The following is a 144,179-nucleotide window of genomic DNA, read 5'->3' on the forward strand; positions in this document are numbered from 1 at the left end:
CCTGGGTGTACATGTGCATAGATCATTAAAGGTGACAGGATAGGTGGAGAGAACAGTTAATAAAGAATATAGTACCCTGGGCTTTATTAATAGGAGCATAGAATACAAGCACAGGGAGGTTATACTGAGTTTATTTAAGGCACTAGTTAGACCTCAGCTGGAGTATTGTGTACAGTTCTGGGCATCAAATTATAGGAAGGATGTGAATGCATTGGAGAGAGTGCAGAAGAGATTTACAAGAATGGTTCCAGAGATGAGAAACTTTGTTTATGAAGATAGATTGGAGAAGTTGGGACTATTCTCTGTGGAGAGAAGAAGGCTAAGAGATTTGATAGAGGTGTTCAAAATCATGAGGGGGCTGAATAGAGTAAATAGGGAGAAACTGTTCCCACTGCTTTTAAGGATCGAGAATGAGAGGACACAGATTTAAAGTGATTTTCAAAAGAAGCAAGTATGATGTAAGAAAAATCTTTTTCACACAACGAGTCGTTCGCGTCTGGAATGCACGGCCTGAGAGTGTGGCAAAGGCAGGGTCAATCGAAACATTCAAGAGGACATTAGATGATTATTTGAATAGAAACAATGTGCAAGGGTACGGGGAAAAGACAGGAGAATGGCACTGAGTCATAATGCTCATTCGGAGAGCCGGCGCATGCAGACACGATGGGCCGAATGGCCTCCTTCTGCATGGAAAATATTCTGTGATTCTGTGAAAATAAAAAATCATTTGTAAATTGATATAGATCATGTTGCAGCATCCATTCACAGACCCAAACTGGCACCAATTCTTCTTTAGTTCAGACTAGGGCCCAGAATTGTTAACACTGGCTAAACACAGTTAGTATGTTGGCAACTTGAGCAACTTTGGATCAGAGTTGCTGAGCTGGAGCCTGCGTTTCAGACATTGAGGAGCATCAAGGAGGGGAATAAGTTACCTGGACACTTTGTTCCAGGAGGCAGTCACACCCCTTAGGCTAGATAGGACTTTAGAGTTGGTCAATGGTCAGGAAGAGGAGGGTGTGACTGCGAGTCAGGCAGGTATGGGGAATCCAGCAGACGGTGATGGAGGTGGAGCCCCAGCCCTTGACTTTGACTGACTGAAACAAGGTACCTTTTGTGTGTGGATGAGGAGAGAGACTTCAGAATGGATGAACAAACTGGCCATGGCATCATAGTGAAGGGTTGGTGGAGCTAAAAGGAACGTGGCAGTGGTAGGAGGCAGTATGGTCAGGGGGATAGCACTGTTCTTTCCAGCCACGAGAGGGAGCTCTGAAGGTTGTGTTGCCTACCCGGTGCCAGGGTTAAGGACGTTTCCTCAATGCTGGAGCTGAACTTGGAGTGGGAGGGGGAGAATCCAGTATTTCTGCTCCAGGTACCCTATTATAGGTTGTCCAAGTCTCCGAAGAATGGAGGTCACTGCTGCCAGGTAAAACATTAGTCTCGTGTTTGAGACTCAAACTTCCTCAATTACATTCCTTTATAGCATCGGCGGAGAAGAAAAGAGTTGACGTTTCGAGTCCTCATGACCCTTTGGAAGGGTCATGAGGACTCGAAACATCAACTCTTTTCTTCTTCGCCGATGCTGCCAGACCTACTGAGTTTTTCCAGGTAATTCTGTTTTTGTTTTGGATTTCCAGCATCCACAGTTTTTTTGTTTTTATACATTCCTTTATACCCTGGATGGCTCAGTCTTGGCGCTACCCTAATCCGGTATGAAGTTGAAAAAGCTATTCGACAGCTGAAAAACAAGAAAGTTCCTAGAACAGATGTAATCCTTGCTGAAATTCTGAAAAACAGTGGAGATACACTCCTGGCACAGCTGTACAACCTCATATCACTCATCTGGGAAGAAAGAGTGTATGCCAGGGCACCTTGAGCACTCTGTGATCTTGACTATATTCAAAGAGGGAGCCAAGTCCGATTGACAGAGGAGTCTCCTAGTTGTCTGCCACAAGGAAAATTGTTGCAAAGATCCAGTGCCTCCTCCCATTGGCCGAGGAACTCTTTCCAGAGTCACTGTATGACTCCACCCATCGAAAGGCACCATAGAGATGGTGGCAAATTCAAGAAAAGTGCAAGCAACAGCACCAACTGCTTTATAGCCTCACAAAAGCCTTTTATCCTGTCAACCGTGAAAGCTTATGAAGTATCCTCCTCAAATTTGGCTATGGTCAGAAATTTGTCACCATCCTTTGCCTACTCCATGATGACATGCAAGCCACGATCCTGACCAATGAAGCCACCACAAACCCTATCTCAATAAAAACTCAGGTCAGACAAGGCTGTGTCATTGTACCAACTCGCTTCTCCATTTTACTCACTGCAATACTGCACCTCACCTCCATCAAATTCCCCACAGGCCTGGAGATAATCTACAAAACAGAGAGGGAAACTGTTCAACCTACACTGCCTGCAATCCAAAACCAAAACCATTCCAACCTCAGTCATTGTGTAGCCTTCAGTGTGTAGATGATGATTGTGTGTGCTCTCGCTCAGAAACTGAGCTCCAGGTCACTGTCGACTCCTTCTCTGAAGAATAAGAGAAAATGGGCCTTTCACCAAACACCCAGTAAACTAAAATCCTCTCCCAACTAGCTCCAACATCAATACCTCTCCCCCTCGATTAACACCCGCAGCAAGATCCTGGAAAACATGTACCACTTTCCCTATCTTGGGAGCCTCCTGTTTACAAAGGCTGACATAGATGACAAAATTCATCATCACATCCAAGTTGCCAGCTCAGCCTTTGGCCAACTGAGGAAAAGAGTATTTGAGGACCAGGATCTCAAACCCGAGACTGAGGATGTGATACACCAGGCTAGCTAATACTTTTCCTAGTTATGTTGGTTGAGGAATAAAAAGAAACTAGTCATTTATATCATTGCTGTTTGTGGACTTCAATGTGCACAAATTGGCGGCTGTGATTCTTACATTACAACAGTGACTACACTTCAAAAGTATGTCAATGTCTGAAAAATGCTTTGAGATGTGCTGAGATCATGAAAGATGCTATATAAATGCAAATTTTTCTTTCATTGATATTATTTCTTTGGCAAGCTAGTTACACTGAACTAGGAAAATGAGTTGGACAAATAAAAACTGATGGGTAAACCTGAGATTGACACAACTGTCACTGCCATTTGACACGTGGTGCCTGACCTTTAGGGGCAGTGTAGCAGATTCAAGAATGGTTAGTAAACCCCCTTTGGCACCATGAGGTTGGCTTATTTCCCTCAGGTGCTCAGGTCACGTCACTGAAGTGATAGCTGACAGCCGTCAAATCCACCGCAATGTGGTTCCTATTAATGCCCCCTCTCCCCAAAGGATTTGCAATAAAAGTAACACAGTGTTTCATTTAACCTTGCATTTGGGAGGAGGAGATGGGGTGAGAAACAGAACTCAATCAATAATGTGTTAGGAAGATACATGGGTAAACATGCAAACGTGTATGCTTGTGGGCTGGGGGTCAGAGAGTCGTAGAATACAATTTGTATTTATATTGCATTTTTAACATAATTGGCCTAAGTTGTTTAATACCTATTTCAGTTCCTCACTTTCATTCAGCTCAACGACTGGGGAGATGGTGGTGATGTCAATGGATCAGTAATCCGGAAACCCAGCCTAATGTTCTGGGCACATGGGCTCAAATCTCACCATAGTTGCCAGTGGAATTTAAATTATTTAATAAATTTCATTAATTTATAAAAAATCTAGAATTCAAAGCTAGTCTCAGTATTGGTGAACATGAAACTATTATCAATCATTGTAAAAACCCATCCAGTTCACTAATGCCCTTTAAAGGAAGGAGATCTGCTGTCCTTACCTGGTCTGGCCTACATTTGACTCCAGACCCACAGTAATGTGGTAGACTCTTATCTGCCCTCTGAAATGGCCTAGAAAGCCACTCACTGTATCAAAAGAAAAGTCAAATAGAAATTAAACTGGACAGACCACCCGGCATCGATCTAGGCACTGGAAACAACAAGGGTAAACCAGCCTTGTTGACCCTACAAAGTTCTTCTTACCAACATCTGGAGACTGGTACCAAAATTGGGAGAGGTGCCTGATGGGCTAGTCAAGCAACAGCCTGACATAGTCATAGTCATACCAAATCATACCCAACAGCCAATGTCCCAGACACCACCATCTCTATCCCTGGTATGTCCGGTCCCACCAGCAGCACAAACCCAGCAGAGGTGACGGCACAGCCGTATACAGTTGGGAAGGAGTTGCCCTGGGAGTTCAACATCGATCCGGACCACAAGAAGTTTCATGGTATTAGGTCAAATATGAACAAGGAAATCTCCTGCTGATTACCACGTTCTGCCCTCCCTGAGTTCCTGAGTCAGTGCTCCTCCATGTTGAACACCACTTGGAAGCAGCACTAAAGGGTGGCAAGGGCACAAAATGTACTCCAGTTAGGGGACTTCAATGTCCATTACCAAGAATGGCTCAGTAGCGCCACTATAGACCGAGCTGGCTGAGGACTGAAGGACATAGCTGCTAGACTGGGTCTGCAGCAGGTGGTGAGTGAACCAACAAGAGGGAAGAACTGGCTAGACCTTGTCCTTGCCAAACCACCTGTTGCAGATGCATTATCCATGACAGCATTGGTAGGAATGATCACTGCACAGTCCTTGTGAAGACTGAGCCCTGTCTTCACATTGAGGATACCCTCCATCATGTTGTGTGGCACTACCACTGTGCTAAATGGGATAGATTCAGAACAGATCCAGCAGCTCAAGACTGGGCATCCATGAGGCGCTGTGGGCCAGCAGCAGCAACAGAATTGTACTCAAACACAATCTGTAACCTCATGTCTTGGCATATCCCCTGCTCTCTCATTACCATCAAGCCAGGGGATCAACCCTGGTTCAAAGAAGAGTGCAGGATGGCACACCAAGAGCAGCACTAGGCATAATAAAAAGTAAAGTATCAATCTAGTGAAGCTACAAGGACTATATGAATGCTAAACAGTGGAAACAGGATGCAATAGACAGAGCTAAGCAATGCCAGAACTATGGATCAAACCTAAGCTCTACAGTCCTGCCACACCCAATCATGAATAGTGGTGGACAATTAAACAAGTAATAGAGGAGGAGGCTCCACAATATCCCCATCCTCAATGATGGGGGAGCCCACCTCATCAGTGCAAAAGACAAAGCTGAAGCATTTGTAAAAATCTTCAGCCAGAAGTGCTAAGTGGATGATTCAAGAGGTGAAATGAGAGTGACTGCCTTTGACATCAAGGCAACATGTGACTGAATGTGGCATCAAGGAGCCCGAGAAAACTGGAATCAATGGACAGAAACTTCTTGAACTAAGGGTCCTGATGAAAAGGCTGGAAGGGTGTAGCATTTCTACTTAGAAGCAGAGGGATTAGCCATGTGCAGTCACATGGCAGCCAGCCAGTTAAGTATGCAGAGGTGAGGACCCCGGCCAATAATGTGGTGCAGGTGGGCTAGAAGTCACCAGCCCTACTGTTACTTCACAAGATCAAAGGTCTGGCTGCTATATTTGATTGCCACCTCAACAGGCATCTACTTCTTGCCATCCAGTAGTATCCATCTGGCTGTTTGCGAGGAGTTTGTAATCCCTGGATCTACTGGCACTTACACAGTGACATCTCGTAATGAGATCAAAAGGTTTTGCAGGCACCTAATTTTGGCTGCAACCTGGATACAATGTGTGTGTCACAGGCCTGTATTTTGCATCACTCCATCACCCTTGCCCTGCCTTTGGTGACTCTTGAACCCACACCACCCACAACCATGCCCCATTACCCTTAACCAACTGTCATTCACTCTAGAGCCTCTTGCCATCACTAATGGTCAACCATCAGCCACAATGGGAACCACCTCCCACCCTGCCGTTTCCCTCGACCTGCCATCCATCATCCTCAACCCTCCCCTCCCCGCAACCTGCCCTGTTACCCTCAACTCTCAGATCCTTACCCTTGATCTCCCCTGTCTAACTCAATCTCCCCACAATCATGCTTGACCTAATGTCTGCAGACATCAACCTTACCAGTGAAACCCTGCTTCCTCCCTCTGTCTCCCATAAGCCTTAATAGGGCTGCCATTGCCCTTCCTCAGTCAGCCATGCCCTTTCCTCTTTGACAGCCACCACCCCATCTCAATGCATCAATGTCTCCTCTCCCCTCGTTCAGCAAAGTTTCCCAAACACCGAAAAACACTCCTACTCAATCTAAATCCACCAGGAAGATCACCTCGCTTGCTGCATATCACCTGTAACCAGTCATGAGACTGAAGGTATATGTTTCTTGTTTGCTGAATATATGGCAAAATTGTGTTTTAATGAGCATTCTTGACAGGCTAATGTATTAAAAATAGGGTCCTGCCACTTGTCATCAGGAACCATGACCCACCCTCAATCAACTGCTAATCAACTTCCATCATGCCATGAGAAGCTGACACCACTGTAGGCCCAACCATCTTCACTTGCTCCATCAATAACCTTCCCTCCATTATAAGATCAGAAATGGCGACATTTGATGAATACATAATGTTCAGTACCATTTGCAACTCCTCAGATACTGAAGCAGTTTGTGCACATATGCAGCAAGACCTGGATAACATTCAAGTTTGGGCTGATAAGTGACAAATAACATTCATGCCACATAAGTGTTGGGCAATAATCATCTCCAACAAGAGAGAACCTAACTAACTGTCTCCCCTTGAGGTTCAATGGCATTACCATCACTGAATCCATTGTCAACATCCTGGGGGTTACCACCAAATAGAAACTGAACTGGACTAGCCATATAAATACAGTGGCTACAAGAGCAGGTCAAAGGCTAGGAATCCTGCAGTGGGTAACTCATGTCGTGACTCCCCAAAGCCTGTTCACCATCTACAAGGCACAAATCAGGACTGTGATGGAATACTCCTCACTTGCCTGGATGAGTGCAGCTCCAACAACATTCAAGAAGCTCAACACCATCCAGGACAAAGCAACCCGCTTGATTGGCACCACATCCACCACCTTCAACATTCACTCCTTTCATCACCGGCAGACAGCTTGTACACTGAGCCATATACAAGCTGCCAGCAACTTGCCAAACTTCCTTTAACAGCATCTTCCAAACCCAGGATCTCTGCCACCTAGAAGGACAAGGGAGCAGATACACACACGAACACCACCACCTGGAAGTTCCCCTCTAAGCCACACACCATCCTGATTTGGAAATACATTACTGTTCCTTCACTGTTGCTGGATCAAAATCCTGGAAATCCCTTTCTAACAGCACTTTGGGTGTACCTACACCACATGGGCTGCAGTGGTTCAAGGCAGCAGTTCACCACCACCTTCTCAAGGGCATTTAGGATAGGCAATAAATGCTGGGGTAGCTAGTGACACACACATCCCAATCAAAATAAAAAAGTTAACTCACTGCAGACCCAACACAAATCTCTCTCATTACTCTGTGGCACAAACTGAAGTGTCTTTCCAGGTCACTGGGTACTGTGTATCAGCATCTCTCTGGTGTGCACAGGTTGCCCACTCACCATCAGCATCCTGGCACCTCTCCACTTCTTTGAGATAGAAAGCAGAATGCTGGGTAAGCCTCCAACTTTCACTGATCTGTTATATGAAAATGCATGTGCGCAATACGAGAAAAATGAGCAGAATCCCTCTGGCTGAGCAGCAATGTACACAATACAATCATCACAGCTAGGGGTCAGAACCTGACAATAGAACTGGACTCACATTGAAAACTACAGTCTGAAACTTGACCAAGATTGGCGAATTTGCCTCTCTGCTTGTAACTCTCTCCCTGCGGACGAGGGCTGGCTGGAAGCACCTCTAGTAACAGGGAGCAGACCTTTCCTTCTATTAAAAGAATGGAAGCCACGTATCAGACAGGAAGTTGCTTTGCTTAAATGTTAAAGCTGGAGTGACTGAATGACCCAGAAGATGTCTTCCCATTACGGTCAGGGATCTTCAGCTACTGCAAGCAGCCACTCTGGGATTATGGGGGGTGGGCGGGTAAGGATATGGGCCTTCAGTGACAGTGATCTATAACTATCTTGATACTACTGTTGGGAATGGGGAATAGTTTATGGTTCTTTGTGCAGGGTGTTCAAACTCTGTTCCAAGGCATATCTAAATAAAGAGGTGAGATCAGCATTACAGGAATAAGCAGGAACATGAAATCACTATCATTACTTGAAGAGGAAGTTGGAGGAAATTGGAGGAAGGGGAAGTTATAAATTTCATGTTCCATGTTATAGTTCTGTCCAGTTTGGTCATACATCCTCATCCTCCCATGAGTCAACAATAACTATTCATTTGCCAAACCAAGCTCTTTGCAACATTGAGCAGTTTCTGAATCACTGACATGGAATGATTGGAATACTATTACAGGTACATACTAAGGCAACAATTTCCAGGGATATACTCCACATCAATGGAGTGAGGGGGAGCCTTAGGGGCCAAGGATCCCCCACCTAGCAAGGTAAGTGAAGCTAAACCTGTAATACAGTGAAATTTACAATATCTTAACTACAGGAGCTATAAAGAACTACACCTGGGAGGTGGGATCAGATATTGAAATGCTAGAACTATGTTAGAGCAGAAATTATTGTTGTTGGGATTCTACTTCTCGGTGGCTCACCAGTGAAAGAAATACATTTATAAAGCATCTTTCCTATCCTGAATATTAGTGTTGTTTTGCAGGTATATGTGGCAGTCAATTTTCCCCACAGTAAGTTCCCACAAACAGGAATAAAAAGATCAGATAAATCTGTTATGGTGATGTCAGTTGAGAGATAAACATTGGCCAGGGCATTAGCAAAGATCATCTGTGATAGAATCTTCCATGTCCATGTTAAAATTTCATCCAAAAGATGGCACGTCTGACAATGCAGCACCCCTTCAGTAGTACAGAAATCGCAATTCAGTTAATCTGCCCAGGTCCTGGAGTGGGCTTGACCCCCGACCATTTAAGAGTTAGAACTTCTAAGAAGCACTTTATCTACCCGTGAACCCTCTATCAAGATCACTTTTGGGGGCATGTCCAGTGGGATCTTGGATTCCCTCAGGCACCCACTGATCACACCCAAAACTTACAGGGAGCAGATATACATGTTGCACTGGGCACTCTGCAAGTCCCATATTACAAGTTCAAACTGCAATCCCTCTCCAAGGAATTGTTAGCAAAGCATTGCTGAGTGGCTGTAATCTCTGACCATACAGAATTGTGGACACTACAGACAAGCACCACCCAACCATCATGCCAGATTGGGAAGGCAGACACCATTTATTTTATTCATTGATGGGATGTGGGTGTCACTGGCTAGGCCAGCATTTATTGCCCATCCCTAGTTGCCCTTGAGAAGGTGGTAGTGAGCTGCCTTCTTGAACCTCTACAGTCCATGCAGCGTAGGTGCACCAACAGTGCTGTTACGAAGGGATATCCAGGTTTTTGACCCAACGACAGTGAAGGAACTGCGATACATTTCCTGAGTGTTTTGGAGGGGAACTTGCAGGTTGTGGTGTTCCCAACTATCTGCTGCCTTTGTCCTTCTAGATGGTAGTGGTCATGGGTTTGGAAAGTGCTATCTAAGAAGCCTTCGTGAATTCCTAGAGTGCATTGATAGGTGATACACACTGCTGCTACTGTGTGTCGGCGGTGAAGGGAGTGAAAGTTTGTGGACATGGTGCCAATCAAGCAGACTGTTTTGTCCTGGACGGTGTTGAGCTTCAAGTGTTGTGGGAGATGCACTCACCCAGGCAAGTGAAGAGTATTCTATCACATTCCTGACTTGTGCTTTGCAGATGGTAGATTGGGTCTGAGGAGATATTCGTCACAGGATTCCTAGCCTTTGACATGCTCTTGTAGCCAAAGTATTTATTTAGCTAGTCCAATTCAGTTTCTGGTCAATGGTAACTCCCAGGATATTGATAGTGGGGGATTCAGTAATGGTAATACCACTGAATGTCAAGGGGCGATGGTTAGATTCTCTCTTGTTGGAGATGGTCATTGCCTAGTACTTGTGTGGCATGAATGTTACTTGCCACTTGTCAGCCCAAGCCTGGATATTGTCCAGGTCTTGCTGCATTTGTACATAGACTACCTCAGTATCAGAGGAGTATTGAATTGGGCTGAACATTGTGTAATCAGCAGTGAACCTCCCCCCTCTGACCCTTATGACAGAAGGAAGGTCATTGATGAAGCAGCTGAAGATGGTTGGTCCAAAGACGCTACCCTGAGGAGCTCCTGCAGTGATATCCTAGAGCTAATGACTGATCTCCAACAACCACAATCATCTTCCTTTGTGCTAGGTATGACTCCAACCAGTGGAGTGTTTTCCCCCAGATTCCCATTGACTCCAGTTTTTGCTAGGGCTCCTTGATACCACATGGCCAAATGCCACCTTGATGTCAAAGGCAATGAAACTCACCTCAGGAGTTCAGCTCTGTTGTCTATGTTTGAATCAAGGCTGTAATGAGTTCAGGAGCTGAGTGACCCTGCCAGAACCTAAACTGGGCATCAGTGAGCAGGTTATTGCTAAGCTAGTGCCATTGATGGCACTTTTGATGATTCCTTCCATTAACTTTACTGATGATCGAGAGTAGACTGATGGGACAGTAATTGGCTGGGTTGGATTGTCCTTCGTTTTGGTACAGAAAATACCTGGGGAGTTTTCCACATAGCCAGGTAGATGCCAGTGTTGTAGCTGTACTGGAACAGATTGGCTAGGGGTGCAGAAAGCTCTGGAGCACAGGTCTTCAGTACTATTGCTGGAATGTTGTCAGGGCCCATAACCTTTGCAATACCCAGTGCCTTCAGCCATATCTTGGTGTCACATGGAGTGAACTGATTTGGCTGAAGACTGGCACTCGTGATGCTGGTAACCTCCGGAGGAGGCTGAGATGAAGCTTCCACTCAGCCCTTCTGGCTAAAGAGTGTGGCAAATGTTTCAGCCTCATCTTTTGCACTGATGTGCTGGCCTCCCCTGTCATTGAGGATGGGGATATTTGTGGAGGAGTAGGCTGCAGTGAGTTGTTTAATTGTCCACCACCATTCATGACTGGATGTGGCAGGACTACAAAGCTTAGATCTTATCCATTGGTTGTGGGATCACTGAGCTCTGTCTATCGCTTGTTGCTTATGCTGTTTGGAATGTAAGTAGTTCCATGTTGTATCTTCACCAGGTTGACACCACATTTTTAGGTATGCCTGGTGCTGCTCCTGGCATGCCTTCCAGCACTCTTCATTGAACCAGGGTTGATCCCCTGGCTTGATGGGGATGGTAGAGTGGGGAATATGTTGGGCCATGAGGTTACAGATTTTGGTTGAGTCCAATTCTGCTGCTGCTGACAGCCTACGACACCTCACAGATCTGTTCGAAATCTATCCCATTTAGCATGGTGGTAGTGTCGCACAACACGATTGGGGGGGCGGGTAGAGTATCCTCAACGTGAATTCAGGACTTCATCTCCACAATGACTGTATGGTGGTCACTCCTACCCACATGCCCCAATATAGCAAATGGCCCTTAAAAACTTGGCATGGGGTCATGGCCAGTTCCATTGGTTGGTGAAATTATGGCACAGTATTCCTGACCACTGCGGAACACTTTCTATCCACTCCCTCCCCAGATTCACCCCAGGACTCTCCATTCCAAAGCTGCCCAATACTTAGATTTCTAGTACACTTCGACACAAAGAATGAAAGGGACTGAAGAGGCACACTCTGCATAAGCAGTAGAACTGATTTGCGATTTTATTAGCCTGTGTGCGACTACATAATGACTCACATTCAAGATATTCCATTACCAATAAAACTGTTAAGGAATGCTCCATTGTGTGAAAGAGTTTCCCCACAGATACACTGACCAGAGTTAAAATAATCAAGTCACTTGCTCAAACTGAGAGAGTTCACTGCATAACATGACAAAAAGCACAAACAGAAGCCTCATACTAACAAGTTCTGGTAAAAGCTCCTACACTGTAATAATTTCACTATAACAAAACACCAGACATTAAGATTAAGCTAGAACATTGGTGCTTTCAACAGATCAATTACATAATCGCATGTCACTATAGTAACGTCCATAACAGACCAATTAACTGTTACGATCATTTGGGTAGAGCGTACTCCAGCAAATCAGTTACATTTGAAGACTAGTATTTTTGCCATAAGAATACATCACACCTATAAGTTAATAAATCTGAGCTACTGTTTAAATACGTCACCAGCATGCACAATATTGGAGCATAATAATCATATTACACTTGATTAGACAGCATAATAGGCAAGTGCGTTTCTTTTTTTTTAAAAAAAACACAAATAAGCTGCTTGAAGATCAATTCCCATTGTTTGTCTTTTTATGAAATCTGCCTTTGATTCAGCCTGACCTAAAAAAAAATTATCCCGTATTTCCAGTAACATATGGAGGGGGCTAAATGGTAGTACAACTAGTCACTGGTGTGGTCTAAAATGGCTCCGGTTAAAAATGGCAGGTCCTTAATTTCCAATTATCTAGATTTTCTACTGGTGATGAAAAGTGCTTCAAATAATACATTTGCCAGCGGGTTTAAACTAGACTTTGACACTGGTAGGTTTGTTAATTTCTTTAAGATCCTGTTTTTTTTAATATATAGAAACATCTAATTATGAGTTTTATGAACTTATTTCAAAACCTGAACCACAATCAGATTCTAATTTGGGGTATGGGAGTCCGGGGACACCATTTAGATTTATAAATTAGTTTTTGTTTTATTTTAAATAGGCAAACTGAAATAAAAAATATTTAATACTGTATTTTATTAATACTTTCGATTTCTTCCTTTAAAACAATGGAGGTTACTGAAACCACAAGAGCATTTTTTTTTAAATGTGCAGACCTCATCATTCAAGTTTTGCTTCAGTCTAGCTTTACGTTAAATGAAACAACTCCACTTATTTAACTACAGGACAGTCCAAATGCCAGTGTGTGGCTCCCATTCCGTACCAGCACAGCCAAGTCTGACTTTCCGCTAGTGGTGTTTTGGCAAATGTCGAAGAGGCGTCAACAGGGCGGAGAGTGAGGGGAGGGGGTGTAACCGGAAGCTCTCCCCCCCCCACCCCAAGTGGAAAAAAAAAGACTGCGATCGCAGCTGCAGCAGCCAGTTTCCCCCTCCCCCTAGGGCTTAATTGTTCCCTTCCCCGCCATCGTCGTCCTGCTGGTCGCTTGTCCAGAGCGTCAGGTTGTCGCGAAGGAGCTGCATGATGAGGGTCGAGTCCTTGTAGGAGTCCTCGTTGAGGGTGTCGAGTTCAGCGATGGCATCGTCAAAGGCGGTCTTGGCCAGATGGCAGGCCTGCTCGGGGGCATTCTGGATCTCGTAGTAGAAGACCGAGTAGTTGAGGGCCAGGCCCAGCCGGATGGGGTGCGTTGGCTGCATGTGCTCCTTGCTGATCTCGTGGGCCTCGCCGTATGCTTTCTCTGATGACTCCACCACTGTGGCACGCTTCTCACCAGATGCCACCTCGGCGAGGTAGCGGTAATAGTCCCCCTTCATCTTCAGGTAGAAGACCTTGCTCTCGTACTGTGTGTCACTGCAGTTTTTGATCAGGTAATTGTCTAAGAGGTTGAGCACGTCTTGGCACACAGACTCCAGCTCCTTCTCAATCTTCTCTCTGTAAGCTCGCACCATCTCAATCTTCTTCTCATTGCCATCTGCGGAGGTCTTCTGCTCAATACTGCTAATCACTCTCCAAGATGACCGCCTTGCCCCCACCACGTTTTTGTAAGCGACAGAGAGAAGATTCCTTTCTTCATTGGAAAGGGCTTCATTCAGTTCCGTCACCTGTCGAAAAGAGGCAACAAAAAATAACATTAGCAGGAAAAAAAACAAGCAAAATACATAATACCAGCATTACTGTAACCAGAACAAGAGGAGACAGATTTAAGATCATTGGAAAAAGAAACAAAGGGTGAATTAGAGGACAACTTTACCCAGCGAGTTATGATCTGGAGCGCATTGACTGAAAGATTAAAGGAAGCAGATACAATTATAACTTCAGAAAGGTAATTGCAGAAATAATTGCATACCTATACAGAAAGAGCAGAGCAGTGGGGCTAAACGGATAACTCTTTCAAAAGAGCTGACACAGGCACAATGGGCCTACTTCTGTACCATTTGTGTTTCTAACAATCAAGTCCTCCAGCCCACTGAGCTGCTCACATGCATACCAGCAGAATATACAACTGAAGAGGATGGCGAGGAAGTGCCCGTCACTACTCCTGTTAAATTACATTACTATTGTATCAGGCTGGGAATAAAAGTTTGACTGTGTTTCACAGAAAAATAAATGATCAGGGATTAGAGCAAAACGCTAATTAAACTCATGCTCAGATGTTCATAGAAACCACAAATAGAAACAAGCCATCCAGTGAATGTTGGTATTTTTCCTCCACATGTGGCCCTAACCCAGTGTCCCCATCATCCTTCCGATCTAACCTGTTCTCCTTTTCATTTCATCAACTCTCAGTACATTCCATAGTCTCTCACACCTCTAAAAACATTTCTTCTGTTCCCCGTCCAAAATCTCGGTTTAATCTTAGACTGATGTCCCTTGTAAGAGTGCAGTTCATTGGCAAATTTTTGAAATGAGTCTCAAAAAGCTACAGGATCCTCAGCCACCACTTCCTCCCAAAACTTAAATTTTTTAAACCCAATCTTGCTTTAAAGAACAGAATGGGCTTTGGATGATAGATTGGATTTCTCATTTAAAATGGAGGTACCTGTATGCTAAATGGTTCCTCCAAGATCCCAGTTACTCTGTTTCAATTGGTGCGGCTATTGACATTTGATGCAAGGAATCCCCTTCAGCATAGAGAGTGGAATCTTCTAGACTAAGTCTGGTGGCTGGAGTGGAAGTCGGAGTGACTTCAGCTGAAGAGCAGGGTGGCTGAACAAGTGAGGTCTTGTGCTGTTCAGCTCATTAATTATACATCTGCGAAGAGAATGTCATATCTCCTGACACAGTAAGTGGTCCACCCGCCGTCACCTCAGGCTCCAATGCCCGGGCACCACATTTAAATGGTACCCAGACAGCCGTTACCTCTTCCACTCTGATCCTTGGCTCCCCCTACCAGTCCTACCTCAGTCTCACACCAACTCCCACCCCACCCCTATGCCCAGCCTGTACGCTATAGGCAGCTAATGCCTTCGAGTGACAGTGTAAAAGGAAGGTGTAACTAGCATCTATTGACCTCAAAGTCCAGGAAGAAATCAATCTTGCCAGGTGCATGCCACTCATGCGCTGTCTAAATTCCCACTGGCAAGGCACTTAATTTGGAGGAGTGCCATGATTTCAATGTGTTGCATTCATAAGGCTCAAATGGGGTTCCTGACATAGCACCATAGGACGCTTGACCCACCTTTAAGCCACCATGGAAGTCAGGAGGGACAAGATTCCAAACTAATTTCCCGTCAGGAAACTGATTTTTGGCCTCCCACCAAAGCTTACTCCCCCACCTGCCACGATTCCCACTGTTGGATTCCACCCAGAGAGTCTTACAGTACAGAAAAGAGGCTATTTGGCCCATTATCTGTAAGTTTTTTGAAAGGCCCTTTTCTATGATTCTATTCAATTAGCCCCACTTCCCTGCTCTTTCCAAATATCCCTCAACGTCTCGCCTTCACAAATATTTTTCCAAGTCCCTTTAGGAATTTATCATTGAAGCTACTTCCATTTTTTCAGATAGGGTATTCCAGATCACATCTCACTGCATAGGAATATTTATCCTCAGCTTATTTGGTCCTTTTGACAATCTTAAAACTGTGTCCTTTGGTTACCAACCCTCATGCCAATGGAAAGTTTTTCCTCATTTTCTCTGCCAAAATCCATTACAAAGCTGAACATCTCTAATAAACCTCTATGTAACCTTCCCTGCTCTAAGGAGATAAATCCCAACACAAGGAGAGGAAATTCTGAGCCATTAACTCATCCAAAACTCAACCATCCATGGTATCCTGTCCTATTCACACCAGAACCTTCTGGGCACAAATCAGCTGTAGCAGTCACCCACCAAAACCGTATCAAATACCCTAGGTGATAAACATGGTTATCTTCACCTCGAATGAAGAACAAGAACATTTCACTTCCAAAGACAAGACAGGAAAGGGCCAGCTAGAGAGAACAAGAGCACTTTCCTACGTTAGAACAGTGACCCCACTTCAGCAATGCACATTGGCTGTAAGCACTTTTAGACGTCCTGATGTCATGAAATATGCTGTATAAATGTAAGTTCTTTCTTTTCACCCAATTTGTTACAATCTCAAGCTACAATTACTTTCTGCGCTCTGTAGATGGTGAACTTTGACAGCCAAATGGCTGTCCATCTATGTCCACGTCAGCTGATGCTGGGAACAAGCTCTAAAGTGGACTGGACTCTAAAGTGGCTGCTAATTTGCTTGCTGGAGCCAACCCTGCAATAAAATGTTGCCAGAAATTAGGGAACACCTTTACTTCAGTTAGAAGAGAATATTGATTGAATAACAGCGCACATTGTAACAATGCTCAAAGATCAGCTATAATCTATTGAACAGCATGCTGGAGGGGCTGAATGGTCTAACCCTGCCTCTTTCTTATATTCTTCATTGTGGGTTGATTCAAGTGTTACCTGATACATCAATTGCTAACTACCTGTGGCTAACAGCATTTCTGATTAATAAAAAGAAAGAATTATAAATACTTGATGGGCACAGATCTTTGAAAGTGGCAGGACAGAGAAATCAGTTAGCAAATTATATGGGATCTTGGGCTTCAGAGATACAGGTATGAACATAAAAGCAAAGGAAGTTATGCTGAAGTCTTGTAAAGCTCTGGTTAAGCCACAACTAGAGTATTGCAACCAGTTCCAGTCACCACACTTCAGGGTGGGTAGGAGGACCCTCGAGAGGGTGCAGAGGGAGATTTACCAGAATGGTTCCAGGGATGAGGGATTTTAGTTACAATGTTAGATGGGAGAAGCTGGGGTTCTGATCCTTGGAGCAAAAGGAGATTGAGGGGAGGTTTGATGGAGGTGTACAAGATTGAGCGGTTTAGACAAGGTAGAAAAGGTAAAGCTGTTCCCATTTGCTGATAGTACAATGGCTAAAAGGATACACAATTAAGGTTTTGGGGCAGGGGGATGTGAGAAATTAAGACTTTTTAAAAAATGCAGTGAAACTTGTTACCTATGAGGGCTGTGAAAGAGAAAATGATAAATAGGGGTTGGGGCCCGATGGCCAAGGCGTAAAATGATGCAGGGAGAGGTCAGGCATGCATCCCGACATCACCGCGCATCATTTAGATTTTCAGTTCAGTCTGTCAAAGGCCCGTTAAGGCCATTAATTAACTAATTAAGGCTATTGAGAAAGGTTGGTGGGCAGGCGAAGAGCCCAGGCGGCCTTCGCATTTTTGATGGAACCTCATCCATGGGTGGGATGAGGTTTCATGAACAGTTTATAAATTAAATAAATTTTTTCATTGAAGTTCATTAACATGTCCCAACTCATGTGACGCTGTCACATGAGGGTCATGTCTTAAATTTTTTTCTTTATTAAAATTTTTAAAACTTATCTCCCGTGGCACCTCTGCCTCAGAGATTTGTTTGCTCTTTCATGTGAATGTGCAAAATAGCACACTCTCGACTCAGGGAACGCCCACCTGCACAGGTAGCACACAGCACTTCCAGACGCATGCCATGCTGGGCGGGCCTCAACTGGCCTGCCCACGTAAAATGGCAGCGCAGACCCGGTCAGGGGGCGCCAAACAGGTCCGCACCCGCCCCCGTCCCACAACCGTCCCACCCCTGACAGGGGGAAAATTCTCTCCTACATCACTGGGTTTGTGATCGCAATACTCATTTGTGCATTCAGTGCAAATGGCTAATAGTGTTGGCATAGCAACACCTACATCTAGTCAGCAGTGGACACTGTGCTAATAAGTGCTGATCACTTACTTGTGACAAGGATTTGCATTTATCTGTCTCTTTAGCATAGTAAAATTTCCCAAGGCACTTCATAGGAGCAATATCAAACAAACTCCAATACCGAGCCACACAGCAAAATATTAGGTCAGGCAGTCAAGGAAGTAGGTTTTAAGGGGCACCTTCAAAAGATGAGAGGTAGAGTGCTGGAGAGAGTTAGGGAGGAGATTCCAGAGCTTACAGCCTTGGCAGCTGAAGGCATGACCGCCGAAGGCATGGCCTGCAGTTGACTCCTGGTCCAACACTGGCCCCATTTTAAACCTCATCCTTGTTTTCAAACCCCTCCATGGCCCATCCCCCCCTGCAAAGCCCGAGATAGCTGCGCACCTCCAATTTTGACATCTTGTGCATCCTTGATTTTAACTGCTCCACTCTCAGCAGTCAAGCCTTCAGCAGTCAAGGCTCTAAACTTTGGAATTTCCTTGCTAAATCTCTCCAGCACTCTACATCTCATCTTTTGAAGGTGCCCTCTTAAAACCCACTTCCTTGACTACCTGACCTAATATTTTGCCATGTGGCTCGATCTTGCTAGGGGGTGATAGGGGAACCGGGAACCTGGTGCAAGATACGACACAAGCACTAAGAGTTTTGGGTGACTTCATTACAGTAGCCTAGTTGGTCTTGTGGTAGAGCTCAACCAAACCCAGCAAGTGCGTCTTCATACAGGGGTACTCCCAGAAAATTGACACCTTTTCCTCCTGCAATGACCAAAGAATTTTTTAAAAACTAATTTACATAAATAATCATCATAACTAGGGGTCCAGCAGTTAGGAAGCTGGTAGGTGTGGGGTATGAATACTGTGGCTTCGAGACAGGGAGGGCACAAGAGATATTTTAAACACTCACTGTATATTAGCTGCACTGCTCTGGTTTGCTTCAAACCACATTGAAGCTTCAACAGGAACAGTGACCGTTATTTTTGTTTTTACTTCTTGCTATGTAGCAGTTTTCTTTTGGTTCACAACTGCAGTGGAAGGGCTCGAAAATCAGACCAAGTCCTTTAGAAAGACAAAAGCAAAATACTGCGGATGCTGGAAATCTGAAGTAAAGAACAGAAAATGCTGGAAGCAGGTCTGGCAGCACCTGATGAGCGAAACAGAGTTCACGTTTCGAGTCTATGTGACTTGGAAGAAGCTCTGAAGAAACGTCACACGGACTCAAAACATTAACTCTGTTTCATTCTTCACAGATGTTGCCAGACCTGTTGAGTTTTTCCAGCATTTTCTGTTTTTAATCCTTTAGAAAGGCTTTTCATACAGCACATTTTACAACCTCTCAGCATCACAAAATTCTTTACAGCCTATGAAGCTCAAGTGTAGTCACTGCTGTACTGTAGGAAACAGCAGCCAATTTGCACACAGAAAGCTCCCAAACAGCAATACAATAATAACCAGTTAATCTGATTTTTTAAAGAAATGTTGGTTAAGAATAAATACTGGCCAAAGCAGCAGGGATGACTCTTGTTGCCCTTTGAGAAGCATCATGGTATCTTTTACATCCACACAGAAGGTCAAGACAAAGCCCCTAATGCTTCAGCTGACAGCAGGCAATACCTCCAATTGTGCAGCACTCCCACAGTACTGCAATGGAGGGGCAGACTATATTTTGTGCTCAGAGCCTGAGTGGGGCTTGAAACCCACAACCTTCCATCTCGAGAGGCGGGAGTGCTGCCACCCGAGATATAGCCGACAATGACTGCATTCAGTGAATTAGTGATAAATGGGCGACTGTGCCAAAGAACAAGCCAGCAACTCAAATGTTCTAAGAGAACGGGCAGATAAGCTGAAGTCTCAGCCAAACCCCCTTCTGACCTCACTACAAAAACATTGCAATATCCTGGTCAATCCCCTGTCACTTTGTACATAGGGAGGTAACAACAAATGTAGCCTTCAGGTGCTGCAATGTTAGAGGAAGAGGGATAATTGAAACTGGCATAATTCAGTCCCATTTTAAACATGCTAATTCTGTTCTTATTCGTTTCTTAGGAAAGTCAGATTCAAAATGGCACAGGAGGCCATTCAGCCCATTGAGTCCTTGCCTGCCTTCTATGGAGCAATCCAGTCAGTTCCATTCCTTCATTCCATCCCTGTAGTCCTGCAAGTTTATTTCCCTCAGGAACCCAACCAATTTCCTTTCAAAATCATTTATCAGCTCTGCTTTCATCACTCTTATGGGCAGCAAGCCCCAGGTCATTACCACTCACTGCGTAAAAAAGTTCTTCCCCACATTCCCCCTGCATTACCTGCCCAAAACTTTAAATATGTCTCCTCATCCTTGCATCAGCCGCCAATGGGACAGCTTTTCTTCCTCTGCCTTATCTAAGCCAGTCATAATCTTGTACACCTCTCTCAAATCTCCCCTCAATCTCCTTCGTTCCAAGGAGAACAACCAACCCTTGTAACCAAAATCCCCCATCCCAGGAACCATTCTGGTAAGTCTCCCTTTGCGCCCTCTCAAGGACCCTCACATCCTCCCTCAAACATGGTGACCAGAACTGGGTGTAATACTGAAGTCATGGCCTCAGCAGAACTTCATAAAGGTTCAGCATAACTTCACTGCTTTTGTACTCTCAATACCTCTATTTAATGAAGTTCAAGATCTCATGTTCTCCAGTGGAGCTTGCACTCTAGAAGATAGAAGATGGCTGCTCACCACCACCTTCACAAAGGCAATTGGGGATGGACACCAAATCCCAGCCTAGCCAGCTACACAAATCCCATGAAATAATAAAAATTATTTGGAGTGCAGAATGGAAATGGGGACAATAATCTCTATTCCATTTTGAATCTCAGTAGGATTATTAAACAAAGCCAAGGAATATACCACATTCTCGGGGTCAGCTCAATGCTGCTCATTAAATATAAGGTCAAATTTCAGGCTCTATTTTTTTTCAAAAAATTCGTCATTAAGGGGCCCAATTAATTACCATTAAGACATTCTCTCAAAAACACAGAATTGCTGAGGGTCACCCTGAATTTCAAAATCATAAGTATTACCCTGGCAAAGAGTCAGAGTTGCTTTGCCCAAGTTGGGCATTGTGGAAAGTAACGGAGTTGGACCCGGGGTCCACATTAAATTGCTGCAATACATATTGTTGACAGTAGAAGGAACCCCATCTACACAGTTTACTACAATGGATACAAACTTGATTTAAAGAGGATTTCCCTAATAACAACTGGCAACTGCACTGCTTGGTGTGGAATTGAGTCAAAAAAAACACCCAAGGTGGTCCCAATTCTATCTCCATCAGTGCAGGATTAGCTGAGGACGATGGTACAAATGCTACCATTAGTCTCAGTAGCTTACGGAAATCAAGTAATGACGGCTGTGGAAAGAAATTGCATCAAGATTCCCATTCCTGACTGTTATCCTGGAAAGCGAAGGTCCAGCATGGACAGGTTTGGACTTGACTGAAGCTCCTACAGTGGAATAGCCTGTCAACACCATTTTCTGTCACAAAAGTAGGCAAGGTCCAGAAGGGTGCAAGATCCTGAGGTACAATACCAGCATGGCTTGGCACATTCAGGAGAGGGTGGGAAGATATTTCAGTGCTTAAAAAACTGATTACTTTGTTATCAACAACCCTGGACCAGATGATGTTCGACTTCAGTGCTCCCAATATTATGAGAGATGAAAGGCGCTAACAAACCCTCCAGAATTCCTGTGCAGTGAGTATATTTGGCCTAGAAAGCAGTCTAGCTGCTAATCATTAAGTATAGTATTCAAATATTTACATCATACAGTGTGTACAGCTTCTACTCTCTCTCCAACTGCTTGACCTTTCACAGTTAGGGTTGAACACTCAGCCTCACCTCTTCACCACTCTAGCTCGCTGCTGCACGCAGCCTGTTTATTACATGCACGGGACATTCCAAATAACTGCACATGCACACACCTCGCAGGATACATTGGGTGGGACCCTCAAGTCCAGATCACCCATCCCACGACTGAGTGTCAAAGAACGCACAGGTTAGGATAAGACAAAGGCAGCAAGATACAGGGAGCTCAATACTGAAGACTAGGGGAGGTTAGACAGTGCAGAGGTGAAATTAGCAAGGAAATTAGAAAAGCAGAGGGCAAAAAATAGATTTGCAACTAAAATAAAAGTATAACCCAAAGATATTTATAAACAAAGTTTCTTCACTGTCACTGGGTCAAACTCCTGGAACTCCCTCCCTAACAGGTGGTGCTGCGGTTAGTGCTGTTGCCTCACAGCTCCAGGGACCCGGGTTAAATCCTGACCTTGGGTGTGTCTGTATGAAGTTTGCACATTCTCCCCGTGTCTGCGAGGGTTTCTACTGGGTGCACTGGTTTCCTTCCACCGACAAAGGCATGCTGGTTAGGTGGATTGGCTACGGTAAATTGTGCGTCTGTGTGTGTGTGCCCTGTGACGGACTGGCGTCCTGCCCTGCCTAGTGCCCATTGCCTGTCGGAATAGGCTTCGACTCCCTGTGACCCTGAATTGGATGAAGCAGTCCTGGAAAAGTGAGAGCGTGATTTATAAATAAAGAGCAAGAGGACATCAAATGAAACAATAGGTTCTAGAGACCAAGGAACCAGTGTGTGCAGGGAGAATACATGGGTAAAAACAAAAAAAAAAACAAAAAACTGCGGATGCTGGAAATCCAAAACAAAAACATAAATACCTGGAAAAACTCAGCAGGTCTGGCAGCATCGGTGGAGAAGAAAAGAGTTGATGTTTTGAGTCCTCATGACCCTTCAACAGAACTGAGTGAATATTAGGAGAGGGGTGAAATATAAGCTAGTTTAAGGTGTGTGTGGTGGGGGGGGGGGTGGGTGGGGGGGAGAGAAGTTGGGGGGGTGGTGTGGTTGTAGGGATAAGCAAGCAGTGATAGGAGCAGATAATCAAAAGATGTCACAGACAGAAGAACAGAGGTGTTGAAGGTGGTGATATTATCTAAACAAATGTGCTAATTAAGAATGGTTGGCAGAACACTCAAGTTACAGCTCTAGTGGGGGTGGGGTGGAAAGGCCAACAGGGCATAAAAGATATAGATTTAAAAATAATGGAAATAGGTGGGAAAAGAAAGATATATATAAATTATTGGAAAAAACAAAAGGAAGGGGGAAGAAATGGAAAGGGGGTGGGGATGGAGGAGGGAGTTCAAGATCTAAAGTTGTTGAATTCAATATTTAGTCTGGAAGGCTGTAAAGTGCCTAGTTGGAAGATGAGATGCTGCTCCTCCAGTTTGCGTTGGGCTTCACTGGAACAAAGCAGCAAGCCAAGGACAGATATGTGGGCAAGAGAGCAGGGTGGAGTGTTACAATGGCAAGCGACAGGGAGGTCTGGGTTATTCTTGCGGACAGAACGAAGGTGTTCTGCAAAGCGGTCACCCAGTTTAAGTTTGGTCTCTCCAATGTAGAGGAGACCGCACTGGGAGCAACGAATGCAGTAGACTCAGTTAGGGGAAATGCAAGTGAAATTCTGCTTCACTTGAAAGGAGTGTTTGGGCCCTTGGACGGTGAAGAGAGAGGAAGTGAAGGAGCATGGTGTTGCATCTTTTGCATGGACATGGGGTGGTGCCATAGGTGGGGGTTGAGGAGTAGGGGGTGATGGAGGAGTGGACCAGGGTGTCCCGGAGGGAATGATCGCTATGGAATGCCGCAAGGGGGGTGAAGGGAAGATGTGTTTGGTAGTGGCATCATGCTGGAGTTGGCAGAAATGGCAGAGGATGATACTTTGAATGCGGAGGCTGGTGGAGTGATAAGTGAGGACAAGGGGGACTCTAACATGTTTCTGAGAAGGAGGAGAAGGAGTGAAGGCGGATGCGGGGGAGATGGGCTGGACACGGTCAAGGGCCCTGTCAACCTGGGGTGGAAAACCTCGCTTAAGGAAGAAGGAGGACATGTCAGAGGAACTGTTTTTGAAGGTAGCATCATCAGAACAGATGCGACGGAGGCGAAGGAACTGAGAGAATGGGATGGAGTCCTTACAGGAAGCAGTATGTGAGGAGCTGTGGGAGTCGGTAGGCTTGTAATGGATATTGGTGGACAGTCTATCACCAGAAATTGAGACAGAGAGGTCAAGGAAGGGAAGGGAAGTGTCAGAGATGAACCATGTGAAAATGATGGAGGGGTGAAAATTTTGCTTCCAGTCTTTAGATCTTGAACTCCCTCCTCACCCCCTTTGTGTTTCTTCCCCCTTCCTTTTGTTTTTTCCAATAATTTATATAGATTTTTCTTTTCCCACCTATTTCCATTATTTTTAAATCTATATCTTTTATGCCCTGTTAGCCTTTCCACCCGAGCCCTACAAGAGCTGTACCTTGAGTGTTTTGCCAACCATTCTTAATTAGCACAGAGATAAAAACAAAAAAACTGCGGATGCTGGAAATCCAAAACAAAAACAGAATTACCTGGAAAAACTCAGCAGGTCTGGCAGCATCGGCGGAGAAGAAAAGAGTTGACGTTGTCGAAGGGTCATGAGGACTCGAAACGTCAACTCTTTTCTTCTCCGCCGATGCTGCCAGACCTGCTGAGTTTTTCCAGGTAATTCTGTTTTTATTCTTAATTAGCACATTCGTTTAGATAATATCACCACTTTCAACACCTCTTTGTTCTTCTGTCTGTGACATCTTTTGATTATCTGTTCCTATCACTGCTTGCTTGTCCCTACAACCACACCACCCCCCCTTCTCTCCCCCCACACCCCCTCCCCCCCCTTAAACCAGGTTATATTTCACCCCTCTCCTAATATTCACTCAGTTTTGTTGAAGGGTCATGAGGATTCGGAACCTCAACTCTTTTCTTCTCTGCCAATGCTGCCAGACCTGCTGAGTTTTTCCAGGTAATTCTGTTTTTGCTTTTTATTACTTAAAAGATGCCCTTTTAAGTAATACTTTGCATCTGTCTTCACCAAAGAATAACAGGATCAGGACCCCCTCCAACTGGGAAATTTATGGGGTATAAAACCCAAACCTAAGGACATGTTTTGACCTCATGTTTATTTTAACTACAATACTGAAACCAAGCTGCAGCTTACAGTACATGACTGGGCAGCAAGTGGTTAATTTAGAAAATTAGTAAAAGACAGCTGATCATCAAAAGGGTTTGGACATTGTTATCGTGGAACAATCAGTTAACGGTACCAGGGAAACGCTATTACCTGCTATTGACTAACACAATTAAGAGACTGATTACCCAATACAATGGCATAAGGAACAAATGCCATTAATATTCAAACCTTCATCGACCTTGGAGCCAGATGCTGTATTGCCTCAAAGAAAAAGCAGGAGAATTGTTTGAACAATGTGAGAGCTGATCATATTCGTCTGGGATATATTTTCCATGGAAAGACTATAGTTTCAACCAGCATGAGCTGATCATATTTGTCTGGACTGTGTGTAGAATAAACTAAGAGTGCTAACTACTGGACATTGAAATGAGATGGTCAGATATAATTGGGGACAGAATTGTAGGATGCAGCTGTTTTCTGCAGGCAGGAAGGTTGAGTCTGGTTAACTCGACCGATGGACCTACACCAACATTGGAAGACCTACTGAGGGGTGGTTGTTAACACTTAAATCTTTATATCCTAACTTAAGACCATAAGACAGAGGAGCAAAAATTAGGCCATTCGGCCCATCAAGTCTGCTCCGCCATCCAATCATGGCTGATAAGTTTCTCAACCCCACTCTCCCACCTTCTCCCTGTAACCTTTGATCCCCTTACCAATCAAGAACCTATCCATCTCAGTCTTAAATACACTCAATGACCCGGCCTCCACAGCCTTCTATGGCAATGAATTCCATAGATTCACCACACTCTGGCTAAAGAAGTTTCTCCTCATCTCTGTTCTAAAAGGTCTTCCCTTCCCTTTACTCTGAGGCTGTGCCCTCGGGTCCTAGTCTCTCCTACTAATGGAAACATCTTCCTCACGTCCACTCTATCCAGGCCTTTCAGTATTCTGTAAGCTTCAATCAGATCCCCCCTCATCCTTCGAAACTCAATTGAGTATAGACCCAGAGTCCTCAAACGTTCCTCATATGTTAAGCCTTTCATTCCTGGGATCATTCTCGTGAACCTCCTCTGGACCCTCTCCAGGGCCAGCACATCCTTCCTGAGATACGGGGCTCAAAATTGCTCACAATATTCTAAATGTGGTCTGACCAGAGCCTTGTAAAGCCTCAGCAGCACATCCCTGCTTTTATATTCTAGTCCTCTCGAAATAAATGCCAGCATTGCATTTGCCTTCCTAACTACCGACTCAACCTGCAAGTTAACCTTAAGAGAATCCTGGACTAGGATTCCCAAGTCCCTTTGCACTCCAGATTTCTGAATTCTCTCCCCATTTAGAAAATAGTCTATGCCTCTATTCTTCCTACGAAAGTGCATGACAGCACTGAGCAGCAGCAGAGTAGTCACAGCACAGGAGTGAAGAGCCAAGTTTTGTATCCCACAACAGCATTAATGACATGTGTAGAAAGAAGTTCCACAGGCAGATTTTAGGGATGCTTCAGGGTAGTGTCCTAGGCCCAGCCATCTTCAGCTGCTTCATCAATGACCTTCCTTCCATCATAAGGTCCGAAGTGGGGATGTTCAGCACCATTTGCAGCTCCAGATACTGAAGCAGTCCATGTCCAGCAAGATCTGGACAACATCCAGGCTTGGGCTGACATGTTGAAAAAAACATGACTGCTTTTAAAGGGGATATGAACTGGATACAGTTGAAATACATTTCCACAAGGGAGTAAAGTACAACAACCAAAGCCAGATCTCCCAGGGTGAAGAAAGAGGGAGAGTAAGATTGAGCAGAAAAAAAGGATACATATGACAGATAATACAAGTGAAAACAAGGCTGCACATAAAGTTCAGAAGGGAAGTGAAAAAGGAAAAAAAGAGATGCAAAGAGAAGTGTATGAGAAAAGAGTAGCAGCTAACCAAAGGGAATCTAGAAGTCTTCCAAGGGCATAGTAAAAAAAATTCCAGGGTCGATTAAAGACCAAAATGAGAATTTGGAGGCAGAGGGGATGGCTAAGCTACTACTAAGTGAGCACCTTGTATCTGTCATCATCAAGGAAGATGATGCTGACAAAGTCATAGTGAAAAAGAAGTGGTTGTGATACTGGAATGGGCTAAAAATTGATAAAGAACAGATATTAGAAAGACTGGCTGTACTTACAGTTGATAAGCCACCAGAACCAGATCATATGCTCCAAGGACACAGAGGGAAGCAAGGCTGGAAATTGCAAAGGCACTGGCCATAATTTTTCAATCTGCCTTGGACACAGGGGTGTGCTAGGGGACTGGACAAATACAAATGTAATACCCTTATTCAAAAAAGGGTGCAAGGATAAACCAAGTAACTACAAGCCTGTCAGTTTAATCTCTGCAGTGGAAAAGCTTTTAGAAATGATAACCCAGGGCAAAATTATGACAATGACAGATGAGTATTAAGGAAAGCCAGTACAGAACATTAAAAGCAAAGCATGTTTCAAAAACTTGACCAAGTCTTTTGATGTGCTGACAGAGGAATCATGAGGATAATTGGTTGACATGGTGTTTATGGACATTTGATAAAGTGCCACATAACAGGGTTATCAGCAAAGTTGAAGCCCAAGTAACAAATGTGTCATGAAGCAATCATATTTTTCATAGTATTATTGTGGGATATTGTAAAGAAGCCATGTGTGTGGCTGATTTAATTAAACTAGAGACAGGTAGACTGCAAGGTTGAAATTATCAAAAGAGTCAGGGGTAAAAAGGCATTTTAAATGCGAGTATGAGTGGGCTTGGGTAAAGTCAGCAGATAAAGTGTTAATGAAATTTGCATTTTTAGATAAGGGGAAAAGTTGTTGGGTTTTCAAAGAGACATGATAAGCCCTTTACAACTGGCAAGATAAATAGGGTAATGTTATTATGTTGCTTTTTCCCCCAAAAGTGCTGACCACAAAAGATCCTTATAGCATGGGAAAAGTAAACTCCAAAGACAAGAGGTAACATTGGGATTTACAGATTAAAGAAGGAGAAATATACTTAAAAGGATGGAAGGCTGTGTGGGTGTGGTCGTGCGAGATCTGAAAGGTACACCATGTGAAACAGACTTGGGGAAAAACTTCTAGCCACTTTGCAGATGTGTGCTGCTTCAGTACCAATATTGTGTTAAAAGCCTTTGAAATTCCACTGTTGAGTGGGTGCTTGTGGTAACCTTGCTGGGTTGTCTTTATAAATTTAAAATCTATTTGGACTGTTGCTTTAAAGGGAGTGTGTAGTTGGGAGTCTGGTTAATTAGGAATTTTTTGAATTGTTACACAAGATTACAGTTACTTAATATTGTATGTGTTTTAAATTAAAATATTAAAAGATAAGATTAATTTTTAAAATCTCTATAAAAAGGTGTTAGTGGACTCTACTTCTGAATTCAGTACACAAACCTTCTCATAAATACAAATTGCAAAGCCGTTGTGATAGCATGGCCAAGTTTCCCTTGTGGATTTGGCTGGCCTGGCAAATACCACCTGCCATATCATAACCAAAGGGGCAGTGGCAGCATAGATATCAAGCTGGCTGAGTGACAGGAACAACGGTGGTGAACTGTTATTTTTCAGACTGGAGGAAGGTGTATAATGGGGTTCCCCAGTTGTCAGTATTAGGACCACTGCTTTTCTTGATATACATCAGTGGCCCTAGACTTGGGTTTACAGGGCACAATTCCAAAATTTGCAGATGACAATTTTGACCAGGTGTTTGGTTTTGCCAGGGGATACTGGAGGTAATTTTTAGGAGGTTATGCAGTAATTTACCTCCATGATCTCTTATAAATTACCCCAATGACCACCTGGGAGCCTAGATGGAATCAGCCTCTAGGTGATGACAAAGTTGACCGCTGTGTCCGCCAACCACAAGTCTCACGTGAAGATTTAGGAGGAGGGTGCCTGATTTGATATTGCTCTTATGCTATCTTTAAGCATTATAGGAGCAGAGGACAGGCTCAAAAGGACAGGTATCAAGATCTCAAAGGTTTATTGAACAAAGCTAACTACTTACAGTAATATATATCTCACAGGCAGAGAAACGTCTGGGCTACGAATACTTATTTAGTATAGACAGACTGGTTGCACAGGGTAGACTAACTGACCGACCAACTGTCACTGACACTGAATGTACACAATGGTGCCTGAGGTTCTTGTACTGTTACATCACGTGCTCTGATGTCATGAAGTAGTAAACACCATGCAAGCTTAAAGATACAGTATCTGTCTGCTGTGCACATAAGGCATAATACAAGAATGCCCATTGGTAAACAACCAATCAGCACTGGGGAAGGTGGCAGGCAAGTTCAGTTGGGCTGTGGCATATTCACCCAAACTTCTCATTGAAAGATTGTGGGCTTTCCTGCTTGGGCTCTGGGTGCTACAAAAATCTCCCATACATGAGGTACATTCACTAGTTTAAAATCCAGCTTCTGGCTGAAAATGTCTTATTAGAACCCAGTGTGCAAATTAAAATAAATGAGACTTTTAAATGGAGATTAACTTTACTGGGCAACTTACAATGGTAAGACCAAAGCAAAATGACGATTCTGGATCTTGTGACAAACAAAGCCTTGGTTCGGTTATTTTCAAGAAACTGTGGCTGAAATGTTATTGAAACAAAAGTCTGCAGTTCAAATGCTTTAGAATAAGTTATCAATCTATACGATTATGGATTATATTATCCTTTTATCTTCAACATCTTACAAAAACTATGAGAAACCTCATGTAAAGGTGTAGATCTCATTGAAGGCTGTTTCATGTTGTCTCTGTCTAAATGACTAGCTGCTACTGAGAATGTCTACTTGTATTCTGTACAGTTCACCATATTTAAAATTTCTCTGCAGGATTGGTCGACATTCCAAATCTCTAGACACTCAGCATTTTGCCTGTGCTCTATGCACAGGTCCTCTAGTTTTGTCAACAAGCATGATGAAAGATGGCACTCCTGCAAAAAAGGATCTAGCACCATTTGCTAAATTTGTGAAGGAGAACTAGTTGGAGTTGTATAGAACTTTGGTGAGGCCACAGCTGGAGTACTGTGTGCAGCTCTGGTCGCCACATTATAGGAAGGATGTGATTGCACTGGAGGGTGTGCAGAGGAGATTCACCAGGATGTTGCCTAGGATGAAACATTTAAGTTATGGAGAGGTTGAATAGACTTGGGTTGTTTTCTTTGGAGCAGAGAAGACTGAGGGGCGACCTGATCAAGGTGTACAAGATTATGAGGGGCACGGACAGGGATAGGGAGTAGCTGTTCCCCTTATTTGAAGGGTCAGTCACAAGGGGGCATAAGTTCAAGGTGAGGGGCAGGAGGTTTAGGGGGAGATGTGAGGAAAAAGTTTTTTTTAAAACGCAGAGAGTGGTGACGGTCTGGAATGCACTGCCTGGGAGGGTGGTGGAGGAGGCGGGTTGCCTCATCCTTTAAAAAGTACCTGGATGAGCATTTGGCACATCATAACATTGAAGGCTATGGGCCAAGTGCTGGTAAATGGATTAGGCAGGTAGGTCAGGTGTTTCTCACGTGTCGGTGCAGACTCAATGGACCGGAGGGCCTCTTCTGCACTGTGATTCTGTGATATGGAAAAACTTATCTTCAATAACTGGGTGTCCTTAGATTGCTAACTCTGGCTGGATGCATTCCAGGATATGTTATCACATGACCTTTACTTTCAAACACTCCTTCCCCCAACTCCTGCCATTGTCCACCCAACAGGTCAATCATCAGAGTTCCACCTACGCAAGGCTTTTCAATGTGTGCTGTTTTGAAAACCTGGTCACATAAGGTGACATAAACCTTGGAAGGATTGTAAATTGTGATGAAGATAGTGACAGGCTGGTGGAATGGGTGGACATGTGGCAGATGAGATTAAATACAGAGTAGTCTGAAGTGATACATTTTGGTTGGAAGCTTGAGGAGAGGCAATGTAGAATAAAGGAATCAATTTTAAAAGGTGTTCAGGAGCAGAGGAACATGGGAGCATATATATGCACAAATCGCTGTAGGTGACATGGAATTTGAGAAAGCAGTTAAGGCATCCAGGATCCAGGATAAATAGAAGCAGAGAGAAAAAAAAGCAATGAAGTTGGTGAGTCTTTATAAAACATTGGTTTGACCTCAGCTGGGTTAGTGCGCACAATTCTGGGCACAAACATTAGGAAGGATGTGGAAGCTTTAGAAGCTGCAGAAAGGATTCATGAGAATGGTTCCAGGGATGAGGGACTTCAGTTATGTGGACAGATTGGAGAAGCTGGGACTTTTATCTCTCTTCAGAGCAGAGGAGATTTGATAGACTGGTCCAAAATCATGAGGTGTCTGGACAGAGTAGAGAGAGAGAAACTGTTCTCACTGGTGGAAGGATCAAAAACCAGAAGATGCCAATTTAAGCTGAATGGCAAAAGTACCAAAGGCGACATGAGAAAATAAAACATTTTTTTACCCCCCTCCCCCACAATAAATGCAGCAAGTGGTTAAGATCCAGAATGCACTGGCCGAGCGTGAAGGAGACAGATTCAATTGTGACTTTCAAAAGGAATTGGATAGCTTTGTGAATGGTAAAACATTGCACGGCTACAGGGAAAAAGGCAGGTGAGTGGGACTAACCGGAGTTGGTCTTGCAGGAAACTGGCACGGACACAACAGGTTAAATGGCTGCCTTCTGTGCTGTAACCATCTTTCCATTCCATATCATCAATGATTTAGACTTAAATGTAGGGGACATGATTAAGTAGTTTGCAGGTGACACAAAAATTGGGTGCGTGGCTGATAGTGAGGAAGAAAGCTGTAGACCGTAGGAAGATATCACTGTACTAGTGAGCAGGAAAATGGCAAATGGAATTCATTCTGGAGGATTGAGAGGTAATGAATTTGGAGAAAGCTAACAAGGCAATGGAACATGCAATAAATAGTAGGATACTGTGATGTGTAGAGGAACAGAGTCTCCTTGGTGTGCACGTCTACAGATCCCTGAAGGCAGCAGGACTGGTAGACAAGGTGGTTAAGGAGACATACAGGATATTTTCCTTTATGAGCCAAGGCTTAGAGCAAGTGCAAGAGGTTATGCTAGAACTGTATAAAACACTAATTAGGTCACAGCTAGTATACTCCGTATAGTTCTGGTCACAATATTCAAGGAAAGATGTGATCACACTGGAGAAAATATGGAGAAGATTTAAGAAAACATTAACAGGAATGGAGAATTTTAACCACAAGGGAAGAGGATAGACTGCGGTTGTTTTCTTTGGAACAAAATGGTGCATGGAGGGGAGATTTAATTGAAATGTATTAAATTTTGAGGGGCTGACAGAATGGATAGGAAGGGCCTATTTTCCTTTGTAGAGGGATCAATAACCAAGGGCATGGATTTGAAGTAATGGATTAAGAGGGTAATTGAGGAGAATTTTTTTTTCATCTAGAGGGTGGTAGGTTTTGGAACACTGCCTGAAAGAGGTGGGGAGGCAGAAAACATCATTGCATTAAAAGAAAATTACCATCAATATCAGAGTATAAGTTAACTTCTCAAACCTCAAAAGCAAATCTCTCCATGAACAGAAGTCGACTTACATGCAAAAGTATAAAGAACAGCTGGTGTGGGTAGTTACCATCTTGGTTGCTCACCATGCAGGTCCTGCTCTGTGTAGGTGCGTCTTAAATTTCCAGGCATCTTTGCGACATAGTCGTTATTGCCTGTTTGATCCCTTGTGCCCAGTTATAAAAAGGTATAAACATGCATTTGTGGGGTCAAAAATTGAGGCTACTAATGAGTACAGAGCATGTTGTGGCTGAAAGAGGGTGGAGTTGATTTATACACCAGATATGCATGAAAACATGATTTTTGGGGCTGAAGAAAAATAAGGTCATCTTACACACCAGATTGACTTGAATGCTGAAATATACGGTATTTTAGTGTGCATGTGAAGTGCTGTAATTTAAAGGGTGACGGACCAATAACTGGAAAGTGGGATTAGGCTGGATCAGCACAAACAAATTGGGCCAAATGACCACCTTCTGTGCCATTAATTTTCCGTGTTTCCACGAGAACCAAATCAAATGAGCAATGGGTTGTATCAGTTGCATTACTGCTGTTTTTTCATATTAAAAGGGAAGTGGCATGAATGCTGTCACAAAGGGCTGCCACTTGTTGAACCAAAATCTGACTAAAGTTACCACCTTCATGGCAGGCTAAGGGGTATAAAAGCTCCCTATGAGTAATAGAGGAACCACTGTAACAAGCTTGTCTCCCTCAGTCTCAATTCAGCACAAATCAACTTGGGCTGTTCAAGGTGACTGCTCAGCAACAAAAATGCAAGACTTAAATTGGGTGACGTTGAAAAGCTGCAGGGCTGGGTGTTCAGTTAGATATCGAAGGAAAAAAAACAGGAGTTTAGAGTTTGCGGCTCATCAGAAATTATCATAAATAAAAATATTAGATGGAAATTCTCCCAATGCACATTTATAAACACTGCCTGCAAATGTCAGCAGGATACACATGATTTTCCAGGCCTCAAGATATAAGTTAATTAGAATTAAAGTCCCTTTATTTTTATAGGATTTACTGTAGTGTATTTTGCATCCATTCACACTGTGGTGCACTGTTTCTATATGGCTCTGGGCATTTACACTATACTGCAGTCACTCGCCTAAATAAGTACACATAAACACAGCGTGGTTTGTCAGTAGTGCTCCTGAGTCAGAAGGTTGTATGTTAAAGTGCCACTCCTGACAGAAGCAGACATCCTAGCTTGATTCTTCAGTGCAATACTTAGAGAGTGCTGCACAGCCAGAGATGCCATTTTTCACGAGACCTCAAATGAAGGCACTGTCTTCCCTATCAGTTGGGCAGAAAATGTCCCACGGTACAAGTGTAGGAGTGTTCTCCCTGGTGCCCTAGCCAATATTTGTTTTAGTGATGTTGGTTGAAAATAATGTCTGGTTTAATTATTACCTTGTTTTTTGTGGAAGATTGCTGTGGGCAAATTGCTAGCTGTTTCCCCATACTAACTACACTTCAAGAACAGTAACTATGAGCATTGCTGAAAAAAGACTTTTTTGTCAAAGCTTTTAGTCTTGCACTTATCAGGAAAATTCAGAAAATGACATTTAGTGTTTTTTTGCAAATTGTCCTGATGAGTACAAGACGAAAAGCTTCGACAAAAAAAAGTCTCTTTTTTGGCAATACTCAAGTTCTGTACAACCAACCGACTAACAGTAACTACACTTCAAAAGCACTTCATTGGTTGTAATGCATTGCATTGAGCTTGTGAAAGATGCTATGGAAACACAAGTTTTCTCTTCAAGATCTTTGCTTCTGCAAGTTATTTGGCCTGTATAAAGTGAGTCATTCATATGCTTTCGGCTTTCTGGGGATAAGAAAAGTGGGAATCCGAGTAAATTAGTGCAATGATTTTCAAACTTCTTTGGTTGAAACACCTGAATTCAAATGATCTAATCATGATCTCCGTCATAGTATGATATAATACTCAATAAGAAAGAGCTACATGTAAGCAGTGTTTGATAATGTTTTTATGAAAACAGGTAATTGCTTTAAATAGCAATTTGAAGACAATTTCATTAATGTGGGCAGTGATGAGGCAGGCAAGACAAAGGGATAAAGGATGTGTGCAACTTCACTATGATTCTAGTGCATGCCGACTGAACTGCTTTTCACGTGATTAAAGATTGCCTGCTAATGGTATACGTAATCAAAAGCAGGTTCACAGATCACATCCAATACAAACAGCTATTGGCCAAATCGATATTAATTATTCTTGCCCTAGTTAGCTGCTTAACTTCTGCAGTGTAAAGGGTTAAAGTCAGAAGCATTGATAATACTAATGTAATAAATGGATGTCAGATCACATAACGGAGAAGGAAGCAAGACCCTGAAGTTCTTATCTCGTGTGGAGATCCAAATGTGTTAATATTTGCTGTAAATAAATAGTTCTGGACTCGAGCAGCATATTTTGGGAGATTAGACAATTCCAAAATCCCTTCTAAACCCTTCCTGCACAAAACATGCAGGTCATTTTATTTAAAAAAAAATCCCATAGGCTCTCTGTTACACTGTTCACACCTGAACTTGATATTTCTTGGGAATATTTTTACAACCTGTGCAAAAACCAGTCCAGTTTCTCCATTATTTCATCATGCAAGGTAATTACTTAAATCTTCCACTATGTTCGCCATGTGGCCTAGGCCCAACCATCTTCAGCTGCTTCATCAATGACCTTCCTTCCATCATAAAGTCAGAAGTGGGGATGTTCACTGATGATTGCACAGCGTTCAGCCCTATCATGGGACTGCTTTAGTATCTGAGGAGTCACGTCCAAATGCAGCAAGATCTGTACAATAGCCATGCTTGGGCTGACAAGTAACATTCACACTACACAAGTGCCAGGCAATGACTATCTCCAACAAAAGAGAATCTAACCATCGCCCTTTGACATTCAATGGCATTACCATCACTGAATCCCCCACTATCAACATCCTAGGGGGGCTACTATTGATGAGAAACTGAACTGGACCAGCCATATAAATACTATAGCTACAAGAGCAGGTCAGAGGCTGGGAATCCTGCAGCAATTAACTAATCTGACTCCCCAGATTATCCATGATCTATAACGCACAAGTCAGGAGTGTGATGGAAAACACTCCACTTGCCTGGATGGGTGCAGCTTCAACAACTCAAGAAGCTTGACACATTCCAGGACAAAGCAGCCCATTTGATTGGTGCCCCACCTACAAACACTCATTCCCTCCACACTGACACACAGCGCCACCTACATGATACACTGCAGGAACTCACCAAGGCTCCTTAGCAGCACTTTCCAAGCCCACAACGACTACCATCTCGAAGGACAAGGCAGCAGATAGATGGGAACATCACCACCTGGAAGTTCCCCTCCAAGCCACTCAACATCCTGACTTGGAAATATATCGCCATTCCTTCACTGGCGCTGGGTCAAAATCCTGGAACTCCCTCCCTAACAGCACTGTGGGTGTGCCTATACCACATGCACTGCAGCAGTTCAAGAAGGTAGCTCACCACCAACTTCAAGGGCAATTAAGGATGTGCAATAAATACTGGCTCAGCTAGCAATGCCCACGTCCCATAAATGAATAAAAAATGCAAGTCATAATGGTAGCTTTTTCATGATTACAAGAATCAAGCCAACAAGAGATTAACATAAATAGAAAGAGCTGGAAATATCTAGCAGGCCAAGCAGAATCAATGGAAAGGTCGCCAACCTGAAACACTAACCCTGTTTCTCTCTCTCCATCAATGCTGCCTAACTTGCCATATTTTGTTTTTATTTTAGATTTCCAGCAGCTGCAGTGTTTCACTTTTAGTGTTATGCATTGGACAAGTTCCATTCGAGTTCAAATTGAATGCATTGCAGTATCATAGCAGCAAGTGGCCTCCCCTCCCATCCCTCTGAAAGTAAATGCAAGACTCACCGCTGAAAATCATGGTAGCGGAGGTGCCCATCACCGTGAACAAGAGCAATATATGGGACCTTCAGGAGCAGACATCTCATCAACTACTTGAGCAGGACAGACTAACTGCGATTCATTTATAGGAAGTGGACAGTGTACCTTTGTGACCTTCTTTCTTTATTATTTTTCTCTCATTCTCACCTGCTTGAGAGATTACTTTGCAGGCTCTCAAAAGGTCTTGAAGCAACCCCACCCCCCATCATTCTCCCACCCCTCTGCTGTCACCCACCCCCACCGCCCACCCATGCCACAGAGGTCCATGGATCTCATTTTGAGAATCATTGAATTAGTTTACAGCTTTACTGCTCAATAGGTTCATTGTTAATACTGGGCTCAGCATAAAATCCGATATTTCCAGTGAATCTGTTGGAAGTATAAAAAGGGAACTATTTACAAGGCCTCACTTCTAACAGTTAACTTATTGTGAAACACCAGACAGGCTGTAGTCCAAGGAAAGCATAAAATACCTTTTCAACAAACTGTAAGGCTGTCCTCCAGAAGTTTAGCAGGAGGTAGCTGTTCAAAATTATGAAGTTTTGCTAGTTCATCATACAAACATATGAATTAGGAGTAGGCCACTCAGCCCCTCGAGCCTGCTCCGCCATTCAATAAGATCATGGCTGATCTGAATGTAACCTCAACCCCACATTCCTGCCTACGCCCCCTTTCATCCTTGTTAATCATGAATCTATTGAGCACTGCCTTAAAAATATTAAAAGACTCTGCTTGCACAGCTTCTCAGGAAGTGTTCCAAAGACCTAACCATCAAAAAATTTCTCATTTGTCTTAAATGAGCGATCCCTTGTTTTTAAACAGTGATCCCTAGTTTTCGATTCTCCCACAAGAGGAAACATCCTCTCCACATCCACCCCATCAAGACCCCTCAGCATCTTATAAGTCGCCTCTTACCCTACTAAACTCCAGTGGATACAAGCCTAACGTGTCCAGCCTTCCCTCATGAGACATTCCTGGCATTAGTTTAGTATATCTTCTCTAAACTGCTTTAACACATTTACATCTTGCCTTAAATAAAAGAGACCAGTACTGTACACAATATTCCAAATGTGGTCTCATCAATGCCCTGTACAGCTGAAACACAACCTCCCTACTTTTGTAATCAGTTCCCTCCACAATAGATGATAACATTCTATTAGCTTTCCTACTTACTTGCTGTGCCTACATAAACTTTTGTGATTCATGTACTAGGTCACCCAGATCCCTCTGAATCTCAGAGCTCTGCAATCTCTCACCATTTAGATAAGCATTTTTATCCTTCCCGCCAAAATGAACAATTTCACATTTGCCCACATTATGCTCCATTTGCCAGATCTTTGCCCACTCACTTAATCTATGTCACTTTGTAGCCTTCTTACATCCTCTTCACAACTTAATTTCCTACTTATCTTTGTGTTATCAGCAAATTTAGCCACCATTCCTTTGGTTCCTTCGTCCCTGTGGCACACCACTCATCTCATCCTGCCAACCAGAAAAAGAACTATTTATGCCAGCTCTGCTTCATGTTAGATAGCCAATTTTCTATCGATGCCGATATGTTACTCCCTATACCATGAGCTTTTATTTTCTGCAATAACCTTTGATGTAGTACTTTATCAAATGCTTTCTGGAAATCTAAGTACAGTACATCCACCGGTTCCCCTTTATCCACAGCACATGACTCCTTCAAAGGACTCTAATAAATTGGCTAAACATGATTTCCCTTTCACAAAGCCATGTTTTCTCTGCCTGATTGCCTTAAATTTTTTAAGTCCCTGCTATAACATATTTAATAATATCTTCCAACATTTTCTCTCTGACAGATGTTTCCTGCTTTGTCTCCCTTCCTTTTTGAATAAAGGAGTTACATTTTCTACTTTCCAATCTAATGGAACCTTCCCTGAATCTAGGGAACTTTGAAAAATTAAAACTATTGCATCAACTATTTCACTAGACACTTTTTTCAAGACCTTAGGGTGAAGTCCATCTGGACCTCGGGGTCTGTCAACTCGCAGTCACAACAATTTGCTTCATACCACTTCCCTGGTAATTGCAATTTTCCCCGTGTTCCATCCTCCCTTCTATTTCCTGATTCATAGCTATTTCAGGGCTGTTATTTGTGTCCTTTATAGTGACGACCGAAGCAAAATACCCATTTAATTCGTCCGCCATCTCCCTACTTTCCGTTATCAATTCCCCAGACGCACTATAGGATCAATGCTCACTTTAAATATCTATAGAAACTCTTACTATCCATCTTTATATTACTAGCTAGTTTCCTTTTACTAATTTTTCCACCCTCATTAATCTTTTTGTCACCCTGCGTTGCTCTTTATATTCTTTCCAATGTTCTGCCCTGCCACCCATCTTTGCACAATGATATGCTTTTTTAAAGTTTGATAGGATCTTTAATTTTTTTTTAGTTAACCACGAATGGCAGGCCCACCCCTTGGAATTTCTCTCTCACTGTAATGTATCTATTGTGTATTCTGAAATATCCCTTTAAATGTCTGCCACTGCATCTCAATTAACCTATCCCTCAATCTCATTTGCCAGTTCACTTTAGTTAGCTTTGCTTTCATGTCCTCATTTAAGTTTAAAATATTAGTCTTGGACGCATTCATTTCTCCCTCAAAATGAATGTAAAATTCAATCATATTATGAGTGCTGCTACCTAGGGGTGCCTTCACTCAGGGGTTATCAATTAATCCTATCTTGTTGCTTAATACCAGGTCTAGTATAGCCTGCTCTCTGGTTGGCTTCAGAACATGCTGTTCTAAGAAACTATCCCAAAAACATTCTATGAACTCATCCACACTACCTTTGCCCATCTAATTTTTCCAGTCGATTAAAATCCCCCCGTGATTATTGCTGTACCTTTCTGGCAAGCTCCCATTATATTTTCTTTTATATCTGTCCTACTGTGTAGTTACAATTAGGAGGCCTGTACGCCACTCCCACAAGTGCCTTTATCATTCCTCATCTCAACCCAAACACCTTATACACCCTGGCTTCCTGAACTTAGATGATCCCTCTGTAATGTACTAATACCATCATTAACTAACAGAGCCACCCCTTCACCTTTTTCTAACTTCCTGTCCTTCCTAAATGTCATATACCCTTCAATATTCAGGTCCCAATCTATGTCATCCCGTAGCCATGTCTCTATAATGGCTATCATACTTATTTATATTTCTGCTATTGGTTTATCTGTTTTGTTTCAAATGCCATGTGCATTTAGATGCAGAGCCTTTGGTTTTGTCCTTTTATTATTTTTGCATCTAGCCTTATCTGATTTGCTCTTAGAATTGTTACGCTCTGTCCCTTCATGTCACAGTATGTTTATCACTTCCTACATTAACACCTTTCCCTCTATTTCCACCGATAGCTGGATTGGTAACCAGATAAAACAGATTTAAGATAATTGGCAAAAGAACTAGAGATGACTGTTTAAAAAAATAAACAGTAACTTGATGTTTTCTGGAATGCATGCACTGAAAGGGTGGTAGAAGCAGATTAGATTTTCAAATTGGAATTGGATAAATACGGGGAGAGGGTGGCGTAGTGGTAATACCACTAGACTGGTTATTCAGAGGCACAGAATAATCCTCTCAGGGCGCAGGTTCAAATCCATGGCAGCTGGTGGAATTTAAATTCAATTAATAAGCCTGGAATTGAAAGCTAGTCTCAGTAATGGTGACCACGAAACTATTGATTGTTGTGAAACCCATCTGGTTCACTTATTTCCTTTAGGGAATGATTCCAGGCCCATAGCAATGTGGTTGACTCTTAACTACCCTCTGAAATAGTCTAGCAAGTCATTCAATTCAAGGGTAATTAGGGATGGCAACAAATGCTGGACTTGTCAGCAACGCCCACATCCCATGAAAGAATAAAGAAAAAAAAACTTGAATTGGACAATTTAAAGGCTGATCAGGAAGGAGGAGAGAGAGTGGGACTAATTGGATAGTTCTTTCAAAGAGCTAGGACAGGCAGGTGGGCTGGATGGCCTCCTGTGTGAAGAGACTCTTGCCCACTGCAGACACAGAAGGAACAAGCATCACCTCAAGGTTTCAATAGTGAGAATATTGAAGTCTGCCCCTTCCCAGTGATCAATGACACAGCAACCACATCATCACCACCTTTGTGTTGGCAAAGTGCCACATGCATTGTAGTGCACAGCCTTATTCAAATGTGGGTGACTAAACCAGAGACCCAATAAGGTGTCATTCTTTTCTGTTCCAGATCCAAGTCAATGGAATGGGCAGAATCCATGAGGAATTAAAAAGTCAAACAAAGAAATCAAGAGGCAAGCTGAGAAGCTGATACCAGTGGAAATTCTTCCTAAACTAAATGAATTGTAAATGTTTTCTCCTGCATGGAGGTTGATGGCATTTTTTTTGGTTAATTATATATTTTGAAGAATTTTCCCAATTGCAATGTTTGAACTGGCAGAATTGCTAGACAGGCAATCATGCCACTTATACAAGTACCAGGGACCAAAGTCACAACAACAAAGGCTATAGAGTGGAGGGCCAGGGGGTGAGAGGAGGGGGCAGAGCAGGGCAGGGTACTCCCATAGAGACTTTAGTACACTGGGCTTTCATCCTCCTTAGAATGAAAAGACAGCAGTATGGCTGCAGCTCCTCAGTGTTAAAAATAAAACAAAAACATTGTCCATCGTCACCTCTGGCAAAGTGGAAGAAACAAATTAGTGCAGGGTGGTCAGCCGATAGAAATTGTGGTGGAGGAAAGGAATTTGGGCTTGTGCCTGCAACCCAGGGAGATTTGGCAGAAGGGAAGCAAAAGTGACACTTCATTTTTAAATTTCAGTTCTTCAACATCTGCATTTGATCATATCCCCTTTAAGAGTGCGTGGCATAAAGACACCAAATTCAGCACCTCTGAAATGTGAAAGATGAGAAGCTCAGGCCTCAAAAAGCTTTTGCCATAGGGCTGACCAAAATGTTCAGCGAGTTGTTTTGGAGTGGAATGCACAGCCTCTAGGGCCAACGGCCCTGGTAATTGGCAGCAGATTCAGGCTTTACAATGCAAACAGCTCATGGTGCTCTGATTTACAATGCATCCACCAATAAGCGCAAGGAACCAGTGAGACGAACGCTAAGAACAGCTCTTCCCAAACTCCAGGCTCATAAAACTTAAAACAGCAGAGAGGGGCAGAGAGAATAAACAAACTTGCATTTGGACATGCCTTTTGTGACTTCAGGACATTGAAGCATTTTATAGCCAATGAAATACTTTTGAAATACAGTTACTGTTGTAATGTAGGGAATCAGCCGCCAGTGGGACTGGTGTATCAAAATTTGAGTTGGATTGCAATGGCTTCTTGTCAGCCAAGGGGAACATGTTGGTCAAACTGGCCTCAATTTTATGACCAAAAGTATAAGCAACAGCCAACTATTGCATCAGTAATACTTTTAACTGTGTAGTTAACTACATCTCTACTCCAGTTTTAAATTGAGCTGCAATAGAAGTGTGAAGGAGACAGGATTGATGGCTCTCTTTCAAGGATCAAAGGTCAGTTAGTGCACCCCCAAAACGAGTGCAGATATTTCCTATTATCCACAATCTCACCCCCACAAACCTCCCACACACTTATCACAGCTCTCTTGCAGATGTTCTCCTCACTGTTAAGAAACCAGAAACCCAAAGCCTTCAGCACAACATCTCAGTAACTGCAGGACCAGTTCCAGACATTGCAAGATGTGTTACAGGCCATTGCACCAACATGCACCCCCCTTCCCTCCACAATATAAACAGGAACAATCCCAAACACCAGCCGGTTTGCCACATTACAGAGCCACTTCTGCAAATCTAAAGCGTGCCAGTAAGCACTACTCAAAGATTAAGTGCCAGCAATCCCCATCCACCCCACACAAAAAAGGCAATCAACCATGAAAGGAGTCATAACTCAAAAGGGGAAAAGATCTAAAAAGCAGTATCTAGTTGTCTTTAATTATGGAGCTGTTGTACACAAATGTATCATTTATTGTTTATATTTAGTCTGGCCAGTCAATGGAGTGGGTGTAACAAAGGACCACAGGCTCCAGTCTGGCAGGAGCTTTGCTTCAAGTCACTGCCACATAATTGGCCGGGAGCCAACAAGGTAAACAAATACAAAAGATGATTTGTATTTATATAACCTTTCACAACCTTAGGATATCCCAAAGCACTTTACAACCAATGAAGTACCTTGGAATATTAGGCATTGCTGCAATGAAGGAACACAGTAGCTAATTTGCACAAAGCAAGGTTTGACAAACAGAAATGTGCTGTACTGAAGTGTTGACCTTGATTTTATGCATAAGATTCCGGAGTGGGACCCACAATCTTCTGACTTGGAGGGAGTGCAGCACCAACTCAGCAATGGCTGCCATCTTCGTGCTTCACATAGCAACAAGTGCAGGCTAGTTTGAATTTTCCCAATTTTATTTAAGCAAATGTATGAAGATTCAAAATACTTTATTAAATATTTTATTGAAAAACAAATGACCAGCTAAAAAAAAAATCACTAGATGTTCAATTGGGACAGCTGATAACATAGTTGAAGAGTCTTCAGTCTCTTGCTGACAATCAAAAAAAATGGGTAAAGTAGTCTGTACCTCAAGCGTATTTCTGTTATTTTGCCTTCCTTTCCAACAAGAATACAATCTTCAAACAGGTTTTTAAACTGCCCCTTTCCAGTATGCAAGATATGACCTGCTCTGGGTGTCTCGTGGGGTCTTTGATACTGTTACCATGACTGGTTTCATTATCCAGCTTGCTAGCCAAAATCAGGTCATCAGCAGTCTCAGAACTCTCAAGTTGAAGTGCTGTTTCAAAAAGGTTCCTTTTTAAAACCTTTTAAAATTAGGATTCATGTCTTCCTAAATCAAACCATTTAATCATTGTAGCATAATGCATTTATTTCTTTTCGAAAAAATGCAGCCATTAAAAAATCCTAATCATGCAGGCTACCAGGATAGGAGAACGCAAAACTAAGTGGACCTTGGGTCTTTCTCTGTCTAGCAATTCTTACGGTCTAATTGTAACTCCAATTCCTTATGCAAGACCATGAACCTCACAGAGCCTCCCGAGATCAACAAACATCACAAAACATGACAGTCTGTATAAAATGCAGTATACAGATTCCTGCGCTCACCCACTGCAGAGTGCAATAGGGCAATACAATTTGCTCACTCATTTAACTAAATTGCATAGAATGTGCCAAAGTTCTGATCAGCCTCATTTTTAAGTGCTGGGCCACCTTTAAATTACTCAGCTAATTTTTCACAAGTGTAATGCAGTAGAGAAAAATTGATAAAATCAATACAGCTAATTAAAACTTCAGCTGTAGAGGGCCGAGGGGGATATCAGACAGGAGTCCAGACTGGTCTTGCACGTTGGAGGTCAGTTCAAAAATAAAATTAGCAGAGACTCAGTTGCTCTAAAGTATGCGCCTTGCAGATCCCAAAAATAAGACACTCTTATGAAATGAAATGTAAATTGAACATTTCCTTGCTTAATCACCCCCTGTACAAAAACCCCAGCACAAAATGAGGCATCACATCACACAGAAGTACAATAGCCAGTTATCAACTTGTCTGCAACCAGCAATACATTGGGCATGGCAACACTTACAGATTTAGATACATCCTTCAGTGCATTTGGTCCATGTCAATAAAGTGGATCACAAGATGGTGCCATGAACCGAGATAGAACTGATGCATCACAAACAGTGAGATCTAAAGAAAGACTTTGATTTCTATCATGACTTAAGGATATCTCAAAACACTTTGCAACTAATGAAGTACTTTTGAAATATAGTCACTGTTATAATGAAGGAAACACAGCAGCCAATTTGTGCACCCCAAAGGCCCACAAACAGCCACAACCATTTAAGTAATATTTATTGAGGGATAAATATTGGATAACTCCCCCACTCGACTTCAAAATGGACCCAGGGGACTTTTGGCATCCAGCTGAGGGGGCAGATGGGACCGTGGTTTAACATCTCAAAAAAAGGGGGCCCCTCCAACAGTGAAGTACTCCCTCACCACTGGCACTGGAGTATCAGCCGAGATTATGTGCTCAAGTCTCTGCAGTGAGGCTTGAAGCCACAACCACTGAATCAGAGTTAAGAGATTTACCCACTGAGCCACAGCACCAGCACTCACTGCAAATTATTTTTTGCTCAAAACGTTCTGTGGTTGTTGGATTTGTACAATGTGGAGTTGTTTTTGTTAACATGTGCATTAATGGTTGTGTTAACCATCTCCTGGATGGATTACACATTTGAATAGGTGCTGGCATACAATTCTCTGACCTCACCACACTGTCATCATACAAGAAAAACCAACAAGTAAAACCCCTGCAGCAATTGCTAGAACCCATTATTAAGTAGCCTACTATAACCCCCTTAAAATATCATAATAGGATCAGACAGAGTCAACATGGTTTTGTAAAAATGGAAATCACATCAAACAGGCTAGGCTTGCATCCACTAGAATTTAGAAGAGTAAGAGGTGACCTGATTAAAACATTTAAGATCCTGAGGAGTCTTGACAGGGTGGGATGTGGAAGAATGTAGAACTAGGGGTCAAGGTTTAAAGGTAAGGGGTTGCTCATTAAAAATAGATGAGGATTTTTTTTTTCTTTCAGAGGATCATAAGTCTTTGGAACTCTCTTCCTCAAAAAGCAGTGGAAGCAGAGTCTTTGAATATTTCTAAGGCAGAGCTAGATAGATTCTTGATTAACAATGGGTGGAAGGTTCAGGGTCGGCAGCAGGTTATAATCAGATCAGCCACAAGCTTGGTGAATGGTGAAGCAGGCTTGAGGGGCCGAGTGGCCTACTCCTGCTCCATGTTCATATGTTGAGTTCTTTGGGGAAGTAACAGGCAAGGTGGATACAGGGGAACTTGCAGATGTGGTGTACTTGGATTTCCAGAAAGCATTTAGTAAGGTGCCACATTCAAAGTTACTCCACAAAAAAAGAGCTCATGGTATAGGGAATAACATTAGGATGGATAAAGAATTGGTTAGCTAAAAGAAAGCAAAGAGAAGCGATAAATGGGTCTTTATCAGGTTGGCAAGCACTGGAGTGCCAAAGGTAACAGTGCTGGGGTCTCAACTATTTACGATCTATTTCAATGATTTGGATGAAGGGACCAACGTATGGTAGCTAAATTTGTTGATGACACAAAGATAGTAGGGCAGTAAGTTGTCAAAAGGTAAAGAGTCTACAAGGGACTATAGATAGGTTAAGCTGTGGACAAAACATTGGCAGATTAAGTATCATGTGGGAAAACATGAACTTGTCCATTTTGGCAATAGGAAAGCTGTGTACCATTTAAATGGAGGGAGATTGGAGAACTCAACAGAGGGATCTGGATGTCCTGGTAGATGAATCACAAGTTAAAATGCAGTACAACAAGTGATTAGGAAAGTAAATGGTATGTTGGAGCTTATTGTATGGGGAATGGAACATAAAGTAGGTAAGTTTAACTGCAGCTGTACAGGGCCTTGGTGAGACCACATCTGGAGTACTGTATACAGTTTTGTTCTCCTTATTTGAAGACAACAATTGTGTTAGAAGCAGTTCAGAGGAGGTTCACTCAACTCATTCCTGGAATGAAGGACTTATCTTATAAGGTTGGACAGCTTGGGCCTCTGTCCATTGGAGTTTAGAAGAATGAGAGGCGATATTATTGAAACCCAAGATCCTTAGGAGACTTGTCTGGGTGGATACCAGGCAGACATTTCCCCTTATGGGAGATACAAGAACTAGGGAACTGTTCAAAAATTAGACATCTCCCTTTCAAGATGGAAAGAAGGAATAAAAATTGTCCCTGAGGGTTGTTAGTCTGTGGAATTCTCTTCCCCAGAAAGTAGGGGAGCCTGAGTCATTGTATTTATTGAAAACAGAGTTGGATAGATTTTTGATAAGACAAGGGAATCAAAGGTTATGGGTGGTAGGCAGGAAAATAGATTTGAGACCACAATCAAATCAGCCATGATCTTATTGAATGGCTGTGCAAGCTCAAAGAGCCAAATGGACTATTCATGCTCCTAAGCTCCATGTTCCTAGCTTGTCAATGCCCAGTACCCCATTCTCATTAGAGCAAACAAGTACATTTTAAGCAACCCTCTTGGTTTTATTGCTCTACCCCATCTAGTAGCTTATCCCAAAATCTTAAACTGGGTTTATATATTTCAGAATATCCATTTTAAATTGATACATCGTTGATCCCATTTTCCTTTTCAATAACAGTTAACAAATTGGCAAAGAAGCTAGCTTGGTTAAAGTTCAGTGCTACACCTACTCTAATTACATTTTCCATATCCTTTTACTTTCTTCCTTTTCAAATTACATTAGCCTCAACCTCAACAATTATTTGCTAAAAGTTATACATATTCAAATAACTCAAATTATTTCATCTTTTATTTTGATCGCATTAATCAATTATTGTCCCCTTGTTGCTGGTTTGCCAGCCAGTGGAAACAATCATTAGTTATCTTTTCAAAATGTTCTGAACTTTGTGATCCTTAATTAAACCCCTTCCTTCCACAGAAAAAAGTGCCAAATTAAGTCTTTCATCATACTATAACCATCCATTCCTAGAACTATTCATTGCATCTCCTCTTTCTGCGAGTCTAATAACCCTCCTCTTCTGAGATGCCTAGATCTGTATGTAATACTCCAACTGTACACCTTGTACAAATACAGCTGCACTTCCTTACTCATGTATTCAATGCACTAAAAACAGCTGTAAAATGGCAGAAGGGACATGGTTTATTCGTACTTATATTTGTACTAATCCACTTAGCGCAGGAGACCACTCAGCTCACTGTGTCCTTGTCAGCTCTCCACACAGGCACCTCAGTAGTCCCACTCCGTTGTCTTTACCCTGTTGCCCTGCAAATTCTCTCTCTTCAGGTAATTACTCAATTCTCTCCTAATTGAACCTGCCTCCACCGCACTCAGGCAGTGGAATCCAGGTCTTAACCACTCGCTGCACAACAAAGCTTTTCCTCATGTCCCATTGGTCCTTTTGCCAATCACCTTAAACTGATGTCCTCTGGTTCTCAAGCTTTCTGCTAATGGAAGCAGTTTCTCCCCATCAACTGTCCAGACTCCTCATGATTTTGAATACGTCTGCCAAATATCCTCTCAGACTCTCTCTTTCTCCAATCTATCCATGTTACTGAAGTTCCCAATCCCTGGAACCATTTCCATAAATCTTTTCTGCATGGTTCCATAAATCTTTTCTGCACCCTGTCTAAAGAGCAATGTCCAGAATTAGACACAATACTCCAGTTAAGGCTGAACCAGTCTTTTGTAAAGGTTCACCATTACAAAAGTAAAAGTTCTCTGTGCATCTATTTATAAAGCTGCTCCCACCCCCCAACAAAATTCTATATCTGCACCTCTATTAAACGGAGAATGTATTATAGTGCAGTTTCACCAGAATTAACCCAGTAATTGAGACAATAGGAGCAGAATCTTCTGTTTGGCGAGTGAGGGCAGGGCCCGCTTGCCGATGTCACCCCGTGTCATTTAGATTTTCAGGTCGGCGGACGCACAGCCCGCCGACCTGTCATCGGCCTAAGTCCTCTGGTTCTCAAGCTTTCTGCTAATGGAAGCAGTTAAGGCCATTAAAAAAACTAATTGAAATCATTAGTGGACCTGCCCTTAAGGTTGACGGGCAGGCCAGGAGCTGTGGTGACCTTCAGAAAAAGCATGAAACCTCATCCATGGGCGGGATGAGGTTTCACGAGTGATTTGAAAATCTCAGCATATTTCAAAATAAACGTTATGGACATGTCCCAGCTCATGTGACTGCATCACATGGAGGGGACATGGCAGCAAAATTTTTTTCTCATCTTTATTTGAAGTTTCAAATCTGAGCCGATCTCCCTGAGGCAGCACTTTGCCGTGGAGATCTGTGCGCTCTTCCGTGCGCATGCGCAAAAGAGCGCACTTTCGGCTCAGGGAATCCTGCCCCACCCCCACCTGCACCGGACTTAATTGGCCCATCCACGTAAAATGGCAATGCGCCATCACGAACCTGCCTCATCATGCCCGCTCCCGCACATCCCCCCCCCCGCCCCCCGACAGAGGGAAAATGTTGCCCTAGGTTACATAAACTTGTTGGAATGCAAACTTTAGAAGATTGAAGGATGACCCATTTGAGGTCTTTAAAATGATGCAGCTTCATTCGGGTAAATGCAGGGAAACTATCGACACTGTTTCTCTTTTTCTGGATTCTCCCAATCTTGAAATTAAAGCCATGTCACCAAGGAGGGAAATTAAAGGACCTTTGCACACAAAGTAATAAAAATCTGGATCTTTCCTTTTTTTAAAAAATCTGTTGGATGTTGGAGGCCAACTGAAGTTTAGGGCTTTGAATTTTAAATAGTGGGACAGCCTCGGGAGTCTGAATGACTGACTCTTCTTGCTACGTTCAATAGTAAGCCTGATGTCAGCTTTGCTCACAAATAGTGTTGCGAATCCTCCAGGAATTGAAGATCATTCTCCAGGACACTGCTGTGTGCACCCCTGGAGAAAAATCATTGGGACATTAAAAAAAATATTTTTTTTTGTCATTTTCCTTGAACATTTCTCTTTACAGATATAAAAAATAATGAAAATGAAGAAAAATGGCTGCTTGGCTGACAGTCAAGCTTCATCCAATTGGGTAATGAGTCTTTGCTTTTGGTGTAGGAAGGCAGTGTGTCACAAGGATGGATGTGTTGGCCAACTAATGGCTGGAGTGTGGGGGCAAGTCATGTGATGAAACCTCCAGGAATATATGTTTAATCACAGTTGTCAACGCTACTCACTGGTCATATATTTGGTTCAGAAGGCTGTGGGTTTAAGTCCCACCCCAGAGACTTGAGCACATAATACAGATTGACACTTCAGTACAATACTGAAGGAGCGCTAAAATTACTCTTTGGGAAAAATAGAGAAGTTATGGTTCAAGATTTACTCAAACTCATTTGCATAATAAAATCTTCTATGAATTAACAGAATCAGGCACTTATAATACATTTTTTCCCTTGCATTAATATTCCTAGATGTATTTAATCAGTGACCTGGTGCAGTTTTACTAATAAAAACACAGTAAATCCCTTTTGGTTCACTATTGTCCTTCAGGGAAGGAAGGCTGCCATCTTTACCCAGTCAGCCATGTGTGACTCCAGACCCACAGCAATGTGGCTGACTCTTAGCTGATGTGTGAAATGGCTGAGCAAGCCACTCAGTTCTATCAAATTGCTGCAAAGTCTAATTAGAATGAAACCGGATGGACAACTTGACATTGGCCTAAACGATGGGCATGATAAAGGAACACCCAGTCCAGTTAGTTCTGCAGAGTCCTCCTCAGTAAAATCTGGGAGCTTTGATGAATTTGGGAGTGCTGTTCCACAGGCTAGTCAAGCGACAGCTGGAGGATCACACGCATAGAAGAATACCTATCATACAACTCCATCTCAACCTCCTCCAAAGGTCCCCAGCACTACAGAAGCCAGTCTTTAGCCAATTTGATTCACTCCATCTGATATCACAAAATGGCTGAAGGTACCAAATATTGCAAAGGCTATGGGCCCTGACATGCCAGAAATAGTACGGAGGGATTGTGGTCCAGAACAAGCCATGCCCCTAGCCAAGCTGCTCCAGTACAGCTACAACACTGGCAGGTAGACACCAACATGGCAAATTGATCAGGGATGTCCTTTCCACAAAAGCAGGACAAATGCAACCCAGTTAATTACCACCCTAGCCTATTCTCGATCAAAGTGATGATAGCACGACCGACGACAACTTACAAGTAGGACTTAACAATAACCTGCTCACTGATGCTCAGTTTACTTTCACCAGGGTCACTCAGCTTCTGACCTCATTACAGCCTTGGTCCAAACATCGATGAGAGAGCTGAACTCCAGAGTGAGGCGAGAGTGACTACCCTTGGCATCAAGGCAGCATTTGTCCTAGCAAAATGGGAATCAGGGAAAACTCTGCACTGGTTGGAGTCATCCCCAGCACAAAGGAAGATGGTTGTGGCTGTTGGAGGTCAGTCATCTCAGCTCCAGGAATTCCTCAGGGTAGTGTCCTCAGCCCATCCATCTTCAGCTACTTCATCAATGACCTTCCTTCTATCATAAGGGGTGAAGTGGGGGATATTCAGCACCATTTGCCACTCCACAGATAATGAAGCAGTCCCTGTCCAAATGCAGCAAGACCTGGGCAATAATCAGACATTGCTGATGAGTGGCAAGGAAAATGCATGCTGCACAAGTGCCAGGCAATGACCATCGCCAACAAGGCATCTAACCATCTCCCTTCAACATACGAAGGCATTACTACCACTGAATCCCCACTACAAATCACCTGGGGGTTACCATCTACCAGAAACTAAACTGGCCTAGCCATATAAATGCTGTGGCTACAAGAAGTCAGAGGCTAGGAATTCTGCGGTGTGTAACTCACCTCCCGACTCCCCAAAGCATATCCACCATCTACAAGGCACAAGTCAGGAGTGTGATGGAATGCTCCCCACTTGCCTGGATGAGTGCAGCCCCCACAACATTTGAAATTCAACACCATCCTGGATGAAGCAGCCCACTTGACTGGCACCCCATCCACAACTTTAAACATGCATCTCCCTCCATCACTGAAGCACAGTTGCAACAGTGTGTACCATCTACAAGATGCACTGCAGGACCTCACCAAAAGCTCCTTCGACTGCACCATTGAAACCTGCAACCTCTACCACCTAGAAGGACAAGGGTAACAGATGAATGTGAACACCAGCACCTACACATTCCTCTCCAAGTCACTCACCATCCTGACTTGGAAACATACTGCCATTCCTTCACTGTTGCTGGGCCAAAATCCTGGAACTCCCTCCCTAACAGCACTGTGGGTGTACCTGCACCACGTGGACTGCAGTGGTTCAAGGCAACAGCTCACCACCACCTTCTCAAGGGCAACTAGGGATGGGCAATAAATGCTGCCCCAGCCAGCGAAGCCCACATCTCAAGAATGAATAAAAGTTTTTGGAAAAAGAGAGAATTTAGAAGGGCGCAATTAAAATGAGGATGGTCGACATGGATTTGTTATGGGAAGGTCATGTCAGATTAACTTTGATTTTTTTTTTGAGGTGACGACAAGGAGTGTTAAGAAGGGACATTTGATAAAATTAACAAATTTTAGCAAGGCTGTTAACAAGGTCCCAGATAGATGACAGATTTAAAAAAAGGCCCATGAGATCCAAGGCAGAAGAAAGATTGGAAAAGCAAAATAAGGGATTTTATAGTTAAGGGTAGAGACAGGCATTCTGCAGCCACTGGGGTTAATCCAGGATGGTATGTTGCCTCCCTGTCACTGGGTCAAATTCCTGGAACACCCTAACAGCACCGTGGGTGTACCTACGCCACATGGGACTGCAACGATTCAAGGCAGTGGCTCACCACCACCTTAAGGGCAATTAGGAATGGGCAATAAATGCTGGCCTAGCCAGTAATACCTACATCACATGAGAGAATAAAAAATTAGACTTCTCCATCAATAGCCCTGGCAATGTCTTGTCCCAACAGCAGGGCAGACCTACCAGAGATGATGGCACCGTATACCACACCTATTCCATACCCCATGAAGTCTCATGGCATCAGGTCAAACATAGGCAAGGAAACCACCTACTGATTCCCACCCACTGAGGGTCAAAAAGCCCCAGATTGGCTCTGGTTGGGGGATCTCAATGTCCATCAAGTCTGAGTCCATAGAACCACTACCGATGTTAGCTGGCCAATTCCTGAAGGACATCTGCCAGACTGGGCCTGTGGCACCAACTAGAAGGACAAGGGCAGCATGCACATGAGAACACCAAGTTTCCCAAGTTACACACCATCCTGAGCTGGAACTATGTCACTTTTCGTTCATCGTATTTGGGTCAAAATCCTGAAAAAACACTCCATAACAGCACTGTGGGTGCACCTACATCACATGGACTGCAGTGGTTCAAGGCAGCAGCTCATCATCACATTATCAAGGGCAATGTATTCTGGCCTTGCCCGTGTCCCATAAACAAATTAAGTGAGGAAGCATCTATGGAGAAACAATTAACATTTTAACAGGAATTCTTAGTTCTGGAATCAGAATTCCCCCCTCACTGACACTGCTCTTGCTTAAATGCATTACATCTCCAATTTTTCCCAGTTCTGATGAAAGCTCAATCAATCCTGAAATATTAACCCCATTTCTCTCTCTACAGATGCACCTGGCCTTCTGAGTATTGCTAGCATCAATTTGCCCCAGTATCACCACACTGTATCCCAGTGTAAAAGTTTCAATTTCTTACCAATTAAGAACAACCTTGAACCGTTACTTAACCACAAATCATAACGTTTAGTTCACTGCGAGATAAAGTGACTCAAGTCATACCATAAGAGATAAAAACAAAAAAACTGCGGATGCTGGAAATCCAAAACAAAAACACAATTACCTGGAAAAACTCAGCAGGTCTGGCAGCATCGGCAGAGAAGAGTTGACGTTTCGAATCCTCATGACCTTTCGACAGAATTTGAGTGAATCCAAGAAAGGGGTGAAATATAAGCTGGTTTAAGGTGTGGGGGGAGGTTTGGGTGGGGGGAGAGAAGTGGAGGGGGTTGCTGTGGTTTGTCCCTACAACCACACCAACCCCCTCCACTTCTCTCCCCCCAACCAAACCGGCCCCCCCCTCCCCCCACACACACCTTAAACCAGCTTATATTTCACCCCTTTCTCGGATTCACTCAAGTTCTGTCGAAGGGTCATGAGGACTCGAAACGTCAACTCTTTTCTTCTCCGCCGATGCTGCCAGACCTGCTGAGTTTTTCCAGGTAATTCTGTTTTTGTTTTCAAGTCATACCATGTTGTTCAGAGATACCATGGAATGACAAAATGGGATCTGTTCAAGTCTGCAACAACTTGTTGCTGGGCTTTTTATGTTGAACGTTTTCTGACCTTTTCAGTAGGTTAAGTAAACCAGACTCATGTGATTTTTCAGAGTCCAGTTCACACTTAGTTGAAATGCCGAATTAAAAGACCCCTCCCATCAAAGAAAAGAAAACCTGTCTAAGCACAGGTCCAATAAAAACCATATCACTAAATGCAAAATCATAAATCCCACAGGAGGCCATGATTCAGCCATCAGTGCAGACCCATGAAGTAAAGAAGGTGGCCATTTTGGTTATGGCTGCACCAGCTCTTTGAAAGAGCCAATTAGTCTCACTCACTTGCTCTTTCCCAACCCCCATAACCCTACAAATTTTCCTCTTCAACCATTTATCCAAATCCCTTTTGAAAGTCACCATTGAATCAGTTTTCACCACCTGTTTCAGGCAGTGCATCAAACACTTGTCATCTATCCACGTTCCGCCTCCCCAGCCCAATCTGGTTCTTTTACCAAGTATCTTAAACCTGGTTACCAACCCTCCTGCCGGTGGAAGTAGTTTCTCCTTATTTACAGGGAATGGAATTGTACAGCTCTGCCCCAGAGCACCGCCATGATGGGCTGAATATTCTCCTCCTATGCTGTACTGTTCTATGATTCTAGCATCTGTTGATGACTTAGGTGCCCTCTGAAGTTGCCCAGCAAGTCATTCAGCTGCAAACTGCACTTGTTCAAGGAGGCGGCTTCTCAGAGCAACTAGGGATGGACAACATATACTGTTCATACCAGTGATGCCCACATCCCGAGAATAAAACAAAATAAAAAAGACATTCAAATTAATGTTGTATGTAATGGGAACTTATAAGGGAAGCACCATCTGACCATAAGCTAAGAACATGAAACCAGTCAGTATGATTCATTTAAACTATCTGGCATGAGCAAGTGATCAAAGAAAAACACAACTAGGAATGAAAGGTCAAAAGGTAAGGAATACTCAGAGCCGAATAAGCCAGTGGGATAGCAGCTTTATTAATAAAGGCCAAATAATATCTGGCAAAATTAAGGCAGGCAATTAACAAAGGAGCCAAGAAATAAATGATGCTTCTTAATTTCTAATTGTGATCAGGCAGTAAGCTGTTTGAAAGGCAGGACTTGCAATATTCCTCAAGATAAGCAGGTTCAGGGGCATACGCAAGAGGGGAAAGTAGCAAAGTAAATCAGCAACCCCTGCATATGAAGTAGGGCACTACAGTCATTGCTATAACTTAAAAATAATTTCTAATTGTCCTTCCACCTTCTAGACTTCTGACCCTGATGAAAAGTTGATTGCCGTCACGGCTTCCTGTTTAAAACTCTGCCAAGAGCTCAGGATCCGGGAACTCAGTAACTGAGACCAGTAAACACAACAATTGTGCCAAAGACCGAAAACAACCAATTCAACATTTAACTCATGAGTATTTTAGCCACTTCTTGTCTCAGGAGCTTTGCCATCTAAATATGAATGGAATATGAAACACCAACAATTAATATTAACTCTGTTCCAAATCCTTTTTGCGGGAAAATGATTTAAAAACTGGCAATGGTCTAGTAACCTGGAAATAGGAAAACAGTTCAGTCTTAGGTGGTGAACATTTATTAAGGCTAGCAGCAAAACACAAACGTCTAAGACTTAGACATTAAAGCTTCAGACAAAACTCAGACTAAGAACAGCAAGTTGGGCACATTTGAAAACAATAGTAGGAAAAGACAATTTTACAGTAAGGCTCAACATTGAATGGCCAAAGCTGGCAACACACTGATAAACCTAGCACACATTGGCAAATTTGCTTGAGCATCTGGGAGATGGAGGAAGTGTTGAAAGTAACTCCTTTAAAGGGTTTTGTTTTGATGGGCAAAGAAGATGATAGTGAGCAGTACAGGAACATTGATGCCTCTAACAATAGGAATGCCAACTCTCTGGAGTCACATGGCCAAACTACTTAGAAATTGTGAAGCTTCCACATGCACAACCTTCCCAACTTTGGCAGTAAGGGAGAATTGGGTTTACTTTTTTCAAGTTTTACATGTGGCACCCTTGAGGTTAAATGAGTTAAGAGTTGTTAGTGACTTATAAAAATGGTACATTGTCCAAGGAAACAACCAAAGGGTTTATGGTCCACATTTTATGAAATCTTAGAGATGAAAAGTGGCTAAAATGTTCATGAGGTAAGTGTTAAAGTTGTTTTGCCAAAGACTGGTTACTGCTGTGTGTGTGTGTTAATCTGTCTTAGTAACTTATGAACAGCTCACACCCCTTGTGTTTTGGAGCTCCCTAAGCACTTGGAGGAGATGGTGGCATAGTGGTAATGTCACTAGACTAGTAATCCAGAAGCCCGGGGCATGGGTTCAAACCCCACCATGGTATACAACCATCTTTAAATCATCAGAAAAACTCATCCAGTTCACTAATGTCTTTTAGGGAAGGAAATCTGCTGTCCTTACTTGGTCTGGCTTGCGTGGGCTGTGGGTCTGGAATCACTTCCCTCTGAAATGGCCTAGCAAGCCATTCAGCTCAAGGGCAATTAGGGATGAGCAACAAGATACTGGCCTTGCTAGAGATGCCCACATTCCATGAAAGAATAAAAACAGACAGGAAGCAGGGACAGAAGATTAGAAGGCAGAAGGACAATTAGAAATCATTTAAAGTTGAGCAAGACAACCCACTGGTGTGTGGGTGTTGTGTAATTATTTTTTCATTATATCAATATGATACTCATTGCATTAAATGAATCTGTTCGTAACAGATGCCCCACATGTCCAGTTGTTGCCTCATCTGAGCCCATCTTTGATAAGACAGGAGATATGTACACAGGACAGAGTATACAGGACAATAGCCAGTTCAGATCACAAGGCGACCCTGTGTTATGCTATCATACGATGCCTATGGGTGTGAGCAACACTGCTTTACTTGATAGAACATGTGAAGTAAGACTCAAGTTTATAACAAGCATGTTAACACAAATACATGTCTGAAAATATAATAGTGAGAGAGGAAATAGATCAGGAAAGTAATGAGAAATGAGACAAAAAGGTTACAATCCCTTGTCTCCCTAGAGATATGTCCATGTATGGCATCCCATCTCAGTCACCATACACTATCTGGGTTCTCGCATTCCATGTGGTGAAGAACAGTTCAGTAACTATTTTGCATAGTCTTCAGATGACTGCTCTTATCACTAATGTATATTTGATAAACAAGCTAAGTTGCACTGATGAAACAAACAGCTAGCTGAATGTTGCAATATACCAGTAATGTTCACAATATCAGCTGGGTGACGAGAGACATTTCTTTTCTTTAAAAAGGAAAGGGATTTCAAAAGGTAAAAGCTTTAGGGAATATTGTAAACTATTAGCCATGGATTAACAAGTGTGTAGCTTGACATTCCACATGACAACGTACATGTTTGCAGAGCACTGAAAATAAGGACAGGGAGGAAACCTACATTGATCTTAAGAAAAAGCAAATTCTTTCTAACTCTAGAGAAGCCAAAAACCAACCATGTATCTTGCCCATCATCCCCAAGTTTCCAACTCCCCTGGTGTTTGAATCACCTCCTCCTTAGTGTAGCTCAATCTTTGTGGAATTCAGCTGCTGCCTACTCCATGGTTTCCAGTCCTGGTTATTTCTGCTCTACTTCAAAATGAAACTCCTTACTAAAATATTTTGGCAAGTTGGGCTTACACCCTATTTTAATTTTTATTTCACATCCTCTTCCTCACGACATCACTCTGAATCTATGGTCATGTAGGTACTTATGATGCAGTGGGTAACACCCCTGCTTCTGAGCCAGAAGCTCTGGGCTCAGGTCGTACTTCAGGGCTTGATTAGGGTTACCAACTGTGATTGAATATATTCTTGGAGGCTTCATAACATGATTTTTCTCCACTTTTCCAGTCGTTAGTTACCCAACAAGGATAGTAGTCTATCCTTGATACTGATGCTTGACTGTCAGCCAAACAGCCATTCTCTTTCCTCCATTTTTATATCTGGTAAAGGGAAATGTCCACTGAAAATGGCAAAAAAAAAAAAATTCGCATGTCCCAATCATTTTTCTCCAGGGTTGCACACAGCAGTAACCTAGAGATTGATCTTCAAATCCTGGAGGCTCCAGGCCAATCCTGGAGGGTTGGCAACCCGAGACCTGATGGCTGTGGAAAGTGCATTCATAACACAGCCAAACTGTTTTGTATATCAACCTTCAAAACCTTCCAACACAAGTATATGGCAGGTGGTAAGAGCAGGAGTTTCTCCTGGTCACCCATGTTTGATGTGGAGGGGCAGGCTCAAGCTATAGGCCCTGGCAACAGGCTAGCGACCCGTTCCAGAAAAAACAGCTACGCAAAACAGACGCAAGCATGTGATTTGTCTGCCTCATGACAGGGGAAGACTTCTAAATAGCAGTTATGCTACAAAACTTCTACTCATGGGTTTTAGTTCAAAGTCCATCTTGATGAAATCTGGCTGTGTGTGGGCTGACACCAGAAGAGGTGTCTTGAAAATTGCCAGAGTGTCACTAAAAACCCAAATGGTCTTGGTCCCATGTCCTAATATCTCCTTATATGGCTTGGTATCAAACTTTATGTTGAATGTGTTGGGATGTTCTGCAATGTTAACGTTTACTATATAAATGCAAGTTGTCACTGTTGTTATAATATCCTTCAGGAAATGAAGGCTGTCACTCCTTAGCCTTTACAGCCAAGGGGTACTTTTGAAGTGTAGTCACTGTTGTAATGTACTGTAAGCAATCGTGCATAGCAATCCCTCAAACAGCATGGGATAATGACCAGATCCTTTTTTAAAAAAAAAATGTAGTTGGTTAAGGCATAAATGTTGGTGAATGAGTTTAATTACAAGAAAAAGGAATAAAAATAACTTTCTACATCCAAATGGATTCTTCTTCTTATTTGATTTGTATGTTTTGAGCTTAAGAGTCTGGAAGTTTGGAAAAGGCTTTTCTTTGTTAAATAAGTGCTGTTACCTTATTGAAACATAAATCGTAAAGTGTAAAAGTAGCTATCAGCAACCCTTGAGTCATGTAAAATCATTGGTAGTTTACATCCTAATACCAAAATTGCAAGAATCTGCTCCTGGTAACAGTGGCGTATTGAGGGTAGCAGATCAAAGAAATGGGCCTCAGGGTTAACAGATCAGATTTGCCACATTCCCAGCCGTTGATTTTAATTTTAATTCAGTTTGTTCCAGAAACACTTTTCACTTATATTTACACTGCAACCAATGCTTCAATACAGCCCAACTACCACTCTTGGTGGCCATAACAAGTTAACTTTGTAGGGATGTAGATTTTCAAGGGGATGATTTATTTTGGCATTACAACGCCAGTGAGGGAAGGCTAGCTTATTGCAACACCTGTGCAAATCAAACTGGTAACATAACAGTAGCATTGGGAATCTAAGAGAGTGAGATAGATAGTATAGATTTGCTTCTTTTTCCAAACCTTTTATTGGCAGTATTTCTGGTAACACTGGATCACATCCACACCACATCAGAAAGAGTCAAGTCCTTGGGCAGAAAATACCATTCATGATGGCTTCCCCTCCAAACACCTTTGAGCAATTGGCTTGTTACAGGAGTATGATTCCCATTGCTCACCTCATCTACCAGCTGAAATTAGAAAGAATGGCCAGTGCAGTACAGAGTCAGCTCCAAACAACTCCCCTGCACTGGCAACTTCCACGTCAAGACAAAGACCATCATGCGTTGTTCATGGTTCTCTCTCCAGGTACTAAACACATGGAGCTCTCAGACAAAAGGCCCAGTGGGCAGTCATCAGCTTAACATCAAGGCCTTGATTTTAAAACATGCCCCACATCTCCCACTCCACAGTTGTTGTAATATCTATAGCACCAAATCAGGCCCTGGGCAAGGTCCTCGCTTAAGAAAATGCAGGGGTGAATTCGACATGAGCACAACTTGTTTTTAACTTCACCACAGGGGAAGAGCTGATTAGTCAGAAGAGGCCCAGTCAAGCTTTAAAACTTGGTCTCTTCTTTCAGCTCCTTGTGGGCTAAGGGCAAAAGAGTTTCAGCACCCCCAGTGTCAGTTTCTTCCCCTCCCATCCCATCCCAGATTGCAGCCCCAACACGTAAGTCTCCCTTCTTCCCTTCACATGGTTATCTGACGGTAGTCTGCTGCCATTGATTTCTGCTCCTGCCTGCCAGCCAAGCTGGCCCTAGATTGGCAGGGCCTCCATATCCAACTGCGTCCTTCACCCAATACAGGGCTAGTCTGCACCCTCCTCACCTACCCATCAATAAGGGCACAAATTTCAGGGCTCGCTACGGGAATTAGATTTTGCTCTATTGAGGAAATGAGGAGCTATGATTGATCTTTTTAAAATATGAATGGAATAGATTCTGATCTGGCTGGATAGATTATTTGAACAGGATAGTTAGGGAAAGTCCAAGTTCAGAACAGAGTTAGGTTACAACAAAGTGACAGATCTCTGGCACAGATAGCCAAACTATAATCATCGCATATTGTGACTAGAAGTTTCCAAAGAGAGGTGCTGGAGTTCCAGTGAGAGGATAGCAAGTCATAGAAAGGAGGAATGCCCACTATAATAACTTGCATTTATATAGTGTAATAAAACATTAAGGCACCTCACTGGAGCTTAATTAAACGAAAATTGACACATCCACATAAAGCAGGTGAACAGAAGCTTGGTCAAAGAAGCAAGTTTTTAATCTCTTTTAAGATGCATCTTTAAAGATGGAGAGGTTTAGGGGGCAATCTCAGAGTGGAGGACCTAGGCTACTGAAAGCACAGTTAAAACGGTGGAGCAAAAAAAAACAATGTTGGGATTAATTTTAACCCCCCAAAAAACACAAGTGGGTTGGGGTCAAGTGAGGTTTGTTAAAATGTTAATCTCAAACCCAATCCTAGCCTGTCCACCTCCAGATTTAAAACGGAGGCAAGACATGGAATGGGCAGTCAGCCCACTCCCAGGAGGCAGGTTGGCAATTTACATACAAGGCTGGTATTTCAGTTACCCTGCTGTACAAGTTTAATCCTGGGTGGCTCGGTGTCTCAGGCCTTGAAAATTAAATTTAAAATTCTGGTAGAACAAGGGAGGTGAGGGCAATTGCCTTTGTAGCACTGCTTGAGGCCAGGAATGTTTTTCTAAAACACTTTTCCTGGGATTGGACCCCTATTCATTAGAATTGTCCACTTTCCCAACCTTGGTCAGGGATCAGATGCCCTCACATTTCTTTTTAATATATGGGCCAGTATTTGGTACCCATCCCTAAAGCCCTTGAACCGAATGGCTTGCTTGACCATTTCAGAGGGCAGTTAAGAGTCAACCACACTGCTGTGAGTCACATTTATCCCAGGCCAGGTCAAGGCAGCAGATTTCCAAACCAGATGAGTCTTTATAAGAATAGTTTCATGGTCACCATTACTGAGACCAGTTTTCAATTCCAGATTTATTCATTACATTTAAACCCCATGTTTCCAGTGTACTGGCCTGGTCCTCTGGATTATTTGTCCAGTGACTTTACCACTATGCCACTGTCTCTCAGCAGCAGCTGCAGGTTCCTTAAGTTCGAGTGTGCTCCGCCCAAATAAAATCACACTAACAATCCAACAGGGATCCGGTTTGAAAAGTTGCACATTGTGGAGTTGAACTCCACGGCACCCAGGGGAAACTGGACTTCTCAACCAAAACTCCACTTGCCCGCATACCAAACCCTCCCATCAATATCAGGGCTTCCGTGATCCTTGACAGTACTCAATACAACATTTCAAAATCTATAGGGAACTCATGTAAATTTGCCAGTGCATGTATATCCTAATCTTTTACACATTGAACACAATACTTAAATACTGTGATGATGGGCCAGGAGAAAAATCATAGGAGTGTCAACAAAATGGAGTGCATTTTTTCATCATTTTTGAACATTTTCATTTATATTAAAAAAAATTGGAAATTGTAGGGTGGTGGTGGAAGGAAGAAAGACTGTTTGACAGAGACACATCATCCAATTAGCCAAGAGTCTGCTCATTTTTAATTGGCATTAGAAGGCAGGGTGTTGTAAGGATGGACATATCAGACAACCATGTGTGTGGTGGGGCAGGTCAGTTGGAGGCGGGTGATCATGTCATGAAACCTACTGCACCCAACCAGAATTGGCAATGCTAGCCTAATACAATGAGACCTTGTCTCTACTCCAACACTCATCAGCTTTGATTAACCCCTAATGATCCAATTGTCACTTCTTTCCCCCCCCATAACTGCTGTCCTTTTAATACTGCATAGCAATTGCAATTTGGTGCTAATTTGCGTTGATAATGTGTCAGAGATGAGGACTTTATCCCAGCATTCTAAGCTGACATCACAGGCCCAAGGCCCAGAGGTGAAGGGACATTTTTAAACTCTGCAGCGTTTAGCTTTCCCAAACCAATTTCTTCCTTTAAAAGTAAACAGTACATGGCCTTGAAATAAGACCAAAACTGAGTAGTTTACGCACTTAAAAAACATTGCAAATGAGAAGCATCGATCAACCTTTGAAGGGTTCCTTATCTGAATATATGGAAATGCAGTTCATCACTTTTGGGAGAAGATTTTTTAAACTTTCTAGGAAGCAGAACAGTTATAGTTTGTCGAAAAAAATCCAGATATTCTTATTGTGACTCCCCAAAGCCGAATATTTCAATTTTAAAATGGTTTTGGATTAATATTTTTTCTTGAAAAAAAAATGTGCTTTGATATCAGGGCAAACAACATACAACCACATGCAGAGAGATATTTTCATCTCTGAGGGGTGAAAAAGAATCTAGTCTACCCCTTTTCTTCACTAACTATTCATCAGACTTAGAAGTTAATACTTCAGAAACTACCTTTTTTCTTTGAAGTGTGCAGTACTTGGCAACTGGGAGAGAAGATTAAACTCAGGATTGAATCGCCAAGCAACTTTCACATCTGTCTACATTCTAAAATATATTGCATAACAAGCTGCCCATGTAACAGTTCAACACACAATTGTTGCTCATGTTCTTATCTACTTGCGCTATAGGCGCAATTAATATTTGCATTGCCAGATTATGAGAAATAATCTTAGTTCTACAAAGGCAGCTACTCCACTCAGAAGTAGGAGGGGATTGTCTATTATCATAGCTTTAGGATTTATGCCCTGATTTGGAAGTTTCCACATTGAGGCAATGTGAAAAAGAGCTTCCATGGAAAGTTTTTACTTTATATCAGAGGCTCGGTTTGAATTCTAGAATGAACCTCTTAAAATTTTGAACTAAGCAAGAATATACAGCTGATAACTAGGCCTATTAGTTTACCTCCATGTAATTACCTCTCTGCTGTATAAATTCTACTACTAGATTTAGCCTGAATGCAATAGACTGACAGGGTGCTGTTTCTTTGCTTTTGAAATAACTCTCAAAACCTCCCAGGCAAAATATCCAAGGGGTAGAAAAATCTGCTTCAGTATACTAACCCACTCATATCACACAAGTGCATGTTTCAGTTCATTGGAAGTATAGGTTGAAAAATATATTTTTGATACAATGTCAGGCAACAGCCTGGATCCTCAGTCCATTACACAAAGCAGCAACAGAATACCGAGCAATAATCAGGGCAAGTGAGGAGTCACAACAGATATTTTGAACTCATTAAATTTTAGTCCTTTTGGAATGATATTCAAGTATTGTTCTGCTAATATAAAAATCCTTTAAATTATTCATAGAACTGTGGCTTGGAAATATAGTTCTTTTACAGTGTGCAAAGCAGATTTACATCAATCTGCAGTCAATAATCAGCTGTGTAAGACTACTATAGAACTACACAGTCAAAAATTATGTAAAATCACTAGTATTGCAAAAAAGAATGTTGTCAAAACTGTCTTGCATTCATCAGGACAATTCGAAGAAAATACCAGACGACTATTTGTAAATCTTTAGTGTGCATTTATGGATTTTAAAACACATTCAACAAAATATGGACCATACTGGACCTTAATTCTGATGCTCTAATTTGTTTAATAACAGTTTGTACAGTTGGAGAACTGCTCCATTTTGAACAGATAATTTGACCAATCATAAACAGACTATCTTACTCCTTTATAAAAACAAAAAAACTGCGGATGCTGGAAATCCAAAACAAAAACAGAATTACCTGGAAAAACTCAGCAGGTCTGGCAGCATCGGCGGAGAAGAAAAGAGTTGACGTTTCGAGTCCTCATGACCCAAAGGGTCATGCTGAGTTTTTCCAGGTAATTCTGTTTTTGTTTTTATCTTACTCCTTTATTTAGTCAACTGCACCATTATTGACATTGCACCATAGGTGACAAACATACATCAGGGTGCAATTCTGACCAAGTTCCCTTTTGGGGGTGAGGGGTTGAGAGAAAGAGAGCAAAGGACAGAGGTAGAGAACACTGAACAATCTTGGGGAGGAAAGATCCAAAATCTGGGCTGACATCTAGTGGGATGATCACATTTAGTCGATGTGGGTGTCCCACTCTCATTGAATGCTCTGTGGAAGCCCATAAAACTCTCACATCAACCACCCTGTCATCTTTTATAAAAGGTGGTTATGAAAGAGTTCATTGTCACAGCCTGTCAGAGCATTAAGCAGCCTACAAATCCTTCTGCTACTTCACACTGTTCTCCAATGGAAGAATGTGAAGATACAAAAAAGTGTTTAGAACTGAAATTAAAAATAGTATTATATTGGAAGAAATTAGTTAATAAATGAAACCAACTGGTTATACTGTAGCTGGTGAGCATTGATTATAAAAAGGGTCTTTTTTTCTGTATTTCTCCAAATGCCTCTAAATGAATAATGCACATTGGGATGTAGAGTGTCAGCAATATATTAAGCAAATGTATTGCCTGGTATATTACACCTGGGTTATTCCCTCTTGAATGGAGATATGCCTATGGGCCTTCATGAACTATGGCTAATTATTTACCACTAATGTATCAGTGTTCCTGAGCTCAGAACTGGACAATAAACATCAATTGCTCAGGTTTTCGATAGAATATAGTTTTTTGTTTGAGGGCAATTATCAATATCTTCAGAAAGAGGGAGGGAGAGATGGACAGTATCTTGAGAATTTTGAGCCAGCACTAAGGGAGAAAAAGTTGTAATTATTACAATACCATACCTGACTGCCCAAAAAAATAATTAGGACATCTCAGAATAACTTTACGATGCCTCACATCTTATGGAAAGTGACTCACTTTAATCAAAAGTTAGAAAACTATGCACTTGTTCCTATGAAAACTGTTTCTGCAACACCTTATCCAGGTCAGGTGATGGTCCCGATTGAGATCCATGCTCCCAAGTCTTCCCCTGTAGACCTTTGAACAGTTACACTGCCCAACAAGACTTGTAATAGTAACCAAGAGATACACAATTCATTGATACACCAACATTTAAGTGAATAAGATGGCAGAAGCACTAAGACAGAATGCTGGCACAAAAATTTTAGTAAAGCATGATTAGATATGTAAAACTTTCATAGAGTGTCCAGCTGTACTGTGAAAAGACATTCCAAATTTGAACAGAGTCCAAAAAGGATATTTTGAGTTGCATAACAGAAGGGTGATTATTTGTGGCTGAAAGGCTTTCACTGGTGGTTGTAGTTAGAATCAGGCAAGACAGGTGGCCATTCAGCCCATTGTACCAGTGCCAGGTCTTTGAAAGAGCTGATTCCACTCCCCATGCTCTTTTCCCATAGCCCTAACAAATGTAAAAATGGAAACATTTGCAATTTCCTTTCAAAAATTACTGTTGAATCTGCTTCCACCATCCTTTCGGACAACACATTCCAACAGCTTACTGCAGAATAAATTAATTCTCAAAACACATGGTGCTTCAACTGACCTTTCCCTGATTGAATAAACTGAACGTATTTACTTCATAGCTTGGCTTCGTTATCCTAACATATCAAATCTCTATCTTAGCGGAACACATTTGTGCACAAATGGGGCAAAGCTCTTGCCCTTATAAAACAGTGCATCAGCCAGCTCATCATGCCATTGGAAGCCCACAGCTATTCTAAATAAGCCTAGTGGCAGTATTGATAAACAATCACCATGATGTTCTATAGCTTAACTGACACTATTGGGTCGATATTAATCCTGTGACAGTTTCAAGGGAATAGGGTCTGGGGCAAGTGAAACACACTTGCTGGCCTATATTTCATGCCTGAGGTAAATGCTGAGCCTTATGTGTGTGCCATGGGTCAGCTGTCTGCTCAAAACAGGCAGAAAATAGCTGGCTGATGGGCAGGAGAGGAATTTTGAGCCAGCACTAAGGGAGAATTCACTGGAATTATGAGTAGTCACTGGAGGCTACTCAGTAAGGTCTCTTAGGAGCTGTGGGGGAGGGGAAGAGAGCATGTCCAAGACAGGGAATGGCAACTTTCTTTATGGAGTTTTGAGATCGCACATTTGCTCCTTCTGGCCCTCAGAGGGTCTCTTTGGTCTACAAACCAGGACTTCCACACTCAGGCCCTAGTTAAAATTCAATCCATCAGGACCTGATTTGCTTAAACTCACACAGACACGCCAGCTTTGGGCAGGTGTTTCATCTGCCTGAAGAATCCTGCATGTTAAGACAGGTCAGGTCTATGTGGGCACCTTTTATAATGACCCACCCGCATTGGTACACAGTATCCACCCTTACACGTCAACAAAAAAAAAAATCAACGGTCCCTAATTGTGCAAGCTGATAGAGAAACCTAGAGTGCCGATGACATCCTCCATTAAAGATAGAAATATGCAAACAGACAGTACATTGTTTTACCCATCTGAATGGGTCACAGATGTGGAGAAACCACTGATGGTTATCAAGATATTTTACACTTCACTAAAAACATAGAAGTAACTGCACACAAGTGATCAACCTGTCACACAATACATCTATTTCAAAAGATAGCTTTCCACAGTTATAACATTGTACCAACTTGTGCCTGTGATTTCAATTCTAAGTGGATGTCAGCCAGTGCAACTCCCGGTTTGTCACAATCCCTGAGCATCAAGCCAATTCACAATTGGCTTAAGGTGATCGCTTGGCATCAGTTGCTCAGTGGGGCCAAGAGAAACAGTGATCCATCATTACATCTTCAGGGAATAACTAAGCAATCCAAACTAAATCCTCTGCAACTCCTCCAGAAGTTGGAGCACCAGCTGCTTTGCTTGAAGGCTGAACCTTTGAATAAGCTCTTTACCATTCAGAAACACAAAGCTGACTCAAATACAATTCTGCTCTAATCTTGGAAGGGCAAGAGAACTCTTCCCCTTGAGGGGCTGGCCCATGCAAAGAATCTTTTTTGTGCATTTAATACTCAATTAGACTACTGAGAAGGGTTCATTTGGCCTGTACTCCGTTGACTTGAGAAAATGGAGGGGTGACCTGGCCACCAAGGTGCCCAATATGTTAAAAGGATTCACTAAGATAGATAGTGGTTTCTAAGATAGAAACCATTCTTCTGGTAGGGGAAAGCAAGAAAGAGATAACGTGATGCCATTCAGACCTGAAATCAGGAAGCACTTTTTCAGAGTAATAGAAAACTGGAACACTCTCTCCTCTCCCCTCACTACCAACACACCACCACCACTCCACCCCCTGCTCTAACCCCCAAAAGGCTGTGGATGTTGGAACGAGAGGTTTCAAGACTGATCGATTTTCACTGGGTAAGCTTATCAAGAGATATGAAGCAAAGACAGTTAAGTGGATTTGAGGTGCACATCAACCATGACCTAACTGAATAGTGAAACATGTCTGATGGGCTGAGTGGTCTTTTTTTGTTCCTAATGTTCAACCTGGAAAAATAAAAAAAATACGTTAATCAGTCCCTATCGCTGTAAGAAATAAACAAAAGGTCATCAATGGTCTATGCCAATTGTTTTTATTTCCCAAATTGCTGTTTGTTGGACCAGAGGCAGCTTTCATCTTCCAGTCCCTTCCTACAGCTACATTCAGTCCCAACTAGTAATGCTTTCTCTTTGGCTTGCTCTCCAAAACAAGTTGGTGGAAGGAGTTCCAAGGAGAGTACTGCAGTAAATAGATCAAGCCCAGTGATCTGCCAGGCCACGATGTTTGAAACAGAAATGTCAACATGTCTTTTAAATTACCACCATGTCTGCCTCCACGACATTTCAAATGCTAAATTAAGATAGCGTTTTCATGCACGATAGTAAAAAGCTGCAGAGATTGAACTGACTGAAAAGGAAAAGAAAATGATAGAAAAGGCGGATCAATCCTGAAACATGGGATTAACTGTATTATCATTGCTTTTTCTTGTAAAATTTGCATTGGATCTTTTTTGAAGATATAAAGTAATTAAAACAGGAGGGGGAAAAATAAGAAATATATAAGAACAACTTTGAAGCAGAAGAACAAATTAGAGCATTTGGCCTAATCATTCTTTATACTAATGCACATATAAGGAACAAACTGAATGAATTGCAGGTGCAAATTCAACATGATGGTATGTGGTGAACATTACCGAGACATGGCTATCAGATTGTCAGGACTGGAAACCAAATAAACCAGATAATAATGTCTACAGGAAAGGCAGGGAAAATGGTCCAGCGTAAGGAGTAGCCTTAGCAATTAAGAAGGAAATCATTTTGATGTGAGAGTATATAATAAAGAGGTAACCAGTTAATGTTAATTATATATTGATTATGTTTAAATGTACGCAGGTGGTGAGCATTAATTGAACTTTCACTTGAGCCCCATATAAATAAACTCCCTTCTGTGACAAATGGGCATAGGGGAGACTAAATGGCATCCTCACTCCTGGGAATGTTCCTTTACTTTGACTTAAATTTCATCTAAAGTTCTGGGGTTTTGTTACAGTGGGTTAGTGGTGTTCCCTTCCAATGGTGCATTTCGTTCCTCTTGACTGGCAACCTTAAAGGTTGGTTTATAAGAGGTATAGACACACACTAAAATTGTGTTTGTTAGTGTTAGATGGTGTATGCTAGTAAAAGGTGTAACTCTAAATATATATAAAAATGTGTAAAGATTGGCTCCAGTTCTACCTTTTACCAACTGACTTTCTGGAATAGCACAGGCAGTGGAAACCTATGGGTTTGTCAACATTAAGAAATCAGAAAAGGATTTAAGTTGTAGTGTGAGCTGTGTATAGGTCCCTGGTAGTAGCTATGAAGTGGTAGATATAATAAATACAGAGATTGGACAAGCATGTAGCAACGGCAGAATGGTTTTAATGATGGATTTTAACTTTCATATTGATTGGGATAAACAGACTAGCCAGTCAGAATGTAAATTCCCAAGGACGTCCAGGATGGTTTTCTGCAATAAGTCCTAGAGCCAATAGAATGCATGCTATATTATATATGGTAATGAGCCAGATCTAATTAACAGCTTAATGGTACATGAACATTTATCAAATGGTGATCATAATATTATCAACACTGTTGATTCAAAGGGAGAAATGTGATACAGCTCCAAAGGTTCTAGGTTTAGGCAAGGCTGACTTCAATGCAATAAGATGAGACAGAGATAGCCTGTCCACAGTAAGCTGAACAAATCTGTTAATGGGTAAATTAACCGATGATCAGTGGAATTCTAAAAACTCAAAGGAGATGGTGGATCCTGTTGGATGGTTCCCTGAGCAGACTGTCAAAGTCATTTGGCAGAATGCCTCATCACCAGAGCTTTCCAACAAGCTTCAAGATGTAGCTTGGCTGGTGGTGAGAAAGGCCCTCCATCAGATCCTTCCTACACGCTAGGAGTCTCACCCCCTCTGCATGCTGCCCTCGAGATGACTGTGATGGGAAAGAGACTGTTGTTCACCTCCTTGTGGAATGTGCCTTTAGAAAGAAGGTCTGGAGAGAGATGCAGTGCTTTTTGTCGAGATTCATCCTGAGCAGTTCTGTGACACAGGACTCTGTGCTCTACGGGCTGTTCCCAGGGGGACACACCGAGACAGTAGCAGGAGGATCATCAACTCGGTGAAAAACACTCTTTGGTCTGCTCGAAACTTGTTGGTCTTCCAGTACAAAGAGTTGTCCCTGATCAAGTGTTGCAGACTGGAACATTCCAAGATCCAGGACTACGTGCTGAGGGACGCATTAAAGGTTGGGGCAGCCACCACAAAGGCGCAATGGGGAAGGTCAGTGTCTAAGACCCTTCTGCCATTGTGCACCGAGGGGTTGGGAATTGTATAGACTCCTTGGGCTGTACGACTCAATGAATGTATGTAGTGAAAACTAAATGTATCATAATTGTATTGAAGCACCTCAGAGTGCAACATGATGTGTGTTGATAGTGCAATGTTATTGGAGTTGTCTGTAATGACATATTGAAACGACTATTGAAGCACCTCATGATCTATGTGGGAAATGTGAATCTGATTGCATTTTTTGTGATGGCCATTTTGAAATGTTTCATAATGTTCTTTCAGATATTTTATTAATAAAATATATTTTTCCCCCCAAGAAATTCTAAAAACTCAAGCCAAATCTTTCAGGAGTGAAATTAGGCAACAATTCTAAAACACAAAAGTTGATAGATATTTGAAACTCTTTACAAATAATTGCTCTAGCATCAATTTCCAATTTTAAAACTGAGATGAGATTTTTTTGATAATCAAAGGTATTAAGGGATATGGGGTAAAGGCAGATATATGGAGTTAGGTCACAGATCAGCCATAATCCCATTGAATGGCAGATCAGGCTGGAGGGGCTCAATGTCATGTTCCTCTATTCCATGAATCCCTTCATGTTTGCCCTCGTGTCAGCAGCAACTCCATTGGCTGGGTCGTGTGAGCCGAAGAGATGATGGCTGCATCCCCAAAGACATTCTCTATGGCGAGCTTGCATGCTATTGGAGTAAGACCAACAGGCCACCCATGTTTGCGATAAGAGGATATCCACAAGCAAGACTTCAGGTTGACTGGGATTGGAGGTGCTGCACAGGAAGTCCTCGCTGCTGACCAGAGTGTCTGGACACAGTCAGGGAGGGAGCGGAAAAAGCAGAGGACAAAAATGACCAGACGGCAGAAGAGAGCCCACCGCAAGGAAAAAAAACATCAGGCAGCTTGGGGCATCTGTGCCAGTAGTGGAAGGGACTGCCACACTCAAATCCACCTCAGTCACAACAGACAATTTTCAATCCAGAAGTGACATACACCCTGGGAACAGTCTGTCGTTTCCCAAGGTGGATGGATGCCATCATGATAGTCCATGGAGCCGGACAACTAGACAGTCATAGACATCCATTTTAAAGGCTTCAAAGCAGATATGACCAGAGCAAGTGCCATGAGGAACTATCTTTCTACCACACCTTCACTATTCTCTATGGGAAAAAAAGCTTTCCAGAACAGTCTTCACTGATTCTTACAGTTCATGTGACACATGGGTAGGATCCAAGCAACAGCAGCTGTAGCCTGATGCAATGAATAAATATTATTCCATTATTATAGAACTATTAACTCAGACAGACTTTTAGGATTAAGTTATATTGAAGATTGCATCAATCATTGCATTTTATTCACAAAGCTAAAACTCAGCCCATGAATGAAAGCTCAAATTAACAGGCTATTTAAAATGAAAAAATCCTACTTTCAAAAAGGACATCAACAGTCTCACATTCCTGTTATTCTTTGGCGAACAGCTAATGAATTATTTGTAGAGGAAAAGAATACTGAAGGCCACAAAATCTGGAATAGAAGCAAGAATTAGGCTCTGCTGAAATGTCCTACCCAAAAATGTCAATCCATTTGTTTTCTTTTGGATGTTGGTTGACTTGCCATGCATTTCCAGGAATGAATCCGATGATAATTGAAGCTCATCATCCAAGTTATTTCTACCCAGAGATAAAATGTGGGTTTTCTTTTCCAATGGCGACACCACAAGTCGAGCAGCAGCAACCCTACTGTGGTTAAACCGGGAAATGACAGGTTTTTTGCCGAGGGAGAACTTGAAGCTTCATTTTTACTAACTGGGAATCCGGAGCAGGTAGACGCTCAATGTTCAGGGTCTGACGTCTTTCACCATCTCATTACTGCCAAGTGATATCCAGCACCCAATGGTGTCTCAGCCATTTATTGGAAATTGGGCTGGTTCACTTGTAATTGCCACCTGCTCCCAATTTCCTGCAGCAATGTTAAGAGGAAAGCCAAACAGCCCATAATCGCACTTAAAAAATACACGACTGAGATGCTTAACATTGCTTTTCCTTTTAAGGGTTTCATATTACTTGGCTAAAAGCTAAAAGATGATTCAAGGCAGAATCCCTTTTACTGGGGTGTCAGAGCCTCCAATAGTAGCAATTTTAAATACATCACCATCTGACAAGTAGTAACGTGGGAACATACCAGACTGTTCATCATTGGATGCAAGGCACTAGAAAACCAATCAAGGAAACCACTGCTTCTCACCACTTCCCTGTTCCATAATCAAATGTAAGGTGAAGGAAACTAGCTGCGGTTGGTGTTTCTTTCAGAGAGCAATCTGGTCACAACTATTTTCCTTGCATTACACCTTTCTTAATCTTGGAAGCAATACTTGCTTTTGCGTCACCTTATTAGTGCTCTCAAATCTCACTAATGGCTTCACTCATGATTAACTAGTTTACAGTGGAGTTCCTCTTATTAGGCTGGAGAACACAGCAGCAATTTTGCACCCAGCAAGATTATACCCACAATAGAACTGAGGAGTCTAATTAACCCTTATTTGGTGGCAGTGAGTGGGCAGAGCAAGGTTAGTCAGAACGCCAGGGAAAACTCCCTGCTCGTCTTCCAACACTGTCATAGGATCCAACAGAATCAGTGGGAATAAGGCAATGCAGACAGACATCTAATGATTCATCCAAATGCAACACTTCCTGGGTAACGCACTCGAGTGTCAGTTTAGCAAGCCTGGTCCCATGGCTCCATTAATGCCGCTGTTGAGCAGTTACAACATGTCCTGGTGACCCTAGGAAACTCCCTTCCTAGGCTTCCCTCGTTATAGGCTAGGCATCTCACAGAGGCAAAGTTAGACAGATATCATATAGTTAATCAAGCTTTGCAAACCCATTTTCTGGTGTCCTGAAACAGAAAATCAAAAGGCCCAGCACAAGACATTGCTAGGAAAGGTGAAGAGAGACCCCATCATAGGAACACTTCAAGCAGCCAATTATTATTGTAGTAGCATGAGAAATATTCAAAAAGACTTGCAATCTTCAGCTAGAGACATCTACTAGGAAATGTAGAAGTGCCACCATGAGAAGGGGTCCTTGCAAGCTTGACATCTGTCACTACAATCAATAATATGAGGCACAATCCTTTGTTTTACTCTTTACTGAAAGGGGCAAATCACATACACCAGTAGAACATGCTGAATGAGCACCAGAAAACAGCAAGACACGAGGAGAGGTGTCACTCTGTTATATCATCCAAAGTAATGTCAGCGACTAGTCTTTAAAGACCATCTTAAATAGTCAACCTGACAAGCCAACAAACCGTCCTCACTCTCTGCTTCCTCCCCATGTTAGAAATGTCTGCTCCAAGCTAAATACCAATATGGCTATGGAAAGCCCAGGCAAGGAGCACAGGAGTATGGGTAGAGGAGACTCTTCATCAATTTCCCTGTCAGGAGAGGCTGGAGCTTCTGCTGGTGTCAGTGCCACCTGTCTCCCGACAGAGAGAGAAAAAGGAATCAGTAGATGATGGTCAGGTTTTCCTTCATTCTAATGCATTGCAAAGGTGATATTCCAAAGTCCTCAACAATTCCATTCAGTTCTTTCCTGCTCAATAATATGTAAAGTTAACTAGGGTAATATTACAGTTCCAGGGGATGTATCTCTAGAGAGTTTAGATATATGGTATTATATGTTATTTATCTCTATTCTCCACCTGGATTATAGACAGACATGTACTTTAAATAAAAATGGCAGGATAGAACACACTCCCCTGGTCTACTGTCCTTTGCCACATTCCTGGGTCACAAGTCACCTTTTTGCCAGATTTCCATATTTCTCTCCTCTATTCTGCTGTAACCATTTACACCTCCTCTGTGTGCACATCTTATGTTTCTTTTCTTGTTCCTTACAGAATGTTGCGTTAGAGGGATATGGATGTTCTTTTACATGAATCACAAACCGTCAGCATTCAGCTACAGCAAGTAATTAGGAAGGCAAATGGAATGTTAGCCTTTATTGCAAGGGGGATGGAGTATAAAAGTAGGCAAGTCTTGCTACAACTGTACAGCACATTGGTGAGACTGCTCCTGGAATATGGTGTTCAGTTTAGTTTTGTTTCCCTTACTTGAGGGATATACATTACAATGTAATGGAGGCAATTCAGAGAAGGTTCACTGGGCTGACTCATAGAATGAGGGGTTTGTCTCATCAGGGAAGGTTGAGAAAGTTGGGAATATACTCATTGGAGTTTAGAAGGATGAGGTGATCTTACTGAAAGGTCAGATTCAGAGGGAGCTTGACATAGTCGATGCTGAGAAGATGTTTCCTCTTGGAAACAGGGGGCACAGTTTCAAAATAAGGGGTCTCCCATTTAAGATGAAGACAAGGAAGAATTTCTTCTCTAAAAGAGTTATTTGGCATGCTCTTCTCTAACAACAGTGGAGGCTGGGCCATGAAAGCTCCCTTCCATCATTTAATCATTCCTGCCTTCCACCCCATCACAGATCTTCCCTTTTGTTCTTTTTTCCCCCCCAGCATCTCCCCTTTACCTCACTCAGTACTTACTTAAAAAGGCCAGACTGAAATGTTAACTCTCTCTCTCCCCCCATGTGCTGCCAGGCCTGTTGAATGTCATCCAGCATTTGCTCTTCAGATTTTCCAGCATCCACAGCATTTCCTTTATCAAGCATTTTGGTAGGATGCCCTTTTAACCCCAACTACAAGACAATACATATTTTGCCCTTGAAGACCAGAAAAAGTTGTGAAGTCCATTGCCAGATGTGCTATAAGGCACCATTTTCAAACACTAAGATTATTCTTCTTTCCTCCCACTTCCTCCAATGATTCATATTGGGGTGTGGTCGTACTGTGATTCATCCAAATGATCACTGTGCCTGTGGGAACCCACTCTGTACTTTGCCTTATGGTTTTACCACTCATTTGCTAAACTAATCACAATCCAACATTGGTGACTGGCAACAGCAGTTGGCAGAATTCTGAACCACATTTAAAAACATCATAAGTCGGTTGAAGACTATGAAAAACTAAAAGAAATATTCACAGAGCTGGTATTAAATGGGACATTTCAGACTGACCCAACTGAGGAATGGATGCTGAACTATCTTCTTGATACCATTAGACTTAAAAAAATACAATTAATTATTTTCAAGGTCACCATTTTAAAATTATTTCATGGGCTAGCTTTTATTGCCCAGCCTCATGAATACAACTGGAGTGGCTTGCTAGACCATTTCGGAGGGTAGTTAAGAGTGCATCACATTGCTGTTGGTTTGGAGTCACACAAAGACCAGACCAGTTAATGCTGGCGGATTTCCTTCCTTAAACAGCATTAGGTAACCAGATGGGTATTTGCGACAATCCAGTAATAATACTAGCTTTTTAAATCTAGATTTTATCTAATTGAATTTAAATTCCCTCTGCTGCTATGGTGGGATTTGAGCATGTCTTTTTTTTTCTTTCATGGGATAAGTGTGTAGCTGGCAAGATCAGCATTTGTTGCCCATCCCTAAATACTCTGGAGAAGGTGGTGGGGGAGTGGATCATTAGTCCAGACTTGTAGATTACTAGTCAGTAACATAACCACTATGCTGTCGTACCCTCCATTTAACACAAGAAACAGCAATCTAGAACTATTCAATACAAACAAGATAACTTGCAGAGAGCGAAGGCTGTTCAATACACTAACCATCATCTCTCGCTTCCAATGTGCAAGGTTAAAACATGGGTTACTAGTCATAATGACAATCATTTGAATGGGCAGCCTGTGCCATAAAGTAATCATTTTGACATGGGAACAACGTGCCACTTTATAACAATTACCAACATTACACGTACTTTCAGCTTTTCTTTGTTAGCACCATTTAAACTTGTGCAGTTCAATGTTAGCAACTAGTCCCATGTGGAAGGCTGGGAAATCCAGACGTGACTAATTGCATTTTTGATTAGCAAATGAAAAATGAGTAATAGACCCCATTGTTGATCATATGAACTCAATACTCATATTTGCAGTGAACTTTGAACTGTACTTTTGTGTGTTTGCTAGTAAAGTGGCAAGGTGAAAAGCAGAGATTGTGGGTGTTTTTTTGATCGTCAAATGATTTATTTCATTGCTTACTGAATGGGCAGAGAAGTTTAAGTATGTATAATGTGTGTATGAAGTATGTATCTGTGCGCAAGCAGTTTTCAATTACAATTAATGTACATAACTAAAACAGTGTCGCCACAGGCACACTTTTTAAACTTGTCAGTGATTTATATTGGATGATTAAAGAACCCAATCATCATATGTACACTTCCTTGGGCATTTTACATGTAAGGATGAGTTTTAAAGACAAGCTGGTTTCTGCAATCTAATATCCAGTATATTTAAACTATTAGAAAATCTTAAATCTAAAAGTGTAGTTTAAAGGAATTGAGAAGCTGATTTTTAAAAAGTTTATTTTCATAGGATGTGGGCACCGACAAGGCCAGCATTTGTTGCCCATTCCCAATTACTCTTGAACCAAGTGGCTTGCTAGGTTATTTCAGAGGGCAGTTAAAAGTCAACCACACTGCTGCAGGTCTGGAGTCACACATAAGGACAGTAGATTTCCTTCCCTAAAAGGACATTAATGAACCAGATACGTTTTTACAACAATTGATGATAGTTTCATGGTTGCCTTTACTAAGACCAGCTTTCAACTCCAGATTTTATAACTCAAATTCCACCCTCTGCCATGGTGGGATTTGCACCCGTGCGTTCAGGGCATTAGTCTGGGTCTCTGGATTACTAATCCAACCACACCACCAATATCTCTGCCTAAATTTGAAATGGCATCTCTAGGGATAACTAAGATACATCTCAAAATTATCTCCCCAGGCTATTCCAAAAAAAAAAGCAGCCAAATTCTACTGAATCTAATTGGCAGTTCTTTCAAATCCATTTCCATTGCCTGGGTAATCAGAACCATTGTTTGCGAGAAACTTGACTGCACTACATTCAATTAAACTTTCAAAGGACAGGAACTTATGACAAAGGCTGACAAATGCCTTAGACCTGATGGCTTGCATCTTAATGTCCTAAAAGAAGAGGCTGCAGAGATAGTGGATGCATTGCTTGTAACTTTCCAAACTTCTCTGGATTCTAGAAAGATTCCAGCAGACAGGTAAACCACAAACGTAATGCCACTATTTAAGAAAGGAGGGATGCAGAAAGCAGGAACCAAAGGCCAGTTGGCCTAAGAACTGCCACTGGCAAATTGCTGGAATTAAGGAGGTAGAAGCAAGACATTAAGAAAATCATAATGCAACCAAGCAGAGTCAACATGGTTTTATGAAAGGGAAATCATGCTTAAAGTTCTTTCAGGAAGTAACAAGTAGTGGAGAAAGGGGAACCAGTAGATGTAGTGTATTCAGATTGCCAAAAGACATCCAATAAGTTTCCACACAAAAGATTACTAAACTAGAGTTCATGGTATTGGGGGTAATATATTAGCATGGTAGAGAATTGGCTAACTAACAGAAAAGAGAGTCAGGATTAATGGGTCAACTGCAGTTTGGCACATTGCAATTAGTGGAGTGCTACAGGGATCAGTTTCGGGGCCTCAACTGGATACAATCCAAATTAATGATTTGGATGAAGGGGCAGAATGTACTGTAGCCAAATTTGCTAACAGTACAAAAAAGGAAACAGAATCTGCAAAGGGATACAGATAGGTTAAATGAGTGGCAAAAGAAATGGCAGATGGCATATAATGAGGTTATCCAACATGGCAGGAATAGAAAAGCAGAACATGAATTAAATGGAGATAGACGACAGAATGCTGGAGTACAGAGGAATCTGGGTGTACTTGTACACTAATCACAATATTAGCACACAGGCATAGCAAGTAATTAGGAAGGCAAATGAAATGTTGGCTTTTATTGAAGGGGAAATGGGGTATAAAACTAAGGAAGTCTTGTTACAACTGTACAGGGCAATGGTGAGACTACACCTGGAGTACTGTGTACAATTTTAGTCACTTTACTTGAGGAGGCACTTTAGGAAAGGTTCATAAAGTTGATTCCTGGGGTGAAGCATTTGCTTATGAGGAAAGATTGAGCAAGTTGGGCCTATACTCATTAGAGTTTGGAAGATTGAGAGGTGATCTTATTGAATCGTAAAATTCTGATGAGGCTTGACAGGGTAGAAGTTGACAGGATGTTTTCCCTTGTGGCAGAATCTAGAACTAGGTGGCAGAGTTTAAAAATAAGGGGTCTCCCATTTAAGACAGATGAAGAGGAATTTCTTTTCTCAGAGGGTCATTAATCTTTGGAATTCTCTTCCCCAGTGAGCAGTAGAGGCTGGGTCATCGAATATATTCAAAGCTGAGTTGGACAGATTTTTGATCTACAAAGGGGTTAAAGGTCATGGGAAGCAGGCAGGAAAGAGAGAGAAGTTGAGACCATAATCAGATCAGCCATGATCTTACTGAGTGCAGACCAAGCTTGAAGGGCTGAATGGCCTACTCCTGCTCTTATTTTTTGCAAATATTCGATACCAAACCACATAAGGAAATGTTAGGGCAAATAACCAAGAGCTTGACCAAAGAGCATCTTAAAAATGAGGGAAGAGAACAAGAGAGGCAGAGAGGTTTAACGGGGAAATTTCAGAAATATGGCCTTGGCAGCTGAAGGTACAGCTGCCAGTGGAGTGATTAAAATTTAAGATGGTAAAGTGATCAGAATGAGGAGTGCAGTTATCTGAGACAGTCGCAGGAGATTAGAGATAGGGAGGGCGAGGGCCATGGAGAGATTTGAAAAGAATGAGAATCTTATAAATCAAGGCATTGCTTCACCAGGAGCCAATGTAGGTCAGCGAGCACAAGGGTGATGGGTGAACAGGACTCAGTGAGAGTTAAGACACAGGCAGAATTTTTGATGATTGAACTTCATGGATGGTGGAACGTGGGAGGTGAGCTAAATAGTCACATCTAGAGGTAACAAAACCATGAAGGAGGGTTTCAGCAGGAGATGAGCTGAGGTAGGAGTAAAGTTGGGCAATGTTACAGAGATGAAAATCAATGGTCTCAGCAAAGTGCAGATTTGTGGTCGGGAGCTTATCTTAGGGACAAAGAAGACACCAAGGTTGTGAACAGTCCGTTTAAGTTTCAGACAGTTGCCAAAGGATAAAAAGGAGCTGGATAACAGAGCTGGGGACTGAAGACAATATCTTTGGTCTTTTCAGTACTTAATTGGGGAAAAGTTTCTGCTCATCCATTACTGCATGTCAAATAAACATACTGTTAAATTTAACAACAGTGGAGGAGTTGAGAAAGGTGGTGGTGAGATAGAGCTGGGCATTGTCGGTGTACATGTGAAAACTGACTCAATGTTTTCAGATGTTACTAAGGGCAGGATGCAGGTGAAAAATAGAAAGGGGCCAAGGACAGATCCTTGAGGGACAGAGGTAATGGTGTGCGGACAGAAACAGAACCATTGCAAGTGAGTCTCTGGCTACAAGTAGATGAGAATGGACCCAGGTTAGAGCAGTCCCACCCAACAGTGGAGAGGTGCTGGAGGAGGGCGGTGTGATCAACTGTGTGCAAGGCTGTGGAGAAGTTGAGAAGGTTGAGGAGGGAATCATGTATCTTTGTCATGGTTACATGGGATGTCATGTCACTTTGATAAGAGGCAGTTCAACACTGACAGGACCAGAAATGTGACTTAAGGGATTCAAGCATGGGAGTTCCGGGAAAGATGGACAGAGATTTGGGAGACGACAGCTCATTCAAGGACTTGAGCAGAAAGGGAGGTTGGAGATGGGGCAATAGTTTGCAAGGACGGAGGGGCAAAGGGTTTGTTTTCAGGGAGAGGGGCGGTGAGGGCAGATTTGAAAGAGAGGGGCACGGTAGCTGAGAAGGTACCCTTACCAATATCAGGCAACATGGGAGCCAGGAAGAGAAGTTGGGTGGTCAGCAGTTTAATGGGAAAAGGGTGGAAGAAAGAGGAGGTGGTAACAGCACAAATTCCTGTTGGGAATCTCAGAGACTTCACATGTGGCATTGTGTCCATCTGATGGGGTGGCCAGTTAGACAGAGCTTAGAGTCTGTACTCTTCCACTGAAATTGCAGAGGTTCCCAGAGGATTCTCCAGTTCATAAGGACACATTTGAAGACAGTGGCAGTGCTGAAAGGAGGTCAGTGTTATCAGATCAGGAAAAAAAAACATGCTTTTTTTGCATAAAAACGTGCCTGCAATTCAATAAACGCAGAAATGTGATACCATTCAGAAATCTCTCACCACCCCCTCCCCCCAAAAAACACGTCTTGGATTCGTTGGTTTCAAACCTGACTGATGCTCAAACTCAGGGGTGCCCGGCCAGCCTGGGGTGGGAGCCGGCTGGCGCAGAGTTATAACTGGCTGGGCTCTGGGTGCACACCCACCCACGTGCTGAACACAACCCTCTTGTCTGAACTTGATGCCAAGCGAAGGATAAGGAAATAGAATAACAAAAATCAGATAGCTGAGACATTGTAAATTACACCGACATCTAATCCGAGTACAGGGCGTTGGGAACATTTACTGGTTTAGGAGTGAGCTGATAATGCAGAGGCTCTGACCACGTTCATATTCGAGACCATATATTAGACGCCTCTCTTTCGTAATAGACATAACAGCATTGTTACACAGAATTATCCACTTTAGCAAATATTCACCAAATTGGAATATATTCAGCCCATTGCCACTCCTGGATTGAATGGCTGTTATAACTTCCTTTTTCAGAGGGAAATGTCAATGACAGCACAGAAAGCGGTGTCAATGCGGCCTTTGGGGGGTGGGGAGTAATGGGCGTACCTAACATAATACAGGCAAAAGGAACAAATGCTGCAATAAAGGCATTGGCATGCGGAGCAAAGACTGCGCCACTCCTAACGCCCAAAAAAATGGTAACGCGTCTTCCAGTGCTTGCTTCATTTTGAAAGGCGACCAGCCCACAAGCCACAGCCACTGCTGTCTAGGAAAAAGCGGGGCGGGGGTGGGGATCTCTCTTCACCTTGGTACATTTCCTTAGGAATTAGCATGCCTGCAGCGTGACACTGGCAGAATCTTCTCGAATTGCTGCCTCCCAGAAATGCTTTGTTCCATGATTGAAGCAGATTGGCTTCCCGGGGGCAGACAGCATTGCATTCCAGAGGTCTGGGGAGGGGAGGGAGAAAGTGCCTCCGCCACTCCCTTGCCCCTTTATTTTTGCGGGTCAGACACAGAACCTTTTGAGTGCAAGGGGTGAAATGGGGGGGGGGGGGCGGAAAGAGGGGCTCCATGAGGATCCGAGTGAGTGTCACTCAGAGGGAGGGAGATGTCAATTTCCAGCTGTCTAAACCATACACGGGTTTAACGGGTAGGGGTTTAAGGCATATCACTGAACGGGGGGGGGGGGGGAGGTTAATAGTAAGGGGAGCTGTTTAAAGCCATTTCATTTTGCTACATTTCAGCTGACACCGCGGGAAGGAAGAGACTCGATCGATGAAACACTGAAGAAAGCGCCGAGTTGGGCGAGAAATTGCTCTCAAAGGCACCGCCCCAGCACTCAGCCCGGGATTATCCGCAGTTCTTTTTATGTCGGGTCAAAAATTACAGGCATATCACCTGTTCGATCTCAAATGCAATATGAATTGACCCATTCACTTTACAATTCAACCATCATCTCCTTCGTGCAGGACTGGATATTACAAATCAGCCCACTGACTTATGAATTAAGAAGCTAAACTAGACATTCCTATTAAAAACTCTTTTTTTCCTTGCTCCCACCAGCACATCAAAAAAAAAATCCAGATCAGCCGCCTCCCACCGTGGGGCCTAGAAAGAAAATTTAAATGCCAAACAATGCGCTGAGACCTCGTCCATTCATTGCAAACAGGTCATCGCTTTGCGGCATCGCCCAGTGACACAGAGAGGCACGGGAAGAAGGGCTGGGATGGAGAGAGGGGGCGGGGGTGGAAGAAATAAATGCAAGAGTAGAGATAAATAAATGAATGGAGGAAGGCGGTGAAAATAAGTCACAAAGAACATACCGATTTCATTGCTGCTGCCATATCATCGTATCGTTCGGCTTGCTCAGCCAGCCTGGCTTTCTGCACTAGCTGCTCGCGGTCTACCATTTTGGCTAGCTGTGTATATTATACACGCGTATATAATACAATGCTGAACTATCTAAATTATTGCCTTATTCCTGCAGCAGCCTGTGTCGCCCAATTGCCGCAGCCCTGTCTCCCTGTCTCGCGCCGACAGGACACCCCCCACATTCCGCGCTGACGTCATTGCCCATATATAGGCGCCGCCCGGCGTCAACGTCACTGGCCAGCTGACTCCCGCCCCGGATTTCCTCTTTTGGAGACAAAGTAGCGAGCCCGCTCTCTCCGCCCCTCTCTCTCTTATTGCTGGGCTGCAGTTGCAGTTCCTGTCTCCCCTACCCCAACCACCTCCCTATTAAACTACACTTCCCAAGAAGGCCCAGCAAGAGGAGACTTTGCACTTAACCCAATCCTGGGCTTTTTTTGGGTCTTGCTGTGGCCCGTGAAATTGGAACCACCCAGTTTTAGGGTATGGGTCCAACTTCAGTGTTAAACTTATCGGTCTGACTCAGAGAGGACTCGAGGCTGAGTAATGTGGGAATTGCAGCGGTGACACAGTCGGAATGTGCAGTTAAAAAAAGACTTGCAATTATATAACGTCTTGCTTGACCTCAGAATTTTCCAAAATGCTTTACAACCAAGGAAGTGCTTTTGGAAGTGTAGTCACTGCTATAGTGTAGGAAAGTGCACAGCAATTATACTAATTTGAATTTTTCGAGGAGGTGACTAGTGTAGATGAGGGTAGTGTAGTTGATTTAGTCTACATGGACTTCAGTAAGGCTTTTGACAAGGTCTCGCATGGGAGACTGGTCAAGAAGTTAAGAGCTCATGGGATCCAGGGCAATTTGGCAAACTGGATTCAAAATTGGCTTAGTGGCAGGAGGCAGAGAGCGATGGCTGAAGGTTGGTTTTGCAATTGGAAGCCTGTGATGAGTGGTGTAATGTAGGGATCGGTGCTGGGACCCTTGCTGTTTGTAGTGTACGTTAATGATTTAGATGTGAATATAGGAGGTATGGTCAATAAGTTTGCAGATGACATGAAAATTGGTGGTGTTGTAAATAGTGAGGAGGAAAGCTTTAGATTACAGGATGGTATAGATGGGTGGTAAAATGGGCAGAGCAGTGGCAAATGGAATTTAATCCTGAGAAGTGTGAGGTGATGCATTTTGGGAGGACTAACATGGCAAGGGAATACACAATGAATGGTAGGACCCTAGGAAGTACAGAGGATCAAAGGGATCTTGGTGCACATGTCCATAAATCCCTGAAGGCAGCAGCACAAGTGGATAAGGTGGTTAAGGAGGCATATAGGATACTTGCCTTTATTAGCCGAGGCATAGAATATAAGAGCAGGGAGTTTATGTTGGAGTTGTATAAAACACTAGTTAGACCACAGCTGGAGTACTGTGTGCAGTTCTGGTCAGCACACTATAGGAAGGATGTGATTGCACTGGAGAGGGTGCAGAGGAGATTCACCATGATGTTGCCTGGACTGGAGCATTTCAGCTATGAAGAGAGACTGGATAGGCTAGGGTTGTTTTGCTTAGAGCAGAGAAGGCTGAGAGGGGACCTGATAGAGGTATACAAAACTATGCAGGGCATAGATAATCTGGATAGGAAGAAACTTTTCCCCTTAGTGGAGGTGTCAGTAATCAGGGGCCATAGGTTTAAGGTAAGAGGCAGGAGTTTTAGACGGAATTTGAGGAAAACTTTTTTCACCCAGAGGGTGGTTGGAATCCGGAACACACTGTCTGAGGGGATGGTGGAAGCAGGAACCCTCAAAACACTTGAGGTATTTAGATGAGCACTGGAAACACCATAGCATACAGGGCTATAGGCCAAGTGCTGGAAAATGGGATTGGAATAGATAGGTGCTTGATGGCCGGCATGGACAGGATGGGCCGAAGGGCCTGTTTCTGTTCTGTATAACTCTATGACTAAGGTTCCATTAGAGCAATAAATGACCAGATATCCTGTTGTAATAATGCTGGTTGAGGGATAACTATTGAACAGGACACCAGAAGAACTCCCCTGCTCTTCTTCCAAATGGTGTCACAGGATCTTTTACATCCACTTGAGAGGGCAGGCAAGGCTTCAATTTAACATCATCCAATGTAGCACTCACTCAATACTGTACTGGAGTATCCCTATTACTTACTTGCTCTGCTCCCTGAAGTGAGACTTGATCTCACAACCCCCTGATTCAGGGGCAAGATTGCTACGACTGAGCCACAGCTGACAATATTCTGAGGTTTATTGGATTAAAGGAACTGAATTAATGTAAAGGGAATTTATTGGGGGAGGGTGATGTGTATGTTCTTTTGAACATGATGACCACTTAGAAATAATTACATTAGATTTGTTGCTGGGTGAAGTGTGGAGATCACACATCAATCATACTAAATACACTGACAAAAATGACTAGTTCCAAGTGCAGTCAAAGGGAGGTTTAAAAGGTGCAAAGCCAAATGCTTTGTCATGAAGACAGTCTTCATGGACTCCACAGGTTTTGATATATAAAAAAAAGGTATTTAAATGAAAGCAAGAATCTCACCTTGGGATAGAGATGCTGCTTCTAGCTCTCTGATCTCGTGTGGTTACTGTCACTGGAAAATCCCCATCAATTCATTCCCCTGTGCATAAATTTTTCAATGGAATTAATTTGCTCTTAACAGTGTGGTTGTGTCAAGTCACCTTTATTTTTTTCTCATTTATCCTTTTAACACACTTGCAGCAACAGAAAAGTTTAATTATTGATTCATAGAATTGCAACACAGAAGGGGACCATGTAATCCATGTTGTTAGCTCTTCAACAAAACTGATCTAACCTCTCCACTATATAAATAAGATCAGATACTTATCAGCAAATTGGAGAGGCTTGAAAAAGAAAAAGCAATCACAGGGTTTTTGGGAAAGAACAGGAGAGTGAGTCTAATTGGATAGCTCTTTCAAACAGCCAGCAGAGGCACAATGGGATGAATGGCTTCCTATATGATTCTAAAGAACAAATCTGAACACTAGCAACTCAAGCCTTTCCCAAATCATAAAAAAAAAGTTGAGTCCATCCAGTTGTGAAGTGCATGAAGTGGGTACTAATGAGACAAAGTGGTGCCAAAAAGCCCACTTTACACATATAAAGCCCTTGAGACTTTATACACTGTGGTCAAATATCTCCAATGGATAGGACAACCCACTGCCATATGGAAGGTATGGAAAGCAATCAGTTAATGCAGTATCTGCAACCTGACACATTTGGAAGGCTGTGCAGAAGAACTGATGGAATGACTGCCAGTGATTTCATTGTTAGATATAGGGTTTGAGGTTTAACATCCTTCATTAACAGAGGAAGTTAGCTTGCTGTATGCCTTCACAACATTTATCTGAACTTAGTCAGTAACTTTCACGAAAGTGAAGTGGTGAAGATATCTCAGAAATCCAATAAATGGTGTCAAAAGGTGGACGTATGTCAGCAAGGTGTTGAAATTTGGCTTGACAATGCTGAGTGATACGTAGATTGTTATCCGTCCTTTGCTTATTTGTGAGAAATTTCACCTCCAGTATCACACACTTTGGAGAAAAGATACAATCTTCAGTCTGTCAGGACAGAGTGGGTAAGAAATTGTCTAACTGCTGAAAAAGGGGCATAGGGATCACTATATGCAACCTGCTGTAACACAAAACCATTCATTGCATTACAGGCAGCACATTAAGTTGGTGTTGCCTGCTTTTTTTCCATGATTTCTGCATGCATCCAGCATTACCTGTGCTCTCCATTGGCTGCATACAACCATAGGAGACCCAATATCACAAGTGGCTCGTGCTACTTAAAGGCAGTCTGCAGTCTTAAAGGGAAGGTATATTGTGACTGGGAGAGTCACAAAGATCATAAATTGACCTTAGCTGTGATACTTTAAGTGATGGATGAACATGCAAGATTGTGAGCACCATGGGTTTTAGACATGGAATGGAAGAGCTGGAAAGAAGGAGAAACATCCTGCATCAGCTAAGAGGCAGAAAGGACTCTAGACTTGGTGGTATTGGGAACAGGTAGCAGCGGAGGTCAATGCCAAGAATGTTGCTCTAAGAACCAATGGAAAAAGAAGTTTACTAATTTCACACAGTTGTCAAGGTGAATGAGGTTAGTCTCCAAATGATATATCCCACCAACTGCACCACCAGCCTCATCCACTGCTCAATTCACTATACTTCCATCGCCTGCTGCTGACAAATCTATTGATCTGTACTCAACCTTTCAATTCATATGCTTTACTCATCCTCACCCACTTAGCATTATTTATGCCTCATACCGACAACTCAAAGTTCACACACACTGGTAGCTATTCAACCATGACAGCACATCACCCAAGCATATTGCATAATATTCACTAAAGCATATCCCTCTTTCCTGCAAGAGAAGAACATAAGAATGTAAAAAATAGGAGCAGGAGTAGATCACATGGCCTGTTGAGCCTGCTCCACCATTCAACACGATCATGGCTGATCTTGGGCTTCAACTGCTCCCCATATCCTTTAATTCCCTGAGAGACCAAAAATCCGTCTATCCCAGCCTTAAATGTATTCAATAATGGAGCATCCACAACCCTGTGAGGTAGAGGATTCCAAAGATTCACAAACCTTTCTGTGAAGTAATTTCTCCTCATCTCCGTCCTAAACGATTGGCCCCTCATCCTGAGACTGTGTCCCTGTGTTTTAGATTTCCCAACGAATGGAAATAATCTCTCAGCATCCACCCTAACAAGCCCCTTCATAATTCTGTATGTTTCAATGAGATTGCCTTTCATTCTTCTAAACTCCAGAGAATATAAGCCCAATTTCCTCTCATCGTAGGACAACCCCCTACCCCAGTGACCAATTTAGTGGACCTTTGCTGTACCACCTCCAGTGCAAGTATATCCTTTCTTAAAAATGGAGACCAAAACTGCACACAGTGCTCCAGCTGTGGCCTCACCAAAGCTTTATACAACTGTAGCAAAATTTCTTCATTCTCATACTCCAATTCCCTTACAATTAAGGTCAACATACCATTTGTCTTCCTAACTGCTCGCTGCACCTGCATGCTAACTTTCTTCATTCTTTGTACAAACACGCCAAAGTCTCTTTGAACATCAACGATTAGACGTTTCTCACCTTTCAAAAAATATTCTGCTTTTTTATACTTATCACCAAAGTGAATAACTTCACACTTTCCTATACAGGCACCAGACCCTATATCCAGCGTCCCAACATCCAGAAAGAGCCAAACCAGCAATTTGAAATTGGCACACAAGCCCTTTTGTTCTTTTTTAAAAATAAAAAACTGCGGATGCTGGAAATCCAAAACAAAAACAGAAACAGAAATACCTGGAAAAACTCAGCAGGTCTGGTAGTATCGGTGGAGAAGAGTACAGTTGACGTTTCGAGTCCTCATGACCCTTCAACAGAACTGAGTAAAATTAGGAAAGGGGTGAAATATAAGCTGGTTTAAGGTGGGGGGGTGGGGTTTGTTGGGACAAGCAGCCAGTGATAGGCACCTATCACTGGCTGCTTGTCCCAACAAACCACCACCCCCCCCACACACACACACACACACACACACCACTCCCCCATCCCCCCATCCCACCGCCTCTCTTTTATTCTTTACTTGATTCTCCTGGTTCTGTGATATTTTGTTATCTTGGTTTCAGGAAAGGCTCTACAGTGACCTCTTCCACTGGCTTTCCACTTCTTTTCAAGAAGCATAACTGACACATGACCTTGTCAGTGAAGTCTGAGGGCATTATTTCTTTACAATCAGTGATGCTGTCTGTTTCGGGGATCCCTGGGATATACTGGGAGAATGCATCTGGACGACTCCCTGACTTCTTCCCATCGCTGGTCAAATTTTCCAGGGACAGCTGGGGAGCAGGAACAGTCCAGTTGCAGGTATCCAATTCAGGGTGTTATTGGGGGTCATTAATTGTGCTTTTGTGCAACAATTTGAATGCTGTAGGAGATGTACAGGGCCCATGGATCTTCAATGGCTCACCGGCTGTAATGAGGTGAAGGAGGAGGCTGCTGTTTGTAACTTTAATTTTCATATTTTATTTTACTTTATTTGATGTATTTTATGTATTATAAGCACAGGACCCAAAATCCATAAAATCCCCAAATCCGGCACACATCCATTCCTGAGCTTCCCAGATATGGGATCCGGTGCCTATATTATAAATGATCTGCTGTCTTGTTGCCCACTCACCTAAGCAGTCTATACCTCTTTGCAGCCTCTCTGTATCCTCTCCACAGCTTATCTTTCCACCTAGCTTGTAATCACCAGCAAACTTAGATACCTTATCCCTGTCTCCTCATTTAAGTCATTGACGTAGATTGTAAATAGCTGAGGCCCCAGCACCGATCTTTGCACCACTCTGCTATTCACTGCCTTCCAACTTGAAAAAGCCCCATTTATACTCACTCTCTCCTTTCTATCCTTTAACCAAACCTCTTTACAAGCTATGATATTACCTCCAACTCCATGAGCCCTTATCTTACCTATTAATGTTTTTGTGAGGCACCTTATCAAATGCTTTTTGGAAATCCGGGTATATTATATCTACTGGTTCCCCTTCATCTACCCTACTAGTTACAGCCTCAAAAAACTTGAATAAATTTGTAAACAGGATTTCCCTTTAGAGTATCGGTTACATCTCTTTTAGAGCCTTAATTGCTGCCTCTCTGGTAGTTGTATATAGTTGCTTTACCTCAACTCATCCCTACCACTATAAGGAATGATTTACTGTTGAAGATGAACAGGTCAATGCCCAGCCTCTCCCATGGCCTGGTCAGGAACAGTGTGGGGATGAGGGGCACCCTTTGATCCTGCCTGTGCAGCGCACACACCTGGCAATTTGCAATGGTGACTTCAATCACCTTGGAAATGCCTGGCCACCATCCTATACACTTGGTGATACCCAGGTGGCCCTGGTATATTTTTTGAAGGATCTCTTGCATGATTAGCTGCTCATCGCAGACCAGGAGGTCATCTAAAGAAGGTGGCAGATAGTGGCAGGCAGCAGGATAACTCTTTTAACATCCATAGAGGAGACAGTGCTGGCCATCAAGAGAAGTAGCATCCCAGATGTGGTGGCCACTGGTGGACATGGAGGAATGGTGATGAGAGTATACCTAATCCCCCTTCTCTTATCTCACTTCTTCCTCCTTCCGCAATCTCTTCTGACTTAGAAGCTGCAGGTGGTAAATTTCTACTCTGTCCTCACCACAACACAACCCTTGTTACATTTTCATTCCAGAAACCCAAGAGCTGGAACCTTCCCAGTCAGTGGAAGTATACAATGTAGATGAAGAGACACCATCACTCAATCTACTACCAGCTACCAGCTCACAGAGACTGATACTGAGAATATTTTAAAGACTAGGATAGCGGAGGGATCTGCTATGATGAGACAATGGGCACAAAAACATAGGAGACAGGGTGGTGGAAAAGGATAGCATAGGTACCAGGTCACTGGAGTGTGAGTTCTGCTGCAAAGTAGTGAGATGAGGATGTCATATGAGCCAGACTACAAAAAAAGGATGATGGATGTAGATGTCAAATGTTTGCTACTGGAAAGCCTGACAGAAAGTCTGTGCTTAATGTCAAGGAGCACCGAGGAGTTTAGCACAAACCTGGTCTGGGGCTTTGCAGAGAGTTTGGAAGCCACCCTTTCCAACATGGAAAATTGGGTGGTCACCTCCTTCAGCATGCCTCTGAAACCAACTATGACACAGTGTCTGATGACTGATGTCACAGCTTCTATTGCAGCAAAAAAAGCTTCCATCAACTGTTTGAGTGCAGCAGTGGAAGCACAGTCTGCTGCCTCACAAGCCCAGATTGCTGCCATCATGACACTGGATACATCTGTTCAAAGGGGCTTAATCACTGCCCGGTTCTCCAACAGATCAGTGGGACTGCTGTGGCGCTGCCCCAGGAGAGTGGCAGTGTCTCCTTGGGGCAAAAACTTGCTGTCCTCACTGACAATGACAACATTCCTGTTCTCACCTAAGCCACTGCATCAGCGCCCTCACTGTTGCCCATCAGCTAACCAGCTCGGACTCCTGCAGCTGAGTTGAGATGATATACTGAAGCTGGGCCCTCTGGGTTGCTCTCCAAAGCTAACTGCAGTCTGCCCTGTTAAAGGTCACCAACCATTCACCATCCCAGGCTGCAGCCCTTATAAGGGATGAAGAATTTTTTTTCTTTATTCTTTCATGAGGAGTGGGTATTTCTGGCAAGGCCAGCATTTGTTGTCTATCCTTAACTCCTCTTGAACTGAACATTTCAGAGGACAATTAAAAGTCAACCACATTGGTGTGGGTCTCAAATCACATGTAAGATAGACCAGATAATGACATCAGCAGATCCCCTAAAAGAGAACCAGATGGGTCTTTACAACAATAAAGGATAGTTTCATAGTCATCATTACTGAGACTGGCTTTATATTCCAAGTTTATTAATTGAATTTAAATTCCTCTAGATGCCATAGTGGGATTTGAACCCACATCCCCAGAGCATTAGCCTGGATCTCTAGATTACTAGTCCAGTGATATTACCATTACCCACCATCGCTATAACCACCATTTCATATTTCATAGGCAAAGGCACACAGAAGGCAGGCACTGAGAGAATGCAAAGAAATGATTAGTTTACATTGGTATAGAGTAATTCATGGATTAATTTATAACATAAATTATGGATTGCCATATTCATTTTTGGTCAGTGTAAGGAGAGACCATGGGGTCCTTGGTGAAAAGAGAGATGCAGTTGAGGCTATTGGATCACTCATACATTATTTGATCATGTGTACAGCCTGGGCAGAAAGGGGCTCTTACATTGTAGATTCCCTTCATCTTCCTATTTCTCCACTTCTTGTTGCACTTCTTACTCCTCCTGATCCTCCTGCTCTTCCTCATGTTCCTGCTCCTCAGCTTCTTATCTAATAGGTTGTGGCACAGCCTGTCCCCTCAGGAATGCAGCATACTCCTACAAATCTTGAGACTCACTCAGCTGAGTACCGCAGGGCTCCTCCAGAGCAATCAAAGCAGCGGAACCATTGGTTGAGGATGCCAATGGTGTACTCAGTAACAGTCCTTGTGGTAGCATGGTTGTCATTGTTGGCCCGCTGTTCATTTTTGTATTTGTTCCGGACTGGACTCATGAGCCATGTGACCATGTCGCTCATTAACCAATCTTTGACTTGCTGTGGTAAGTGAAATACAGGTCACACAGAGGACTGTGAAGGAATTGTGACTACCACCAGGATGGCAGTCATTAATCTGTATGATGTTCCTGCCTGTGGTCACGCACCAGTTGCACGTTGAGGGAGTGAAGCCCCTTTCAGTTCATGAAAAAGGCTGACTTCACCTGAAGCACACAAGACAGTGAGCATGAAATCAATGGTACTGTATACAAGTGAGAAATCTGTGATTTATACAAACCCTTGCACTCACTCTGCCTACTTGATCCTTGCAAGAAGGAATGAGGTGCAGCTGTCTGTCTGTATAGAGAGCCTCAATAACCTCCTTTATATAGCAGTGCACTGTGTGATATTGCTTAGGTCTCCAGCAGCAAACTGCAAGGTATCAGATGCATAAAAATTAAGACCCACAGTCACCTTGGCAGTGACAGATGATGTGATTCTTGTCCTGCTTTGAGTTTGCAATTGTAACAGCAGCAGTGGGCAGATTTCAGTCTTGACCTCATTAGTAAAGGGAAGACTCCTCAAACAATGGTTATCATTGAAGCTGAGGTAAGAGATTTGCTTCCTAAATACATTCAGGAGATATGGCCTCCTGCTTGTTCCCTACACCCTCCCTCTCCTAGCAGTTTGTCTTGCTCTACGTGACCTCTCTTCATTCTCTCAGCCATGCTCAATTCCCAGAGGAAGCCTTACTAGGCCTTGCATTTTTGGAAGTAACTTGTTTCAGCACAAGCTTTTAAATGAATAAAAACATTCTTCAACATCAGCCGGACCACTTCCTGTAAAATGTTCAAACTTTTGGCAAGTGTAGGAGAGCACAAAAACATGTACAATTTTACCAGCCACCAGAAAAAGACAATCAGCAACTAACCTGTAAATAGTTCATGATTCCTTTAAATAGCACTAGTAAGCGGGCCCTTCCTGTAATTTAACATTGTGTTCAGCTGTGCAAGAACATGGTATCTGATACTGACAGTGGTGGCATCAAATCAGCATTTGCCCACTGATTGACATCAGAATTTGTCTGCTCTGCAAGCTGTCAGCACTCGTTAGGTGTGTGCTCACCAATCCCTTTACAAAGTTGGCTTCCTGTGCACTTTCCTCTGAAATGTGCATCCTGTGCATCATGGATGCCATTTTTGCACTTTCAGAGGCTTCATACACCTAAAACATCTTATGCTGCAGAACCCAGTTTTACCTCCATGGTGTCCTTACCTGTTATGAGGACACCATTGTGATTGTTAGCTTGAGAGCTGTTCTCCTTCAGTTCTGGCCTCTTGTATGTCCCCAACCTCCTTCATCCCACTATTGGAGACAGTAGCTTCGGTTGATATGACCCTAAACTCTGGAGCCCCCTCCCTAAGCCATTCCATTCCATCTATCCCCTCTCTCTCCTCCTTTAAGATGCTCCTTGGAACCTATGACTTTGGTCACCTCTCCAAAGGATTTTATTTAATTCTTTCTGAACAAAGTCAATTTAGATGTGAGATCTATTGGCTTGGTGCCAATTTTTATCTGAATCTGCAACTGTGAAGTGCCTTGGGGTATTTTAATAGGTTAGGACTATTGACTATGATCATCATCCTGACTTGCTAGTGACTCACAGGCTCCAGTGATGATGTCATGTGTATTTGCGCCAGTGAGTTCAGACCTGACAGTAGACAGTGCCCAAATCTTATCTTACTGTTTAACAATCTATTTGTTGCTAGCTTTTTTCCTTAAAAAAAAAGCTATCTTTCACCCCCCTGGATTTTCATTATTTCAGCTATATTGTGCCAAACATAAATAAGGAATTTAAAGACATTTCCAGATTGGGGCTGAAATAGAACTGTCAGCCTTGACTCAGTGGTAGCTCTGTCACCTCTGAGTCAGAAGTTGTGGATAAAATGACCATGCCAGAGACTGCAACACACAATTTAGGCCAGTAGCTCTCAAACATTTTTGGTTGAATGACCCATTTTCCATTGAATTTGCAATAATAGATCTCCCATCTAAATAGATTTTGCTCGGAAAGAATTAAATAAAATCCTTTGGAATGGGATCAGGAGAAACAGCAAGATCTTAAAATGCTCAAAGATCAAACCAAGCAGGAACCCCAAACCCTCAATAACATCTGTGAAATGGCTAAAAGAGATTTTGATCAGAAGAAAAGTAAGTGTTGGCCGACAAAGGAGCCATTTTGATCTCATTGTCTTGAAAGGAGAGTTTACCACATTTGAGTTTGGAAAATGAGCTTAAAGATGGACTTACACCTACAGCTAATGAAAAGGATGACAATTGGGCTGCGGACTTAAGTGAACATTTTTTGCCAAGTTAAAGAATGGACATAGGAAAAAAAATGCAGGTTCTGAGTTTTGGTAATTCTGTGATGTTTAAATCCTGCTAACCCTACTTGTCCAAAAATATGATTTTTGCTTTGGTTAAACCTTTGTAACTTTATAATGCAATAGGTGTAATTCTGGAACAAAATGAAATGTTTACCTGTACAGTATGCAATAAGCTATTCATTAGAAGCTTGTGCTGTTAAGTACTTGTGAAGAAATTGTAAAGAAACTTCACTGTAATGAAGATTTCTTTCTTCTAAGGCGAGGTGTTATGAAAGCAATACAACCTCGTTAGAGCAGAGGTCATGATCTTCAACTCCCAATGGACCTCAGAGCTTTTGTACATGCAGAGCTCTGCAATTTTTTACGTTCTGTGGGCTCAGTGTGCCTGTGCAGGAAGCGAAACCATGCAAAAACTCTGGTCATGTGACTGGGTGTGGCATGTCACGGAGGGCTAGTGACCCAGGCAGGGGACAGGAGAGTGGACAAGGAGGGGTCCCAAAGGGAGAGACGACAGGAAGAGGTCCCAAAAGAAGAGTCCCAGAGAGGGGACAAAGACAGGGAAAGGTCCCAGTACAGTTAAAAAGAGAGGAGCAGAGAAACAGACTCCAATTAGGAAAAGGCTGAAGGGAGCACTCTTTAAGTGAAGGAGGCGGTCGAACGTTGGTGACTTCATGCTGCAGGCCATTGAGACAAAGGTACTCCTTTGGAGCAGTAGTGTTCTGCTGGGCACTGCTGAAGAGCTGAAGTTGTGCTTGGGAGCTGGTGCTTGAGTCCAAGGAGACAGAATCTCGGGAGATGAGATTGAAACCCTGCAAGGTGGGCCTTTGTTGTTACCATCTGTGTTGGGGCAACCTTTGAAGAGAATTCCCAGGTTAGATCTTCGAAGGTGAAGACTGGAATCCTGCGTGAGGGAGACAGAGTTTCAGTGAGATTGGTTGACTCACAGTATTACTGACACCTGGTGTATTGTTCAGAAATCTGTGGACTCTGTCTTGGTAGCATTTGCCATTTATTGTGTGGTGTTGTGTGTTTGACCATAGTTTGTATGTAAATTCTGTAAATTCACATGTATGTCATATTAACCCTGATTGTCAGAATATAGGATGGATATTGTAAATTGTTTTATCCTTCTGACCTTGTATAGCAAAGTTTATTCTTGCTTCTTCAAAATCCGTGGAATCTTATGGTTTTATTCACTGAACACACGGGAGATGGCTACTCCTGCTTCAGCTCTCCAACACTGGGTCTCAAGAAGAAAAAAAATGAAGAGTGACATCACAGGAAAACAGTAAGTTCATTGGTTGGTGAGAAACTGCTGTTAGGGAGTGTCTTTAAATAGCTGTAAATTAGAAAAGTGTATTATTTTTAAAGAAGTAGCTATTTGTTTTTAAGTAAGAAACACTTGGAATAGGGGAATAAAGTTAAGCCAGGGCCAGTCAAATAAAGTAATATAAGTAAACCAAAGTACCAAGTAAAGTTAATGTAAGGGAAGTAAAGCTAAGACATGACAGGGCAGCTCCGTCATGTGGAATGCATGTCCTGTGATATATGGGAAGTCGTGGACACTGCTGGTGTCCTAGATGACCACATGTGCAGGAAGTGCTGCCAGCTGCAGAAACTTGAGCTCCAGGTTCCAGAACTTGTGCGATGGCTGGAGTCACTTTGGCGCATCTGTGAGGCTGAGAGCTACGTGGATAGCACATTCAGAGAGGTGGTCATACCGCATGCAGGCTGAAAGGGAATGGGTGACTGCCAGGCAGTCCGAGAGAACCAGGTAGTGCAGGAGTCCCCTAGCATTGCGCTCACAAATCAGTTTTCCCTTTTGGATACTGGTTCCTCAGAGGAGTGCAGTCAGAGCCAAGCCTGTGACACCATGAGTGGTTTGGCTGTACAGGATGGGAAGAAAATTAGTGGAAGAGCAGTAGTGATAGGGGATTCATTAGTTAGGGGAACAGAGGGATGTTTTTGCGGCCATAGATGTGACTCCAGGATGTTGCCTCCCTAGTGCCAGGGTTAAGGATGTCACCGAGCGGCTGCAGGGCATTCTTCTGGGAGAGGATGAACAGCTAGAGATTGTGGTCCACATTTATACCAATGACTTAGGTAGAAAGGTGAATGTGGTCCTGCGATCAAAATTTAGGGAGTAGGTCAAAAATTAGCAAGGAGAGCCCCAAATGTAGTGATCTTCAGATTACTCCCAGTGCTGCATGCCAGTGACCACAGAAATAGGAGGATAAGACAGATGAATGTGTGGCTGGAAAGATGGTGCAGGAGGGAGGGCTTTATATTGCTTGGACACTGGGACTGGTTCTGGGGAAGATGGCACCCTACAAGCCAGATCACCTAAGCAGAGCCGGGGCTGAGCTGCTTGTGGGGCATTTTGCTAGTGCTTTTGGAGTGGCTTTAAACTAATTCGGCAGGAGTGTGACAACCAGAAGAGAGTATTAGAGAGGAATACTAGGGTGCACAAAATACTGGGAGAGACAGATAGCTCTAGTATAGAGAATAGTAAGTTAATAGGTGGAGTTGGAGTAAGGGAGAAAGTCATGAAGTCTAAATCAATGTTACTGTGTATGTATGTGAATGAACGGAGTATAGTAAATAAGATTGGGGAGTTACAGGATCAGATTGCCATGTGGAAATATGATGTTCTGGTGATAACAGAGACCTGGCTCAAGGAAGGGCAGGACAGGGTGTTAAATATTCCTGGGTACAAGGTATTCAGAAAAGGTAGGAAAGGAAGGAAAGGTGGAAGGGTGGCAATGTTGGTTAAGGAGAGCATTGCAGTGCTGGAGAAAGAGGATGTCCCAGAGAGTTCAAGGACAGAATGAACTTGGCTAGAGCTAAGGAACAAAATGGGTGCAATTACATTGCTTGGCATAGTCTATAAAAACAAAAAACTGCGGATGCTGGAAATCCAAAACAAAAACAGAATTACCTGGAAAAACTCAGCAGGTCTGGCAGCATCGGCAGAGAAGAAAAGAGTTGATGTTTCAAGTCCTCATGACCCTTCAACAGAAATGATTTTTCTTTACAAGGAGAAGGCTGAAATATAAGCTGGTTTAAGGTGGGGGGGCGGGGAGAGAAGTGGAGGGGGGGTGTTGTTGTAGGGACAAGCAAGCAGTGATAGGAGCAGATCATCAAAAGATGTCACAGAGAAAAGAACACAGAGGTGTTGAAGTTGGTGATATTATCTAAACGAATGTGCTAATTATGAATGGATGGTAGGGCACTCAAGGTATAGCTCTAGTGGGGGTGGGGTAAAATCTTAAATCTTTTATGCCCCCCCCACCTCCACTAGAGCTATACCTTGAGTGCCCTACCATCCATTCTTAATTAGGACATTCGTTTAGATAATATCACCAACTTCAACACCTCTGTGTTCTTTTGTCTGTGACATCTTTTGATGATCTGCTCCTATCATTGCTTGCTTGTCCCTACAACAACACCCCCCCCACTTCTCCCCCCCCCCACCCACATTAAAACAGCTTATATTTCACCCCTCTCCTTGTAAAGAAAAATCAGTTCTATTGAAGGGTCATGAGGATTCGAAATGTCAACTCTTTTCTTCTCCGCCGATGCTGCCAGACCTGCTGAGTTTTTCCAGGTAATTCTGTCTTTGTTTTGGCATAGTCTATAGACTGCCAACTAGTGGAAAGGATGTAGAAGAACAAAACTGCAGGGAACTTACAAGAAGATGCAAACACTATAGAGTAGTTATAATGGGGGACTTTAATTACCCAAAAAGGACTGGGATACATGGACAAAGGGGCCATAGCTGAGGTATTAAATGATACTTTGCATCCATCTTTACCAAAGAGGTAAATGCTACCCAGCTCATGGTGACAGAGGAAGCTCTGTCACTAGAAGGGTTCAAAATTGATAAGGAGGAAGTGTTGAATAGACTTTCGGTATTTAAATCATGTTTAATTAACTTGCTGCAGCCTTTTGAAGAGGTAACAGAAAAGGTTGATGGGAGTAATGCTGTTGATGTGGTGTACATCGACTTTCAAAAGGCATTTGATACAATGCCACACAACAGACTTGTGAGAGAAGTTATTGCTCATGGAATAAAAGGGACAGTAGCAATGTGAATACAAAATTGGCTGAAAAATAGGAAACAGAGAGTATTGGTCAATGGATATCTTTCAGGCTGGAGGAAGGTTTGTTATGGAGTTCCCCAGGGGTCGGAATTGGGACCCTTGCTTTTCCTGATATATATTAATGATGTAGATCTTGGTGTGCAGGGGACATTTTGAAAGTTTGTGGATGATACAAAGCTTGAGAGTGTTGAAAACAGCGAGGAGGACAGTGTAGAACTTCAAAAGGACATAGACAAGTTGGTGGAGTGGGCAGATAGGTGACAGATGAAGTTCAAAGCATGAGGTGATTCATTTTGGTAGGAAGACCATGGAGAGACAGTATAAAATAAGGGGTGCAGGAGCAGAAAGACCTGGGTGTATATGTGCATAGATCATTGAAGGTGGCAGGACAGGTGGAAAGAGCAGTTAATTAAGCATATGGTATCCTGGGCTTTATTACTAGGGGCATAGAATACAAGAGCAGGGAGGTTATGCTGAATTTATATAAGACACTCATTAGATCGCAGCTGGAGTATTGTGTATAGTTCTGGGCACCATATTATAGGAAGGATGTGAACACATTGAAGAGAGTTTAGAAGAGGTTTACAAGAATGGTTCCAGGGATGAGAAACTTCAGCTACGAAGATGGATTGGAAAGGTTGGGACGTTCTCCTTGGAGGGAAGAAGGCTAAGAGGAGATTTGATAGAAATGTTGAAAATCATGCGGGGCCTGGACAGAGTAGATAGGGAGAAAAAAACAAAAAAACTGCAGATGCTGGAAATCCAAAACAAATCTGTCGAAGGGTCATGAGGACTCGAAACGTCAACTCTTTTCTTCTCCGCCGATGCTGCCAGACCTGCTGAGTTTTTCCAGGTAATTCTGTTTTTGTTTTAGATAGGGAGAAGCTGTTCCCACTCGTAAAAGGATTGAGAACAAGAGGACACAGATTTAAAGTGATTTGCAAAAGAAGCAAATATGACGTGAGAAAAAAACTTTTTGGGTCCAGAATGCATTGCTTGGAAGTGTGGTGGAGGCAGGTTTAATCAAGGCATTCAAGAGGGCATTAGATGATTACTTGAATAGAAACAATGTGCAAGGGTTACGGGGAAAAGGCAGGGCAATGGCACTAAGTCACAATGCTTATTTGGAGAGCTGGTGCAGATGCGATGGGCTGAATGGCCTCCTTCTGTGCCGTTAAAATTCTGTGATTCTGTGAAGTTAGTTAAACATGATTTCCCCTTTAGAAATCCTTGCTGGCTCTTCCTAATCAACCCACATTTTTCCACGTGACTACTAATTCTATCCTGAATAATTTTCTCTAGAATCTTGCCCATCACTGAAGTTAAACTGACAGGTCTATAATTGCTGGCCTTATCCTTACAACTTTTTTTGAACAAGGGTTTGCAATTCTCCAGCCCTTTGGCAACAACACCCCCCCCCACCCTCCCTCCCGAGTCTGGGGAAGACTGAAAGATTATGGCCAATTTCCCTGCAATTTCCACGCTTTCTCCCTTCAATATCCTTGGATGCATCTCATCTGGTGCCTTATCAGCCTTAAGTTTATCCAACACTTCCTCCTTTTCCATTTTGACAGAGTTTCCTCCTCTGTCATCTTGACCTCGGCAGCATCTACTTTCTTGGTAAAGACAGGTGCAAAGTATTCATTTAACACCTCAGCCATGCCCCCTGTCTCCATGTGTAAAGCCCCTTTTTAGTCTTTAATCGGCCCTACTCCTCCTTTTACCACCCTCTTACTATTTATGTGCCAATAGAAGACTCTGGGATTCCCCTTTATGTTGGCTGCCAGTCTTATCTCATGATCCCTCCTTGCTTCTCTTATTTGCTTTTTCACCTCCCCTCTGACCTTGTGTATTCCTCTTGGTTTTCAGTTGTATTTTCTACCTGACACCTGTCATAAGCACATTGTTCTTCTTTATGTTAATTTCTATCTCCTTTTTAATATAGGAAGCTCTGGATTTGTTGCACTACTTTTCCCTTTTGAGGGAATATACCTTGAGTGTTCCCAAACCATTTCTTCTTTGAAGGTAGCCCATTGTTCAGCTAGTTTTTCCCACCAGTTTTTCGTTCCAGTCTATATGGTCCAGCTCCATTTTTGCCCCAACAAAGTTGGCACTCCCCCAATTAATTATTCTTACTCTGGATCGCCAATTATCCTTTTCTATCATCATTCTAAAATGAACAATGCAATGATCACTGTTTCCTAAATGTTCTCCCACTGACACTTGGGCCTGAATTTTTCAGATGGTGGGCGAGCTTGGCGGGAGAGGGCGGGGGCGCGGTCGGAAGCCGATCGCCGCCTACAATCGGCTCCACTCCGCCATTTTACACGGGCAGTCCAGTCCAATTAAGGCCTGCCCAGCATAAGACATGACCAGTAGTACCCAGTGCTACTGTGTGGGCTGGGGAGAGGAGGGAGATTCGGGGTCAGCACTCCTTTGCGCACGTGCGTGAAAGAGCGCAGAAATCTCCCTGAGGCAGCTTCATGAATCAATATGGAAAAAACTAAATAAGTGGGTCAAAAATTTATTTAAACATGTCCCCTCAAGTGACTGTGTGACATGAGATGGGAAAAGTTTTTATATGTATGAAAAAAATTATTTATTAATTAAAAGCTTCAAGAAACCTCATCCCGCTCGTGGATGAGATTTCCTAAAAAATGCTAAGGCCGCTTGGGCTTTTCGCCTGCCCGCCAATTGTAAGGTTGGACAGGCAGTGTTAACAAGTATTTCAATTAATTTCCTAATGAACTTAATAGGCCTCTTCCTTATTGGTGTGCATGCAGCTGACTCCAACGAAATACCGCAGGACTGTGCGATGATGTTGGGATGCATGCCCAACGTCATTGGACGTCATTTTACGCGTTGGTGTGTCGGGCCCGCCCCCACAAGCCGACTGAAAAATCCTGCCCTTGATCTACTTGTCCCTCCTAATTTTCAAGAACCAGGTCCAACAGTGCACCGTTTCTTGTTGGATTGGACACATACTGCTGTAGAAATTTTTCCGGAACACAATCTAGGAACTTTTTCCTCTCTCCGCTCTTTCACTGTCCCAGTCCACATTCGGGTATTTAAAGTTCCCTATTTTAACGACTCTATAATGCCTGCATCTCTCTGCAATTTCCCTGCAGATTTGTTCTTCTATGTCTTTCTCATTATTTGGCGGTCTATAGACTACACCGAGTAATGTAATTGCATCCTTTTTGTTCCTTAGCTCTAGCCAAATTCATTCTGTCCTTGAACTCTCTGGGACATTCTCTTTCTCCAGCACTGCAATGCTCTCCTTAACCAATATTGCCACGCCTCCACCTTTCCTTCCTTTCGTATCTTTTCTGAACACCTTGTATCCAGCAATATTTAACACCCAGTTCTGCCCTTCCTTGAGCCAGGTCTCTGTTATCACTACAATATCATATTTCCACATGGCAATTTGATCCTGTAACTCCCCAATCTTATTCACTATACTCCGTGCATTCACATACATGCATAGTAAGCCTAATTTAGATTTTGTTACTTTCTCCCTCACCCCAACTTTACCTATTAAATTACTATTCTCTATACTAGTGCTATCTGTCCCTCCAAATATTTTGTGCACCCTAGTATTCCTCTCTAATATTTTCTCTTGGCCCCCACAGCCCTGCCGAATTAGTTTAAAGCTCTCCCAACAGCACAAGGAACTCAGCCCCAGCTCTGTTCAGGTGCAACCCCTCCGGCTTGTACCGTCTTCCCCAGAGCCAGTCCCAGTGTCCCAGGAATCTAAAGCCCTTCCTCCTGCAGCATCTTTCCAGCTGCGCATTCATATGCCCCATCCTCCTTTTTCTGTACTCACTGACAGGTGGCACTGGGAGAGACCCGGAGATTACTACATTTGAGGTTCTGATTGTTAATTTTCTACCTAGCTCCCGGAATTCTGATTGCAGGACCACATCCCCCTTCCTACCTAAGTAATTGGTACCAATATGGACCACGACCTCTGGCAGTTCACCCTCCCCTGGAAGAATGTCCTGCAGCCGCTCTGTCACATCCTTGACCCTGGCACCAGGGAGGCAACATGCCATTCTGGAGTCAAGTCTACAGCCACAGAAACACCTATCTGTTCCCCTAACCAATTAATCCCCTATCACTGTTGCTCTTTCTTTTTTCTTCCTACCCTCCTGTACAGCTGAGCTGCTCATGGTGCCACACACTTGGCTCTGACTGCACTCCTCTGAAGAACCAGGGTCCTCACCAGCTTCCAAAACAGAAAACCAATTTGTGATTGGGCCCCCAGGGGACTCCTGCACTTGCTACCTACTTTTCTTGGACTGCCTGTCACCCATTCCCTCTCTGTCTCCAGGCCCTTAAGCTGCAGTGTGACCACCTCTCTCTACATGGCTCTCAGCCTTATGGATGTGCCACAGTGACTCCAGCCACCACTTGAGCTCTGACACCTGGAGGTCAAGTTTCTGCAGCTGGCAGCACTTCCTGCACATGGTCAGCCAGGACACTGGTAGCATCCATGACTTTGTACAGGACATGCATTCCACTCGACAGAGCTGCCCTGCCTTGTCTTAACTCTATTCCCCTTATGTTGACTTTATTCTACTTTGGATTATTTACATTACTTTATTATATTGGCCCTAAATTTCCCTTAATCCAGGTGCTTCTCAGTTAAATCCAAGTACAGCAACTTGTTTAAAAATATTACACTTTTCTAATTTATTCACCAGATCCTACTTACCAAGGCCATTGCTCTTGTTTATGAGGAAAGGTAGAAAAGGAAAGGAGCACCTCCTCCCACCTCACCAAATTCCCTCAGTCACCTCTGCTCTCGAACTCTCGCTGCTTCTCGCGCTGTTTGTATAGCTCCCTTGTTCTCCTCTAGGTGCTGATGACTGCCTGGCTTGGGGTCCTTCTCTCACACTCTCCTCTAGGTGCTGCTGACTGCCTGGCTCCGGGTCCTCCTCTCACACTGTCCTCTAGGTGCTGCTCACTGCCTATCCAAGGGTTCACCTCTTACACTCTGCTCTTGCTGGAGTTTTTCAAAGAAGTAACAGAGAGGGTTTGATGAGGGCAATGCTATTGATGTGGTGTATATGGACTTTCAAAATGCATTTGATACAGTGCCACACAAAAGGCTTGTGAGAAAAATTATAGCTCATGGAATAAAAGGGACAGTGGCAATATGGATATAAAATTGACTGAGTAATAGGAAACCAAGGGTAATGGTCAATGGATATTTTTCGTGCTGGAGAAAAGTTTATAGTGGAGCTCCCCAGGGGTCAATATTGGAACACTTGCTTTTCTTTATATATATTAATGATCTAGATCTTGGTGTGCAGGGGACAATTTCAAGGTTTGCGAATGATACAAAACTTGGAAGCATTGTAACCTGTCAGTAGGACAGTGTAGAACTTCAAAGGGACATAGACAAGTTGGTGGAGTGGGCAGATAGGTGACAGATGAAGATCAATGAGGAGAAGTGTGAGGTGATGTATTTTGGTAGGAAGAACATGGAGATACAATATGAAATAAGGGGTACAATTCTTAAGGGGTTGCTGGAGCAGAGGGACCTGGGTGTGTATGTGCATAGATCATTGAAGGTGGCAGGACAGGTGGAGAGAGCAGTTAATAAAGCATACAATATCCTGGGATTTATTAATGGGGGCATAGAGTACAAGAACAGAGAGGTCATACTGAGCTTATATAAGACACTAGTTAGACCTCAGCTGGAGTATTGTGTACAGTTCTGGGTGCCACACTATGGGAAGGATGTAATCATATTGGAGAGAGTGCAGAAGAGGTTTACAAGAATGATTCCATGGATGAGAAACTTCATTTATGAAGGTAGATTGGAGAGGTTGGGACTGTTCTCCTTGGAGAGAAGGCTAAGAGGAGATTTGATAGAGATGTTCAAAATCATGGACTGACTGGATAGGATAGTGAGATAATGTTCCCACTTGTCAAGGGATCGAGAACAAGAGTGCACAGGTTTAAAATGATTAGCAAAATAAGCAAATGTGATGTGAGAAAAAACTTTTTCACATAGTGAGTGGTTTGTGTATGGAATACACTGCCTGGAAGTGTGGTGGAGGCAGTTAATCGAGGCATTCAAGAGGTCATTGGATGGTTATTTGAATAGAAACGATGCACAAGGGTACAGGGAAAAAGCAGGAGAACGGCACTAAGGCATGATGCTCATTTGGAGAACCAGTGCAGACACAATGGGCTGAATGGCCTCCTTCAAGAAGTCGCCTACGTCGTGAACCTGTAATGCCGGCCAAGCATCCCCACCCCCCGGAAAAGTTTCTGTGGAGTCTGTAGATCGCAGTTTGAGAACCACTGATCTTGGTTGACATTGCTGGGACCTTAAACCTGGCCCTACCTTCCCTCTCTGGTAGAGAGAGAGAGAGTGAGAGAGAGAAAGAAAGAGAGATACCCCAGCTATCTCCTATTTATATGTGTTCAAATACCCATCACCCTCATCACTCATTTGTTACCGCTAGAATTGACGATTTAAATGCACTCTTGACTGGCCGCCCACATTCTACCCTACATAAACTTGAGGTCATCTAAAACTCTGCTGGCCAAGTCCTTATTCCCGTTCCTGAGTCCCATTCACCAATCAGCCCTACGCTCACTGAAATACATTGACTCCCGGTTAAGCAATGCCTTGATTTGAAAATTCTCTTTATTGTTTTCAAATCCCTCCATAGCTGCACTCCTCCTATCTCTGTAATATTCTCCAATGCCACAATCCTCCAAAGGACCTATTTTCCATTAATTCTGGCCTCATACACACACCCAATTCTAATTCCTCCACTGTTGGTGGCCATGGCTTTGGTTGTCAAGGCTCTGAGCTCTGGAATTCCCTACCTAAACCTCTCTGCCTTTCTAGCTCTCTTCTTTCCTTGAGACACTCTTTAAGATCTACCTCTTTTGGCCAAGCTTTTGGTCATTTAGCCTGATATTCCTTACGTGGCTTGGTGCCAAATTTTACTTCATTACGCTCTTAGGATATTTCATTATGCTGAGGATGATGTATAAATACAATCATTTGCCTTTGTTAAATCCACACCATTGATTTTTTGGTACATTATCAGTCTCTTCCTCATGTGGAAAATTGCTGTTTGAGCTATGCAATAATATGCTTGATGAAATTATGCAAATTTACCATCACAGCAGGAATTAATGAGTCATTTGACCTTTGTTAATGACTATAATCTATAGAACATAGCTGGAGAAATGAAAGAATTAATATATACCCAAAGCCACAGAAAAAGTATGCCATGTACCATATTTAAAGAATCACATTTATTGGCCCATTATAAATAAAATAATTTTCATCACCCAATAAAAAATTAATTTCAATAACATAAAAAATTAACTACATGTCCTGTTATAAAAACTGTAAGAGGTTAACTGAATAGCTTTAAGAGTGGATATTATATAAAGGATGCACATCCAAAGGAAAGCTGAGAAGAAAATACTTGATTTTATTATTTGCATTTCACTTCTCAGTATGTTCCAAAGTGCTTCATATATTTGAAATATAGTTGCTGTTATAATATAGGGAAATTCAGCTTCCAATTTCATACATCAAGGTACCACAAAGACAATGAGTTAAATGAGAGATAATCAGTTTTTGTGGTGACTGATGAGAGGTAAAAATTGCACAGGACATCAGAAGAACTCTAGTGTTCATGGTGTTATTACATTCAGCTAGGAGGGCAGATGGTACAGTTTGGTGTCTCATCCAAAAGACAGCATCTCCAACAGTGCAGCACTGAAGTGTCATTCGAGATTATGCGCACAAGTCTGGGGGATGTGGCTTGAACCCATGGTCTTCAGACTCAGACAGTGCCACCACTGAATCAAAGGTATGGAAATGCACCATTCAGATAGACACAAGAACAGTCAAAGAAAGAATTTGTGTTAATATAGCACCTTTCACATCCTTAGGACATTCCAAATCACCTCTCAGCCCATGGATTAGATTTGAAGAACTGTCTTTTCCGGAGCCAATTTGTATACATGAAGATTCCACAAATAACAAATGAATGACTGACTGAAGACATACTCTGTTGGTAAAAGAGCGTTGGCTGGGCATATGGGAAATCTTCTTGCTTTTCTTCAATTAGTGCTGCACATCCAACCGAACAGGTAAACAGGATCTTGGGTTTAACATTTAATCTGAAAGGTAACATCGCTGATAATGTTTCGCTCCCTTAGTATTTCATTGAAATATCAACCCTGATTATTTGCTTAAGTCCACACTGGGGTTTGAATCCAGAGCATTCCTGATTCAGAGGTGAAGTTGATACCTACTGAATCCCCTACATGCTGTAAACTCCAGCGTATCTGTCAAATTACGCAAAATATTTATTGCCTTTTGGGCAATAAATTATTTGCAAAATCTGTTTAATCTGAGTTACCCCAGCTCCTTCCGCATAGCCATGCATTCTTTTCCCTTTTAAGTGTTTATCAAATTCTCTATTGAAAATTATAATTAACTCTGTTTCTATCACCTTTGCAGACATTGCATTCTAAATCAGAACAACTCATTGCATTAAAAATCATTCTCCTCATCTCTTGCTTGTTTTTTTTTTCCAATCATCTTAAATCTGTGTTCTCTGGTTATAGACCTTCGAGTGAAAAGTTTCTCCCTATCTACCCATCAAAACCCCACATAATCCTGAAACCTCCCTTAACTTTCCTACTCACAGGAGGACAATATCAGCTTCTCTAGTTTCTCCACATAACAGAAGTTCCTCATCCCTGAAATTGTTCTAGTAAATCACCTCTGCACCTTCTCCAAAGCCTTGACATCCTTCCTGAAGAGTAGGGCTCAGAATTGGACCCAATACTCCAACTAAGGCCAAGCCAGCTGCACCGAACTGTCTACGGCTCTCACGTCCTCTCTGAGCCCCAACCTCCTTAACAGAATGGAGCTAATGGAAGCACTTCAGCTGCATGGAGCTGACCTTCCTCTTCATCTGCTCCCGACACCTTGTCACGTGGGTTCGTTTTCACGCTGTAAAACTCCAGTCCCATGGTCAAGTTTTCACCCTCTGCAAGTATGTGCCTTTTGCACATATGCGGCCTGTCCCCTTTTGCATCCCTTTGTGCTTGTGCAGGGACTCCCAAGGCATTGTAGTTCTCAACCTCCACCAGGAAAATCCACAAACCCAGCAATACAGATTCCCTCACAATATTATGTAATATTATGTTTCCCAGCCTTCTTCACATGAAATGATCACAATAATTACCGGCCACAGGGGATATTTATTTCTTACATATGATTTATTTGGGGTACCTGGCTATTTTGTTCCACTGAATTGGTTTTACCAAATATCAGTATATGGTGAAGCCTAAGTGAGGCTGTTTATCAGAGTTAATGACAAAGATCGTGGAGGCAAAGGAATAGATTAGATGAATGGGCAAACATTTGACAGGTGGAGTATAATGTGGGAAGATGTGAGGTTGCCCAGTTTGGAAGGAACAATAGAAATGCCGAATATTATTTAAATCAAGAGAGACTGCAGAATGCTGCAGTATAGAGGGATCTGGGTGTCCTTGTACGTGAATCATGAAAAGTTAGCATACAGGTACAACAAGTAATTAGGAAAACAAGTAGAACGTTAGCCTTTAATGCAAGGCTGATGAAATTTAAAAGGAGGGAAGTCTTGCTACAACTGTACAGGGCACTGGTGAGACTGCCTCTCGAGTACTGTGTACAGTTTTGGTCTCCCTACTTAAGGAAGGATATACTTAAATTGGAAACATTTCAGAGAAGGTTCCTCAGATGAGGGCATTGTCTCATTAGGAAAGTTTGAGCAGGTTGGGCCTATACTCATTGGAGTTTAGAAGAATGAGAAGTGCTTTTATTGAAACATATAAGATCCTGAGGAGTCTTGACAGGGTAGATGCTGAAAGGATGTTTTCTCTTGTAGGGGAATCTAGAACTAGGAGGCACAGTTTAAAAATAAGGGGTCTCCCAATTAAGACAGAGATGAGGAGGAATTTCTTCTCTCAAAGGGTTGTCAGTGTTTAAAATTCTCTGCCCCAGAGAGCTGTGGAGTCTGGGTCTTTGAATTAGATAGATTTTTGATTGACAAGAGAGTCAAGGGATATGGGGGGCAAGCAAGAAAATTGAGCTAAGGCCACAATCAGATCAGCTATGATCATACTGAATGGTGCAGCAGGCTCAAGAGACTGAATGGTCTACTCCTGCTCCTTTCTCTCATGTTCTTATATTCTACTGGATGACAGTTGAGTAGCTAGTTATTCTAAAACTTTATTGTAACATTCAAATGCTGAGTATACCCAGGCACCAAACACCAAACAAACCCCCCAACAGGCATACCCCTTAAACTGACCAAAGAAGAATGTCCAGACAGACAAAAACTGCATATAATTGTTATGGATTAGAGTTGATCCAGTAACCGAAACTGAAACATGGTTGCAGGGTGATCAAGGTTGGGAACTAAATATTCCAGCATCAGGACTTTTAGAGAAAGCAGGCAAGATGAAAGGAGAGGTGGGGTAGCCCTGGTAATAAAGGATGAGATAAAGGCAGTAGGGAGAAAGGCTCTTACCCAGAAGATCAGGATATAGGATTCTAAGAAATGATAAAGTGCAGGAAATAGTGGCGGGAGTTTATAGCACTCCCCCACCCCCGCCACCCCAACCTAATGCCCCTCCCCTTCCTGCACCTCCATAAAAGTACTGTATTGCACTGAGGATAAATAAGGAAATTGGAGAAGTGTGTAACAATGGTAATGCAATAATCCTGGAGTTAATCTTTATACAGACTTGGAAAATCAAATTTGCAAACGTAGCTTGAAAGACAAGTTCATGCCATACATTTGAGAAAGAATTTTGAGGAAGTAACTTTGGGACAGGCTATGTTAAATATAAAAAAATGTAATTAGTCAGGGTTAGTAAGTTTGTAGTGAAGGATCCCCTGGAGAAGAGTGATCATAATATGATGGGATTTCATGTTAAGTTTTAAGTGATGTGTGAAACTAGGATCTTAAATTTAAACAAAGCTATTTATGGAGCTACGAGGGACAGATTGGCTGAGGTAGATTTGGAAATCTAGAACAGCAATGGCAAACCTTTAAAGAAATAATTCATAATTCTCAACAATTATGCATTCTCTTGATCAATAAAAAATGATTGAGAAAGTGGTTAGTGTGGTAAGCCTGAGGATTGAGAGTGTTCTAAAAGATCAAGAAAGGATGACCAAGAAATTGATAGAGAACATCGAACATGAGAGTAAATTATCAAGAAATATAAAATAGATTGAAAGAGCTTTTGCAAGACTGCAGAAGGAAGAGTTTAGTGAAAGTAAACATGGGTCCTTCAGAGGAAAAGGGAGGAGAATTTATAATGGAGAATCAGGAAATGGTAGAATGGTAAACAATTATATTGTCTCTGCCTTCTCAGTAGCAGACACAAATAACTTAACAGACATTGTGGAGAATGAAGGGTCTAATGAGAGTCAGGAATTTAAAGTAATTAATATCAATAAAGAAAAAGTACTGGTGAAATTAATAGGATTAAAAACTGCCAGATCACCTGGATCTGATAATCTACAGCCTAGGATTTTATAAGTGGTGGCTGCAGAGATAGTGGATGCATCCACTTTGATCTTCAGAATTCTCTGGATCTTGGAATGGTCCCATGCATTGGAAGGTAGCAATGTGACACCACTGTTCAAAAAAGGAGGGAGAGAGAAAACGGGGAATTATAGACCTGAGCACCTGACATCAGTAGAAGGGAAAATGCTGGAAGTTATTATTAACATCATTAAGATATTAACAGGACACTTGAAAATTACAATATGATGAGGCAGAGTCAACATGGTTTCCCCAGACAGAAATCATGTGTGACATATCCATAACAAGCAGTAGGGTATCAAGGGGATGTGGTCTATTTGGATTTTCATAAGACACTTGACCAGGTATCACACAAAAGGATGTTACACAAGATTAGGGCTCATTGGATTGCATGTAATATATTAGCAAGGATTGAGGATTGGTTAACGAACAGAAAACAGAGTAGAAATAAATTGATCATTTTCAGGATGACAGTGAGCAACTCGTGAAGTACCACATGGATCAGTGCTTGAATCTCAGCTGTTTACAGTTTATATCAATGACTTTGATGGGGAACCGAGCGTAATGTAACCGAGTTTCCTCATTATACAAAGTTAGATGGGGAAGTAAACTGTGAGGAGAATGTAAAGAGGCTGCAAAGAGACACGTTAGATGATTAGACAAGAAGGTGGCATATGAAGTACAATATGGGGAAAGTGTGAAATTACCCATTTTGTAGGAAAAATGGTAACCCAGAATATTTTTTAAAAGGCGCAAGGCTAATAAAATCACACTCACCACACAAGCCATGACAGACTAAACTGGCAAAAAACTGAATCTGCCAGTTTGATTCAATGCTTTCGATTTTTGTTCTTTTGCTAATGTTGACCATGCTGTGGTCTATAATAATGTCCAATCAATCTGCTGATGTCTGGGGAATTGAACCTGGAACCAGGGGAGAGCTTTACGTGAGGAGACTGGCAAAATCTGGCACCAGGATAATCAAATTTCAGGTTACGTGGACCAAAACACACTCCTTACAAATAATCCATGGGGAAAGGTGCCAGGCTGTTGGGAGCAGCTGGTCAGCAGGAAAGGCAGTATCCCCAATCCTCTTCTGTTAGATCAATTCTCTTCAACTAAGATTCTTCTATTTTAATCTTTAGTTTTTGCCTTTACAACTTGGCACAGAAAATACTGCACAGGACTGGCTTCTAGTCTCAGATACATAGAATTTGGATTTTAGTTTCTGGATTTGGGATTCTCAATCCAGTCAGACCTCCTTTCCCATGAGTGATTTTAGAAAAAGAAATAAAACACCTGTCTTCACTTTGTTCTCCATGCACAGCAGTGACCATTGGCAAAGCCGCCTAATGATCATTGGCAACCCCAGCTAAATTTGCCCATGTTTTATTTGTGTTCTCCCAGCGGCCATGAGGGCCAAATGTGTGGCATGCCTAGTCTCACTCCAGTCATCACCAGATGCATTGTTGTGTTACACAACATTAATACAAGCAGACCCTACCTCATCGAGGCTGTCCCCAAAATACCCTGAAGCATCAACAACATGAAATATGAAATGTTGGTGCAGCTCCTGCTGATATTACCTGTGCAGCACTCTCGCATCCATCAGGCCTGAAATATTGGTCTTGATGGGACTGCAGCGAGACAATTCAAATTTAAGCTTTCCCTTTCCCATGTAGGAGTGATTTTAAATGACTTTGTTCCATCACCAAACTGAGGGTAGTAATGTACCCCCCCGTAGTCATGTTTGATTTTAACCATCCGCTTCCCTATCTAACTGATGTCAGCAAACTTGAAACAGTCCCTGTTGTTTCACGGGACTGAGCAGATACCTGTATTCTTGAGAAACCCAGGACATTACAAATTGAACTGCTGCTGCTGTTCAAAGATCTGCAAGCAGAGAGAATAAAGGAGAGAGCAGGGGATTCTTGTTTAAGTTTCACCTTTGTTCAAGAAAAGAGAATTCATTATAAGTATACTGTCCTTAATATTTACAAATGTCCAGCCACACACTGCCCCCTCTTTACCCTGCCCCCTTTCTGCCATGCCGCCTCTTTGCCTCATCCTTCTCACTGTCTCTGCTTTCTCTCTGACCCCCTCTATGTCTCCACCCTCTCTCTGCCCTGCCCCCTCTCACTATCTCCACCCTCTCTCTGACCTGCACTCTTTCACTATCTCCTCCCTCTCTATGCACTGCCCCCTCTCACTGTCTCCACCCCTTCTCTGGCAAAATATTGCCAGACTCTGGACCACTATCAATAAGACTCCAGTCCAGTCCTTCCTCGGTGTCCCTGTGTTGGATCCAGTGTCCTTGGTTTGTTGGGGCTTTAGGATCCAGGTTGCATGCTTGCTTCAGGGTGACTGAGTTGGTACAGAGTCAGAGAACATCCGGAGATTGTTGTTGGAATAAACACATGCTCTTTATTGACAAACGAAACTCAGCAGCTACACTTGTGTGCTCACAACTCAAAACTCTGTCTTCACTCTTCACTGTCTAACTCAAGACTCTCCGATAGAGGTAACCTGCACTACTCTGCTATTGGGTATTAAGATCATGTGATCTTACATTACAACACTTGTCTTAAAGGTATATTACACATAAGATTACTACATCCTCTTTACTGAAAAATACATTTTACAATTTTTTTCAATAAATCAAGTTATTTACACAGTTCAATTATTTACAAAGTCAGTCTCTCTGGGGGTTTCCTTATGCGTGTAGAATGTCTCAGCTCTACAGCTTCTGAAGTTTGATTTAGAACCTCCTTCACTAGAGTCATCTGAGTATCTGATTCTTCAGTAGGTACCTGTAAATCTGCTTCTTTGACTCTTTCAGATACAGTCGGTCCTTCAAATACATTCGTAGTCAGTTGAGTTCTTTCAAGAGGAGATGTTGATTCAGCCTCAAACAGTGGTGGAATCATTCCTGGATATTTGGCTTCTCCTCTTATGTGATCCACATGTCTCCTTATTATTCGATCTTTGACTCTCACATGTTAGGAAAGAGGTCCTGTTGCATCTCTTACTTCACCGAACAACCACGTCTAAAACTTTTCACAAATACTTTTTCTCCTACATTAAATGTTCTGTCCCAATTGTGACAATCCTGTCCTATTTTCTGACTTTCCTGCCTTCTTTCCACTTTCCTCCCCAAGTTCAGCACGATTAGGCTCAGTCTCGATTGGACACGGCGTTTCATCAACAATTCCACAGGTGTAACACCTGTCATCGTACGAGGGGTGGCTCTATAATGGAAAAGAAATTGTGTTAATTTAGTCGCTATCTAATCTCCAGACAATTTCTTCGTACCAGATTTGAACGTCTGAACTGCTCGCTCGGTGAGTCCATTTGAAGAAGGGTTGAATGGAGATGTTTTTACATTAAAAATACCATTGAGGCTTGTAAATTGGTTAAATTCAGCACCCGTGGATACTGTTCCATTGCCTGATACTAGCACTTCAGTTAGTCCATTGCTGTGAAACTTTGTTGTAGCTTGCCTATTGTCACTGAAGATGTGGGTGACCTCACTTCATATATGCCTGTCCATTTTGATTGAGCGTCTATGATAAGTAGAAACATTGTTCCCGTAAAAGCTCCTACATAGTTGATGTGTACTCGCACCCATGGTCTTTCTGGCCATTCCCAGGGGTGAAACGGAGCTGTTTTGCACTTGTTGAAACTGCATACAATTTCTCACTAAGTTTTCTATTTCTTCATCCATCCCTGGCCACTACATATAGCTACATGCTATTGCCTCCATTTTGGAATTCCGGGATGTGCACTGTGAAGTACAGATATCAATGCCTTTTGTCCTTTTGGAGGAACAATCACTCAAGCTCCCCACAATAAAATACCTTCTTGGCTGGTTCTCTCATATCTTCTCTGGAAATACATTTTCACTTCATCAGATTCTTGTTTTTGTGACTAACCATGAAGAACTTGATTTCTCACTTTGGATAAGACTGGGTCTCGATTTGTCCAAACTTTAGTTCGTTTAGCACATATCAGTGATGAGTCCAGAAAGTTCAATAACAAAATGAATTCCTGAGGAATTGAAACATCTTCAACTTTTACTTGCAAGAGTAAATGGCTGAGTGTATCTGTATTTGCAATTTGACTCCCAGGTCAATGAATAAAAATATACTCATTCGCTGCCAAGATCAAAGCCCACCTTTGTACTCTTGCCAAGGCTATAGCCTTGTCTTCCCCGAATAATCCTAATAATGGTTTGTGTCCGTTATGATAGTAAAATGCTGACCCTATACGTTTTGATGAAACTTTTTAACACCGGAAATGATTGCCAGGCCTTCTTCTTCAATTTGGGAGAACTTTTTCTCTGCAGTACTGAGTGTTCTCAACACATATCCTATAGATCATCCTGATCCATCATCCATTATTTGGGAAAGCATTGCTCCCAGTCCTTGGGTGATGTGTCACACATTAATATCAACTCTTTCTTTGGGTTAAAAGGTACTAGAAGTGCAGATGATTGCAACAACTGTTTCACTTTTGTCAAAGCTTCTTGTTGTGGAGTTTGCCATGGCCATCTTTGGTATTTTCAAGCTTTGCCAGAGGAGAGTTGCTGGTAAATTTCTACGGGGAGAATTTTCCCCAGCGTGATGCGTGCCTGGAAGTGCTCAGCGCTCCCTGTGTGAGCAGGGGGAGTAGGCTGAGTCAGGGCCTGTGCTCTTTTGCACATGCATGCGAAAGAGTGCAGAAATCTCCCTGAGGCAGATTATTTCAATTTTTAAAAATTTTAATAAAGGAAAAAAAAAATTAAAGACATATCCTCTCATGTGACAGTGTCACATGAGCTGGGACATGTCTATGAATTTTATTTAAAATTCCTATTAGTATTTTAAAACCTTCATGAAATCTCATCCCATCCATGGCTGAGGTTTCATGATAAATGTGAAGGCCGTCTGGGCTCTTCTCCTGCCCGCCAACCTTAAGGTTGGACGGGCAGTTCAGTTAATTAGTTTAATTGGAATTTAAATGGCCTTAATAGGCCTTTGACAGTTTGCTGGGCATGCAGCCGACTCCGGTGCTCGCCCGCCAAACTGAATATCTGAATGACACACAGTGACGTCAGGACACATGCCTGATGTCACCGAGTGTCATTTTATGCGTCGGCGTGCCGGGCCTGCCGCCACTCACTGACCCTAAGACTCTGCCTGGAGATTTAATTCAAAACGATCATGAGTAAAATTGCATTTTGGTTTCAGTTCCACTGACTTTATAACTTGTCGACTCTTGGGAGCAATGCACTTTGAAAAATACGTTGTCATTTGGGCAGTGTAAAAGAAAAACTGCATTTATGTAGTATTTTTCATGCTTCATAGTAAGTGAAATATTTTTGTAATCATTGTTGTACTGTAGGGAATGCAGCTGCTAATTTACACACAACAAACCCCCACAAGTAACAATGTGATAATGACCAGATAATCTGTTTTTTGTGATCTTGAGTGAGGGATAAATCTTGCCCAGGTCACTGGGGATAACTCCCCTGCTCTTCTTTGAAATAGTGCCATGGGATCTTTTACATCCACCCGAGCAGGCAGATGGAACCTCGGTTTAACATCTTGTCTCAAAAACAGCACCTCTGACAGTGCAGCACTCCCTCAGTTCTACACTGGAGTGCCAGCCTTGATTTTTATGCTTAGGCCCAAAAGTGGAACTTGAACCCTGAACCTTATGATTTAGAGGTAAGTGTGCTACCAACTAAGCCACAGCTGACACTAGTTTTTTAAAAATTCATTCATCGGATGTGGGCATCGCTGGCTAGGCCATCATTTATTGCCCATCCCTAATTGCCCTTGGGAAGGTGGCGGTGAGCTAAGTATTTCAGCTATAAAGCATTGCAAATTTATTTCATGTAATTCCACCCCAGAATAATGGCAGAGGTTAGCAATCTTTAAACGTTGAATTGAAATGCAATTCAGTGCGATGTTAGCCAGCTTGGCTGTGTTGGCTTAATAATGGAGCTGGTCACATCTAAACAGCTGTGTGTAAATTAAAAATGGAAGAAGGTACTCGTGAACTACAGCTGTAGTGCAATAAAGAAGTTCTTAATAATTGATTCGATCGCAATTAAAAAAACAAACCAAAATCATTAAACTCACAGCAAGATTTGGAACAGCAGAGTATGGAGATCTTAAAAGGGGGTGCAACAACTCAGCTTTGAAATAAAACTCCATTATTTCAAATTTTGTTATCACCAAACCGAGTGCTGAGTGGAGGATCCATGTCAGCCTCCTCCGGAGGTCCCCAGCATCACAGATGCCAGTCTTCAGACAATACGTTTCGCTCCACATGATATGAAGAAATGGCTGAAGGCACTGGATACTACAAAGGCTATGGGCCCTGACAATATTCCAACAGTAGTACTGAAGACTTGTGCTCTGGAACTTGTCGTACCCCTAGTCAAGTTGTTCCAGTACAGCTACAACACTGGCATCTACTCGGCTAAGTGGAAAATTGTCCAGGTATGTCCTGTACACAAAAAGCAGGACAAATCCAACCCAGCCAATTACCGCCCCATCAGCCTACTCTCGATCATCAGTAAAGTAATGGAAGGGGTCATCAGCAGTGCTATCAAGCAGCACTTGCTTTGCAATAATCTGCTCATGATGCCCAGTTTGGGTTCTGCCAGGGCCACTCAGGTCCTGACCTCATTACAGCCTTGGTTCAAACATGGACAGAACAGCTGAACTCCCGAGGTGAAATGAGAGTGAATGCCCTTGACATCAAGGTGGCATTTGACAGAGTGTGGCATCAAGGAGCCCTAGCAAAACTGGAGTCAATGGGAATCAGGGGAATACTCTCTGCAGGTTGGAGTCATACCTAGCACAAAGGAAGATAGTTGTGGTTGTTGGATGTCAATCATCTCAGCTCCAGGACGTCACTGCAGGAGTTCCTCAGGGTTGTGTCCTTGGCCCAACCATCTTCAGCTGCTTCATCAATGACCTTCCTTCGATCATAAGGTCAAGTGGGGATGTTCACTGATGATTGCACAATGTTCGGCACCATTTGCAACTCCTCAGATACTCAAGCAGTCCATGTCCAAATGCGGCAAGACCGAGACAATATCCAGGCTTGGGCTGACAAGTGGCAAGTAACATTTGTGCCACACAAGCGTCAGGCAATGACCATCTCCAACAAGAGAGAATCCAACCATCACCCCTTGATTTTCAATGGCATTACCATCACTGAATCCCCCACTATCAACATCCTAGGTTTACCATTGACCATAAACTGAACTGGACTAGCCACTTAAATGCTGTGGCTACAAGAGCAGGTCAGGGGCTAGGAATCGTGTGATAGTACCTCATCTCCTGACTCCCCAAAGCCTGTCCACCATTTACAAGGCACAAGTCAGGAGTGTGATGGCATACTCTCCACTTGCCTGGAAGAGTGCAGCTCCCACAACACTCAAGAAGCTTGGCACCATCCAGGACAAAGCAGCCCGCTTGATTGGCACCACATCCACAAACATTCACGCCCTCCACCGCCAGCGCACAGTAGCAGCAGTGTGGACCATCTAAAAGATGCACTGCAGGAACTCACCAAGCTCCTTAGACTGCATCTTCCAAACCCACAACCACTACCACCTAGAAGGACAAGGGCAGCAGACACATGGGAACACCACCACCTGGAAGTTCTCCTCCAAGCCACTCACCATCCTGGCTTGGAAATATATCGCCGTTCCTTCACTGTCACTGGGTCAAAATCCTGGAATTCCCTTCCTAACAGCACGTTTGTGCTGCATTTGGATATGGACTGCTTGAGTATCAGAGGAGTCGTGAATGGTGCTGAACATTGTGCAATCATCAGCGAACATCCCCACTTCTGACCTTATGATGGAAGGAAGGTCATTGATGAAGCAGCTGAAGATGGTTGGGCCTAGGACACAACCCTGAGGAACTCCTGCAGTGATATCCTACAACACATGGACTGCAGCGGTTCAAGAAGGCAGCTCACCACCACCTTCTCAAGGGCAACTAGGGATGGGCAATAAATGCTGGCCCAGCCAGCGAAGCCCACATCCACGAACGAATAAGTGAAAAAAATCTGTTGAGATGAAATATTTTTCCGTGGTACCTCAGAAAGGTTCATCATAGTTAGCAGGAGGGCTCAAAATTCAGTAGCGGTTGCCATGAAAGAGAAAGACTTGAATTTATATAGCGGCTTTCATAACCTCAGGACATCCCAAAGCCCTTTAGAGCCAATAAAGTACTTTTGTCATTTAGTCACTGTTGTTGGAACATGTCACCGCAGGAATGTGGCAGCCAATTTGCACACAGCAAGATCCCACAAACAGCAATGTGATAATGACCAGGAAATCTCCTTTTGTGATATTGACTGAAAGATAAATATTGTCCAGGTGACAGGGGAGAACTTGCATTCTCCTCTTTGAAGTAATGCCAAGGGATCTTTTACAAACCACCTGAGTGGGCAGATAGGGCTTCAGTTTAACGACTCACCCAAGAAGTGGTGCCTCTGACAGTCCAGCCCTTAGAGAGTTAGTCTGGAACTATATACTCATGCCCATGGATCTGTAACAACATTGAACACAGCTGGTCTTCTTGCCTCAGTCACACACAGTCATTGAAAAGAGCCCAAGAGGAACCAGAGCACTTACTGAAGGAGGTTAATTCAGTATTCAGTTGCTCACAAGACTCAGTCAGAATCAACCTAAAATTCCTAATCTGTGCTTTTCTCTGGACTCCAGTTAATTCAGTTTTGGCAAACAAATGAATGTGTATAGTACTACCATTTCCTGTTCTGCTTGAGTAGTAAACACCAGATTGTCTCAGTGGCAGATCACTGGGCCAGAAGGTTGTGAGTTCAAGTCCCATTGAAGGATTTAAGTACATAATTAAAGGTCAATATTGAGCTGAAAACTGAGGTAATCCTGCCACTTCATAAATCATGGGTGTGTTTGCACTTAGAGCACTGTTCTGGTTGCCATGGTACAAAAAGGATACTGCAGCAATTGAAATTAGGATACAGAAAGAAACAACAAGAATGTTGGAGGGATTAGATAGTAAGGAGTGATTTTGTAAATTCAGTATATTCACACTGAAAAAGATGTTTTAAGAATTATATAGGGATTGGATAATGTAGACTATGACAAACTATTTTACCTTGTCCAGGACGGTGGAACTAGGGGACACAGCCTGCACTTGAAGGAAGGTAAATGTTAAGCTAATGGGTGAAAACATAGTGAGAGGAATTTTCCAGGCCCTTCTCAAACAAGAAGTTTGATGGGCAGGGGGGGCTTAATTTGGCGGGAGGCCAAAAAAAAGTTTCCTGACCACAGGGTGAACTTATGCAATTAAATTCTCGGGACTTTAAAGGCAGGTGGAGCTTCCCGACAGGACAATGTCAATACGCCCTTTTGCATGCATTTGCATGTCATGCATGCTCATTAAAAGGCCAGCTCGCCAGAATGGAGGACTCCCTCCAAATCAAGTTATCCGCCACCGAAAAAGTTTTGTGTTCACACTTATGACTGTATATAAGTGGCGTTCACCTGGCGAGGTAGACTCCTTCCTGGACTTTCAGGTGAGGAGATGCTGCTTTGGCCTTTTTTGGGGACTGCTCAGAAATGTCAGCCTCTTGAGTGAGGTCGGGTGCTGGCAGCCGGGCCGCACAGAGGCTGGGTAAGGGACGAAGGCTCAGTGGGGAATGGGGGGAGGGTGTCCATGGAAGAAAGCCAGACTGTACTGGGGCTTGTTAGGATAGTAAGCATGTCAAATGTGCCTTGGTCCCCCTGTAGGGCCATGGATGGGCTTTCTGGGCAGTGAACCTCATAGAGAGATGTGCCCAAAGGGTGGAGTCAGTGATCTCAAGACTTTTGTCCTAGGGGGTGTGAATGAAGGTAATGGGAGGCAGGTCACAGTCAGAGTGGGGTGTTGGATCGAGTAAGGTGTTATGGTCATGGGTGGGTAATGGATTGTCTCATGGCGGGGTGGTCATGGAAATTCAGGGTGCAGCTGGCCTTGAGAACGGGAGGGGTTAGGTTCAGGAGGGGTCAGCACATCGATGATTGTGGGGTCAGGGGGTAGAGCTGGAATGACCACATAGATAATAGTAAGATCCAGGGAAATGGGGGGAGACTGAAGGGTTACAGGAGTTTGAGGAATGACATGGCAGTGATTGTGTAGGATGAGGGAGGGAACTTGGTGGGTAACAGGGGAAGATAGAATGTGCTTGACGTGCTGGAAAACCTCGCACGCGCCATGCTGAAGCTCTCAAGGCTCCTGCGCAGTTTGTAAAACTTCTCAAGCATTCAATATGGGAGGAGTCTCTTTTTGCATGGGAATGGTTAATGCTTCATATTTTGGGCCGAGTAAAGGGGCACCCTATTAACTGTTAGTCCACTCCAAGGAGAACCAGACTCAGCTGAGCTCTCCCCTCGAGGTTCCAATGCCCAATAAACCAGCATTGCTCCGTGACTGATGGATCACCTTCCAGTGAGAACCCTTCAAGGTCTGGAGCTGGCGTACATTGTGCACTGATTGGCATCAGCTGCTGCCAGAGGCAGGGATGAAGGGAGGGAGGGAGGTGGATGCCTCCAAGGGACACGATTGACGAACGACAGTAATTCCTGACTCCAAACATTTCATCCTCCGGGGTAAATGGTCGTTGTTGACAAGGGCTCATGTGTTAAGTCTTTCTAATCTGTCAAGGCAATGGTCTCTCTATAGAGTCTCAAGGGTAATAAAGGCGAGTGGAATAGTATCTGAGAGAGGGTTCTTGCATATGCCTCTCATCACCCGGTCAAATGTCTCCATTCACAGTCATGTATGAATGGGAGGAACATTTATCTCTGGTCCTCCAGGATGTCATTCACCAGGAAGGGGCGGGATGGGAATGCCATGTCTATACAGATGCCAGGCACAGGGCTTAGCAGTAGCTTAAAGGCACAGAGATAGAGGCGAATCTACAAAGAATATGCTGACTACATGGATTACTGCAATTTGTTTACAGAGCCCACTCAAGTATAGATGATGCAGGCTCCAGGGAATCCTGCCTTTCTACTGGCTCTCATCCAGATGAGCTGGAACCGGCACAGGTTAGCCCAGGGCCAGGAGGAGCAATGCTCTGAGCAGCAAGAGGCAGCGGAGCCTCAAGCAGGTCAGGATGCTGGCGACCAGAGGCCAGTGCGATGCCCAGACTTGGGTATAAAGCAGGCAGTGCAGTCACCTGCAGATGAGTTGAAAGGCAATGCTAAAGATGTCAGACGATGCACCGGAATGTGGTTGTTCACATATGCCAGCTTCTCCATGAGGACCTGCATCCGCAAGGACTTGGAAACAATCCCATGCCTACGGCATCAATGGTCACTGCAGCTCTAAGCGTCTTTGCCAGTGGCTCTTCCCAGTGCTCCACTGAGAACCTGTGTGGCATCTCCCAGTTAATGACGCACAAGCGCATCTGGGAAGTGACAGGTGCTCTCTTCAGGAGAGTGCACCAGTTTGCCAATTCCGCCTGGATCCCGAGATTCAGGCAGCCGGAGTGTGGTGTTTTGCAGCAATCGCAGGTTTCCCACAAGCGCAAAGGGCTATTGGCTGCACAACTGTGGTGTTGAGAGCCCCTTGGCATCAGCCAGTCGCAATCATTAACAGGAAAGCTTTCCACTCTTTGTGCAGCTAATATGTGATCCCACCAGCAAAATCCTGTACGTTTCTGCGCAGCCCCCAGGGATTTCCCATGACATCTAACTTCTGAACCACTCCTAATTGCCACACTTTTTTGAGGGCTACCAAGGAGAGCTACACAACTGCACATGTCTCCACAAAGGCCACCACTGAGGAGACAGTTGGCTTCCTAAAGATGAGGTTCAGATGTTTGGACCACTCATGGGGGGGCTGTCCAATACTCACCACGGAGAGTGCCCTGGATCACCTGCTGTGCCCTGCACAACCTCGCAACAACAAAGGGAGGATATCTTGCCTAAGAGAGACATGGAGGATCAAGATGTCTCCTCCAACAATGAGGATGGTGATGGGGATGGTGATGACAAGGGCTAGGATGTCACAGAGGCACATGCAGAGGCCATTACAAGAGCATAACATGGCAAACAAGCCTGTGACATCCTGATAATTAACAGATTCCAGGCAGAGTAAGCTGCCAATACCTGTCCTTGATTATTTGGCTTTTAATCCTCTGCTGGCTGGCAGGACGTGGACATTTTTTTGCAACACACATTATAGTTTACCCTCATGTACAATGATTTATGACAGCTGAATTAAATTGCACTACTTATTGTCTGCCCTGCTTGTTTTGTGACCCTTTGCACGCAGCAAACTATGCTGATATCCTGACTCCTTGTGGCAAATGCATAGCGGTCTGTTCTCCTGCATCCTCAGGCACCTGTGAGTAGAAACTTTTCCCATGCCCTCACACAGTCCATAAGCATGGCACGTTGAAAGCAACATGAATGCTCACCTCAGCCGGGACGGACTCATATCATCTTCATACCTGCTCCCAATGGGTAGCAAACCTTGCAGAGGACTCTTTCAGACAGAACCAGAAACATGGGTGCACAGGGAAGAACAATGTGAAAACACCATTTGGTCCCTTGAGAATTCTCCATGCACCTTGACCAGGGAAGTTCATGTGACTGGTCCCCGATCGGCACTCACCCACAGTAACAACATACCCCTTGATATCTTTATCATCACGAAAAGTATTGCAGTAAATTAGGAGTCCACTTCAATGGCAGTGCCCCAACTGCACTATGGGGTGTGATGGACCAACCACTCGTGATCCTTCAGTTCTGGAGAGTCCGACACATCTCAGTCCTGGATGGCCTCAGTATCACTCTGAATCTGTGCCCCGTCCTTCTGGGCACCCCAGCCAAGTTAAGCACCTTTCCTGCATGGGCCCTGCAGAGCCCTGTAAGAGCTCTTAATGTTTCACATAGCCTCTCAGCCCTCCATGCAGTCCAGCATTAAGGCCCATTCTATTCACTCTCACCTCATTGGATAATACCCTGCTCCTTCAATGAAGTCCAGTGTACTTTGGTTGCAATCCTTTATGTGAGGTCTATTCCTACCCTTGATAAGGAAACAAGAAAGCAAACAATTCTCCATATGAGGTCTCACAAAGGCTGCAGTTAACTGCACACACACCTCTTGCACACGCAATCCCTCTTGCAGTCAAGACCAATTTGCTCGTTGCCTCCTTACTTGTAGCCCTCACCTACACTTTAGCTCAATATTACAATTAAACAAGGACAGCCAGGACCAATTGCATATGCACATTTTCTGAACATCTAGGAAAGCCTCTGGTTTTCCATTCTTCAGATCACAGTGGAGAGCTTCAGTCTTTTAACCCTCAAACTTAATCTACAGTGTTTCTTGCCACTCACGTAGACTGGTTAAATCCCTGAGGACCCTTTCCATCTACCTCACATCTCACATCAGGGCAACAGCAGCAGGAGGTACATTCATTATTCTCTGGGTTCCGAACCTTGTGAGGTGCAAGTAATGGATTGCATGATGCATGCCCAGGTCACATACTCACAATGATGGCCAGCGCTTAAGCATCATCATGTCAGAATGTTAAGTAATCCGAATGTTGATAATGCAAGAGAAGTGACTCTATAGGAAGACGTTATCTGGCTTTGATGGGGGACCAAGTTCCACATCCTTAAATGCCTGTGACCATTGAAGCAAGAAGCCAGGAAACTCCCAAACAGTGCAAGTGAACATATATTTACAAGTGACAAAAATATATACAATGGTTGTACACCTGTGCCGCCTAGGTGCTTTCAAAATCTCTATATCCTTCTTTTTCTACCACTACATCTAGGTGCAGCCCTGACAAGCACAGCTGAGGTGGAGGCAGCCTGCTGACTGCTACGCCTGTTGACTGTGATGACTTTGGTGGGTGTGCTCTGGTGGCGCAAGGCTTAGAGGCGCCAGCCTGCTAAGGGTCTCCTGCACAAGTGCAGAAGCACCCTCCTTGGCTTGAGCTACTGGAGGCAATGGGGTCACTGGTAGAGGGGAGGTGCAGTGGCAGGGCACCTTTGAACCGTCCTGGGATGAGGACCCAGGGGTTCATGGCTGGCGGTCCTCCTCCCTGTGTGCGATGGCACCTCCCTGACTCCATGAGGAGATGGGGCATCTGGAGGGAGGTTGAGGTGCACCGTCACCTTCTTGCCTAGCCACTGCAGCACTGCCCCAAGGATAGAGTGACAGATTGCGGGTCCGAGCGCAAATTCAGCAGCCATGGTGTGTTCTGCTGGACCTGGGTCTCCAAGGCAGCCGCCAGCCTTTCCATGGAGGCTGGAGCCACGACAGCAGACAGAACGTGGATGGACTCCTCCAGCCTTTGGTCCAGTTTGCACAGGGCCTCTGACATCTCAGCCTGATGTTCCCCCGCCTGCCTCTGCATCACCAACATGTCTCTCATGTCCGAGTTCAGAGGCTTGTCATCTGCTGGGGCCTGGTCTCCATCAGTCTTCTGAGTATCAGGGACCTCAGCTGTCACTCCCTCTGCCAGCAGGGGACATGTGCCAGTGAGGTGCTCACCAGACCGTGACCCCAAGCCTACTCTAAGAACAAGCACCCACTGAGCTGGCTGCCTCTGTGTAGGTAGAGGGTGCAGGTGAGCGCCATGACAGTGCATCCTTTGAGGATTCTGAGGCATTATCTCTGAGGTGGGGTTGGAGTTGGAGCTGTGGGTCATCTGGGTTCTTTTCTTCCCCTTTTCTTGCTGGAATGGAGAAGAGAAAGATTTAGTGGATACCTAAGAGGGCTCCCTTATTAAACAATGTCTCACTCTGTCAGCACATCTAACAGCTGCAGAGTAGAGACACCCTTACCGGCTTCCCAAGGAAGTCCTGTCTTGCCTTCAGCACATTCATGGTCCTGGTCCTTCCCGGCTTGTTTAACGACTTCCACTTCAAAGGCGGGGAGCACTCTGAGCTCTGGCATGCCGCTGCCAATCTTGGCCTGCACCCTTTGGTTGTGTGTTCTTTTCCTATAGCCAGGCAGAAGGACTGAATGTCATCCCAATCGGTGCATGAGCTGTTTAGGAGCATGCAGACCTATGGCAGCTCCTGAGCCCTCCCCAGTAAGTGTTTAACAAGCTGGATGTCCTGCAGCTGATGGAAGATTGACAGCATGAAGTGGCTGCCACACATTCAGTACACATGTCCCACCTGTTGCAGAGTGCTGCAACCCAAACTCTTGTGTGATATCCCCGCGCACTCACACACTTAGACCTGATTTTTTCCCTTGTTGGGTCGAGAGCAGGCGAGGGCAGTCAGGAAGCCGACCGCTACCCGCAATCAGCTCCACGCCGTGATTTCACGAGGGCAGGCCAATTAAGGCCTGCCCTATGTGGATCGCGAGCGGTAGCCTGAGCGCTACCCATGCGGTCGGGGAGAGGAGGGAGAGCAGGCCTGGCACACAGTTTGCGCATGCACACGTAAGAGTACTTAAATCTCCCTAAAGCATGGAGCTGCCTGAGGAAGTTTGAAGCGCTTATTGAAAAAATTGATAAATACAATAAAAATTCAATGAAACGTGTCTCCTCATGGGACTGTGTCACATGAGATGGGACATAGTTTTAATTTCAAAAGGAAGTTTTTATTTAATTTGTATTAGCTTTTGGAAACCTCATCCCGCTCGTGGATGAGGTTTCCTAAAAAATGTAAAGGCCACTTGGCCTTTTCGCCTGCCCACCAGCCGTTAGGTTGGACAGGCAGCACAAACTTCAACTCAATTACTTTGTTAATGGCCTTAATAGGCTTTTCAATTATCGGCAGAGGCGCAGCTGACTCTGGCATGCCCGCCCAACAAAATATTGCGACGGTGTGCGGTGACCTTGGGACGCATGCCTGACATCATTGCGCATCATTTTACGTTCCGGCATGACGGGCACGTGCACACACCCCGAAGGTAAAATTCTGGTTTTAGATTTTTTTATTGGCATCGCTGGCTATGCCAGCATTTATTATCCATCCCTTAATGAGAAACTGGGTGGCTTGTTAGGCCATTTAAGAGTCAGCCACATTACTATGGTCCTGGAGTCACATAGGCCAGACCAGGTAAGGATGGCAGATTTCCATCCTGAAGGGGCATTAGTGAACTAGATGGATTTTCACAACAATCGACAATGGTCATCATTAGACCTTTCAATTCCAGGCTTTTTTTTACTGAATTCAAGTGCTAACATTTGCCACGGTGGGATTTGAACCTCAGTCTGCAGAACATTATCCTGGTTCGTTGGATTACTAGCCCAGTGACAATACCACTACACCACCACCACCCTCCCTGGTGCCTTTATGAGTGTCACTTTGCAGTGAGTAGATGGTGCTTCTTACCCTGGCAGAGGACAGGAGATCATTCATCCTTTTCCTGCACTGCTGAGCAGTTCTTCTGTGGGTCCCATGGGCGCTAACCTCCAATGTGACCTTCGTCCAGGCTGCTGTGGTCAGACCAGAGGGTATCCCTGGGAAACAGGGCCTCCCTGTCCCTTCAGGGAGGCTTCGCTGAACCGTGGGGCCTCATGTTGTCTTCTGAACGATATTCTGATAGATGCAGAATCTGGAGTTCCTGGCTTGCAGTGAGTGATTGGCTGCCCGGGTGCCCTTTAAAGACAGTGTCAGGACCTTCCACCCCATGAGGTGAGGGCGGGGATGGTGACTTACTGTCTGCCCTTAACACAAGATTTGCCGAGGTCCTCACACGTGCATACGTGGTGAGTTGAACAGCCTGTGGTCAGCCGCCCCCGAATGGAAGTCACTCTCATTTCCACTCCCACCACCCAACTTCTAGTCCAGAACGGAAGATACTGCCCAGTGAGTGAGGGGTCAATCTAGTGCACAGGATCACCAGGGAGATAGTGGAAACAACATTGATTCATTCAATTACCAATTACATAGATTTTATCCAGAAAATAGTGTTCTGGTATACAATGTAAGAGTAAATTGAGACATGACATGGTGAATGTGACATGTCTAGCTTCTCCTTAAATGTGTTTATACTACTCACCTCAACTACATCCTGAGGTCATCAAATTCACATTCTCACCACTTGCTGGGTGAAGAGGTTTCTTCTGGATTCCCTATTGGATTTCTTGGTGACTTCCTTCTATTGAAAGCCCCTAGTTTTGCTCTTCCCCATAAGTGAAAATACTCTCTGTCCAGGATTTGAACTGCCCAGGGAAGGCAGATTTGGATGTGATGGGGGTGGGGGGTGGATGCTGGGGAGCACCAAAAATTGACGCTGGGTCAGGAACCCAACACAATCTTGCCCATTCCCGACTTTAACCGGGGTGGATTTGTACGTGAGTGGATAAGTCATTGTGGTATGCAGAGAGGTCATTACCTGTGAATTTAAACCAGAATTCTGGGTTAAACAGACACTGCATGGGATTTCTGAGCTGTGTGAAACTAACCAGGGTCAACAAGGTGAGGGCACAACAGAGAATCATTGAACAATGGAACCGGCAGGTTTGGAAATCTTTAAAAGGTGAAACCACACAGCTTGTGGTCACCTCAGTAAAAAGTTTGCGCTCACACATTTCATTCTGAGAGCTGAACTCACAACCATGAAAGTAATTTCCAACTATTTGGAAGTATTTTCAAGTGCCTTGGAGTTTTCCCACCTTCCTCTGCCCTTTCCTGCTGTCAGCCTTCACTGCAGAACAAAAACAGAATTACCTGGAAAAACTCAGCAGGTCTGGCAGCATCGGCGGAGAAGAACAAAGTTGATGTTTCGAGTCCTCATGACCCTTCAACAGAACTGAGTAAAAATAGGAGAGGGGTGAAATATAAGCTGGTTTAAGGTGGGGGAGAGTTGGGGGGAGAGAAGTGGGGGGTTGATGGTTGATGGTTGATGGGACAAGCAAGCAGTGATAGAAGCAGATAATCAAAAGATGTCGCAGACAAAAGAACACAGAGGTGTTGAAGGTGGTGATATCTAAAAGAATGTGCTAATTAAGAATGGATGGCAGGACATGCAAGGTACAGCTCTAGTGGGGGTGGGGTGGAATAAGACTAACAGGGCATAAAAGGTATAGATTTAAAAATAATGGAAATAGGTGGGAAAAGAAAAATCTATACAAATTATTGGAAAAAACAAAAGGGAGGGGGAAGAAACAGAAAGGGGGTGAGGATGAAGGCAGGAGTTCAAGATCTAAAGTTGTTGAATTCAATATTCAGTCCGGATGGCTGTAAAGTGTCTAGTCAAAAGATGAGGTGCTGTTCCTCCAGTTTGCGTTGAGCTTCACTGGAACAATGCAGCAAGCCAAGGACAGACATGTGGGCAAGAGAGCAGGGTGGAGTGTTAAAATGGCAAGCGACAGGGAGGTCTGGGTCATTCTTGCGGACAGACCAAAGGTGTTCTGCAAAGCGATCGCCCAGTCTGCATTTGGTCTCTCCAATGTAGAGGAGACCGCATTGGGAGCAACAAATGCAGTAGACTAAGTTGGGGGAAATGCTAGTGAAATGCTGCTTCACTTGAAAGGAGTGTTTGGGCCCTTGCACATTGAGGAGAGAGGAAGTGAAGGGGCAGGTGTTGCATCTTTTGTGTATGCATGGGGAGGTGCCATAGGTGGGGGTTGAGGAGTAGGGGGTGATGGAGGAGTGGACCAAGGTGTCCCGGAGGGAACAATCCCTACGGAATGCCGCCAGGGGGGTGAAGGGAAGATGTGTTTGGTGGTGGCATCACGCTGGAGTTGGCAGAAATGGCGGAGGATGATCCTTTGAATGCGGAGGCTGGTGGGGTGATAAGTGAGGACAAGGGGGACCCTATCATGTTTCTGGGAGGGAGGAGAAGGCGTGAGGGCGGATGCGCGGGAGATGGGCCAGACACGGTTGAGGGCCCTGTCAACGACCGTGGGTGGAAAACCTTGGTTAAGGAAGAAGGAGGACATGTCAGAGGAACTGTTTTTGACGGTAGCATCATCAGAACAGATGCGACGGAGGCAAAGGAACTGAGAGAATGGGATGGAGTCCTTACAGGAAGCGGGGTGTGAGGAGCTGTAGTTGAGGTAGCTGTGGGAGTCGGTAGGCTTGTAATGGATATTGGTGGACAGTCTATCACCAGAAATTGAGACAGAGAGGTCAAGGAAGGCAAGGGAAGTCTCAGAGATGAACCATGTGAAAATGATGGAGGGATGGAAATTGGAAGCAAAATTAATAAATTTTTCCAGGTCCCAACGAGAGTATGAAGCAGCACCAAAGTAATCATCGATGTACCGGAGAAAGAGTTGTGGGAGGGGGCCGGAGTAGGACTGGAACAAGGAATGTTCCACATACCCCATAAAGAGACAGGCATAGCTGGGGCCCATGTGGGAACCCATAGCCACACCTTTTATTTGGAGGAAGTGAGAGGAGTTAAAGGAGAAATTGTTCAGTGTGAGAACAAGTTCTGCCAGACAGAGGAGAGTAGTGGGGATTGTTCGGGCCTCTGTTCGAGGAAGAAGCTAAGGGCCCTCAGACCATCCTGGTGGGGGATGGAGGTGTAGAGGGATTGGACGTCCATGGTGAAGAGGAAGCGGTTGGGGCCAGGGAACTGGAAGTTGTTGATGTGACGTAAGGTGTCAGAGGAATCACGGATGTAGGTGGGAAGGGACTAGACAAGGGGAGAGAGAAGGGAGTCAAGATAGCGAGAAATGAGTTCTGTGGGGCAGGAACAGGCTGACATGATCGGTCTGCCGGGACAGTCCTGTTTGTGGATTTTGGGTAGGAGGTAGAAGCGGGCCGTCCGAGATTGGGCGACTGTCAGATTGGAAGCTGTGGGAGGAAGATCTCCAGAGAAGGTGAGGTCAGTGACAGTCCTGGAAACAATGGCTTGATTTTCAGTGGTGGGGTCATGGTCCAGGGAGAGATAGGAGGAAGTGTCTGCGAGTTGATGCTCAGCCTCTGCGAGCTAGAGGTCAGTGCGCCAGACAACAACAGCACCACTCTTGTCAGCGGGTTTGATGACAATGTCAGGGTTGGACCTGAGAGAATGGAGTGCAGTAAGTTCAGAGAGAGACAGGTTAGAATGTGTGAGAGGAGCAGAGAAATTGAGACAACTAACGTCACGCCGACAGTTCTCAATGAAAAGATCAAGAGAAGGTAAGAATCCAGAGGGAGGGGTCCAGGTGGAGGGAGAATATTGGAGGTGGGTAAAAGGATCCGTTGAACGGGGAGAGGACTCCTGCCCGAAGAAGTGAGCACAGAGACGAAGGCAGCGGAAGAAGAGTTCGGCATCGTGCCGAGCCCGAAATTCAGAGATAAGGGCATAAGGGTATGAAACTAAGTCCTTTGCTGAGCACTGAACGTTCAGCGTTGGAGAGGGTAAGGTCGGGGGTATAGTGAATACATGGCTGGGGCTGGGATTGGAAGATGGGGTGGGGACGGAGGGACAGGCAGGGGTGGAGGGTCCTAGATGGGTGTTGGTGTCGATGAGTTGTTGGAGCTTGCATTCCTTAGCACTTGAGAGAAAGAGAAAAAGTTTCTTGTTGAGGCATCGGATGAGATGAAGAATAAAATGAAACTGGAGGCATGCGCAGCTTTGAAAAAGGGTGTGGCAGTGCTGCTGGAGGGAGAGGTCGAGTGTGTTCATTTGGCGGTGCCTGGCACTGTGGGTGGATCTCAGAATGTGACGGGAACAGCAGTCCGAGAAAAGTTCGTTCTCTCAGGTCCAACCCTAACATTGTCATCAAACCCGCTGACAAGGGTGGTGCTGTTGTTGTCTGGCGCACTGACCTCTAGCTCGCGGAGGCTGAGTGTCAACTCGCAGACACTTCCTCCTATCTCTCCCTGGACCATGACCCCACCACTGAACATCAAGCCATTGTTTCCAGGACTGTCACTGACCTCATCTCCTCTGGAGATCTTCTTCCCACAGCTTCAACCTGATAGTCACCCAACCTCGGTCGGCCCGCTTCTACCTCCTACCCAAAATCCACAAACAGGACTGTCCCGGCAGACCGATCATATCAGCCTGTTCCTGCCCCACGGAACTCATTTCTCGTTATCTTGACTCCCTTCTCTCTCCCCTTGTTCAGTCCCTTCCCACCTACATCCGTGATTCCTCTGACACCTTATGTCACATCAACAATTTCCAGTTCCCTGGCCCCAACCATCTCCTCTTCACCATGGATGTCCAATCCCTCTACACCTCCATCCCCCACCAGGATGGTCTGAGGTCCCTTAGCTTCTTCCTCAAACAGAGGCTGGAAAAATCCCCATCCACCACTACTCTCCTCTGTCTGGCTGAACTTGTTCTCACACTGAACAATTTCTCCTTTAACTCCTCTCACTTCCTCCAAATAAAAGGTGTGGCTATGGGTACCCACATGGGCCCCAGCTATGCCTGTCTCTTTATGGGGTATGTGGAACATTCCTTGTTCCAGTCCTACTCCGGCCCCCTCCCACAACTCTTTCTCCGTTACATCGATGATTACTTCGGTGCTGCTTCATACTCTCATTGGGACCTAGAAAAATTTATTAATTTTGCTTCCAATTTCCACCCCTCCATCATTTTCACATGGTTCATCTCTGAGACTTCCCTTGCCTTCCTTGACCTCTCTGTCTCAATTTCTGGTGATAGACTGTCCACCAATATCCATTACAAGCCTACCGACTCCCACAGCTACCTCAACTACAGCTCCTCACACCCCGCTTCCTGTAAGGACTCCATCCCATTCTCTCAGTTCCTTTGCCTCCGTCGCATCTGTTCTGATGATGCTACCGTCAAAAACAGTTCCTCTGACATGTCCTCCTTCTTCCTTAACCAAGGTTTTCCACCCACGGTCGTTGACAGGGCCCTCAACCGTGTCTGGCCCATCTCCCACGCATCCGCCCTCACGCCTTCTCCTCCCTCCCAGAAACATGATAGGGTCCCCCTTGTCCTCACTTATCACCCCACCAGCCTCCGCATTCAAAGGATCATCCTCCGCCATTTCTGCCAACTCCAGCATGATGCCACTACAAAACACATCTTCCCTTCACCCCCCTGGCGGCATTCCGTAGGGATCGTTCCCTCTGGGACACCCTGGTCCACTCCTCCATCACCCCCTACTCCTCAACCCCCACATATGGCACCTCCCCATGCATACACAAAAGAAGCAACACCTGCCCCTTCACTTCCTCTCTCCTCACCGTCCAAGGGCCCAAACACTCCTTTCAAATGAAGCAGTATTTCACTTGCATTTCCCCCAACTTAGTCTACTGCATTTGTTGCTCCCAATGCAGTCTCCTCTACATTGGAGAGACCAAATTCACACTGGGTGACCGCTTTGCAGAATACCTGCGGTCTGTCCGCAAGAATGACCCAGACCTCCCTGTCGCTTGCCATTTTAACACTCCACCCTGCTCTCTTGCCCACATGTCTGTCCTTGGCTTGCTGCATTGTTCCAGTGAAGCTCAACGCAAACTGGAGGAACAGCACCTCATCTTCTAACTAGACACTTTACAGCCTTCTGGACTGAATATTGAATTCAACAACTTTAGATCTTGAATTCCCTCCTCCCTCCCCACCCTCTTTCTGTGTCTTCCCCCTCCCTTTTGTTTTTTCCAATAATTTGCATAGATTTTTCTTTTCCCACCTATTTCCATTATTTTTAAATCTATACCTTTTATGCCCTGTTAGTCTTATTTCACCCCACCCCCACTAGAGCTGTACCTTGCATGTCCTGCCATCCATTCTTAATTAGCACATTCTTTTAGTTGATATCACCACCTTCAAAACCTCTGTGTTCTTTTGTCTGTGACATCTTTTGATTATGTGCTCCTATCACTGCTTGCTTGTCCCTACAACCACCATCCCCCACTTCTCTCCCCCCACTCCCCCCGCAACCTTAAACCAGCTTATATTTCACCCCTCTCTTATTTTTACTCAGTTCTGTTGAAGGGTCATGAGGACTCGAAACATCAACTTTGTTCTTTTCCGCCGATGCTGCCAGACCTGCTGAGTTTTTCCAGGTAATTCTGTTTTTGTTTTGGATTTCTAGCATCCGCAGTTTTTTGTTTTTAGCCTTCACTGCAGATTGGGAGAAACTTATGTAACAGTGACCTGGGCCTCTGGGAGCAATGAGAATGCCAGGAGCAGCAACAGCCCCAACAGCAGCTGCCTCCTCCACAGCTACATAGGCGACGGAGATGGACGGGGAGCTGCAGTTTGAAGGAGGACACACCCCCAGCTCAGGGCCCAAAGGCAGAGGATGAGCTTCCTCAGCATCACAGAGCTGCAGGACCTCAGGAGGCTCAGCACTTCACAGCAGGTCACTGCTGACATCTGCAGTCTCCAGGAAGACTTTCTTCCAAGGGAGCCAGGTGGGCATGAGTTGCCAGTGGCCTGTTGGTGAGGAAGTGAGTGAGAATGTTAAACAAGGTAAAAAAAAATAAGAACTAGATTATTGATGATATGACTATGGGCTTGGGGGCTGGGGGGAATGCCTTTGACACGACTCTCCCCTTCACCCCACAACCCCACCTGCCCGCCACCACAATGTAATGTTTCCAGAGCTTGGACGGTCTGCTCCTCATGGGAGTCAATGGGCTAAGTGTCGGTCAGTCCTTCCCCAGGATGTACCTAGCATGGCCCTGTTCTGTAAGCAGATACAAAAAAGATAAATTTCCTAACTAGGAAGTTCAGAGACTGTGTCATCCAGGCACCCAGCCTATCAAGGGCTGCCCCCATGCCCATGAACTTGCAGCATGCAAATGACATGTGTTTGCAATATGCTTGATATTCTAGCTTGCAAGATTTGTGGGTGGCAGTGTAACCTACAGAACCAAGGCAAATTACCAGTTGCTGACTGCATGATTCCTTTAGCAACCTTACAGCAAATTGATGTTGGCACTGTTAATCAAGATTGTAAGAGGAAGGGACTGCACTTACTATAGCAACTTTCAAAGCCCAGAGGATCTCTCTCTCATCTGCTCTCAGAATTGGTTCCTGTGACAATACGTTCACCCCCTCAGCAACTTCTACGCAAGCTGGTCTGGTGCTGCTCTCCACAGGTGGATGACCCACTGCTCCAATTAGAAGCCCCTTTTTGTGTCGGACCTGCAATAATTGAAAGTCTGTATCCTCAAACAGTTCTGTTTGCTTCTTTTGACTGGCTCCATCCATGTCTTCCCCTTTGACTGTTAGGATAGCTTTAAAGGGGGACAAATAGCTCTTTAACAAATGCTGGCACCATATATCCTAGACTTTCACTGCAAGTGTACTCAAAATGCTTCAAATGATGTATAGGCTTGCTATACAGAACCTTTCACAAGATGAGGAGCCATAAAGCAATTTGCAGCCAATCAATGTACAGTCACGATTGTGATGCAGAAAACATGGTGGCCAATTTGCACACAGCAAGGTCACACAACCTGTAATGTTAAAATGGCCAGATAGTCTGTTTCTGGCAATGTTGGTTGAAGGATAAATTTCGGCCAGGAATCTGGGTAGAACTCCACTGGTCTTCTTCGAAATGGTGCCATGGGATCTTTTATGTTCACCTGAGGGAAGACTAAAGTTTCAGCTTAATGTCCCACCTAAACAAATGGCACCTCCAATAGTGCAGCGCTCCCTCAGTGTTGTGTTAGAGTGTCAGCCTGGATTACATGGTCAAGTCCAGAGGGAATTTGAGCACAAGATCATCTCGCTTAAACTGACGCCTATAAAGGGGAGGTCAGTATGTAGTACTGGAGTCATACAAGGCAACAGACCACACTAGAATCAGCTTCCATGTCTCCAGCCCAAAAGCATGAACAGAATCAAGACCACGTTTATAATCTCATACCAAAATCAAGCATCCACTCAAACAAATCCAACATGAACATTATGCATAAAGTCATACAGGTTTTAACATATGGTTCAAATCCATGTTTTTTTTTGTAAGGTGCAGCTTGTGTCTGCACAATCCTCTTTGGCTCTCAGGGCTGCCAGTTTTCCATGGATTACTGCAGCACTGCTCAGCATTAATGAGAAAGAAATGCGACGCATGCCAGCTGGATCGGCCAGCTTTTTCACGCCTGTCAGCGGAGCACCTTCTCAGTGCATGGAGCTCCACCCAGTGTCCTGGATGAGAAATGTCAAAGCTGTTGCCTTAACACTTTCCCACTGGAAGCATTGGTCAAATTGAAATAAAAACAAAAAAACTGCGGATGCTGGAAATCCAAAACAAAAACAGAATCTTCTCCGCCGATGCTGCCAGACCTGCTGAGTTTTTCCAGGTAATTCTGTTTTTGTTTTAGTCAAATTGAACTTCACTTGCTCTGAATTTACCATGTTGGCAACGGCAGAGTTGTAACAGCACTTGCCAGTTCATCTTGTTGACCCCTGGCAACATGGAAATAAACCACCTGAAGAGATTGCCCTATACCAATAGATGCATCATTAGCAATGCAGTGCTACCTCCAGTAGAAGTGCAGTAGTGCATCTGGTACATCAATCGGTTGCAATGTGGGCTGACAAAAGACAAGCTAATGCTTGTAATGTTCCATAAAGTCACAGATGACAATACAGGAAATGCAGGTTCTATTAGATAATTTACTTTAAAAACAAATAAAGCACTGTCGGCCATTGACAACAAAAATTTGCATTTATAGAAAATGTTCCCAGGCACTTCACAGGACCGTAGAAAGCCAGAAGAGTTGATACCAAACTAAAGAAGTAGAGATCTTGGTTAAAGGGGTAGGTTTAAGAAGAAATCGAAACCTAAAATGTTGAAAAGGTCTGACAGCTTCGGTGGAGAAGGAAACAAAGTTTCTCAGTGGTTATTCTGATAGAAGTGCAGGTTTTAAGGAATATCTTGAAGGAGGAGAGAGAGGTAGCAAGGCAGAGAGGTTTTGCAAGGGAATTGCAGAGTTTAGAGACTAGACAGTTGAAAGCAAGGCCACCAATGGTCGGGTGAGGGATGTCGGGAATGTGCAAAAGGCTGGAATTGGAGGAATACAAAGTTGTCAGAAGTTTGAAGAGCTGGAGGAGGTAACTGAGATTGGGAAGACTGAAGCCACGTCAATCATTGCCCAGAACAATGACAGGAAGTAAATGGTCACACATCACTGAAGGATCTTTTTCTTGTTAAAGGATAGATACATCCAATCGAAAGTGAAAGGAACTGGAACAAATATGTCATTCACAAACTGAAAATGGCCAGGTTCACGTTCTTTGGGTTTGCAATTCTTAATCACTCATCTCTGCTCCTTGCAGCAAATACTGCTTTCAGTTTGATGGATAATTAAATTAAACCATGTGCAATAAATCCAATTCCACTGTGAAAAATTCAATAGCCAAGAGACTGAATGAATCAATTAGAATGTTATCTTAAAATGCAATAAATGTCTGTTTGGAGAGAATCCGATAGACCGATGAGACAACTCATCTATTGTAAAACACTTCTAGTCTTTATTTCTAGTCTTCATCCTCTTTCCCTCATAAAGGGGATTAGTTTTAAACCCACAATGGTTAGGTTTCGAATCAGGTGGAAAGTTTTTTTTATTCATTCGTGGGACGTGGGTGTTGCTGGCTAGGCCAGCGTTTATTGCCTATTGTTGAAATGTTAAAAACCTGAAAGATGATCCCAGCTATCCTTGAACCCATCCACTGGCAATTTTAATGTAGACAGTAGGAAAGGCAGACAACCTGCTTTCAGGAGGCAAGTCAATCGTTGAAACCTATTGAGGAAGTTGTGTGCCTTGATCTTAACAGGGTTTCTATTAATGTTGGTCTGATTTCCTGTGCTCAAGAAACCCGATAGACAAAAGGAGACAAGAACAATTGTATCCATCAGGTTAGTGCCCCATCACTGAACATACATCACCAACATCCCGATCACTGACCGCCCCCCCCACCCCCCCACCCCACCGTTCCATTATCAATCCCCCTGACACCCCTCCACATCACTGACCCCCACACCGTCACCGATTCACCCCCGCATCATCACCTATTCTCCCATTAGCCCCACCATCACCAAGGCCCTGCCATCACCAAGACCCCACCATCACAAACCCCTTACCATCAATATCCCTCATCCCCACCGCCCCCATCACTGATCCCCCATAATCACCAAATCCCCTATCTCTGAACCCCCGAATGATCACCTACCCCTCATTCAGTGACCCCTTCACGTTGATCCCCACAATCACCCATTCAGGTCAGAAAGGAGTTGTGTTAGTTGCCTCTTCATCCTGCGCCTCCTGGGCTGGTCACTGTACAGCTGTTGGAAAGAGTCATGCCTTCATCATGGTGAGCTTGCGCATTGTGTAGCAGACCAGCACAAAAGGTGGCATGCAGCCTGGTGAGTAGTGCAGGGCTCATACGGAGGGGCCCAGGTACTGGAAGCATTGCTTGAGCTCCCAAGTGGTCTATTCAATAATATTTCATGTGCTAGTGGTTGGTGATCCCTTAAAATAGGGCTGATGTAGGGAGGCCTTTCCTACTCCTGAACATGTGTTCAGCTGTATGTATTTATGGGAGGGCACTTGGCGGAGATTTAAGCTACAAAATGGCAGTAATGGTGTCACATCAGCATTTCATGCTGACTTGTGTCACAATCTGCTGACTCTACACAACTCCAGCTCACACCTTCTGCACCTGTACTAATGCCTGAATCAAGTTGGCGTCTGGCATAGTCAGCTCAAGAAGCGTGTGTCCGGGCTGTGAACACCATTTTGAAACAAAAATGGCTTCCAAAGAAGCTTCCGAATAATGGGCTATAGGAAGCTGAATGTTGCAGCCTCGCTCTTTGAACTGTTAAACGCCCTTAACTGGGAGTAAAGTTTCAAACCTTCTTAAAATCATTCCCACATGATGCTACACATTGGCCAGGATTTTGCCCTCGTCGGGGAGGCTCAGTGAGGGCGAGTGAGAGCAGTTGGGAAGCTGGAAGCTGCCTGTGATCGGGGCCGAACCGCAATTTCACGCTGGTGGCCCAATTAAGGCCGGCCCAGCGTCAGACGTGCGCTGCAGCGCTGCCTGTGTGGGGGTGGAGGAGGGCGAGCATGCAAGATCACATGGGTGCATACTGGGAAAAGCTCCCTGAGACACAAAGATGCCTAAGGGAGATGAAGAGTTTGAAAACTAAAAAAGAAAGATTTTGAAAATGTCAACATGGCCCCTCAAGTGACTGTCAAATGGGCAGGGGCATGTGTTAAAAATTAGTTTGAAAATTTAAAAATTTTTTTTTAATGATGGATCCCGCCCGTGGATGAGGTTTCGCAAAAAATCCAAAGGCTGCTTGGCCTTTTCGCCTGCCTGTCAGCTGTAAGGTTGGAGGGGCAGCAAAAAGTTTAATTCAATTAGATCTTTAATGGCCTTAATAGGCCTGTTAATTGTTGGCGGGTGTGCTGCCGACTCCCATGCGCGCCCTCTGTCTGAAATATCGTGTGTCATTTTACTCCCACTAGGGGCGGGAGTGCGCCCACCCGATGAGCAGAAAATTCTGCCCATTGGACATTCTCCACTTTCCAGGTCACATTGCCCTGATGAGGACAGGCAAATAACATTTTCGTCCACCTCTACCCTTGCCTCTCTTGAGGTTGGTTTAGTCGCCCTCCCCCACAATTTCCTTTTTGTTCCCTCCCTGCTCCCTGGATAGAAGCCAGAGCTGGGTGCACCTCACAGCAAAAACTGCTTACCGTTTGATGAGTAATTGAATTGTGTCAGTTTCAGGAAATAAATGAATCACATTTCATCCATGAAAAATTCAAAAGGAAGAGATTGAATTAATCAATTAGATGTTTTGTCTGAACATAATAAATGCGACTGGAGACTCTCTAATGGACCAAGCTGTTTCTTCTGGAACTAAAGCTAATAATGTGTCAATTAAGAATAAGGAATCATGTGGGATATTAGAGACACACGCAGTGGTGGAGCTACTAAAGGTCATTCTAAGCTTGGCCAACAAGGCTTCAGAAGACCCTCCTCCATCTTGCTTCCAGGAAATTCCGTTGCTTGTCTTCAGCTTCCAGATTGGGCCTGTGAGCCTGCACTATTCCCCACATGGCCTTCAGGCTGGACATGCCAACATTTCCCAGATCCCAGCTCCAACTCTTCCTGTCAAGTTGGCCAAATCTCATGTTGGACCCACCCCATCCCCCACACCCACAATGGGCAAAATAGCTCTGGCAGTGGAGGCAACAACGGGTAAAGAGTTAGAATTATTTGCAAACAAATCTCAATTTTACTTCAGCATTGCCTTGCTCACCATGTGAAGTGAATGTGAATAACAAATGATCTCATCTTACATATTTATATTTTTGTTGACCTTCTTGTTTTCATGACTTAAAGAAGAGCAAGAGAGTTCTTCCTGGTGCCTGGCTAATATTAATCCTCAACGAGCAACAGAAAAACCTAGATTATCTAATCATTATAACATTACTGTTTATGGAACTTTGCTGTGAAGAAATTGGCTGCTGAGTATCTGACATTATAATAGTGACTATACTTGGTTGAAGGATAAATATTGTCCAGGACGCTGAAGGTGGGGAATCTCTTTTGCTCTTTTTTGAATAGTATTGTGGTGTCTTTTACGTCCATTATGAGAGCAGACAAAGCCTTAATTTAACATCTCACAATAAAACATACAGTTCTCCCTAGATTTTGTGATCAAGTCTCTGGTATGGGACTTGAACCCACAATCTTTTGAGGTAAAAGTCCTACTCACTGAACTGAGGCTGAAAGAACAGAGACCCCAGGGGCCAAATGTGACTGGAAAATCTCAGCAGCTGCACAATTGACAGAAGAAAACCAAAGAAAGGTGTGAAACTCAAACAGCTCTACCAGAAACATGGCGATCTCGCACCTTCAGAGACTTGAATACAAAATCTAATCAGAACTGCATGTTTTATTGTGGGATGTTAAATTAAGGCTCTGTCTGCTCTCATGTGGAGGTAAAAGACACCACAATACTATTCAAAGAAGAGCAGAGGAGATTCTCCACCTCTAGTGTCCTGGACAATATTTACCCCTTAACCAAATGTAGTCACTGTTATAATGTCAGATACTCAGCAGCCAATTTCTTCACAGCAAAGTCCCATAAATAGTAATGTTTACTTAGGAGTGCTAAACACAGGTTGCAATTTTTTTTGTTATTTCACAGATGTGGGTATCTCTCACTAGGCCAGCATTTATTGCCCATCCCTAATTAATCTTGAGAAGGTGGTGGTGAGCTGCCTCCTTGAACTGCTGCAGTCCATGTGGTGTAGGTACACCCACAGTGCTGTTAGGGAGGGAGTTCCAGGATTTTGACCCAATAACAATGAAGGAACAGTGATATATTTCCAAGTCAGAATGGTGAGTGACTTGGAGGGAAACTTCCAGGTGGTGGTGTTCCCATCTATCTGCTGCCCTTGTCCTTCGAATGGTGGAGGAAGGTGCTGCCAAAAGTTACTTTTGGACCAGAACATACAAACACATGAAATAGGAGCAGAAGGAGGCCATTCAACCCCTCGAAGCTGCTCTGCCATTCAATAAGATCATGGCTGATCTGTTTGTGTTTCGAATTCCACATTCTCATCTGCCTCCGATAGCCTTTGAATCAATTGCCTAATAAGAATCGATCTACCACCGCCTTAAAAATATTCAATGACCCCATCTCCACCTCTGAGGCAGAGAGTTCCAAAGTTGCACAACCCTCTGAGAGAAAAAATTTCTCCTAATCTCTGTCCTAAAAGGGCGACCCCTAATTTTAAAACAGTGCTTCCTAGTTCTGGATTCACCCACAAGAGGAAACATCCTTTCCATGTCCACCATTCAGGATCTTATATACTTTAATCAAGCCATCCCTCACTCTTCTAAACTCCAGTGGAAATAAGCCCAGTCTGTCCAGCCTTCCTCATAAGACAACCCATTCATTCTAGGTATTAATCTAGTGAACCTCCACTGAACCGCCTCCAACGAATTTACATCCATTCTTAAATAAGGAGACCAAAACTGCACACAGTATTCATGATGTGGTCTCACCAATTCCCTGTATAACTGAAGCATGACATCCTTACTTTTATTTTCAATTCCTCTCATAATAAAGGATAGCATTCCATTAGCCTTCTTAATTACTTGCTGTACCTGCATACTAACTTTTTGTGAGCTATGCACTAGAACACCTGGATCCCTCTGTACCTTGGAATTCCACAGTCTTTCTCCATTTAAGGAATACTTTGCTTTTTTATTCTTCCTGCCAAAGTGAACAACTTCACTTTTTCCCACATTATACTCCATCTGCCAGATTTTTGCCCACTCACTCAACCTATCTATATCCATCCGCAAACTCCTTATGTCTTCTTCACAACATACTTGCCTACCTATCTTTGTGTCATCTGCAAATTTAACTACCATGCCTTCACTCCCCTCATCTAAATCAAGAAACGTTTACACTAGTTATACGAATAGAGCCATTACAGCTCAGAAGGAAGCCATGCTACTCATTGGGCAGGATTTTCTGGCCCCACCTGCCGCTGGGATTGTCTGGTTGGCTGGGCTGCCGAATCTCCCGTGGCAGGTTCCACCATGATGGGGCTGGAAATCCCAGCCATTGAGTCTACGTGGGCTCTCTGAAGAGCAATCCAGTCACTCCTTTTCCACATGCTCCCTCCCTGTAGCCCTGCAAGTCTAGTCATAGGGTCATAGAGGTCTGCAGTAGAGAAAAAGGCCCTTTGTCCCATCGAGTCTGCACCAGTCAAACAAGTGCCTAACTATCCTAATCCCATTTTCCAGCACTAGGCCCATAGCCTTGTATGCCATGGCATCGCAAGTGCACATCAAAATACTCCTTAAATGTTATGAGGGTTTGTGCCTCTACCACCCTTTCAGGCAGTGAGTTCCCGATTCCCACCACCCTCTGGGTGAAAAAATTCTTCCTCACATCCCCTCCAAACCTCCTGCCCCTGACCTTAAATCTATGCCCCCTGGTTATTGATCCCTCTATCAAGGGGAAAAGTTCCTTCCTGTCTACCTTATCTATGCCCCTCATAATTTTATACACCTCAATCATGTCCCCCTCAATCTCCTCTGCTCCAAGGAAAATAACCCCAGCATATCCAATCTCTCCTCATAACTAAAACTCTCCAGGCCAAGCAACATCCTGGTAAATCTCCTCTACACTCTCTCTCGTGCAATCACATCCTTCCAGAATTGCACACAATATTCTATCTGTGGCCTAACCAGCATTCTATAATGTTCCAGCATAACCTCCCTGCTCTTATATTCAATGCCTTGGCTAATAAAGGCAAATATTCCATATGCCTTCTTAACCACCTTATCTACTTGTCTTGCTACCTTAAGGGACCCATGCACATGCACACCAAGGTCCTCTGATCCTCGTTACTTCCCAGGGTCCTACCATTCATCGTGTATTCCCCTGCCTTTTTTGTCCTGCCTAAGTGCATCACCTCACACTTATCCAGCTTAAATTCCATTTGCCACTGATCAGCCCATCTGATCAGCCTGTCTATATCCTCCTGTAATCTAAGTCTATCCTCCTCACTATTTACCACCCCACCAATTTTTGTGTCATCCGCGAACTGACTGATCAAACCCCCTACATTCAAGTCTAAATTGTTTATATATACCACAAGCAGCAAGAGACCCAGCACCGATCCCTGCGGAACCCCACTGGACACAGGCATCCAGTCACGAGAACACCCCCCCGACCATCACCCTCTGCTTCCTGCCACTCAGCCAATTCTGGATCCAATTTGCCAAATTGCCTTGGATCCCATGGGCAATCCTTTAGTTATCAGCCTCCCATGCGGGACCTTATCAAAAGCCTTGCTGAAGTCCAAGTAGACTACGTCAAATGCATTGCCCTCATCTACACACCTGGTCACCGCTTCGAAAAATTTAATCAAATTGGTCAGACATGACCTCCCTTTAACAAAACCATGTTGACTGTCCTTGATTAATCCCTGAGTCTCTAAGTGCAGATTAATTCTGTCCCTCAGAATTGCTTCTAATAGTTTCCCCACCTACTGAGGTTAGACTGAATGGTCTATAGTTCCCTGGTTTATCCCTTCCTGCCTTCTTGAATAATAGTACCAAATCAGCTGTCCTCCAGTCCACTCCCTCTAAATCTATCATACTATGACTAACCCAGATAATGCTGGGGAAGTTGAAATCCCCCAAAATTCCCCTCCTATTTCCTTTTGAAATCATTGATCATTTCTGATTCCATCACCCTCGTATGCAGTGAGTAGGCAGGGCATTACCACTCGCTGCGCAAAAAAGTTCTTCCTCAATCGCCTGCCCAGATCTCTTGCCTAAAACCTATATATGTATCCCCATTCCTTGTACCATTAGCCAATCAGCTTTACTTTGCCTACTCTATCTAAACCTGTCATAATCTTGCACACCTCAATCAAATCTCTCAATCTCCTTTGCTCCAAGGAGAATAATACCAGCTTCTCCAAACTAACCTTATCAATAACTGCCATACACTATTTAATCAGCTCCTCACCTAGTATGATCCCTGAAGTAATTTCTTAGACAGTGGCAATTCTGTCCTGTGGGATAATATAGACAAACATTATAAGCAGGGGCTTACCAATTCTTGATCAGAATGGAAGCCTTGGCTGATTATTTCTCGCTATTCCAAGCAATCTGATAATGATTGCTCTGGCCCCATTGTAAGGCCAGCAATAATTTGTGCAGTGCTAGGATCAAACCAGGGTCCTAGTTGATACATAGGGTTTAGTTCTACATTGTGTGGTGCAGTGAACCAGCAGGAGAGCTGGAACACAATTATTTTAAATAGATTGTGGGATAAATCCTGCAGGCATTATCTAGCTGTAACTTTAGTAGAGAAACTGCCAACAATGTCAGGAAAGCAGTTCTTCTGGGAAGGAGAAAGAATCCTCCCCAACATGTGTCTTCACTCATGTAACCAAACACCTGTCTCTGGATTTATGCTCCTCACCAGGAGCCCTGAATTTACATACAGTAGCCCTCAGGAGACTGAATAGCTCAGTGGGTTAAAACACTTCCGATTAATAGGGTGAAAGTCTCTCCTTGTGTAACAGACCTATATCAAATCTATTCGGACAATCTCAGCGGGTGGGATTTTCCCATTCTGTCAGCAGTGGGCATTGTTGCGGGCGGGATGGGAAAATTTGGAGAGCAGGCCGAATGTCAGTTGATTTTCAGCTGCGCTCCAAATTTTCCCGCCCTGCCCATGACGATGCCCACCACTGGCAGGGTTGGAAAATTCCACCCAGCTTCTTTCAAAGTTGGCATCAGAGCTTGTACAAAACAAGAATAATTTGGCAGCAGTCTCACAGGAAGGCCGAAAGGGTGGAGAAATATAACCTTGGTGAAGAATGGGGAAATCCTTTGAGACTGGGGTCTAATTTTTCCCAGCAACATCTCAAAAAACTGAAGACATTTAGAAATCTTCATCATTTATCTTCTTCAATTCGATATGCTGAAAATGCATATTTTTTGAAGGAAATGTTTAAGGTTAGATATCTTCTTCAATAAAGGGAGAAGTAGTTAAAAGGAAAAGTTACTGGGACAATCTCAATAAATGAGAAATTCAATAAACAAGGCAAATCGAGAAAATTTTCCAGTCGAAACAGTCCAGAACTTTTATATGTTTTTTTTATTTGGTGTAACTTTGAAATAAACAACATAAAGGATACGGCACACAAAGTACATAATCGTACATCAGAGTTACTGCATAATTAACGTAAGTCAGACATTTTCCTGGAATCAACTACACACTGTGGTTTGGGAGGCTCACAGCCCCTACTGAGTTTCCCATAGCATGGAGTCTGAAGAAATGGCCAGATGTGTCCAGGAAGGAACATACACACGGATAGTAACTAAAAAAGAAGCACTGCACCAATTATGAAAACAAAGGATTGAAGCCATTGTGAAAGGGGCCCTTTATTGCAGTCATTCATATGCTGTATGTTCAACAAAAGAGCTTTTGTATGAAACTTGAAATCAAAAGATGTCCTGTCATCAGGACACCATTTTAATCTACAATTCTAGTTTTCATTTGGTTTGTCGATTTTAAATGCAAGTTTTTTTTTAAATTTTCCCCTTTCCTACTACTTCTCTCCTCCTGCCTTGAAGACTCACATTGACAACAATGCAATGATGCCAGTAAACCTCCACACCATCATTGAACTTCCCTATTCCCAAGGTGTGAACTTGGACAGTGAGGTTGGAAAACTATTGAAATGTAAGGTGCTTTCACAGTCAAATTCAATACAAACAGGAGCAGTTATTCTGAGCAATGTCCTTCCGACTAACTCAGGGAT

The 144,179-nt window shown here is 43.5% G+C and overlaps 1 protein-coding gene across 2 annotated transcripts; it reads right to left on the reverse strand.

Moving 5' to 3' along the window:
* Nucleotides 1–11,729: 11,729 nt before the first annotated feature.
* LOC121283502 (14-3-3 protein gamma-B) lies at nucleotides 11,730–81,853 on the reverse strand. 2 transcript variants are annotated; one of them, XM_041198158.1, is made up of 3 exons: nucleotides 81,639–81,757; nucleotides 67,193–67,250; nucleotides 11,730–13,818 (listed from the first exon to the last, which is right to left on the reverse strand). In XM_041198158.1, the coding sequence occupies exons 2-3, from the start codon at nucleotides 67,205–67,207 to the stop codon at nucleotides 13,162–13,164; spliced, it is 672 nt and encodes a 223-aa protein (XP_041054092.1). In that variant the 5' UTR covers nucleotides 67,208–67,250; nucleotides 81,639–81,757; the 3' UTR covers nucleotides 11,730–13,161. The 2 variants fall into 2 exon arrangements, with proteins under 2 accessions (XP_041054092.1, XP_041054091.1); XM_041198157.1 differs by lacking the exon at nucleotides 67,193–67,250 and having other exon boundaries at nucleotides 81,639–81,853.
* Nucleotides 81,854–144,179: the final 62,326 nt, after the last annotated feature.

Source organism: Carcharodon carcharias, chromosome 10, assembly GCF_017639515.1.
Source record: "Carcharodon carcharias isolate sCarCar2 chromosome 10, sCarCar2.pri, whole genome shotgun sequence".
Taxonomy (NCBI): Eukaryota; Metazoa; Chordata; class Chondrichthyes; order Lamniformes; family Lamnidae; genus Carcharodon; species Carcharodon carcharias.

Coding starts and splice junctions, on each gene's coding strand:
- LOC121283502 (XM_041198157.1), bottom strand. CDS start 81,725: ATGGTAGACCGCGAGCAGCTAGTGCAGAAAGCCAGGCTGGCTGAGCAA. Junction 13,819..81,638: donor TGGCAGCAGCAATGAAATCG/GTATGTTCTTTG, acceptor TCTTTTCGACAG/GTGACGGAACTGAATGAAGC.